Source organism: Emys orbicularis, chromosome 18 (assembly GCF_028017835.1).
Source record: "Emys orbicularis isolate rEmyOrb1 chromosome 18, rEmyOrb1.hap1, whole genome shotgun sequence".
In the NCBI taxonomy this organism is placed as follows: domain Eukaryota; kingdom Metazoa; phylum Chordata; order Testudines; family Emydidae; genus Emys; species Emys orbicularis.
In genome coordinates, this window is record NC_088700.1 from 21,086,127 (window position 1) to 21,200,929 (window position 114,803).

The window sequence follows — 114,803 nt, forward strand, 5'->3', positions numbered from 1 at the left end:
TCAACCTCTAATAAGTTCTCAGGTGGTATTTTTCTTACTTTGCCTATCTCTAAGTTTTGATTATTATCAATGGAAATATTTTTCATCCGTTTGAGTGTATGCGCAGAAATCAGTGTTTACTGATATCCATAAACATTAAATCTTTCCAAACCTATGTATAAGTACCTTAATGGGGGAGAAAAAAACAGGTACTGAAGTGCCCTTCAGCCTAGTGGAGAAGGCCCTACAAGAACCAGCGTCTGGAAGTTAAAACCAGACAAATTCAGCTTAGAAACAAGGCCCGCATTTGTAGCAGTGCGGGTAGCTGTAAGATGCGCTCCATGTACCCCAGGGGGTACTTGCTCTCTGCGAGGTCATCCAGCAGTCATTTGGTCACTAATGATCTCTTTCGGTGGGAGGAAGGAATCCTCCTCTGCAATGACGAGGCCGGTGTGATGGAGTCGCTGTGAAATAGCTCAATGCCAATCCATAACTCTAGGGCCTTGTATGGCTGCTTCCACCGGTACAGAGTGGTTGTAAAATCAGAGGGTGCTTTGCACCCGCGCTCGCTGGTGTAAGGGGCTGCATGCGGCAGAGCGGGATCAGGCCCCTTGTGTCTGTCACTGGCGGCTAAGCCTTCTTCTGGGGGTCTCTCTCTTTCAGAAGTCCCAGAGTGGGATGTGTCCTTCTGAAGATTACAGCACAAAGTTCAGGTGAGATCGTCCACCTGGGAATGAATAATCAGGGCTCGTTCCGGTGGGTCTGGAAACCCTTGTCTCACTCCAATCTCTTCCTTGCACAGAGAAGCTTTTGAGCACAGAGCAGCTGCCTTGACAGTCCATGACAGCAAAGCCACCCTGCAGCTGAAGGAAGGTACCTGGAGCTTGACTTTTGACCTATTCAAGCTACCCTGCTCTGAAGCTAGGAAACAGTTGCAGGCGCTGATGTTTGGCTTAGTGGGGTGTGTCAGCAGCCTGGAGAAACGTCTTGAAGGTACCGTGTGTGTGTGTGCCTGTTTTTTGGAATCTGGGAAGGGGGCCATTGATTTCAGCTGCCATTATCTTACTATCTGCTGTCCACCGCTTTAATTCAGGGCTGGGCACGGGCAGGTTCCTCATTATGGCCCTCGGGGTGTGTGGGAAGCTGGTGCTTGGAGGTGGCTGCACCATGGCCACCTATAATGGAGGAAAATGTTTTACCTGCACTTGGAAAACTAAGCTGCGACTGGGCCAGCCTGTGTGTGGACAGCACGCTGGGGTGCAGAGCCAGCCTCGGAGGCGGGCGGGGGGGAGGTGCTGGGGGTGCTGATGGGTTGTGCTGCCCTCCTCTGAGTCTGGGGTAACTTGCATCCCCCCTCACCTCTCCCACACACAGTCATGGAAGGGGCCCAGCCCTGAAGGCTGTGGCTCTGGTATGATGCAGAAGTTGGGAGTGTGAAGGGCTGGTGAGAAGTCATAGTTGGATTGGTTTATAGCTGGAGCCTGCCAGGACCTCAGTTGGCCACAGAAGAGTAAAGGCCTGTGGTTGTTTGCTGGCTGTTCGGGCAGGTGGATGCGAGGAGAGTGTAAATATAACAACCCAGCTGGAGATGACCGAGTGCAAACAGGGACTTTTTGGCACCGTGCCCTGGGAGTTTGATGGTGACCCATTGCGGGGTGCAGGGCAGGGTTATGGGGGAGGCACTAGGAAGAGAACGCAGCTCGGGGGTATTTTCAAGTCCAGCTGTGCAAGCATCACTCTAAGCCCACGTGCACTTCGCCCTTCTCCCATTTGCTCTGCACCTCCTCCCGGGTGGTGCTGACCACTGCACGCAGCAGCTGATCTGGGAGCATGGGGCCGTGTACGCTGCACCTGGGGCAAACCTTGACCAGATGTCATCTGTCTCCTTCTCCCAGCTGCAGAGGATGCTGCCGCTGCTTCATGCAGTCCAGAGAAGAACCTGCTACAGAGCCAAAGGCTGTTGATTCCAGGTAGGGATGGGATGGTTGTCAGGATTTTGCTGCCCTGCTTGCAATTTGCTCCACATAAAGTTTCTTGCTGTTGGATACATTCACTCTCCAGAACTCCCCGGTGCACCATGAATTCGACACCACCACTCCCCCTTAAATGCCCCCCGCCATGTTAATGCAACGTTGGGGTTCACCGATGGTCACTGAAAGCCAGGGAATCGAGACGTTCGCGTCCGACGGCAACAATAACTCAGCCGTGGGGCATGTGCTGTGTCTGAGATCCACCGCCAATACCGCACGCTGGCCAACATTGCTCTAATGCCCCTCCACCTGGATTCACGGTGGGAACGTTGCCAGGCACTGAAAGGACTCTGCTCTCTAGCCAGTGTCACTCCAGCAAAGCTCACTAGGAGCATGTCCCTCTCTAAACACCACCATAAACCTGGTGACAACCAGGAGTGCCTCTGCCGCTCAGCGGGGCAACCTGGCACACAGCAACAGCAGTGAGGATGGAATGGGGACCCTCTTGCCCAAAAGCACAGGTTCGGCGTGTCCCTGGTGGCTTGCCGGTAATGGCTTTATAGAGGCCACTGGCCACAGACAGACCCCGTGGTTCTCTGTGGCTCCCAGGCTGAGTAAATGCAGCCTAATGTCGCCACACGAGGTTTCACCCTGGCCTGGCCGCAGCAGCACTTTGACCAGCGGCTCTCATCCTTTCTGAGCAGACCTGAGTCCCAGGAAGAACAGGGGAGGCGGCTCAGCCGTGACAGCCAAGAAACGAGTCCCAGGAGAGTCTCTCATTAACCCAGGATTCAAAAGGTAATTCCCCCCAGGGTCTGCTCCTCTCCCAGCCTCTGAGCCCCAGCCCCGGGTCACTGCCTGCAGCCCAGTGACCTGCAATGGCCACTTGGAGCCAGCCTGGACAGACATGTGCTGGGCCATTGCCTGGTAGCCTTGACCAGGAGGGGTTTGTACGCTGGCTAGCAGCTACAGAGCTGCCAATATGGCCCTCTGAGTTTGCTTGTCCAAGTGCCGCAGCCAGCGACTCAACCCCTTTCTCTGTTCTCTTTAGTGTGGCCAGATGTCCGGTCAGATGTATTGACTGGACACCAAAAGGCTGGTTACCATGGACGGGAGGGGGAGGGACATCAACCTGCACCAGCTCCTGCTCAGCCATGGCCACCTCCTTCCTACCTGCCTCATGGGCAGGCAGACAGCAGGCTCCACATCCGGCTGCAGCTCCCATCCCGGCCCCAGAACAGAGGGAGCCCAGCTGGTGGAGGAGGAAGGTGGAGAAGATTGAGCTGGGGAGGAGGGGGAGAGTGAATGGGGGGGCAGGGCCTATGGGGAAGAGGCAGGGCAAGGAGTGGGGCCTCAGGGAAGAGACAGGATGAGGGGGAGGGTCTGGTTTTCAGAAATTAGAAAGTTGGCAACCCTAGTTCTCTTCCAGTAAGAAGGCACCGACCGGGGTGGATTTTGAAGACTCCTGACCCAGCCTGGACCCCTCTGATGTGCGTCCCCTTAATGAAGCTTTTTAATGAGTTGTTCAGACTAGTTTACCGCCTACCTATGAACGTGCAGCCTCCTGTCACACACCGTGTGTGAATGCTGAGAGCCTTGCCCGGCCCTGTGCCCAACCACATCGTGGGGAGTGGACGTGGCCAGGAACCCTCCACTACGACCACAAGCCATGCAGCCGGGGCGGGGAGCAGACCCTCCAACGGAGGCCATGGCCTGAGCTCTGGGCAGAGTCGATGCACACACCAGGGGGTCGAACCTGCGCTTCCCAGCTGCTCCCTTCAGTCCTCCGCTGCTGGCAGGCCGTCCCGTCGCTCCATGCAAGGGGCTTGTCATGAATTACTTTTTTAATGACTTTTCTACCAATGTTTTAACTCCACGCTGTGTATCTGTAACTTATTCTAAATAAACCCATGACTCCAGCCTGCTCGGATCGTCTCTCCTGCAAAGATCCCACTCCATGTGCAGGGGGCATTTGCTGCCCAGTGACGGGCTGGGCTGTAGGGAGGCGGATCGGAGTCTGAAGTCTCTGCAGGGCTGTTGTGGAGGCGGAGATGTATCTAGTGCCTTGCGGGCATCCCCTCTCCCTGTGGCTGAGTGGAGCTGGGGTGGGTGGGGATGAGAATCTGCCCTCGAGCCCTGCCCCATCTCTGTAGCAGGCTGCTCATTCATGACATCACCACCTCTTTGCTTTCCTATTTATTGATTTTAAATGCTCTGACATAACACAGGTTCCCCCATAGAATGGGGAGGGGACAGACTCATTCCCGGTTGAACTCCTTCTGGCTACTGGGCTGAGTAACGGTCAAAGGCGATCGCCTGCTGGGAGCCAGGAGTCACCAGCCCGTAGTCCTGCACTAGCAGCCCGGCCGAGCCATGCAGGGCTTCCCGGGCCCTGCGCTGATCTTCAAAGGCTGTGGTGAGGCCACACGGGCTCTCTGCAATGGCTGCACCAGCCCAGCCCCACGTCCCACACGATCGTCTCCTGGGGCAGGTGTCCGCTCCCAGGGCTGCTGTGCGTGCTCCGGCCTCCATCTCCCCTGGTGGCCTGGCCTGTCTCTAAGCGGGGCAGACCTGAGCCAGTGCTGGACACTAACTGCTCGTGCCGATAGGGCCCAGCCAGCAGCCCCCAGGGAGAGAGCATGGCTGAGCCCAGCAAGGGAGGGTCATGCAACTTTCTGGGCCCCCACTGCTCTTCTCTGCCCCTCACCTCTCCTGGGCTCATCTGCCCTGCCCGGCCCCCTCCACAGGCTGGGGCCAGCTGCCCTGCCCCCGGCTGAGCTCCGGGACAGCGGAAGGCTCCTTCCCAATGTACGCTGTCTGCCCCACTCCTGCTTTACAATTCCTGTCCTCCCCCGTCCCCCCTGGCCGGGCCGTGCTCTGGTATAGACAGGGCTGGCCCCTAGCTGTGCCAGGGCCCCCTGCTGGTACTCGGAGCCCCTCTGCCCTTACCCCATGCCAGGGGCAGAGCCCGAGGCTGCCCTCTCTGCAGCCGGTGGAGCAGGAGCTGAAAGGAGAGCGTTAGCTGGGTTGCCAGGAGAAGGCTCTGGCGGCAGGAGAGAGACGAGGGTCGCGTGGGGGCGGGGGGGGGGAGGAAGAGGTGCTGAATGAGCTCCCCCCAATAAGTACAGGAAGGGGATGGTGACTGGGTTTGAGGAGCCAGGAGGTCCCGTCCTGTCCTGTGTTCTGCTGCAGTGTCCTGACTGGCGAAGGGGACGCGGCTTCCTCTGCCCCCCAGGAGTCCAGGCTGGCCTAGCCCCGAAGCTGCTGCGCCCAGGGAGGCGAGAGGGGCAATGGCTCCAGTTCCCTCAACCCTTGTCTGATGTTCATGGGCAGAGAGATGAAGAAGGGCCGGGCAGGGCAGCCCCAGGCCCCTCTCCAGCACTGGCACCATGAGCAGTGGGCGCAGGGCAGCGCCAGGCTGAGCAGAGGCAGCATCGGGCTCTGCCTACTTGAGCGGCCTGACCACGGTGCGATAGGCCTGCACGATCTCCTCGCTGTTGGGGCAGCTGTATTTGAACTCCTTGGCCTCCCCGGCGCTGTCCAGGTAGCGCCAGACCCCGCGCAGCTCCTGGGGGATCCCCAGCTGCCGGTAGTGTTTGCACACGATCTGGGGACAGAGGTGGGGTGAATAGAGAGAGTGTCCCAATGGACGTATCCTCCTCCCGTCCCAGGCTGGCCCCACACCCCCTCACCTGCCCCCAAGGCCCTGCACCTCCCTCAGCTAACCTGCCCAGCTCTGGGTTGGCTCTGTGCCCCCGCTGGGCTAAAACAGCCTGCCTGCCCCTACAGCTATCCTGCCAGGCCCGGGACAGCCCCCACCCCCGTGCCCCATTGGATAACCCACCCTGCCTGCCCCCACAGCTAATCGGCCCAGCCCGGGACAGCCCCCACCCCCGTGCCCCATTGGATAATCCATCCTGCCTGCCCCCACAGCTAACCTGCCCAGCTCTGGGTTGGCTCTGTGCCCCCACTGGGCTAAAACAGCCTGCCTGCCCCCACAGCTAACCTGCCCAGCCCGGGACAGCCCCCACCCCCGTGCCCCATTGGCTAACCGATCCTGCCTGCCCCTACAGCTAACCGGCTCGGCCTGGGACAGCCCCCATCCCTGTGCCCCATTGGATAACCCACCCTGCCTGACCTCACAGCTAACCTGCCCGGCCCGGGACAACCCCCACCCCTGTGCCCCCTCAGCTAACCCACCCTGCCTGCCCCCACAGCTAACTGGCCTGGCCCAGGACAGTCCCCACCCCCGTGCCCCCTTCGATAACCCACCCTGCCTGCCCCCACGGCTAACCTGCCCAGCTCTGGGTTGGCTCTGTGCGCCCGCTGGGCTAACCCATCCTGCCTGCCCCTACAGCTAACCTGCCAGGCCCGGGACAGCCCCCACCCCCCGTGCCCCATTGGCTAACCCACCCTGCCTGCCCCCACAGCTAACGTGCCTGGCCTGGGACAGACCTCCTCGGCTAATCCACCCTGCCCCCCCAGCTAACCTGCCCAGCACCGGGCTGGCCCCATAGCTAACCCACCTTGCCCGCCCCCACAGCTAACCAGCTCAGCCCGGAACTACCCCTCACCCAACTCACCTGGCCCCAGGAAGCCCCCGTGGCCCCACAGCTAACCCACCTTCCCCATTGCAACTCCTCGCAGGCCTGAATAAAGCTGTGCCAGAGTCCAGCGCTGCCTGGCTCCTGGGGTCTGGTCTCGATCCGCTCCCATGTCAGAGAAACTCATTCGGGCAAGGTGGGGCCTGGTGCGCAGGGCAGGGGGCAGAATGGAGGGTGGTGGGCCGTCACAGATGGGGGGGCAGGGGAAGGGGATGTTCTAGATGGTAGGGGGAGGGGAAGAGTGGGCGAGGGGTAGGTAGGCAGTGACTGGGGAGGCCATAAAGGTGGAAGATGATGGGGGTGGGGGAGGGGCTGGTGGTAGGTGGGGGGGGGACATATGGGTGGGGGATGGTGGGGCTGTCAGTGGCTGGGAGGGGGCTGTATGGGTGGGGAATCATGGGGGGCTGTCAGTTGCTGGGTAAGGGTTGATGGGGGGCTGTCAGTGGCTGGGGGGGCATATGGGTGGGAGATGGTGGGGTGGCCGTATGGATTGGGGCTGGTCAGGGGGCTGGTGGTGGCTGTGGGGGTCCCACGTGGGTAGAGGGTGGAGCTGGGGGGTGCCATGTGGATTGGAGATGGTGGGGGGCTGGCGGTGGCTGTGGAGGTCCTACAGGGCTAGGGGGTGGTGGCTGGGGGTGCCATATGGATTGGGGATGGTGGCAGGAGGCTGGTGGTGGCTGTGGGGGTCCCACCCCCGGGGCACCCGTACTCACATGGACAATGTTCAGTTTGGGCAGCAGGCTGCAGTCGGCCAGGGTCAGCTGGTCGCCGTCCAGGAACCTCCTGTGGGAGATGGTGAGGCTGGGGTCCCGGACAAGCTCGTACTCCAGGGGGTTGCTCAGGTACCGGTCCAGCTTCAGGAGGGCCTTCAGCAGGTTCTTCTGTAGCACTGGGGGTGGAGGGCACAGCTGGCACCTGCCCGGGGAGGGGTGGGGGGAGCGTGGGGGTCCGCAAGTGACAAGGCACTGCTGGCACCCCTCCCCCCTGTGCAGAGAGGGGCCGGGGGGCTCTTGGGGCATTTGCACGCTGGGAGAGGTGGCATTTCCTGCGGGGTGGAGCCAGCCTGCCAGCTTCACTAGTCACCCCCAGAATGGGGGTGACCCCCCCCCCCCCCCACACACACACACCAGGGCAGTGAGGGCCCGGCTATCCCCACACCTGGGTTTCTATCAGGGACTGGGCAGAGCAGCAGATGGCTGCATGCACCAGGGCGTGAACCCCCTCCGGCCTCTTGGGGGAGCCCCTCCAGGGCAGACTCGACCCGTGTTGGTGGGGGAAGAGGGAGCCCCTCTGGAGCCAGCCCTTCACCCCCCCCCCCCCCAGTCCGTGCCATGACAAGGGCCAGCAGCAGAGGAGGGGCTGGACGGGAGAGCCAGGCTGTGGCCTCGCTCAGCTGCAAGGGGGTCGGGGAGGCTGCTGGGTGAATATGGCCCCTCGCCCTGTCCTGTCCCATGTGCTCACGGGATCCCACTGGGCAGGAACACAGCCAGGGGCGCAGCAGCCAGTACGTGCAGTGCCGTGGGGAACCACTGGGGGGGTCCGGGCTATGGTGGTGGCAGGGGTGTTACCCCCACGTGGCTGCATGTGGACACACACACACCCCGCCCGTCCCTTGGTGAGCCGACTCCCTCACCCTCGTCCTGGGCCGGCAGCGAGTTCTTGATGAACACAGAGAACTTGTGGAAGATGTCGTTCCCGGCCGTGCTCGACTCCTTGTACCGGGGAACCAGACTGGGGAAGCTGCAGGAGGCAAAGGGAGGGAGGGAGAGGGGGCTGGGGGCTCAGCCTGTGCCCCTCTGCCCTGGGCACCAGAGCTCACTGCGATGCCCTGAGAACCGTCCCTCCTCTCTGGCCTGCTCGGTCTCCTCTCTCGCCCCATTCCCCTCCCCCATCCATGGTTTCCCCTCATCCTCCCCCGCTGGTCCCACCTGTGCCCCCTTGACCCTCACACCCTGCCTGGCCCCGATTCCCCAGCCCACCTTGCCTCCCATCACTGCAGGGACTCCTCTCCCCTCTTCCCCCCCCCCTGGATTGATGCCCCGGCCTGGACTCCCCTGTGGGGCTGATCTCTTGCTGTGCCCACATGGGACGCCCAGCTCTCGGGGGAGGGGCTGACTCCACTCACTTTGGGGGGCCCAGGGTCTCCTCCAGGAACTCCTCGATCTTGTTGGTGTCGGTTTTGGAGTCCCCGTTATACAGCAGCACGGGCAGCTGGGCTCCTGGGGCAAAATCCTTCAGCACATCCAGGGCCCTGCAGAGGGAGGGCAGAGGCTCTCGGTCACCCCAGGGCATTGCCCGGGGACTTGCTGGGGCAGAGGGCAGCAGGTGCTGGTCACCCTCCTGCTGGGTGCAGACCAGCTGCTGCCGGCCCACCCGCCCGGCTGCAGAGAGCAGTGAAACAAAGGCTTCCGGCTGCCCCGATGCCGGCTATTGGCCAGCGCTGCCACACGGGAGACAGCCCCAGCTGCCTGTCCCGGCCTCCCAAGGGCTGAGCGCCCACGACTGCTACCCCCTGCTTAGTGCCGGCTCCAACCGGCCGAGTGCGCGGGGCTCTGCCGTGGGAAGCGGGTGCCCAGGAGCCCTGGCCATGGGAAGGGGCTGCCCTCAGGGCTCTGACAGACGGATGCTCCCCCCTTGGCACTGGCGGCAGGGTGGGGGATGCAGCATTGTCCCACCAGACAGCAGCCAGGGCCAGGTTCCCAGCCCTGCCCCCAGGCTTTCCAGACGTGCTCCGTGAGCGCGCTGGGGATGATTGCAGCAGGAGCCTCCAACCCTCCTGCCCACCCGCAGCTGCCCACGCCCCCTCGGCAATTCTTTATCAAGGGCTGGGTCAATGGGGGGCAGGGAGCTGGGCCGTCGGGGGTGAGGAAGGGGGAATTTGTGCTCTCCAGTCTCGTGATCTGTGTGGCGCCACCACCCTGATCCCGGGGCTGTTTGGCACAGTCAGGGAGCTGGCAGCCGCGGTGCTGGGTGTGAGTCAGCCAGGCAGATGCACTGCCAGAGGAAAGGGGGAGTTGGGGGACTGGCAGGGCGCTCAATGGTAAAACCATGCAGGTGGGTGGGGTAGCGCCCTGGGGCTGTGCTGACCATATTCTATGGTTCCCATTGCGTCCTCACCTCTTCATATCCACTGTGGTCAGAGTAAAGGGGATCCCCTTGAGCAGCAGAATCATGAAGAGGCGCTGGCAGAAGGGGCAGTGCCCGATGCTCTCCCCATCGTCGCTCGCCTGGGGAGACAAGAACGACGTTTAGTGAGCTGAAAACCAGGCAGCGCTGCCATTCCAGTGTCCCTGAACAGCAGCACCATTGCTCACCAGGAGGCGCCACGCTCATGCCGCAGGGCCGACCCCCATGGCTGGCTGGGGTCAGGAAGGATTTTCCCTGATGGTACAGTGCTGCACAAGTTGGATTTCATGTTGAGCCTCTCTGTGCCTTAGTTTCTCCCATCTGTATGTATAATGGGGGTTATGATTAGAGATGGGCCTGTGCCCCAAAAACCAGGCTGTCTGGATCTGGGATTTTTTCTTTGGCTCCATCTCTTTGTGACACTCCTTGATCCAGCTCCAGGGGGTGGGGCTGGGGGTTTGGGGAGAACCGAGATGTGCCTCAACCAGTCACAGCTTGTAAAGTGCTGGGGGATGTAAATTCCTCTGGAGTAGCCTTTGGCCGTTGGGCTGGTATCAGCCTCCCCATTACACAGATGGGGAAAATGAGTCACGATGCAGCAGTGACTCCCCCTAGAAGAGACAATGACTCAGCGACCAGTCCCATAACAGAACCCTCCAGGTATCCACCCCACCCTCCCCAAAGCAAAAATAGTTTACTACCAATTTTCATCCTTTTCCCAACACGTAGAAAATTCTCCTATTTCTAAAATAACCTCCCCATGCCCTGGAGGGAGGCGAGCTGGGCGTGGCTATGAAGAGTCCCTTCAGGTACTTTTAGACCCAACAGTTGGTTAAATTTGTGTATTAAAAATGGGATTTTACTATGAGCAGCCATGTCTTCACGGCCCATATCTTAAAATATCAATGATAAGGGGCAGTTTCTGGCACTGAACTGATCCTTTGCAGCTGAGGAGGCCAAATGCCACTGGGTCCGGTTCTCTGGCCTTGCACCCTGTGCTGCGTGGGGGAGTGTGAAACACTAGCGTATGACACAAGTGAGTACACGAGTGGCAGAGCCGGCATGCTCTCTATTAACGCAGGAGAGCCAGCAAGGCCACAGGCCGGCAGCAAGGGGGAAGGCTCCCAGCATTGGCTGAATGGAGGGAAATGGGAGACAGGAACAAACAACAGAAAGGCTTGAAAATACTTTTGGGCCCAGATCTTCGGCTGGTGTAACCTGGTGAGGCTGCAGGGAGCTGGTGTAAATCACCTTCGCGCCAATCTAGTCATTTACATCTGCCCATTTGCACCAGGGAAGGATCTGGCCCTTGATTCTTGAAGTCCGTTGTTCTAATGACGATCCCAAACCGCGAGCAACTTTCCACTCCGCTCGCTGGCAATGCGACTACAACCATCATGCCAAAGATCAAAATACTTCCCGACTTCCCCAACAGCCAGCACAGGCCCATTATCACCCACGGCGCATCGAAATCCCCGTGATTCTGTCTAAATGAATTCCACGGCAGAACCTCAGCAACCAAAGCCAGCTGGGACTATTATAGGGAAGCCATGCAAAAAGCAGCGATCCGAATCCCGGCAACACTGGAATGTTATCGCCGGTCTGTTGGCCTCCTTGCCATCACTGCCAAGAAGCGCATCCCCGGGGCCCAGAACCTGCTCTGGCAGAACAACCAGTCGGGCAGCCCACAGGTTGCGAAGGCCCTGCTAGAGTCTAGACTCAGCCAGACGCCAGCGGTGGATTGAGTGTGTTGAAGGTCTGGACTTCACACACTCCAATCGCTGTGCCTGGGCCCACTACGGCATCTCGGAGCCACTAATCCGATGGGATATTGGACCTTGGAAGTCTGGCCTGACTCCACAGTCTCCAAACCGGCAGAGAGGACAAAAGGACTGCTCGACAAAAACACCAAGGGAGAGATCCATCGTTAGCTACACCCAGCAATGACCTCAATCCCTCCACGAGACCCCCACTGCCAGCAGAACAGATGAAATAAAGGAGAGTTTAGCTGCAATCAAGCAAGAGAAGGAGGCCAGTGGAGATGGTATCCCACTCGAATTCCTTCATCAACTAGGCCCTAAGGTGTCAAGTATCAGAGGGGTAGCCGTGTTAGTCTGAATCTGTAAAAAGCAACAGAGGGTCCTGTGGCACCTTTAAGACTAACAGAAGTATTGGGAGCATAAGCTTTCGTGAGTAAGAACCTCACTTCTTGCATCTGAAGAAGTGAGGTTCTTACTCACGAAAGCTTATGCTCCCAATACTTCTGTTAGTCTTAAAGGTGCCACAGGACCCTCTGTTGCTCTTTAGGCCCTAAGGGACTCCATTGGCTGGCGAAATGACACCAAAACCGTGAAATCTGGATGCATCCCAAAAGCCTGGCGGGAGGTGATAGTAATGGCCATACTCAAGCCGGGCAAGCCAACCGACAACCCGGGAAGCTATAGGCCGATATCACTCCTGTGCATGACCTACAAACTCCTGGAACGTATCATCCTCCGGAGAATCAGTCCTCTCGTCGAGTTAGTGATCCCTGAAGAACAAGAGGGATTGTGGCCTAAACGCAGTTGCTGCGCCCAAGTTTTGGCCCTTGGAATGCACATCAAGGCCAAATTCCAGAAGAAAACCAAGACCAGTACAGCCTTTGTAGACCTGTCATTGTCCTACGACAGGGTCTGGATTAAAGGCCTGATGCTGAAGCTTGCAAGGGTCATCCCTTGTCTCAAAACACTGCCTGCTATGGACAATGCTGAGCAGTAGGCGGCTACATGGCTACTTGCTGCACAAAGGGAAAATTCAAAACTCTCCAGCGTGTGACTGTGGTCACCCAGAAGAGACCCTGGAACATATAACGACTCAGTGCCCGATTCACGCATATGAAGGAGGCATCAGGGTGATACACTCCGCTACTCCTGACACAATTATCTGGCTTAATCCTCTGCGTGTAAAACGCTTGTTGTTGCGCTCATCAGCCATAGGAAGAAGATGACCAGTGTATCGTTAATCCCTCAGGGGACAAGGGAGGCTTTGTTTAACCAACGCTATCCCTTTAGATTAGTGGGTGGGTTTTGTGCCCCTGACCTTGAGGGGCCAGTTGCACCAGCTGGAACTGGACTAGCATGGGCAGCAGCAAGGCTAATGCCCCTCCACACGGTCCCATGGCTCTCAGAAGGACAGACCACAGGCACGTGCTGCTTCTGGGGGCAACAAGGCTGCGTCTTGGCTGGTGAGGCAGAGAAAGGAAAACAAGGTACCGGGCTAAGCAAAGTGTGGTTGCCCCCAGTGACATAAAGGAAAGGCCTGAGCAATCCTGATGAATATCACTTCACAGCGCTCCGGGCTCCCCCCAGGGTCTTGGCACAGCTCCCCTTTTAGTGGGGCGGGCGGGACTCGATTTTTACCTGGTTTGTGGGCGTTGGTATGCAGCCTCCGATTTATAGCACTGAAACCATGCGTGGGGTGGGGCTGCCGGATTATTAACGATCTGGGCTAGACTTTGACCTCGTTACAGTAAATCTAGAGTAGTTCTTACAGACATTCTGAGAAGATGTTTTTCCGCTGGAAAATACCGATTTATTGCAAGCGAAACGTTTCGTGGCAACCGGCCCATTTCGAGGCAAGGTTTGTTTAGCAAGAAGATGTTTTTAAAAAGCCTTTTGCTCCTTTTTGGAATGGAACAGTTTGTATCATTTTCAGCGTTTCAGAAATGGCCATGCAAAGCCGCTTCAGAACAGAAACGCCAAGTCAAAATCGGAAGGAAAGGTTTTGATTTTAGCAAAATGAAACATTTCAATGGACCCCAGAATGAACATTGGGGGGGATTTCACGTCACAGCGAAATGTTCTGGCTTCGTTCCATTTCCGACGGGGATAAAAAAAAAGTCGAAATCCCAACTTGTCCTGTGAAATGACAAACCCCGTCCCCACGCAGCGCTGCTCGAATCTCCGTCGCCTTGTGCCGACATTTCCAGGGGTGCCTGGGGTGTGTGAAATGCTCCCGCTGTGGGTGTGTTATACTCCCCTGCGCTAGTGTAAGTGCTGACACGTGGGGAATGGGGCCCAGGGGACGTACCTCGGTGTGACAGATCTGAACCTGTCCCCTTGCCGTAAAGCACAAGGCCCCTCTCTCTGTATCAGACACCCAGACTCCTTGCCCTCTTCCATTGCCAGGGGCGGGCAGGGCACTGACGGTCACCAGAATGAAGGGCACAGCTGAGCTGTCTGCAGCTAAGGGGATTTCTTAGAAGGTGCTTCCCTCAACAAAGGGCTGAGCTGAGCCTTGCCCCAGTGGAATCCAGCCTTGTGTGTCTTGCTAAGGACACAAGAAAGAAAGACTGGTGGAATGTGGGTCTTTGCAGCCAAGGTCCCTGATTACGAGCCCCATCGTACACCCACCCCCATGGCCCTGCCTGCTCTCACTAGCCTGGCCCCTCCCGCCTCCCCTTCACAGGGCGTCTAGCCGGGCAGAAAGGACCGGGGCTTGGCTGAGGCCCAGCTCTGTGACACTGCGGCCCCCCGTCCCATGTCAGCCTTTCCTGCGAGCCCCCTTGTGACAGCTGCCCACATTTGCCCAGCCGGGGGCTGTCAGACTACGGGGCAAAGTCCTGCACTGTGTGAGGCCCAAGTGCTCACTTCACTCTGGGGCACCAATTGTGCCCAGGTGCCCTCCGCAGGCTGGGGCCCTGCACGGATCCTTCCCCACCTCTGTTCAATTCCCAGCGGTGGCGGTGCATAGACTTGAGCCAAAGGGGAATGAATCAGACCCTGGTTGAACTGGCTCCTCTCCCTGAGCTGCCCCTGAGCCTGCAGCCGCGCTCCCAGGAGACCTGCGGTGGCTCATGGAGCAGCTCTGCTTGAAGCTGCCGGCCCCACGACTCTGCGCAGTGCTGTTCCTTGGGGCAGCTTGGCCTTCCCGTGTCAGCCACTTACGGAAGCAGCAGCGAAAGCAGGCGGCCTGCCGCTCCCATGGCAGAGCAGGCGAGGTCTAGGGACTCGGAAGTCGGGCCCGTATTTCCCCAGAGCACTGCTAATAAGAGTCTAGCCTCTGCCAGCCTGGTCCCTCTCCTGGTCCCAGGGCCCGTGCTCTGGTGACCAAGGGCCTCGTGCTCTGTCCTTGCCTGGGGATGCAGGGCTGGTTCTGTGAGTGCGCGGGGCAGGATCTCGGGGAAAGGCACTGCAGTGACTTCCGCCTGCTCCCCACCACGAGTGGCTTGCAGAGTTGTGGGGGTTGAGCCCTTAACACCCCAGTCTGGTGCGCTGGAGCGTCCAATAATCCTGCTCTGGAGCAGGGACCCTGTGGATCCTCCCAGCCAGCAAGATAAGCCAGCTGCCATGGCCAGGAAGGGCCCCAGGCCGGCAGGTGCCTGCAGCCTCTGGCACGCAGGTTGATAATCCCCAAGGCGCAGGGAGTTTCATGACAAAGTTTATTCTAAGCGGACATGCCCGTCTCTCTAGTCACAGGGTGGATGCTGTGGGCTGGTTACATCTAGTCTGGTCCATCCAGTGTGTCGGACACTGGGCCTGTCATAACTATAAAGGGAAGGGTAACAGCCCTCCTGTGTACAATACTATAATCCCTCCTGGCCAGAGACACCAAAATCCTTTTACCTGTAAAGGGTTAAGAAGCTCAGGTAACCTGGCTGACACCTGACCCAAAGGACCAATAAGGGGACAAGATACTTTCAAATCTTGGGGGGGGGAAGGCTTTTGTTTGTGCTCTTTGTTTTGGGGGTTGTTCGCTCTTGGGACTAAGAGGGACCAGACATCAATCCATGCTCTCCAAATCTTTCTGAACAAGTCTCTCATATTTCAAACTTGTAAGTACAGCCAGGCAAGGCGTGTTAGTTTTATCATTGTTTTCTCAACTTGTAAATGTACCTTTTGCTAGAGTGTTTACCTCTGTTTGCTGTAACTTTGAACCTAAGGCTAGAGGGGGTTCCTCTGGGCTCTTTAAGTTTGATTACCCTGTAAAGTTATTTTCCATCCTGATTTTACAGAGATGATTTTTACCGTTCTTTCTTTAATTAAAAGCCTTCTTTGTAAGAACCTGATTGATTTTTCCTTGTTTTAAGATCCAAGGGGATTGGATCTGGACTCACCAGGAATGGGTGGGGGGAAAGTGAAGGGGGGAATGATTAATTCCTCCTTGTTTTAAGATCTAAGGGGTTTGGATCGGTGTTCACCAGGGAATTGGTGGAGGAGTCTCTCAAGGCTACCCAGGGAAGGGAGTTAGCACTTGGGAGTGGTGGCAGCAAAACCAGATCTAAGCTGGTAGTTAAGCTTAGAAGTTTTCATGCAGGTCCCCACATCTGTACCCTAAAGTTCAGAGTGGGGAAGGAACCCTGACAGGAAAGTGAAGGGGGGAATGATTAATTCCTCCTTGTTTTAAGATCTAAGGGGTTTGGATCGGTGTTCACCAGGGAATTGGTGGAGGAGTCTCTCAAGGCTACCCAGGGAAGGGAGTTAGCACTTGGGAGTGGTGGCAGCAAAACCAGATCTAAGCTGGTAGTTAAGCTTAGAAGTTTTCATGCAGGTCCCCACATCTGTACCCTAAAGTTCAGAGTGGGGAAGGAACCCTGACAGGGCCGTACAGTTACAGCCAAGTTAGCAGCAGTGAAATACAAGCTCCATCGCACAGAATACATGTTCTTACAGGCACAGCCTCTAGAGAGGGCAAAACTGAGTGGGTCTCTGAGTACAAAGGCTAGACACAGCTATGTGATCCAGTGGCTGTTAGAGTCAGTGGTTTCCACTGTTCAATGGGGTTTAACTCAGGCCCGTGATCTACTCGAGAACGTGTCAGCTCTTGAACTGAGGGTCATAGATTCCAAGGCCAGAAGGGATCATTGTGATGGTTTAATCTGACTTCCTGGGTGTGACACAGGCCAGAGACCTGCCCCAAAACAATCCCTGGAGCAGCTGGGTTAGAAAAACCCCAGGCTTGATTTGTAACTTGCCAGTGATGGAGAATCCACCAGGACTCGTGGGAAATTGTCCCAATGGTTAGTTACTCTCACTATTAACATTTGATGCCTTATTTCCAGTTAGGGTGACCAGATGTCCTGATTTTATAGGGACAGTCCCAATTTTGGGGTCTTTTTCTTATATAGGCTCCTATTACCCCCCACCCCGATTTTTCACACTTGCTGTCTGGCCATCCTATTTCCAGTCCAAATTTTGCTGGCTTCAACGTCCAGCCATTGGCTTGGGTTAGACCTTTCTCTGTTAGATTGAAAAGCTCAGTATTAAATATTTGTTCCCTACGTAGGTACTTATAGACTGTGATCAAGTCACCCCTTCACTTTGGTAAGCTAAATAGATTGAGCTCCTTCCATCTTTCACTATAAGGCAGGTTTTCTGATGCTTTAATTATTCTTGTGGCTCGTCTCTGACCCCTCTTCAATTCATCAAGATCCTTCTTGACTTGTGGACACCAGAACTGGACACGGGATTCCAGCGGTGGTCGCGCCAGTGCTGAACGGAGGTAAAATAACCTCTCTGCTCCTGCTCAAGATTCCCCTCTTTATGCATCTTTTTGAGAGACAAAACTGAGCGTAGCCAAAGGATTCCATACTATATTTCACGCGATGTTTGCACTTGCATGTGAGCCATGCTGCATGCACTGTATATTGCCGGGGAGTTATGGCCCGTCTGAGGCATTAATGCTGCACATTTCTGTAAGTGGAAAGTAGAAATATCTGAGCGAGCAAGGGCTTTTTGGAGTCGGCTGCTCCCCTAGCAGCGGGGCCTGTGTGAGGATAAAATGTAGAAATGAATGAATTCTGTACATTGATTTTATCCTTCTATAGTGACACCTCTCTCGCAAGTCTGCAAATCAAACAAAGATTTGTCTGGAGCGCATTAATACCTCAAGGCAAATCTGAAACCTAATTGCCATCCTAAGACTGGCACCTGGCCCAGCCTTCAGCTCCTACCAATCTAGGAGACGTCCAAGTGCAACCATCAGTCAAGAATGCCCAAATTAGAGAGATACATAATGGACATAAACACGTGCACATTCACGTCCTATCTCACCCGTCTAGAGCGCCTGCCATGGGAGGCTCTCAAAGTGGGGCTGGCCACAAATCACGTAATACGTTAAGGGGTGGGGGTGTTTGTTACAAAATGTTACCAGGAGTGGTGGGGCTTGAAAAATCACCAAAAAAAAGTTACCTAATTTATGGACAGCCCCTTACTAAATCAAACCTCATGACTGTCCTGTGGGAGGTAGGTGTTTATTACTAGCCCCTTTTTTATGGGTGGGGAAACTGAGGCACGCAGCTGATGTGACTTGCCCAAGATGACACAGCAATCAGCAGCAGAAACAGTAGACCCAGATCCTGACTCCCAGTCTTGTTTGAGGCTCACTGGATGATTCTACTGCCCCATCCAAACTATCCAATAACCAACCCCTCTCCATGGCAGTCCACACAGGCACACAGCAGTTCTTCACTCTCAAAGACACAACTAAGGCCAAATACACACGGATAGGGTGGTGCCCAAATTCCAGCAGAGCTAAGTGCAGTCTGCCAGCCACAAATCCCCGCTGCAGTTTCCATTGGGTACAGAATTCTTCTTCATGGCCTGCCCTAAACGGTGGCACAGCATTGCCACGAACTGTTCCACCCCAGAGGTGGCTGCATTTCAGTGCGTTGTAGGTGAGGGGATCCCAGGCTAGATGAAATCGGTGAAACACATCAGGAGCTCCTGGATGAAAGGCACTAGAGGACATCTGCTTGCTTGGGGGTTTGCCAGAGGTAGGGGGTTGGGCAGGGCGTGCTCTGCTCTGCTCTGTAACCGGTTGGGGATGTTGCGCTCATTATCTTGGCAGGGTGTCAGCCAGAAACCAGGGGTTTGTCTTTTGCTGCAGCTAGCTTGGCAGCAGGAAATCAGTAGGTTGCTTTGCTCATGCAAATGCCCCTGAGGCTTGGGCAGTGGTGCAGGGCGTTCTACCCCAGGCAGACCACAGCAATGAGCACACATTGACTGGTTAGGGCTGCAAGGCACCAGCGATCTGCTCCTCAGCCTTTTGTAGCCCCTTCCCATCAGCTGGCAGTAGGGCAGGGGCTGCAGGATTTCCAGGGTTTGCTAGAGACATGGGTGGGGACAGCGGGGGAGGGAAATAGGGGGTGGAGGTTCTTCAGGATCCCTGTTCCCATCCCCAGGGGTGCTGTGGCCACTCCAAGCACTAGCAGGACACGGGAGGGACGGCGCGTCAGCACCACAACCTGCTCAGTCCCCACCGCACTGTGTGGGCTGCCTGGCCCTGCTCCCACCCTGGCTGGCCCGGGAGCAGCACAGCCTGTGGTCTCAGCCCCCCTCTGCAGGCCTGGGTATAGGGATGGGCATATGTGCTCTCTTGGCATAGGGCTACTGGAATGAGGGTCTCCCAGGGCCAACAGCTCCTTGGCAGCAGCCATCGGGCATGGGCGGCCCCTCAGCGGGACTCTGTGGCTGGGGCAATGAGGTTGATCACGGGAACACCCACTGCCCACGCTGACTAGGGCCATCAACCTGACCCATGGGCAGCCAGCAACAGTTCCAGGGCAGGGAGCCCAGAGCCAGCCTTGGTCAGGGCTCTGTACAGCTCCCCCACTGCCGGGATTGGTGTCTGAACCAGCTCCAGCTCCTTCCCAGACTGGCGCCACATGGAGCCCTTCACTTACGGCCTTGTAGCCGGGGGGTACCAGGGGCTCTGCACTCTCCAGTCCCCACAGGGTCAGAGGGGAGCCGAGGCTGTGCCAGGAGCACGTGTGGGCACAAGCATCTCTGCACCCTGACCCATATGCCAGGCACGGGGCTGAAGGGCCTGGCACAGAAAAGCGCTCCCCATGGTGAAAGTGCCCCCCACGGGCCCACAGGAGGCTTCCGAGGAGCCCTGCTGAGCTGATACAGGAGCGCCTGGTCTCAGAGAGGTCAAGCAAGGGGAGCCCATGCCCTCTGTGTGCCATGGGGCAGGCCACCAAACCAGCTCTCTTGGCACCACCGGATAGAGGGGGCTTGGGGATGGTGCGGGGACTGGGGGGATGGCCAGGGGAGCCAGGAGTAACCAGGGGGTGCCAGGCTGGTATCCTGGGCCAGGAGCCTGTGGCTACAGCCTGGCTGTCTTGAGCCAAGGGGTGGATGAAGTCAGCTGGCTCAGGGCTGGGTGGGCTCACCCTCCAGGGGAAAGCTCAGCCCCCGTTCCCTCCTCCGCAAAGGAGGCTGTTTTGCTGACTCTGAGGAGCAGCCAGTGTCCCAGGGCCTGTGGGATCCATACAGGCACCAACAGGCCCTGGCAGCTGCTGTGAAAATGTAGCGCACGAGACAGGCAGCTGCGGTGATTAGATGCATTGGGGAGCGAGCACTGACTGGGCGGATGGAACCGCAGCTGTGCGGACACCCAGTGACGGCTGAGCTAGGCAGGGGGAGCAGAGCTTGGGAGGGGGGCAGCATGCGGGAAGGCGGGGGGCTGGGGGGAGAAGCAGAGCAGACGGGTTCTGTGCTCTGAGGCTGCACAGGAGGGACTAGCCGATGAGTTTGTCCGAGTGCGTCTCCCTTCCCACCCCCGGCCCCCTTCGCTCAATCGCACTTCTCCCTCCCCCATGCCAGACTTCTCCACAGCTTGGCCTGGTGCCCCTCCACACAGCCCTGCCCCACACCCCAGCCCCTGCTCCCCCAGACTCCCGCACGACCCGCCCCCAATTGAAATGATCCCCAGCAATGGCTGCAAGCTGAGTGTGCTACAGGGGCATGGTGGGGGGGCCATGCAGAGAATGGGGGAGCAATGGTACCGGACTGCTCATATCCACCCCCCCCCCCACTGCACTGGGGCATACGGCCAGCCACGATGCACCCCCCCCACCCCATCCCCACTGCACTGGGGCATACGGCCAGCCACGATGCACCCCCCCCCCCGCACTGGGGCATATGGCCAGCCACGATGCACCCCCCCCCACTGCACTGGGACATACGGCCAGCCATGATGCACCCCCCCACCCCCCACCCCCCATTGCTAGAGTTGGGCAAAATTTTTCAGTGAAAACTTTTTTTAAGCAACAAATGCAGATTTGGTGACACCAGAATATTTCATGTCAATTCCATTAAATTGTTTTGTTTAAAAAACCAAACAAACTCCAAACCCACAACCCCCCCAATATAAAAAAATGCAATTTTTTGATTCAAAATAACTTTTTGTTTTGAAATTTCCTGTAATTTTATTTTCAAAAAATTTAAAACCATTAAAATGCTCAAAATTGAAACCAACCATTTGGGTCTGACCGGAAACCACCTTTTTTTTTTTTTTTTTTTTTTGATTTGCCAAAACTTTACTTTTCATTTTAGCCCCAAGTGAACTTTTTCTTTACATTGCCAACTGCCCGGTGTGGATGCCACCCTGGCTCGGGACAGAGAGCTGGGAACCAGTTCAATAGTATCTCTGGGCCACTTTCAGAGTGGCTGTACGTGCCCAAGGCCCTGCGATTACAGCTCCATGTGACCAAGTCCCGTCTGAAAATATTCCCCAGAGTCTTTCCAGACAAGCTGCTCTCTGGCGCGCTGGCCAAGCCTGTGGCAGGCGTTGTGCCCTCTGGAAGGAGAAGGCCTATGCTATGGCAGAGAGCCCGAGGGGATTTTCATGCAGTTACAGCTGGATTCTGCTGCCAGCTTGCACCTTTCCCGCACTGGGTCTCAGCTCCAACATCATTCCCAGCCCCCTTCATTGCATGCCAGTGGGATGAATCAATAGTAACAAGTGACTCTCTCTAGGTCAGTGATGTGCACAAATCCAGCCAGCATTTACTACAGCATCCCCCTAGCCAGCCCCTGCTCCTAGTTCCAATGGGAGCCGGCAGCTGCACCCCTCACCTTGACGAAGAGCTGGAGTTTGGAGCTCTCGGCCATCCTTTGCCGGCTGCTCTGGACAGGCAGGAGTTGCTCTGAGTACACACGCTCAGGCAGGCCGTCTTTATACAGCTCCGTCATGCACTGCCTCGCCTTTTCCTGAGCTCCTCCAAGTGCATTCCTCTCTGGGGAGAGTGCAGCACCCTGGGCTGGGGGTTGTTTTCCTCCCAGTCTCCCAGAAACTAACCTGCCGCACCTGATAGTCACAGTAACTCCTCGCTTAAAGTTGTCGTTCTGTTCCTGAAAAATGCGACTTTAAGCAAAATGATGTTAAGTGAATCTAATTTACCCATAAGAATTAATGTGAATGGGGGGGTTAGGTTCCAGGGAAATTTTTTTTGCCAGACAAGACTATATTATCTCTCTCTATATATATATACACACACATATACACAGTATAAGTTTTAAATAAACAATTTAATACTGTACACAGAGATGATGAGTGTGAAGCTTGGTTGAGGTGGTGGAGTCAGAGGGTGGGATATTTCCCAGGGAATGCCTTACTGCTGAATGATGAACTAGCACTCGGCTGAGCCCTCAAGGGTTAACACGTTGTTGTTAATGTAGCCTCTCACTCTACAAGGCAGCACGAATGGAGGGAGGGGAGACAGCATGGCAGAGAGAGACAGAGACACACACAGTGTGTGAGAGAGAGACACGCATTGCCCCTTTAAGTATGCTGACCGCACTCTAAGTACATTGCCTTTTTAAGTAGATCAGCAAGTTGAGACAGCAGCTGCTACCAGCAAGCTCCCTCCGTCCTGAGCCCTGTCGTGTCCCCCCCGCTCTGTGGAGATGGCCCGATGGGGTAAGCGGGGGGGCAGGAGCAGGGGGGAGGGGGACACCCTGACATTAGCCCCCCCCTTCCCCCCCCTTGCACAGCAAGCAGGAGGCTCCGGGGAGCAGCTCCAAGGCAGAGGGCAGGAGTAGCACATGGCAATGGGGGGAGGGACAGCTCAACTGCCCAGCAATTGCTAGCCTGCTGGGCGGCTGCCGCACAGGGAACTTAGGGGAGTGGGGAGCTGATGGGGGCGCTGCCGGTCCACCCTGGTTCCAAGCCCCCACCAGCTAGCTGCAACGGGCTGCTCTTCCTGCAAGCAGTGGACAAAGCAGGCAGTTGCCAAACAACATTATAAGGAAGCATTGCACAACTTTAAACGAGCATGTTCCCTAATTGATCAGCAACAAAACAATGAAACAAGGTTAACCGGGACGACGTAAAGTGAGGAGTTACTGTATTTCCAGAGAGCTCAACGGAGAGAATTCCTGGGACCCTCTTCGGAGTGTCCGATGGCCACAAGGCAACACCATGCCCGCATCACGCAGCAGGCATCGGACAGCGCAGCTGCCCTATTCACTACCAACTTATGCAACCAACCGTGGGTCAGGTATTTCAGACGCTCCAACCCCGAGTGCTTTCCAGCCACCGAGGGGACACAATAGCTCCCGGGGAGGGGAACGAAGAGGCCTGGGCGTGGGAGAAGGGAACTGTTTGGACAGAGCCGAGTGTTCTAATCGCACGAGTCAGGCCCCCCGAAATCATGAGATTGGATTTAAAAAAATCACGAGATTTTAGAAAAGAATCGGCGCTGGGTGTGTTTGAGCTTCTCTCTGCAGCCACGAGGGCAAGAAACTGCCTTTCTTCGAGAACGGGCGTTGACATGTTCCCCTAATTTGTGATGTGTATTACTGCCCTGTGGACGGATCCTCACGGATCCCATGTCCCTCTATCAGAGAGACTGGGCAGAGGGGTGGGAGCCCCTGGGCGGAGGGAGCAGGGCGGGGTAGAGACAGGCCAGATCTGGGGGACTGGCTGCAGCAAGGCCCGGGGAGAAGCAACGGGGCCCTGTGGAGCTGACACGATGAGGCTGGGTGGTGGGTTAGCTGGAGGACGGTGGGGGCGGGCGATGTTGGGAGCTGAGCTGAGGGGCAGTGTCCTGCAGCAGCTGGAGTCAGGGGGAGCTGAGACTTGAGGGGGCCTGGCGCAGGGTAAGGGGAGGCTGATGGGGCTGAGGGTGGCATCATGAGCTCTTGGGTGCAGTGTCTGAGCCGGTTACAACAGCCGGGGGGGCTATGGCTGGGTTGGGGAGTACCAAAAATTCCCCCAGCCCTGGAGTAACTAACAGAGCACATTGGGCTTGCTCCTCTGGTCATGTGGCACTCAGGGCTGGCATAGCTCGGGGCTGTGGGTCGGGACTGAGGAGCATCAGCAGAGCGAGAAGGGAGCTCAGGGCTGGAAAAGCAGAGTTGGGATTGAGGGTCATCGGGAGAACAGGGTGGGATAGCAGAGGGTCAGGACTGAAGGTCATGGTCAGGGCAGGAGGGGAGCCCAGGCCTGGGAGAGAGGGGGCTGCAGGTCAAGGCTGGGGGAGGGGGGTGCTAGCAGGGGCCCCTCCCATTGCATGATTATCTTGTCAATCCTTTGGGACAGATAATTCAGGAATTCATCTATATGCATTTCCAACGTCAAAGCCCAATGGAACAGGGCTGTTGCGCAGTCTCGCCCTTTGCTACATGTTTCTGAGGTCCCAGCTATACACTTAGGGCCAGGTCCTTAGTTGGTGTACACCAGCCTAGTTGTGCAGCTCTCTGATTGACAGCAGTGCTCCCAGCCCCTTGTCCCGAGTGGCTCGTTACAGAAAGGTCTTGTGCAATCACTGCAACTCTGCCCTCTCTCTTCCCTCCATTGGGAAACACAACACACGTTTTATCACAATCGGCGTGCGACTTTTTGGTAATATTTGTATGATGCCTATGTGTGCCTCAGTTTCCCCTGTATGCTACATTGTTCCCCAGTGGGTGGACAAGGCCTGTTTGCTCTCGGGGCAGGCTGAGACACAGGTGTGAATGGCGCCCGGCTGTGTGAGCCGGGATGGGTCATTGAAAAGCCTGGCCGAGGTTGACCCTGACACGACATTGGAAAACCCAATCATCAGGACACTGCCCGCTAGCAAGCAAGGCCCCAGAAGGAGGCGGAGTTCCCCACCTCTGAGCAGGGAAGCTGAGCACAGTCCCCCAGCTCGAGAACCAAGGCCTGGGAGGTGTGAAGTGGGGATAAGAGCTGGAACTCAGACAGAGCTTGAACAGTGGGTTCGCTCCAGCCTGGCTGGGCTCTGGGCTCACCAGGATGGACGATGCTTTAACTTTACTCGCTCTATGCTCACCTGACGACTTCCTCTGCTGTGTTCCAGTTAACTAGACACCCGCCTGTTTTGACAACACTGTGTGGGTGTCCCTGCAAATGCCTGGGGAGGTGTGTTGATCTTGGCGGGCGTTCAAGGCTCTGCCCAGGGTCTGTCTCAGCTGGATTCACTGAACAGAGCTCCCGGGCTGCTGGAGCCCCAGAGGTTTGGTCTAAGGAGGGGGTGAGGCCACGTGGGCTATGCTGGAGGTCGAGTGAGATCCTGTGGGGGGGGGAGGGGGAGCTGGCGTGTTCCAAAGCTGGTGTGGGAGCACTGACCCTGTGGATCCGTGACGCCAGGGAGCACCCCCCAGGAAGGGGTGAAGAAGCTGGCCATGGCCTCGGGGTGCCCAGCCTGGGGCTCACTGAGAGATTGGGGCAGTTCTGCTGCACTGCCCTTCCAACCGCTGCTTTTCCTTGCGCCGGATTGTAACTCCCAGGGACCAATCGCACAGGGGACGTGCCTGGAGCTGCTTGCAGATTCTGGTGCCCCCCGGTGATTGAACAGGTGCTATGGAGAGTCTGCCTCAGTTTCCCCTTGCTCAGCCAATCACCATTTGGTCCCCGGTCTGCTGGTTCCTTGCTGTGATTCCAGCCAAGTTAACAGTCTCTCCCTTCTCAGGGCGGTGAAGAGTCTAGCAAGTCAGGAGGCCGGTAACCCTAGAGGAGGGCCAGCTGCCTCTTAGGATTCAGGCCCCTTTGCTCTCGGGGGTCGAACCACCCCTCTGTTGGGGCAGGGAGGGGAACCCAGGCCTGCCCACGCCTCTGGGCTCCAGGCCAGGGACTGCTGTGGGAAGCAGTTGGAACCAGCTCCTCCCAGTCCCTTACTGCTCCCCACCACGTCGCTCCTGTAGGCGCCTTCCCAGACACACTCCGTGACCCTCTTCTCCCAGAGCCCAGAAGTCTGAGCAGACTCCTGGTGCCAGGAAGGTGGGCAGCTGAGGGGGTTTTGGCCCCTGCACATCCTGGTTTGGTCAAAACAAATAGGGGGAGGGGCTGCTTACTGGGCTTTTCCACCCTAGCCAAACCCCCAACATGCAGGAAATCTCCCAAGGGATCCTGAGGATCCTGTAGGCTTCCAGCCCCGTGAGGTGCAGATAGCGTGCAGCGACATGGCTCCTTGCAGTCGGTTAGTGCCAGACTGGGCGTGGCCCCTGTAAACAAGGGAGACCAAGCTGGGACTCGACCTGGGTGGAATCGAGCTTTAACTCAAGAGAACATGCCGAGTTCGGCCACAGGCTCTGGGTTTGATGCAGGACTCACGGGATGGGATTCTGTGTTTTGTGTAATATGGGAGGTCAGACTAATCAGTGTTTCTCAACCTTTGTGATACCAGGGACTGGCTTGCTGCCTTCCTAAACTCTGTCAGGGAGATCTCCGGTCCATGGACTAGCGCCAGTCCTGGTCATTGAGAAACACTGGGCTAGCTGATCCCAAAGGCCTATGCCTCCTGGTTTGGGTGGAGAGTGATTCCATCAATCACGGCCCTGAGGACGATCTTGGAGGTTCATCCCCTTGAATTTTCACAGGTTCCGAAGCAGAGTCTAGATGGGATCAGATCTTCGCTGTCTGCGCCTCTTGCTTGCAGGATTGGGCCGAGCTGGTCACTGGCTCTGAGGCCAAGGAGGGTGTGGCACTCTGTACCTCCAAGCAGCACCCTGGAACCTCCATATTCCCCCCGTCATATAATTATGATATATTTCATACAAAGCATGTCATGTGAGATATCTTATGAAAGGTCATGATCTGCTGAAACCCATTTTTCTGACAAAATACATATATCATGAGTGTGGATCAAGTGATGAGATTTTGCTGTCTGGTTGTTACTGAAATATGCTGTAAGTTTGCTAGTGACATACAAAGGAGATGATCCCCGCCCAGGAGGGTGTTCAAGGACCATTAATCAGGGGAGGGGGAGTTGTAATCAAGGGATTTATAATTCAATGACAGTGGCACAAGACCACACGGGGGGGTGGGGGGATTGCTCAACCCTGCGACTCAGCAAAACCCACCAGGACGTGTCTAGGCTAGTATTTTCCAGGCACATGGACTGGGGGTGTGAAATAAGGGACAGTGGCACCATGCCTTTGCCTTGCTCCTCCCCCACCAGTACTGGAAGCAACAAGAATGCTGAGAAGACAAAGACTTCAACTGCAGAAACTGGTTCTGGCTTAAGGGAGAAGCCTGTGCATTAAGACCTCTAACCTCCATTGGAGTGAGAAAACCACTTGATCTAAATTCTGCCTAGTGTAAGATTTAGATTGTGTGTTTATCTTTTCTTTTCTTTGGTAACTTTCTCAGAACTTTTATGCCTACCACTTATAACCACTTACAATCGATCTTTCTGTAGTTAATAAATCCGTTTGATACTTTCCCTAAAACAGTGGGTTTTGCTTGAAATGCTTGGGATATCTCAGCTCAGTTTACAAAGGCTGATGCATGTCCTCTCCATGGGTCTGAATTTTCCATGCCTCTCTTGGGAAGCAACAGCAGCTAATGCATTAACACTCATCGCCACCTCCAGGTGATAGGGTAGCCCAGGATTTAGAGTGATCAACACCACAGCCTTGACAAGGGCCTGTTTCAGCTGGGACACTGCTTCCGTGTGTTGTTCAGTCCATTCCCACTGAACATCCCTCTTTAGCAGTTGGTACAAGGGACCTGCAATGGAAGCAAAATTAGGAATGAAATCCCTGTGGAACCCAGTTAAGCCCCAAAAGGATCTTAACGCTGTTAGATCCTCTGGTATCGGCAATTTTTGGACTGCCTCCACCTTTTGCTGTGAGGGAGTTCGACCCCATTTTGTCAGAGTAAGACCTAAGAAAGAGACGATGGTTTTCATTTGTCGCACCTTGGCAGGGTTGCACTTTAATCCCACTTCCTTAAGAATCATGTCAGGACTCGCTGCATTTGAGCATGGAACAATGCCGGGCTATTGTTATATCCTCGTGGTAATCGGGCCCAGGCATATTGGATCCCCAACAGCTAAATGCAAACTTGTATTGCGACTCCCGGGCCACTGGCAAAGTCCGAAAGCTGTTACTGATATCCAGCACAGAGAGCCACTTAGCCTCCGGCTCAAAGGACTTTATGAGGTCTGGCATCTTTGCCACAAGTAGGGATGACCTGATTTAACCGTCTGTAATCGGTGAGGTGCCGAGAACCATCTGGTTTCTTAACGGGCCAAATCGGGGAGTTGGCTGTAGAGGTGTATCTACGCAGGACTCCCTGTGCCAGCAACGACTCGATCGCCTTGGCTACGTAAGCTGTGGCCTGGTCTGGATAGGAATATTGTTTTGGGGCGGGCACGTCTCCCCCATCCACAACAATAGTGACTGCCATGCACCCGCAGTCATGTTTGTGTTTAGCAAAGGCATCAGCATGTTCGCAAAGTATGGCCTGTAACTCTGGATAGAGGGTGTGTTTGGCTATTAATGTGTCCAGGTGGTATTCATCTGGTTCTGGCTCCTCCGCTGGGGTGACCATACCACACTCCGGCATGACCACTAGCAGGCAACCCAACTCTTGTCCTGCAGTAAGACACAATGACCGATTAGCCAATTCAGTAACACATTCCTGCCTACCTAGGAAATCAGACCCCAACAGATTACCTTTTGGGTCTGACAATGTGAGCAACGCAAAGACATGGGTCGTGCGCAGGTGACCCGTTTGTACTTCGATAGGTTTAGATAGTGTCATAACTATAAAGGGAAGGGTAACAGCCCTCCTGTGTACAATACTATAATCCCTCCTGGCCAGAGACACCAAAATCCTTTCACCTGTAAAGGGTTAAGAAGCTCAAGTAACCTGGCTGACACCTGACCCAAAGGACCAATAAGGGGACAAGATACTTTCAAATCTTGGGGGGGGGAGGAAGGCTTTTGTTTGTGCTCTTTGTTTTGGGGGTTGTTCGCTCTTGGGACTAAGAGGCACCAGACATCAATCCAGGCTCTCCAAATCTTTCTGAACAAGTCTCTCATATTTCAAACTTGTAAGTACAGCCAGGCAAGGCGTGTTAGTTTTAGCTTTGTTTTCTCAACTTGTAAATGTACCTTTTGCTAGAGTGTTTGCTAGAGTGTTTGCTCTGTTTGCTGTAACTTTGAACCTAAGGCTAGAGGGGGTTCCTCTGGGCTCTTTAAGTTTGATTACCCTGTAAAGTTATTTTCCATCCTGATTTTACAGAGATGATTTTTACCTTTCTTTCTTTAATTAAAAGCCTTCTTTTTAAGAACCTGATTGTTTTTCCTTGTTCTAAGATCCAAGGGGATTGACCTGGACTCACCCGGAATTGGTGGGGGGGAAAGGGAAGGGGGGGAATAATTAATTCCTCCTTGTTTTAAGATCCAAGGGGATTGATCTGGACTCACCCGGAATTGGGGGGGGGGGGAAAGGGAAGGGGGGGGGGAAATAATTAATTCCTCCTTGTTTTAAGATCCAAGGGGATTGATCTGGACTCACCCGGAATTGGTGGGGGGGAAAGAGAAGGAGGGGGGGAATAATTAATTCCTCCTTGTTTTAATCTCCAAGGGGTTTTGGATTAGTGTTCACCAAGGAATTGGTGGAAGTCTCTCAAGGCTACCCAGGGAAGGGAGTTAGCACATTGGGAGTGGTGGCAGCAAAAGCAGATCTAAGCTGGTAGAGAAGCTTAGAGGTTTTCATGCAGGTCCCTACATCTGTACCCTAAAGTTCAGAGTGGGGAAGGAACCTTGACAGAGAGCATGGCCATAACTTGGTAGTTTACAAACATTGATAGCATCTTTGTTTTTCCAGATGCCAAAAGAGAGGATCTAGGATCCTTCACATGGATGATACTGATTGCTGCTCTGGTATCTACAGTTTTAGGTGGCAGCCCCCTACCACTATAGATACCGTGGGTCTTCCACGTGCGTCTCTTCCCAAAGGAGTTGTGATGCTCCCCGGGGCCGGCTGGCGTCATGCAGAGTAATCTATAGGATAGATAGGCGGGTAGCCTTCAGGCTCTTCCACCTCCAACTCCTCAGGAATAGCCGACCCTGCTTGAGAATAAGCCACCCAATTGGGAGGAGGGGTGGAGTCCACAGAGGCCACTGTTTGGTTTAAAGGATTTGGACGTTGATCTCCCAACACCAACTCGTTTAGGCGTGTCCGGAGTTCTCGGATATCCTGGCGTTGGGTCTTCAGGGTTTGCTGCACCGTCTTGAACATCGACACCAGGGAGAGGTCCTCCTCCTGATGAGGCGGTGGACGGTGGTGATCTAGAACCCTGAGGATGAAAAGAGTTCTGCGCAGCACCTGCAAGGAAAGGAACACAATCTCGAGGCCCAAATGCATACCCTTGTTGATTGTTCCGTGAATTGAAGTTATTGGCCCAGCGCTGAGATCGCGTGGACCTAGGATTAGTCTGGTTCTGCCCTTGAGATGTCCTGGTAGGACCCTCAATCCTCATTATGGGAGTAGCCTGTGGCTCTTGTAGGATTGCAACTGGGGCTCCACGCCGACCTGCTTTAGGGTTTCCCTGGGTAGGGCCTTGGCTAGAAGAGCCAGGGCCTCTTCCAGGGAGGTTCCATCATGGATATGTATGTTAACCCTTTCCTGTAGGTAAGGAAGAGAATTATTAACCAACAAGCTAACATACTGTGGTTCCTCTGTATCCTCTTTCATGTGACTGTGCCAGGCTGCACTTAACCGTAAATGAAATTGGTGGGGAGACTCATTTGGCTTTTGCTTCAAGTTAGACAGGATAGCCACTCCAGCTTGTCTAGGATGCTGATTACGGTCATGCACGGCCACTGTCTCTGAAAAAGACTTTTCACCCTTCCTATACTCCAGGGCCAAGGTGCTCCCTAAGGCTCAATTTACTGTAAGCTGTAAGATTTTAACACAATCATCACTTGGCAAACCAAATATTTGTGCTGTTTCCTGAACACGCTGTGCCTGTACTGCACCAGAAGAATCCTCCATCATTCCTACTTGTTTAGCTGCCAAATCCAGATTCTAAGATCTGTAACCACTGCTACGGGACAGTCAGGAGTTACTGGAGAGTTTGGGCGGCTCCCCCTGGAATCAGTATCAGTGTCTCCCCCCAAACCTGGGGGCCTTCTCCTACCCGAGTCAGTACTTCCTTCATCAGAACTATCAGATATTTCCCTTGAGTGGAACCTGGGAAATATCTAGTTAGTGTAGCGTTCTGGCTAACTCCTATGGTGGGTACTCTCATACCGTACTGACACTTCCACTGGCACACGTGGTGACATTAACACATACCACGGGGCTATTGGAGTCAGAGTTCCCAGGTATTCCAGGAACCTGGGCGGTGCTGGTGACTGGCCTGCTTGCCTTGACAAAGGACCACCCCCCTCAGGGAATCCTGAAAAGCCTCCTGAACTGGGTGGTGCCACCACATTAGGTGGGGGAATGACATCTTTAGGCTGCGCTCTCTCTCTCTCCTGAATCCTGGTGACGATTGTATCACACGCATTAGATACCTGAACCACTTCTGAGACAGCACGCTCCATTTCCCGGGCCATTTGAACCGCCAAAGGCGCTTCTCCTGCTCTGCTGAGAGCTGAGACAGGCTTTTCCTCGAATCTCCTTCTCTCTCTCCGTCTGCAACATCCTCTTGCTTTCTAGGATGACAGTGTCTGGTTCACTCCTCCTCTAGCAATGTGGCCGGAGGTCTTCCCTTTCCTGCTGGCACACTGGCTCCCGTTACTTCACTGTCAACTTCCTCTTCTAACTCACCAGGCTGTTCCTCTGCGTTAGCGGCTCCAGAAGCCATCTCCCGCTAGCTAGCTCTCTCGCTCTCCTTCTTGTCACGGGCCCCACGGGCCGATCGAGTTCTGTTGGTTCCACTAACCCGATAGGGATAAGAACCACGGCTGACTCATCTCCTGTCTTGCCTAGCTCCTTGGCCATAATCCATGGGGGCTCCTCCTTATCTACAATCTCTGTCTGGACCCAGGTGCTCCTGTGGTCTCTCCCATACAGCTCGACGCCATACACCTTACCTTGCCTTGTCCTTTCCGAGTGGATCACAACTGCCTTCTGACTTTCTGATCTGATCCAACAACCGACCACGGTCTAGTTTTTAACCTTCCAGCTGCTTGTTTCTGCCACCCATACACTTCCTCACGCACCTCATGGGCACGATGCTGACTTTGTTCTAACTTGCTTTCCAGCTCGTTTTCTTTACAGAAAAGAGAGACCCGCTCTTCAGAGGCAGTGCATAACTGCTCCTTTAACTCCTGATTTCCTTATCCTTCTTCTCTACAGCTTTCTGTGCCTTCCTGCGCAGCTCCACTCTTGCATTTAACTTCCGTCCTAGAAGACCACCCGCGGTCAAACACACACTCCATTGCAATCCCTTTCATTTCACTATCTTTTCTTTTCTTCTCGCAGTTTCAATTTCAAAGACCCGACTCACGAGACAGCACAGGTTCCTGTGCTCGGAGAGAACGTCCCTGTCTTTCAAGTGCTCCAATCTCCTCCATGTTCCCTAATGTATCTTGTAACCAAAATCTCTAAGGCTATATCGCAGGCAGCCTCTGCAGGTTCTGCTGCCTTTCTCTCACTCATTTCTGCTTTTTATACTGAATAGACGTACGTAACCTTTAAAATAACAAGGAGAAAAACTTAGCATTAACTCTAAATCTTAAATCTAAATTAAGAGATCTAAAGACGCCTTCCAAAACTAATAATAGTAATCATAAAAATATACCCCAGACTGGTCCAACAATAGAATATCAAGGTTGGAAGGGACCTCATGAGGTCATCTAGTCCATCCCCCTGCTCAAAGCACGATCAATCCCTGGAGAGATTTTTGCCCCAGATCCCTAAGTGGCCCCCTCAAGGATTGAACTCATGACCCTGGGTTTAGCAGGCCAATGTTCAAACCACTGAGCTAGCCCTTCTCCCCCCCATATGCTTCAAACAAGTCCCAAAAAGAAAGGATGGGGGCAGGATCCCTCTCTTCTCTCGATGGCCAACATATATTAGCAGATTGAGAGGTAAAACCCCTGGCGGGACCTACTGAACAGAGGGGCAAATACTGCTCAGAAACAGCTCAAGGGGGCAACCTAGGGGAGCTGAGGGGACTACAAAGGTGGTAACTGGAACAGTACAAGTTCTGAGCTACCACAGTCCTTAAAATATTAATCAACTCCACCGCCACGAGTGTGGGTCATTGGGCCCGATGCAATTGCCTAATCAGTACTCAACCCCACCCTTATCGCGCGTACAATACCATTACTCCCAATATTTGGGCATATAAAACAGACAAACAGGCATGAAACAGTTAAACCATTTGACCCACAAGCTGCAAGGGGGAAAAAAAGGAAGTATTATGAGTTCTCTGGGATCGGTGCCCAGAATTCGTCTGTTAAAAAGGAAATTGCTACCAGATTGTGCCCAGTGACTAGGTCACACAGAGGTTTGCTTTTTAACCCCTTAAATAAGTGTTTGCCACGAACACCTTGAAACTCCTGCTGGCTCGCCAACCTGTTGACCTGAATTTGATGGGTTAGTTGTTATGGCTCGCCACTGATTGTATCCAACCAGAAGATTTATAGATTCTTGTCCAATTCCGACTACAGGGTCCGAGAAGTCAGAGAGTTCTATGTCGGGAGAGGACTCTCAGGGTGCTTGGCAAAGACACTTACACTGAGGACAATACCAAATTGATAAAAACTTTATTGAGATTAACAAAAGAATAACAAATGCTATGAAACTTATAACTGCAAAACAGTAAAAAAATTCCCAAACTCCTGGTGTTATAAGTTATAATCTATACTATTATAAGTACCTAACCTAACATACTCACACCCTTCCTCGAGGACCCGGTAATAGGAGGTGAAGGACCAGCCTTACTCCTGGCATGCCCGATAACACGATGGTGCTGGCTTCCCCACTAGTTAGGAATGCTGAGTAGTTCTACTATACTACACAAGCTGAGCTGATAGTGTGATGGAAGATAGAATGACACATAGATAAAAAGATTGTTCTTCTATATTCTATAGACTAAGAAAAGAAAGAGCTAAAGACTTCCTATGATATCCTTACAAGGTATTTTATAGGATCCTGATGCTATACAATTCAGGCCCAATCTACTATACTCAAATCTTATTTCCGTACCCTAAGAAATTTATGGGGACCCTTATCCTATAGGTTAGTGGATTATGACACTTACTCTCTATATATTATCTCACTCCAAAAACTGCCAACGTAGGCTCTCTTGATGACTTCCAGGTGTGTGGTGTACCCTGCGGTTACCAAACGGTTGAGGACACCGGATAAACCCGTTCAGTGTTGTGTGTAGTTCCTCCCTTTGGTTCCCCAATGTTCAGGGACCATTGCTATCTGTGCCAAAGCTTGCCAGCTTTTATACTGATTTACTCTTAACTGATTATACTTTTAGCTATTTAGCAGATCTTACCGGATACAGGCCGGTCGGCTTCTTATATTTCAGCAAAACTTATTCTGTGTATAATTATTAGGAAACACATATCATATGCCTCAACACATCCTAAATTCATAGGAATTAATACTGATAAAATAGAAGAATAAAATGGATTGATTCAGAAAGAGAAACATACTAGTTGATACGGCTGGCTGGATTAGTAAAATATAATAGTTAGCAAAGTAATCCTATGGGCTACAACTGGGTAATAAACTTCTGACCAGGCTTCTGAACAGGGCAGGATGTACAGCTCCAGGGTGCAAGACTGGGGAGCAGGGGGGAATTGGCTGGTGCCTTTCTCTGTGTGATTTGTGAGTGGCTTTGGGAGCATTCCTGGAATCTAGCTGGGTGTGGGGCGTCACATGCTGTTGTGCTGAGTGATACCAGTGCCTGGAGGGGTTTGCTGCTTGTCATTACCAAACCATTGTGAGAGACAGCCCAGGCTGGAGAGTCAAAGGGGGCACAGCAGTCCCCCAGTCCCAGGTTGTACCCTGGGGAACCCATCACAGAGGGGTTCCCTCCGAGACAATTGTTTCATCATCCTCTAAAGCAGTGGGTGGGGATTGGTGCCCCTACCCCGTCACCAGCGCTCTGGGATTGCAGGGGACAAGGGCTGGGCAGGACCGAGGCCCTTTGCTCCTGCCTGTCTACATCCTGTGCTGCATTCCAGCCTGGGGAGGGAGGATAACAGGTGGCTACACACTCGTTCCCCAGCACCTCTCAGTCTGGCTGCTCTCTGGCTATGACCACGTACCCACAAACTGGCGCCTGAAAGCTCTGAGTTTCCTGCAACAGTTCAGGAGCCTGCCCCGTCCTCCCTGATTAGCGTTTGTGCCCCCTCAGCACAGAGGACAGTGTCCCTGCCCCACAGCTCACCCCGGCAGGTCCCTGGAATGAGAAAGCTCAGAGCCTTGGGGACGGATCCTGCTCCAGCCTCCTGCCAGGCACACACTGACACTGCTGGCCTGCGCCAGTGACACTGGAGTCCCTTCCCTGGTCACTGGGACTAAAAATCCCTGTGGAGTCATATCGGCATTGGGTGCGATGTCGGGGACAGGACAGGAGAGCTGAGGAAATGGCACCCTGAAAATTACACCATCCCAGCACTATTACCCACAATGCTCGGGGTCTCTGCCCAGCCCAGCGCTGTGACCCACAGTCCTCAGAGTCACTGCCGGCCAGCGCTATTACCCACAATGCTCAGGGTCTCTGCCCACCCCCAGCGCTATTACCCACAATGCTCAGGGTCTCTGCCCACCCCTCAGCGCTATTACCCACAATGCTCAGGGTCTCTGCCCACCCCCAGCGCTATTACCCACAGTCCTCGGGGTCTCTGCCCAGCTCCAGCGCTATTACCCACAGTCCTCAGGTCACTGCCCAGCTCCAGCGCTATTACCCACAGTCTTCGGGGTCTCTGCCCACCCCCTGCGCTATTACCCACAGTCCTCGGGTCACTGCCCAGCCCCAGCTTAATGTCCCACAATCCCTGGATTTAGGGTTGCCAACTTTCTAATTGCACAAAACCGAACATCTTTGCCCCGCCCCTGCCCCGCCCCTTCTCTTAGGCCCCACCCCCACTCACTCCAGCCCCCCTCCATCCTTTGCTCGCTCTCCCCCATCCTTACTCACTTTCACTGGGCTGGAGAAGGGAGTTGGAGTGCGGGAGGGGATGAGGGCTCCGGCTGGGGGTGCAAGCTTTAGTGTGGATCTGGGGATGAGGGGTTTGGGGTGTGGGAGGGGCTCAGGGCAGGGGGATCAGAGTGGGGGGGCGGGCTCTGGGAGGGAGCTTGGGTGCAGGAGGGGGTTCCGATCTGGGGCTGAGGGTTGGGGTGCAGGATGGGGTAAGGGCTCCGGCTGGGGGTGCAAGCTTTAGTGTGGATCTGGGGATGAGGGGTTTGGGGTGTGGGAGGGGCTCAGGGCAGGGGGATCAGAGTGGGGGTGGGGGGACGGGCTCTGGGAGGGAGCTTGGGTGCAGGAGGGGGTTCCGATCTGGGGCTGAGGGTTGGGGTGCAGGATGGGGTTCCGACCTGGGGCAGGGATTTCAGGGTGTGGGGGCAGGGTCTGGGAGGGAGTTAGGGTGTGGGAGGGGGTTCCGATCTGGGGCTGAGGGTTGGGGTGCAGGATGGGGTTCCGACCTGGGGCAGGGATTTCAGGGTGTGGGGGCAGGGTCTGGGAGGGGGTTCCGATCTGGGGCAGGTGGCTCGGGGTGGGGCTCCGGCCAGGCGGTGCTTACCTCAGGTGGCTCCCGGTCAGCGGTGCAGCGGGGCTAAGGCAGGCTCCCTGCCTGCCCTGACTCCGTGCTGCTCCCAGAAGTGGCCGGCATGTCCAGCCCCTAGGCGGAGGTGCAGCCAGGCGGCTTTGCACAGTGTGCACTGCCCATGCCCGCAGGCGCTGTCCCACAGCTCCCATTGGCCGTGGTTCCGGGCCAATGGAAGTTGCTAGGGTTGCCAACTTTCTAGTCGCACAAAACTGAACACCCTACCCCCCCGCTTCCCCGAGGCCCCGCCCTCATTCACTACATTCCCCCTCCCTCGGTGGCTTGCTCTCCCCCACCCTCACTCTCTTTACTGGGCTGGGGCGGGGGTTGGGGTGCGGGAGGGGGTGAGGGCTCTAACTGGGGGTGCAGACTCTGGGGCCAGAAATGAGGGGTTCAAGGTATGGGAGGGGACTCTGGCTGGGGGTGTGGGCTCTGGGGTGGGGCCGGGGATGAGGCGTTTGGAGTGCAGGAGGGGGCTCCAGGCTGGGGGGTGGGGCCGAGGGATTCGGAGTGCGGGAGGGAGCTGCGGGTTGAGGCAGGGGGTTGGGGTGCAGGAGGAGGTGAGGACTCTGAAGTGGGGCCAGGGATGAGGGGTTCAGGTCATGGGAAAGGGCTCTGGGCTGGGGTAGAGGGTTGGGGTGCAGGGGAGGTGTGGGCTCTGGGGTGGGGCCGGAGATGAGGGGTTTAGGGTGCAGGAGGGTTATCTGAGTTGGGGGGGGCTCAGGGCTGGGGCAGAGCGCTCGGGGTTGGGGCGTGGGCTTACCTTGGGTGGCTCCCAGTCGGCGGTGCAGCAGGGCTAAGGCAGGCGGCCTACCTGTCCTGGCTCCGCACTGCACGTGCCCCGGAAGTGCCAGCAGGTCCGGCTCCTAGGCGGGGGGGCCAAGAGGCTCTGCACACTGCTCTCATGCACAGGCACAGCCCCCGCAGAGCCTATTGGCCAGAACGGCCAATGGGAGCTGGAGGAGGCGGTGCCTGCACATGAGTGGCGCAGGGAACATCTTGCTCCCCCCTCCCCCTAGGAGATGGACCTGCTGGCCACTTCCGGGGCAAGCGCAGTGCAGAGCCAGGACAGGTAGGAACTAGCCTGCCTTAGCCCTGCTTTTAGTGGCCCGGTCAGCAGTGCTGACCGGAGCTCCAGGGTCCCTTTTCAACTGGGCGTCTGGTCGAAAACTGGACACCTGGCGACCTTACTCGGGGTCTCTGCTGGCCCCAGTGCTAATCCCCGCATCCCTGCCCAGCCCCAGGCTCTCTGGTACCCTGCCCAGCCCAGCGCTGGCTTCTCTGTAATCCTGAAGGACCCAGCCCTGGCTTCCCCCTTGGCAGGAAGGTGTGTCTGGGCCCAGCATGGGGGAGTCCCAGTGTAGGGTTGTGGCTGCCCTGAGTGAATGGGGCAGATGGGTGAGGCTGCGGCTCAGATCTTGCCCAGGCTGCGTGCGGTGGCACCAGGTGCCCAGCCGGGGCCAGGAGGAACAGAGCTGCTCACGCAGGGGCCAGCAATGTCCAGAACGGTGCAATCTGGAGCATTGAGATCGAATCCCAGCCCTGGGTTGGGATGAGTGGAGTACCGGCTGCTCCCTGCCCGAGGGTGTGGCCCGAGCTGGGCTGATCACACCCCTGGCACTAGGCTGTGAGAAATAGCCGCCTGGGGAGGTGGTTGGCCAATGAGCCCAGGCAGGAGGCAAATCAACCTGTCTGGGGCTATCAATGGGGGGGGGGGGGTGCTTTGTTATCATGATGCTGCCTGGAGCGGACGCCTGTGTGACTCCCGCATCTGGCTTGGAGATGCAGAGACCTGGGCCCAGCTGCACAAAATTCACAACAGCAGAGAGGGTGCTCAGGGCCTCCTGCTCCCAAAGCACTGGCCCAGCCATGGAAGCTAAAGGAGAATCTCCAGTAGCTGTATAGGGCCTATGCCACACCATCACGCATTTCAGTCTGCAGCCAGTAGGTGGCCATGGTACTCACTGGCCCGGGCATGGCAGCAGCATTCTCATTTTATGGCTGAGGCCCAGGGAGATGACGTCACTTGCCGTGTAAAGAGCCAATTTCAGAGCCAGTCCTAGCAATGGACGTGCCTTACCTGGAGTTCTTTGAGCGTCCTCTGCACATTCCCCCTCCTGGGGCACCGCGACCGGTGCAGCCTGAGCAGCAGCGCTCGAGCTAGCCGGGTTCGGTGGTGCGCTCGTGTGCCTTTCTCACCCCTCCCATCAGTTCACGTCGACCACTCCAGGGCGAGGCACCGCGCTCCAGCTGCCGCGGTTCCTCCCCACGACACCCCCAGGCCCGTTGGGCAATACGGCGCTAAGGCAGAGGGGAACGGTGGGCGGGGACTGGGAATACGCCGCCTGCATCACCAAGAACCCAGGTTTCAGAAAAGTCACCGTCATTTCTTCTTTGAGGGTCTGCTGCATATTCCCCCCTCCTGGGACACATTAACAAACAGTAACTGTGACCCGGGATGGGGAGAACATGGAGCCCGAATTAAGTAAGGACTGCAGAACTGCCCGAACAAATCTGATACTGATCTAGATTCTGAGTCTACTGAGTAAAGCCGAGTGAGGCTGGCACTGCATATTTCAGAGAAAGGACGACGGCGAGACAGGAGTGTGCCAGGGAAGTAGCATTGGATCTAGTGAAATGTACCTTCGTTCCTTCAGGCAGAGAGAGCCCCTTCAGTCTCTGTTTCTTTAATACATTGTCTAACCCAGCTTGAGAGAGCGAGTACGGTGACTGCTCGCCCTTGATTCCTCTTTTCATAAGAGAGAAACAAATTGGGAGCTAGAACTAAGCATTTTAGACGCTCTAAGAAAGTGCGACAATGAGCAGATGTAATCTGGCCTCCCCTTCCTGGGGCTGAGGTTTGGGGGAAAATACCAGTAATATTCTTGTGACGGTACGTCCCATAAGGTTTTATGGGAATATGACATAACTGGAATATGTTTTGCGCTGCCTATGCCATGTAACATATCTCTGTAAAGGTTATGGTCTACTATATCTATTCATCCTATTGGTACACATATATCATTTTGTACTTGAGGTTAAGAATATTGGCAGTATACTTGCTTGATTTCTAAGTAAGCTTTGTGAGGCATTTGGTCAGCTTCTTTAGGAAGGAATTCGCAAGGTTAAAGACCCGATCAGGAAGCACTTGGGGAACAATGCATCTTGGAATGCTCCAATCCACATAAGAAGTCTTCCTGGAGACATACAAGATACCATGTGGACAATGGCTTCTGCCTGTAAAGACTGTGAGTCATGCAGGGACATGTGACTTGCCCAGGTGACTCCAGAACTCCATCTTGGAGCTGGACTTTGCATAGGAGTGAGGAGGGGGGTCTCCACCCACAAGAGAAAGTCTATTTAAACCCATGGGAGACCCCTCCATTTTGTCTTCAGCTGGCTAAAAAGGGAGCCTCTCCACCCCCCAGGATACTTGGAAGAAACTGGAACAAAGGGGTGTGAGTGATTGCTGGACCCAGGCTAAAAGGAGATTAGTCTGTAAAAAGGAGCCATCATGAAGAATCCCCTAGCTACCACCTAAGCTGGAACAAGAGCTGTACCGGGGAAAGAATTGTGCCCAGGCCTGGAAGGTGTCCAGTCTGAGGAAAAAACTTACTGAAGCATCTCTGAGGGTGAGATTATCTGTATTCAGTTTGATTAGACATAGATTTGTGCATTTTATTTTATTTTGCTTGGTGACTTACTTTGTTCTGTCTGTTACTACTTGGAACCACTTAAAATCCTACTTTCTGTATTTAATAAAATCACTTTTTACTTATTAACTCAGAGTATGTGTTAATACCTGGGGGGGGGGGGGGAGAACAGCTGTGCATATCTCTCTATCAGTGTTATAGAGGGCGAACAATTGATGAGTTTGACCTGCATTAGCTTTATACAGGGTAAAACGGATTTATCTGGGTTTAGACCCCATTGGGAGTTGGGCATCTGAGTGCTAAAGACAAGCACACTCCTGTGAGCTGCTTTCAGGTAAAGCTGCAGCTTTGGGGCAAGTAATTCAGACCCTGGGTCTTTGTTGGAGCAGACGGGAGTGTCTGGCTCAGCAAGACAGGGTGCTGGAGTCCTGAGCTGGCAGGGAAAACAGGAGCAGAAGTAGTCTTGGCACATCAGTTGGCAGCTCCCAGGGGGGGTTCTGTGATCCAACCCGTCACAATTCTAGCTTGATTTATATGAAAACCCGACACTACCGTGGGTCTGTAGGGAGAATCACCTTATCTTTGTGAAAGACAGGAGATGATAGGGCTGCCATTAGCCCCTGCAATTCACTTGAGTGCCTTGCTCAAGCAGCAGCTATCAAGACGACTGTCTTGATGGATAAATACAACACCCTGCAGCGCCCTGTAGGTCACATTGTGGGGCTGGGCCAGGCGCCCTGCTCTGGGTGTCGCATCGCATAGCAATGCCACTCACTCGAATTGGGCCCGCCCCCACTCCGTCATACAGGCCCCCATGACTACCAGAGCTTGTCTTTTGGCTATTTCTGTTATTTGCTCTAGAAATGCCTCAGCCACCGCCTCTTCCTTATCTGGGGGGGCTGTACTAGGCCCCCAGCATGACATCACCCCTAGTTTCCCCCCCCAAAACTTTCAGCTGGTCTGCCACTCACCTCCCTCAGAACAAACATAGACCATCTGGGTGTACCATGCATCCCCTCCTCCCATTTGTTCCCCCGCCTCTCCTTCTGGAATGAGTTACGCTCCCCTATACCGATACTCCAGGCATGAGCTTTAGCCCACCAAGTCTTGGGGATGCCAGTTAAGTGATAACTTCGCTCATGTACTAAAATTCCCAGCTCTGCCTGTTTATTCCCCAGCCGCTTTGGATTTGTGATCCCCCGGGCTCAGGGCAGTCAGCCAGCGCTGGTGGAGCACCAAGTGCTCGCTTCCTTCTGCCCCTTCCCCAGGCCTGGGAGGGGTGAAGATCCTGCCCTTGCTGAAAGACGAGGGGAGGAGCCATGAAATGCTGGGGGCTCCCTGCCCCCTTTCCCCACCCACTCTCTGTGTAAACGCACATTGTTATGCAAATGTATGTAGAATGATTCAAATCCACAAACTTCTGCTTTTTCGCTGGTAGCCTACTGCATGGTGTCATTTAGGCCAAGGGCTTAAGCACATGCTAACATCACCCAGGTGCGTGTCCCCTTGACCTGAACGAGAGCATCTTGCATCTCTGGACAACGTAAATGAGTCTCTTACTGCACACACAAGACAGGTGCCATTTGTGATACCGGTGCCTACGCCCTGGGGCAAGGCACGGTGTGTGCAGCACCTAGCACAATGGGGCTGTGTGCATTGATCATAACCGGGCTTCTGGGCGCTACCGTAATACACCTGATACCATCCAGCGTTTGGTACAACGGTGCCCTGGGACATGACTGGGGGCTCCTAGGCACTACCGTAATACATATAATAGCCATTGCACCACAGTCCCCAGGGGGCCGGGAGGTGGCCAAGGCGATGCCATACGAAGAGCAACCCCGCTGGTTATTAACTCGAGGCCCAAGCTGGGATTGTTATATAGATAGTTTTTATTTAAAACAATCATTTTCACATCTTGTTGTTGGATTTTTTTGCTAGCAATATACAGGCTCTTCCAGGCCAGCCCCACTTGTCTGCGCCTTCCACGCCATCCATGCGGTACAATCAAACAGCACACCCCCGCCCCCCGGCATAACAGAGAAAGCCGGTGGCCGAGGCGAGAGGTGGGGGACCCGAACCAAACAAACAAATGGAGTTAAGGCAGCGCGCCAGACAGCGGGGCTCAAATAACCAAAGGGAGGTTACAGCTCAGAAAGCCCTGCATGGGCCAGGCCTCTGCGGGAGCAGCACCGCTGAGCCTCCGAGGGACCCATCCCCGTGGAAGCTTTAGGGCAGTGGTTCTCAAGCTTATTTCATTAGGCCCCCGTCTTTGTGTCTGTAGTCATTTAATCCCATCCCCCCAAGTACTTTTACCTCCACCCAGCTCTGAAGACGGAGCGGAGAGCAGCGGCTGCCGGCCCGGCGCCCAGCTCTGAAGACGGAGCGGAGAGCAGCAGCTGCCGGCCCGGCGCCCAGCTGTGAAGGCGGAGCAGAGAGCAGCGGCTGCTGGCCGGGCGCCCAGCTCTGAAGACGGAGCGGAGAGCAGCAGCTGCCGGCCCGGCGCCCAGCTCTGAAGACGGAGCAGAGAGTAGCGGCTGCTGGCCGGGCACCCAGCTCTGAAAGCGGAGCGGAGAGCAGCAGCTGCCGGCCCGGCGCCCAGCTCTGAAGACGGAGCGGAGAGCAGCAGCTGCCGGCCCGGCGCCCAGCTCTGAAGACGGAGCAGAGAGCGGCGGCTGCTGGCCGGGCGACCAGCTCTGAAAGCGGAGTGGAGAGCAGCGGCGGCTGCCGGGCGCCCAGCTTTGAAGGCGGAGCGGAGAGCGGCGGCTGCCGGCCCAGCACCCAACTCTGAAGACAGAGCGGAGAGCAGCAGCTGCCGGCCCGGCGCCCAGCTCCGAAGGCAGAGTGGAGAGCGGTGGCTGCCGGCCCCACACCCAGCTCTCAAGGCAGCGCCAGGCCAGCAGCAGCACCGAAGGCAGGAAGGGCGGCAATGTGACAAGTGATATTCGTCAATATCACTTTTCACATCAGGCAGTGCCCCATTGCCACCCTTACTCCTGCGCCACTGCTGCCACCCCAGGGCTGACAGCTGGAGCTCTGCTGCCCCCAAGTAAGGGATGGGGGTGGCCGGGGGAAGGAGAGCCCAAGCGGCAGGGCTCCGTCTGTCAGCCCCAGGGTGGTGGGGTTCTGACTGTCCCCTTTATCCTCGCCTCCCAGGTGTGCACGGCCCTTCTGCACGAGCCCCAGCCACCCGGGGCTGACAGCTCTCGCCTCCCTGGACACATGCTCATGCCTCCTGTGGGAGGCCTGCCCCCCAGTTTGAGAACTGTTACAAGGGACAGCAATGGCTATGCACTGTCCCTTGGAACCGTGCTTGGGGCCAACAGAACCCAAGACCTCCGGAGCTAAAAAACAGAGGCCTCTTCTGCTTGAGCTAAGGGGCCAGCCCTCGTAGGTCACAGGCAGCAACCGCAATACATGACCTAGCTCCGAGAGGGGGACAAAGAGCCAGATTGGGTTAGCAGGGCTTAAAATGGATTCCCACCTCGCCTTCCGTGTCTCCAGTGCCACCACTGGCGGGTGTGGTATCTACGCCAGCCCTGCCCGGATTGCTGCCCTTTGAGATGAACCCCTGGCTGAGGGAAGGGGCCATGTGAGCTGCTCCGCGTCACCGACAGCTCTGCCTCTATCGCTCACCCCCCCTTGGGATCAGTGAGGCTCAGCACCAGGTGCTTTGTTCCTCCAGAAGCGCACAGCCTCTGGCTGCTGTGGGAATGCCAGAAGAGGAGCTCGGGTCAGAAGATGGCAGCAGGAGGGAGGTGCACTCAGCAAAAGGTGTCGGCATGAAGCCCAGGTGTAACGCCAACAGACCCCGGTTGTTGGCGGGCGGGATCGAACCTGAGGCCTCTGGAGCTTATTGCGTGAGCTAAAAGCCAACTGGCTCTTAGCTAAGGCTGTAGAGCAGACTCATGAATCGCTCTCTCTCTCTCTAAGTGGTCTCGGTGCCCTAGATGGGACCGAACACCACACCCAGGAGGTGTGTGGGTCCCACAGGCACTGATAAAGCCCTGGCCTGAAGGGTTACGCAGCACCCGGCCTTGCACAGCCACTGCACGGGGTGCTCCACCCAGTCCAACTGGGCAGCTGGGGGGACACTGGTTGCCAGGCTGAGCCCAATAAGAAATTGGGTGCAATTAACTGGGCCTCAGCCTGGTGAGGGAGCCCCGGTGGCTCTGAGGCCTGAACTCCCTGGCTGAGGCCCAGGTAATTGCACCTGTCTAACCCAAGCAGTTTCTAAATTGGCACAACCTCCTTGTGTGAACACTTACCACAGTGACAGACCGGGAGCTGCCACCCCCACACCCATTCGAGAGGGTCCGCACAGGGAGTCTGCTCTGGTCGCTTTAGGTCAGTGGGTGTTACTTCTATCTGGACCAGCCCAAAGCTTCTGTGCCCGTCCCTTCGCCCTGAAATGAGCATGTGACTCATCTGCCTTGGGCTCTCACAGCAGATTATTAAAAGAAGGAAAGAAATCTAGAGTCTCTGGGACAGAAGCAGACTCCCTGCCGCGTAGCCTGGATTTAGTCTCAATTTCCATGTTCCTTTTTAACACAGCAGAAATTCCAATTAAACCAAGTGCTAACGAGCAAGCTGAAAAATGGACTATCCTCAGGGCTGGTGCACTGCCTACAGGTGGCATTTGGTATTACAATGATTTAAAAAGCACCCCCAAGGAAGAGTTATGGGCCTGCTCCCACTGGTGTAAATGTCACTGGAGTGAGAGCAGGATCAGGTCTGGAGCCGGAGAAAGCAAAGACAAGATGGTGGCTGAGAGAGGGAGCAGGGAATTGGGAATGACGAGGGATTTCCCGCAGTGGCTTTTAAGGAGGTAGCTGAAGGAGGCCGGGCAGGGAGTGCTGCTGGTTGCAGGCATGAAGGCATGAAGCGGAGAAGGGGGCCTGGAAGTGAAGGGAGCGGTGAGAAGAGTGGAGGGGGAGGAGGTGTCTATGGTGTGAGCCGTCACACAGCCCGAAGTGTCCAGCCCTGCAAGACGCACAGGCAGAATTCTGGTCTTTGCTGCACTGGGGCGAAGCTGGAGGTACAGCAGTCACCAGTGGGGTGGTTCTAGTTATACGGGCGTCTGGTGGGAATCTCTGGTTTCATCCCCATGGGGGAAGGCCCTGCCTCAGGAGGCAGGATGCGGGGGAATGACATCATGGCTTTGATGAGTGGCTAATGTTGTGATGTCATTTCTGGAGGCGGGGCTTTGGGAATGACATCACTCATCCTCTCCTGAGGCCTGTCTGTCTTTTGGATGGGGCTGGAGCCAAGCAGGGTTTTGCTGGGGGTAGCCCCACAGACAGAGGCGAAGCCTGCGGGCTGCCCCATCAAACACATCGCCCCCGACTTTAACAGTGACACAAACGGACCAATTTTCAAAATGCTTTAAAAATACATGGTCTGAAAATGGTACTTTCAATAGGGGAAAAATACACATCTATCGTATCACAATCTAGAGCCTGCACGGCTGAAGCCTGGCCAACTTGGTGCTACCACAGATGCAGGCACGTCCGCTTCAGGGCACACGGCAAGCCCCTGCCTTGGAGAGTGAGCTCTGCTGCCTGTCCCCCCACCAACCCCCAATGCTGCTCTCCCCACTCAGCCCCTGAATGGCTTGGGAGAGGCCGCTCCCCATCTCCAACTCAACAGCAGGGCTCCTTCCCCCACCCCCACGGGATCGCTGAGACCCCTGGGTAGCAGACGGCTGGTGGGGAGGTGGCAGGGCTACAGCAAGTGGGGCAGGGCGGGGCGGGGGGCAGTACCTACAGCCCTTACAGCTCAGAGTTGTGCGGGTGGACACTGAAAGCAAAGCACAGGGGAGTCTCGCTTAGGCACAACAGCTTGGCCTTGTGGCTTCCCAGCGGGGAATGTGCAGCCGGGTCCCTGCGTGAGGCCACGAGGCAGCATTCCCAAAGCCCAGGGAGAAGTAGGCCAAGACCATGAATAAATCCCAGGGCCATTTGCTAAATGCGCTTCCAGGCCTGGCTCTAACACCGCTGCAGTGCCATCGTTCTGGTTCCGGCCCAGCCCTGAAGGAGAGAGGTAGTGCCCAGGCTGAACAGTAGGACAGGGGGCAGACCCTTTCCCAAGGGAGATGGCAGGGTAGGACTGACTTGGGATACTGGACTGGGCAGGAGTGCCAGGAGCAGAACGCTGCTGCAGGCCCTGCCCTGAGCCACTAGCTCATAGGCCAGAAGAGGGTGGGCATATACCTGTGCATTCATACGGGGCTTTAACCCAGCGGTGCCACCAGCTGCCTGGGGAGCTCCTACTGGCACTCTCTCTCTCTCTTTTTTACACACACACACACACACACACACACACACTCTCTCTCTCTCTCTCGGCTGACAAATGGCTACCTCCCCTGTTCAGTGAGGCCAGAGCCCCTGAATACAAATGAGTCTTTGGTGCTGGGGACAGAAGTGGGACGCTGAGCCCAAGGCCGACCCTCGCCGCTGGGTTCCCTCTTGACTTTGCAGACAGCCCTGGTGGGACCCACACGCTGAGACGATGTCACCGCGCTGAAGGGGCTTCGCAAACAGCAGCCACCCTCCATGGAAAAAACAAACCATTACAATGACGGGGCGACGCTGCGTCTCATCCGAGAAGCAACGCGCCACCCTGGGCGAAAGCACCCCTGACAGAGCCTCTGCCCTCCTGGAGCACTGTCCTCCCAGAGGCCCTGGGAGAACAGAGCCCACGGGTGCCAGCAAACAGCTGCCAAGACACAAAGCATCTACAAGATGAGCAAAGGCGATGAAGTGGGCAGACACGCCCCATAGGTCCCCTTGGCGATGGGCACTCAGTGGCTGGTGGAGATTGGTGGCTCCGGAATAGCCAAGTGGTCCATACAGTACCAGCTGCTGCATATCCTGTCCTCCACAGGCCAGGCAGGGCGTAGTGCATTGGCACAAACTGGCTGAGCACTAGAGTTTGGAGAGGAGCAAAGGAAATCCCCGGACGGTGATGCCAGGGCTGAGCCATGCTGAGATCAGCCCTGGCTCGGGGGACTCAGTTCAAGGCAAACCAGTCCGCGGGCTCCTCCGCAGAAAGGAGGGACATCGGCTGCGTCTGTTACAAGGTGCTGGGCGGCGCTGGCACTCCTGCCACGTCACGCAAGCCCTCTGCCCGACGCTGAAGGGGAGAAGCCAGTGTCAAAGGGAGCAGACCGGCCCAAGGATGTGCGCAGCATGGAGACCTCGGCTTCCTTCCTGGAAGGTATCCGCAAGGGGCTGGGAAAACAGGCGTGACGTCCCTTCTCCCAGCCCATGCCCTCCCCTCAACTCCCCCCGCCCCCTCCATGTTACATACATTGCTCCCCCTGCCTGCCCAGTCACAGGCTCCCAGCCCAAGTGAGCAACCCCGGATTTTATTGCAGATTTTAAAGTTAAATTAACGGTCCATTGCCCGCAGGCAGGGGCCTTGGCTGTCTCACACCCACAACCTTCCTGATGCCCCACCACTAAAGGAAAACCAATATGATTCACAGCTTCAAACCCAAAAACCTGGGTGCAGCCCTTCTGAGCAACCCTCCAATAACACACCGGTGCGTCTGCTGTGGTGGCTCGGGACGTGGGTATTATAAATTATTATAAACAACACCAAGTCAGGAAATACGAGAAAAGGTGCATCCTGACGGCAGCCCTGTTAATGCAATGCCAGGATGCCACCCAGCCTGTGCCCAGTGACCCCGTTCGGCACGAGACGTCTCTGACACCTGACAGCTCTTCACGCAGGAATCAGCGGCTGTGTGGGCTCCCAGGGTGAGGCCAGCTGGCCACGGCAGCTCAAGCAAGGAAAAACCGCAGGCAGGCCCAGCAGGGTGTGACAGGGTTAATGGCGGCAGAGTGAGGGTTGCTGGGATCTAGAGCCCAGATGGGGCAGGGGCCACGCCATGGCCAGGAAACCAAGCAGCAGGTACCTGGCCTCAAACAGAATCACTCCAGGCTGGATGGCGGGGATGGCCGCTGAGGGAAAAGGTGTGGGCAGGCTTTGCTTGCGCTCCAATGCTCGAGGGGGTCCTCCACAGCCCTTGGCCCGCCTGGCATCCCTCGGGGGCCATCTCCCCTTGGCGAGATCACCTCCAGTCTCCCTTCAGCCTCAGCTCCCTTCTATGCGCCAGGTGGGGCCACAGCTCTGTGGAGGATGGACCTTCGGCCCAGGGATTCAGGAGGCCTCCAGCCACTCCAAGCCCAGCTACACCTCCGGGCCCGACCATGCTGCCCTGGTGCCTCTCATGGCAAGACGCCCTGGGGGGCTGAACAGTCTCCTGGCCCAGGCTCCCCTCCACCCCCCTGTGTGGCTGGGGCAGCCGAGTGTCCTGGCTGAGAACGCAAGGCCGCCTCAGGCTGGCCCGGGGATGCCCCAGTTGATGAGGAAGGCAGGTCAGCCACCTGCATGCGCTCCACTGGACCCCGTGCATGGGAGGGCGGGCTGCTCCAGCGGGCGGGGGGCGCTGGACAATATCTCCCCCCCAGTGGCCATACCCCACTGGAATAGAAACCCTAACACTGCCACATGAACGTGTTTCCAGGGTTACCCCTGCAACCTCAACTGGCTCCCTAGAGGGGACAGGCCCCCTCCTGCTCCAGCAGCCCCCAGCCTCCATCTCCTCAACCACAAATTATTCCAGGATTTTTTTCTCCCTAGTTTAAAATAAGGGGGGAGGGAGGAGAGAGAATCAGGCCAGAGTATGCAATGCCCTGTGAGTCTACTCTGCCCTGGCCGCCCCCCCAGGGGCTCTCTGTGGGGCTGGGTTAGCCTGGGGGGAGCTGGCCATCTGAGAGGCTGGCATGGTGGTTGCCTTCTGTAGCAAAGGGGGGGCTGGAGAAAAACTCAAGCTGGCCTTGTTGCAGAATGGCTCCCCGCTGATGCAGAAAGCAGGTCTGGGGTCCTGCCGCCCCCTGGGTAGGGGTAGCAGATTTACAGGGTAGGTTGTGGGGGGCCAATGAAAGGGGCGCTGCTGTCTCTGTACGGTTTGCTGTAGAGACGGGCCTGAACCTCCAAGCCTGGATCTCCCCAGCGGGACTCTCCCGCAGGCCGGAGCTCCTGAGGACGGGCTGGTGGTGAAAGCAGCTTGATGCGTGGCTCCTGCCTGCCCCTGCAGCCCCGGCCCTGCCGCTGGAACGCAGCCTCACCCTCAGGCAGCCAGGGCCTAGGAGCCGAGTGCGGGCTCGGGAGGAGCCGTACACAGACGCATTGCCAAGTGTGAGCAGCCTTCAAAGCACTAGGATGGCTCGGCTGTGGCTGGGAGTCGCTTGCGGCATCCCTCGGCATCCAGGCAGCCCGGCGGGAGACAGCCCGTCTCTGACAGCGCTGCTTTGGGCAGCAAGGAAAGCCCTCCCCCTCGGCCCTTCTCCAAGCCCGCATTTCACGGCAGCTGGCCCATGTTTAAAAAACCCACACAAGCCAGACACCTGAGGGAAGCAAAGCCCAGCTCCCCCCTCCCACCCCCGGCAGGCCGGCGTTGCTGCACCGAGCCATCTGTCACATCATTAAAAAAATAAATCTTCCCGCTCTGAGGCTGCGCCACCCACTCCTGCCTCTGGGGGCAGCGCTAGGTAACCATGTGGAATCCGCCCCGAAGCGCAGCCTTTGCGGGGCAGGGGAAGCAAACCGCCAGCCCCGACCGCAGGGTGCGGCTCCTCTCGCGTCCCTCCGGAAAGGATCAAAGGAAGCGGTGGCCGCACACAGTCTGCTCTGTACATTTACTCCTTCCTTCTTCGCCACCTTCCTGCAACCCCCAGGCAACCAGCCCTTCTCCCCTCTGCCACTGCAAGCAGCCCCCCAGCTGCCGCAGGGAAAGCAGCTGCTGCAGGCCAGGGCGAGGGTCGCTGAGCGGTGGGCCCGGCCGGTGGGGAGAAGCCTCCAGTGTCCATCCAGGCCAGTGCTCTGCCCTCAGGTCTCTGGGCCTTGCTGTGGCAGCTCCATGGCAGCTTCTGGTTGGGGCTGGAGGATCCAGGCGGCTAACAGCCTTGCCGACAGCTAACGCTGGATGACTGCCACTCAATGGAGGGCGGGGAGGGGCGGGGGCTCTGGGGCAAGGGGGAGTCAGCGGCTCCTAGGCTGGGGAGTTCGCTCCCCCCGGCTCCTCAGCAGAGAGTGTCCGTGTTGAAGGAGAGCTGAGCCTGCAGAGAGAAGAGCGGCAGGGGGGGTCACATGACAGCAGGGGGTCTCAGTGGTTCTGATCCGTGCAGGGTCTGCAACCCCCTCAAGCCCTGCTGGTGAAAGCAAGATGCCCCCACCCACCCAGCAGGGAATGGAGCTCTGGGAGTATTGCTCTGGTTCCTCTGAGCCCAGCATCCCTATCTGAGGCCAGCCCTGGGCACTGAGACCCAGCTGGCCTCCTGGAGAGCTTCTGAGACCTTCCCCCCTTGGCCCAATGGGCTGCGCAGGCCCAGAGGAGAAGCCAGACAGGAGAGCTCAGGGGCTGGGGAATGGGCATGTTAGGCCCAAGAAAATGGAGGATAGAACAGGTTGTTTGGCCAGCTTAGCCAAAGTTAGGCTAACAGTAGTTGCTGGGCCATTCCTGTCTCTCTGTAAAACCTGAGGACATGCTTGCTTGAGCTGCAGAGAACGAGATAAGGGGGGGGGGCGCATTCTTGTACCAGATGTGCTAGGAACAGTTTGTTTGGACATATGGAGACTTGCAGTCTCCACTCCCTGTTTCTGTTCTTCATCTGTTCTTAACTCCCTCCTTTCTCCTACTTTCTGGTGCATGACAACGAAGCTGATAAGAAGTTGCTGAGGCATCACGAATTGTTTGTAGTGCCAAAGAAGATAGATATGCATGAATATTAGAAGCTTTCTAACTCATAAAGGGGGGTTGGGTTGTTTGAACTATGACGCGACAGAACTGTCTATATAACCTCACTAGTTATTGTAATCGTGGCTGGTTCTCTCTGGAGACGGGCTGCTCTCTATTGTTGTGTGCACTCCTCAATAAAGAGCTTGCCACTGGACCTTGCTGGTGTTGCCTGTCTCTCTCTGCGGTCAGACAACGAACCTTGCCGTCTGGGTTCTGAGTCTCCGACAGGCATCTCCCTGAGAGCTCCAGGCAGGGACTTAGACAGCAGAGACTGCCTGAGCAGAATCCAGCACCCCGAGGGCTGGGTTCGGACCCTAATACCGCCGGGGCAGCCCCTCGGCTGCAGAGGAGTCTCGGCAGGTTCTGTCTGGTGCAACGGGCAGCAGAGTCTGGCCCAAACTTTGTTCTGGGATTGGCCGGCAAAATCCACTTTGGGGTCTTTGCTTCTTCCCTATTCCCCAGAGGAGGGCGATGCCCAGGGACTCCCCGTCATGCCCGAGAGCTCAGCGTTCGCCCTGCCCTGCGCAGGCACATGTAGGAGAGGGCGTGCTCTGCCCTGGGAAAGCTCTGCTGGATGTCTGGGGACAGGGCCCCCCTCACCCTCTCCTCCTCGAAGCTGATCAAGCCCTCGTCATCTGTCTCCAGGTCCTCGGGCTCCTCCACCACCAGGGCCCGCAGCTCGGTAGGGGCGGCGCGGGGCCGCAGCAGGCTCAGGATGTGCTCCAGCGGGGACTGGATCGAGCAGTTGGGGCTGGTCTCCTGCTGCTCCAGGTTGTCGCTTTGCTTCTTGGCAAAATTCACAAACACCTGGAAGAGCGAAGGTGAAAGCGCCGTTCTCCAGACAGGGCTCAGGAGATCCCACGCCCCACCCAGCAAAGGGGGGTGGTTTTCCGTCCCACCCTCCAACCTGTCTGCACATCCTGTGGGGCTGGAGTCAATCACCTCGGGGCTCTGCACTTTGACCCCCAGCTCCAGAGGAGATCAGCCCCACCACTGGGACTAGCTAAGGCCTGCCACATGCACCTGACATGCTCACAGACCGCAGCGCAGCCGGGGCCCGGGGCCACGGAAGGGCCCACCAGGGTGAAATGCCCAATGGAGGCCGGTGCTGGACAATAAACAGGCACGGCTCTGACCCCCACTAAATCCGGCTGTATCTAGTGCGTTCCTGCACTTACAATGGGTGGCCCCAGAGCAGGCCCTTTCCTAGAACCCCCGCCCAGACGGGGCATGTGCCCGGCCCCGCCCGGGTTGCCCCTTGCCCCCGGGACTCACGTTATCCAGCGTGGTCTGGCTGACGGAGTAATCCTCGATGCCCAGCACGTCCACCACCTGCTCCATCTTGCTGAAGACCTGGGCCAGCGAGATCTGCTCAGACTTGAGCTGGTACTGCACCTTGGTGTGGTGTCGCTCCTGTGGGAGTGGGACAGGTGTCAGGCTCGCCCCCGAGGCACTGGCCAGCTTCCCCGCCTGCCCCCGGACCCTGACCCCCTCCAGTCCCTCTGTGAAGCGAGAGCAGGGGTCCCCCATGTGAGGCCCAGCACTGCCCCACGGCTCCTGCCAGTGGCAAGAGACACTGCCAGTGTTCAGAGGGGGAAACCTACACAAATGCTTGGAAGCCCCTGATGTCCCCCACTCCTGCTGTATTTACCCCAGGGCTTGGCAGGCACCAAGGGGCAGCTCCTGGCCCTCCCTGGCCAGTCCATCTCTGTTCCTCTTGGACTCGGCCCCGCGTTTTGTGGTGACCCACTGGCCGTGGGTCGATCGCTGGGCAGGAGTCCGTGGGGAGGATAAAGGTGCGACTGCTTGCTCACTGGGGGAGCAGCTGGGGATGTGGTGGAAAGGGGTAATCACCCTGCCCCCCTTTGAGCTGGGACAGTTTGAGCTCAGGGACAGTGGGGGTGGGGGGCGGTGTGCTGCGTCCCATCTCTGACCCTGGCTGATACCAGACCCCTTTGTAAAGCACCAGATGGTGCAACGCTTGTGTCTTGTGGTGAAAGCACAAGACCCTGGCTAGTCCTGTCTGCCACCAGGCATAATGTGCGACCCCTTCTGCCGTGCCAGGCCTCAGCTTTCCACCCGGGCAATGAGGATAATGCCGCCAGGCGACCTCCCGGGGGCTGAATTCATTGAAGTGCTGTGGGATCCAGCCATGGATGCGGGAAGGACGAGGAAGGGTCATTATGGTGACACCCTGGCCCCGCTGCTGCCCCTACTGCTGAGCACTGAGGTTCCCGGCTGGCCTCATTGCACACACTGCGAGTCCAGAGACGTGGTGTCAGCCAAGGGCCAGGCCCCGGGAGCCCAGGTAACACTCAGCCCTGCCCTTCACGCCTGCAAAGGGAGGGAGAGGGGAAGCCGCACAGGAAGCCAGGGGCCTGCTGGGGCTCCAGCCAGGCCATCTCCTGGACCCTGATCCGGGGAGGGAGCGCTGCGGGGGGGGGGGGGGTCACCTTGAGGATGGCCTCGGGGAAGTTCCTGTTGAAGAACCGCACCACCTCCTTGACGCTGAGGCTGGACTTGGTCCGCACCGTGATCATGTAGCCATCTCCAAACCTGGGCAGGGCCGAAGACGCCACGTGAATCCACATCCCCCGAGAGGCCCAGCTGCAGCCCAAGCCCCCGCCCCGCCCAGCAGGGCACAAATCGGTGCCAGGGAGGAGCGTTTGCCCCAAGGAAGTTGTCCCTGCAACTCCTTGACTGGCAAGCTCTAGCTAGGGTGTCAACCAGCCTGGCCTTCCTCCCTGGGAGCCAACCATGCTGACCCTGCATCGACACTGGCTCGGGAGCAAGAACCAGGGCGCTGGGCGTGGCAGCAAGTTGGCAGATTATCACCCCTGGCCCGCGTGGGACCAGGGAAGCAGAATTCCAGCCTCTGGCTGCGCTGCTCAGCCCACTCCTGCCAGCCCACATCCCCACAACTTTGCCCACCCAGCTGCACTCACGTGCCTGACACCCATAAGGAGAGGGGGAGCCTTCCTCACGCCAGGGACTGGCACAGAGCATGCCAGCCGGGGAGCTGCTGGTACAGACGAGGCCAGAAATCCCGAGGCTACAGAAACATTATTCTCCTTAACCTCTGAGGCGAGGCCAAGAAGCAATGGGCTTAAATTGCAGCAAGGGCAGTTTAGGTTGGACATTAGGAAAAACGTCCTGTCAGGGTGGTTAAGCACTGGAATAAATGGCCAAGGGAGATTGTAAAATCTCTGTCATGGGAGGTGTTTAAGAGCAGGTTGGATAAATACCTGTCAGGGATGGTCTGGTTATTACATAGTCCTGCCAGGAGTGCAGGGGAGTGGACTAGACGACCTCTCGAGGTCCCTTCCAGCCCTACCATTCTAGGATTTATAAATTTACAGTGACACCAGCGATGGACGCTGCGCCATGACTCCCCCACCCTGATACCGCGGCAGCACTTCCCAGCCTCCTCCCTGGGGGGAAGAGGCTCTGCCCCAGGGCATGGGGGCCAGGCAGGTACTCTCCCCGCAGGCCTCTCTGCAGATGGATGGGGCTGTCCCCAGGGGCATGGGTGCCGGTCGGGTGCTCTCCCCGCAGGCCCCTCCCTCACCGGGGCAGGAATCTCTTACCTGTTTTTCAGGTGCTGGATGCTGCCGAGACACTTGAGCCGCCCGTTCACCATGATGGCCAGCCTGGTGCAGAGCGCCTCGCACTCCTCCATGCTGCGGGAGAGGAGGCAGAGATGAGCAGGGGCGGCCCGGCCTGGTTGTGCTGGGCGCAGGTCCCTGCTCTTTGGGTTCACGCGTCCCAGGGGCCAAGCCACTTGTACGGCCTGCACACGAGTCAGGGGGTGCCGCGTGGCAGGGCCCTGGGGTGCTATCGGTCCAGAAGGGGACACCTCAGATGTGAATGGGACCTGGGCTCTTTTGGGGCCCTGATGGCTTCCCTGCCATGGTGGCTGTGCTGCAGGGATGTGGGGTAGGGAACTGTGTCTTCTCACTGGGCACTGGTGCCCCTTCGCTTCCCCCACTGCATGCATCCAGCTAGGCTGGGCTGCTCTGCTCCATGGAGAGCTCTCCCGTGCTGGGTCCCACGTGGTGGGGTGGGGTGGACAGGAGGGGGCTGTCCCATCTCAGGCCGGTGGCCTGAGGCCTCACTAACCTGTGGGACGTCAGCACCACAGAGCGGCCCGTTTTGATGATGTCCAGGATGAGGTTCCACAGGAAGCGCCGGGCCTTGGGGTCCATGCCTGTCGTCGGCTCGTCCTTCCAGAAGGGAGAGAGGCTGAGGTCACCCACCCTGGCCTCCTGCACTGGGCCCAGTCTTTCCCCCTCCCTCCCCCCTCGCACTGGCACCTTCCCTCGCCCTTTATTCATTAGGATGATGTAATCACAGGGGCTCTCAACCTGTCTCTTTCTGAGCCCCCTCCCCACATGCTATAAAAATTCTATGGTCCCCCTGTGCCACCATAACTGGTTCTCTGCATATGAAAGCCAGGGCCAGTGTTAGGGGGTAGCAAGCAGGGCAATTGCCTGGGGCCTCAGGGCTCCCCACCAAGCTACATTGCTCAGGCTTTGGCTTCAGCCCACGGTGGCGGGGCTCAGGCCTGGGCTTCAACCCCATGTGGCAGGGTTTCAGCTTTCTCCCTGGGCCCCAGCTGGCCCTGCTCGGTGACCTCCCCCCCGAAACCTGGTGGAGAACCACTGAAGTATCAGGTGTATTACGGTAGCACCCAGGAGCCCCAGTCATGGAGCAGGATCACACTGTCCTAGCCACTGTCTCCCCCTCCTGCTCCCATCTCGATGGCTGCCCCTCAGCCCTGCTGCACACGGCTCCTGTCTGCTCCCCATTCCAGCCTCATGCCGGGATTGGGGTGTGTGGTGTAGACCCACCTCGCAGTCAGGGCACCCCCATCCCAGCTCACACCCCAGCACTGGCCTAGAGCCAGCGGCAGCAGGGCTGCAAGGGGAGCAAAGGCGCAGGAGAGCCCCTCTCTCAGCCAGGGGGTTGGCAGGGATGGCTGGATCCCATGGCTGGGTCTGTTTTACCAAAGGCAGCTAGCTGCCCTCCAACATTAGCTCAGCCCCAGGCACCTCCCATCCCAATGGCACGTCTGCCCCTTGAGCAGGAGCGAGGCGGACACGAATGGGAGAGCAGAGCCCGCTCCTCGGCTCACCCAGACGCCCCGGGCACAGAGCTGAGCCGCGTCCCTTCCCCCGGCCCGGGCCTGGCGCCACACTGCTCACCAGGAAGATGAAGGCAGGGAAGCCAATCAGGGCGATGGCCGTGGACAGCTTCCTCTTGTTGCCCCCGCTGTAGGTGCTGGCCGGCTTGTCGGCGTATTTGGTGAGCTCCAGCTTCTTCATCGCCCACTTCACCACCTGGAGGGGGGCACAGCGTGAGGGGGCTGTGGTTACCGGGCCCTGCTGGCGACAGCCTGCCTCCTGCGAGGGCCTAGCTACCATGGTAACGGGCCCTGGCCACAGTGCAAACAGGGACCAAGGTGTTCCTGGCTACAGGGCGAGGGGACGCGCGGGCACCGAGCTCCCTGCCTCGTGCAGTCCAGGCCTATTGTGGGCCCCAAATCTCAACACTATTAGAATCAGCTGATGTGGACCATCCTCCGTATTCCCACTGGCCCCTCCTTCCTAGCCCAAAAGCCACCCCGCAGAGAAAGTCAGAGCCATCGCTCCAGGGAGTCCCCAACCCCTCGAGGGGTACAAAGCGCAGGTGCTGGCACTCCCCGGGCTGGCCGAGTGGGCATGGCCCAGGCTGGGCTCCCATAGAACCACACATCTGGGGTGTGCATGTGTGTTCGTGCGCGTCTGCCCGGGGGGTGGGCGTGTTGCCAGGTAGGTTGTAAGGAGCCGTGCTGCTCACTCTGGAGAGGTTTTTATCCCAGGGCGGTGGGCAGGAGCTGATGGAGGCTTTGGTCTCCTCATAGTAGCTCAATGGCAAGAGGGGGATAAATTGGCCTCTGGCCTGTCAACCACCTGTTGACTTAAGCCCTGGTACTTGGTAGCCATGCCCCATGCCACTGGCAGACAGCCGGCACTGGCATTGAGAGCCCTTAGGAAGTACCAGCGGTGCAGTGCCAGGGGCTGTGGCTCCCCCAGTGTGACATGAAATGGCATTTCCAGAGCCAGTGGCACCAGAACCCCCAGCAACATCAAGACAGAGCCTCTCAGACCTGTGTCTAGGGGCTGTCGCAGCTGGGCCCCCTGTACCCAGCCCAGCATTGCCCTTCTCAGGCTGGGAGCAGGGGGCAACAGGACCTGGCCCGTGGCAGGGAGAGATCCTGCTGGTCGAGCAGCAGCCCTGGCTATGCATGGGGGGGCGGGGGTCACTGCAGCCCAGGGCATGATCACAGACCAAAGGGAGGAGGAAAGCTCTGACCTGCTAGTGCCCAGGATTTCCTGCTCTGGGAGGACTGGGAAGTTGGCCCTGTGTAATGACCTCTGACTCCCCCGCCTGAGGGCAGAAGCCCAGCCCAAATGGTTCCATTCTGCAAAGCCCCAGGGCTCCCCAAGGCCTTACCCTCTCCTCGTCCTTCCAGGGGATGCCACGCAGCCGGGTGTAGAGCTCCAGGTGCTCCTGCGCCGTGAGCTCGTCGAACAGCGCGTCAAACTGCGGGCAGTAGCCCAGGCTCTGCTGCACCTGGAGGAGCTCCTTCAGGATGCTACGGGGAGAGGAAGGATGGTGCAGTGGTGAGGGCACTAGCTCAGCACTTGGGAGATCTGGGTTCAAGTCCCTGCTCCACCACAGGCTTCCTGTGTGACTTTGGGCAAGTGCCTTCCCTGCTCCGTGCCTCAGTTTCCACATCAGTAAAAGGCAGCTGGTTGGGGTGGTTGACACGTGAGCAAAGCAGGCTACGTCTGTGATCGTTTTCTAGAGCTTTGCTACTGGACTGCCTCCTACTTTGGAAAACCCACATCCAGGGGCAGCCTGCGTTCCCCCACAGCAACACCACGGGCCAAGGTCACTGAAAGTTCCCGGGGGGATGGATTTGCTGCAGTGCGACTGGCTCCAAGGGCCCCTCCCAGGGCTGGCTGGACACTCCCCCGTAAGGCCCACCCACAGGCCGAGCTCCAGTCCCTTCCACCGCCCATCACACAGCGTAAGCCTCACCCGACCACGCCCCGTCTGCGGGTACCTGTGCCCGTTGATGAAGGCCTCCCCTCCGGTGGTGCTCTCGTCCCCAGTCAGCATCTTGAAGGTGGTGGTCTTCCCCGCCCCATTGACGCCCAGCAGCCCAAAGCACTCCCCGGGCCGCACGCCCACGCACAGACGGTCCACGGCCAGGATGCGCCCGATCTTGCGGGATTTGTACACCTGACCCGACAGGAACAAAGGGGCAGTTCACTGCCATGCCTGCGGCAGGCTAGGATCCCTGGCCGCGGAGGGCTCTGAACCCTGCAAGGCAAGGCGCTGGGCTCGCAACACACCGGCGCTGCCCATGCCAAAGGCGGGCAGAGGGCAAACGCGCCGGTCCCCCCAGCCAACAGCTGCACTCTGGAGGAGCTGGAGACCTGCCCCAGGCTCCAAACCCGACCCCCACAATGGTCACATGCATGTGGGTGCCATTCTCCTCTGGTCCTGGGGCATAGCGCCCCTCTCCCACCTGTGCCGGCTGGGGGATCTCCCGCCTGCCTGCCCCACGCTCACAGGGTAGGGTCACACACAGAGGTTGATGTCTCTGAGCTAACACAGCCAAACCTCTTAGCTGAAGCGGCACAGGCTCCTGGCTTCAGCTCCAGAGGGCCTGGGCTCAGTGACCCACAAAGGGGCATGGTACCAGGTCTACATCCCAGCGAGAGGCCCTGTCCTGTCCCAGGCCGAAGGGGGCCATTGGCAAGGACGGAGCTGCCCCTACCTTGGTGAGATTCTCAATCTTGAGCATGTCGTTGTCGGCATCGCCGCGCAGGACCCGGTGCCGTTCGTTGGCCACGTCGACGTCGTCCTCGATGGGCTTGTTGGAGACGGGCAGCCGCCTGCGGGAGTGGGAGATGGTGTGGGATGGGTCAGGGGAGCTGCGCTGTGTAGCCAGATAGACCACAAGGTCTGTGCTCCCTTCCTCCTCCCAGCAGAGGGGACTTGGGACCTCCACAAGGCAGCGTGGTCCAGTGAATGGAGCACAAGGCCAGGGCCCAGGAACCCCTGATTTCTAACCTTGCCTCTGTTCCAGCTTGCTAGATAACTGTATCCAGTCACCACCCACCACTGTGCCTCGGTTTCCCCACTGTAAAATGGAGCTGGTACCCCCCACCTCACAATGGCCCCTCTGGCAGTTTGATCTGCAGAGGAGTGACCCAGTTTGGAACAAATCTGTCCCTCTGGACCCAGGCTGAGCCATAAACTGCTCCTAGCCTCTGCCTGGCTGGGCAGGGGGTTACTAAGCAATGGTGGGATACGTGCCTCCCATCTGTCCTCTCTAGGGGCAGAGAGGCCATGACAGACTCCTCTCAGCCCTGCTTTGCAGACCCAGCAACTGGGATCATATGTTCTGCTTTTGAAGTGTGTGTGTGTGTGTCTGTCTGATCTGAACCCCAGGCAGGCCCCAGAACCTGTCCCTTGCCACCGACTGGGATGAATTCATAGCCCCTGGCTCTCCAGGGGGCGCCATCTTGTTCTGTGACCATGTCCCCGATCCAGCCTAGAGTCATGTCCGACACTCAGGGAGAACATGAAGGACACGGTGCGCAGAGCCTCCCATTGCCCCCCTGACCCTACCACTCACTGTGGTTTCCGGAGGAAGTTATATTGGCACATGATGGTGATGAAGAAACCTACGAAGCCTTCAATCGTCATGGCGACCAGGCCCCGGGTCACAATGTCCCACTCAAAGGGTGATTTCATTTTATCAAACTGCCCTGGGGGGAGCAAACGAAGAATTAACAAGGGATAAGATCAGATCAAGATAAGAGCATAGGACTTACCGCACTACGCCTGGGCCAAGCACCTATCTAGTATGGCATCCTGTCCCTGACAGTGACCAGTACTAGTGCTTCAGAGGAAGGCACAAACCCCCAGCAAATGCACTGTACTGGAGGGATGGGGGATTCCTTCCTGATCAACTTGTGCCCTGAAGCATGAGGATTGAGAGCACCAGTATTTTTTTTCCAAGATACCAATACAAGAGATTAACAAAGAGACAAGTCGTCTTAAACAAAGTAATCCTGGCAAACAGAGGAGCCCTCCTAATAATGCACGAGGAAGGAAATATTCACAGACAAAATCACCAGTGACTATACTGCTGAAATTTCCCTGTAGAAGGCCATTACAAATGCCTGTAATGATCTCAAACAACACCTAGCTTGTCGGCGCTGAGGCCCCGATCCTGCCAAGACATATACACATGCTTACCTGTGCACACCGAGTGGCTCCAGTGACATTAATGGACCAACGCGCAGGGAGTAAAGTTACGCATATGGGTAAATGCTTGTAGGGGCGGGGCTTTAGATCTTAAGCTCTTGGTCTGTGTATGGAGGATGCTGAGCAAAACGGGCCTCTGAGACATTATAATTAAATGCTACAGCGAGAAGCCCACCTCTTAGTACACTGTCCAGAACTAAGTTCAAAGAAAACCAAGGCGCAAGGAAAGCCAACGTTTCCAAACTGCTGCCTGATAGAAATACAGGGCTGCAGACTCTGTTAGGAACAGACATTTGTCCACTAGGTGGAAGATAACCAAAGGGAGAAGGAGGGTTTAACTAGGGTTACCATTCATCCGGATTCCCCCGGACATGTCCGGCTTTTAGAGTTAAAAATAGCGTCCGGGGGGAATTTGTAAATGTCCGGACTCCCCCCGCCCCGCCCCTGCAGAGCACGCGCTGCTGACAGGGCAGCCGGACGGATGGTGCCACTTACATGGGGCTCCGACAGCCAGAGAGAGCCCCTCCTCCACTTCCCCCTCCTCTCCCCTGCAGCTGAGAGCACTCCCTCCCTCCCTGCATTCGCAGATCACCAGCCGGCAGTCTGGAGCTCCTCCCCCTGCTCCTCCTCCCCGGCACGCTGGTCTGAGCGGCAGAGTAAGGGGGCCAGGGGGTCGGAGAAGGGGCAGGGAGGTTCTGGAGGGGGCAGTCAAGAGACGGGGGGGGGGGTCGGGCGTTGGGGAGGGGCTTTCTGGGGGTGGGGGTGTGGATAAGGTTTTGGGCAGTCAGGGTACAGGTAGGGGGTAGGATCCTGGGGGGGGCAGTTAGGGTGGGGGGGTCTCAGGAGGGGGCAGTTAGGGGACAAGGAACAGGGAGGCTTAGGTAGGGGGTGGGGTTCTGGAGGGCAGTTAGGAGCAGGGGTCCCAGGAGGGGTAGTCAGGGGACAAGGAGCGGGGGGGCTGTCAGGGGGCAGGGGTGGGGAGAGGGATCGGAGCAGTCAGGGGACAGGGAGCAGAGGGGTTTAGATGGGTCGGGAGTTCTGGGGGGGGGGCTGTCAGGGGGTGGGGAGTGGTTGGATGGGGCGTGGGAGTCCCGGGGGTCTGTCTGGGGGTGGGGGTGTGGATAAGGGTTGGGGCAGTCAGGGGGCAGGTAGGGGGTAGGGTCCTAGGGGGCCAGTTAGGATGGGGGGAGGGTCTCAGGAGGGGGCAGTCAGGGAACAAGGAGCAGGGAGGCTTCGGTAGGGGGTGGAGTCCTGGGGGGCAGTTGGGGCAGGGGTCCCAGGAGGGGGCAGTCAGGGGACAAGGAGCAGGGGGAGGGTTGGGGGTCCTGAGGGGGGCGGGAAGTGGGAGGGAGTGGAAGGGGCAGGGGCGGGGCTAGGGCAGGACTGGGGCGGGGCTCCTCCCGTCCTCTTTTTTGCTTGCTGAAATTTGGTAACCCTAGTTTAACTAACCACATTACATTACTGGAGTGGGACTGTGAAATGGAAAGATGTGGTTTCGCTATCAATTTTGCTTCACTTCTGGGATCGAGGCCACACAGCATTCTGGGTGATTTGTTGTCACCAGCGCTAGATCTAGACAGAACAATGCCTTTCCATCCGGACATCCTTCGCCAGTAAAGTCATCTTGCAACTTTACAATATCAACTACGTGGAAAATGCAAATTGTAAGTCCTTGGTTTTTTAAAGGATTTCTCAGCACCTTCTGGAGCAGACTCTAAGATGCCAGCAGCTCTGGAAGTAAATATGAAAGCGGTTTGGAAAGAGGTTTCCAGGGCCAAGTTCAAGAGACCCCAGTCAGACTGTGAGCTCCTTGGGACAGGGACTGTTTTCTGTTCTATGGCTGTACAGCGCCTAGCACAATGAGGTCCTGGACCTTGCACATGGTGCCTAGGTACCACGATAATACAAATAATAAATGACAGGAGGAAAAAAGTCTGTACGAATGGGTAGCGCTTCCCCAAAGTGACTTGCAGAAAGTCCAGTGATCACTAATAATAGAAACCGCCTCTCTGACACACTCAGTGGAACCCGGACAAAGCTTAAGTTGGGAAATTTAGGCTAGTTTCCTCTGGGCTACGCGATGCTAACAGTGAGCGAGACGGTCTGTACGGATACAGCCCTTGTGATTACACTGGGGTAGTGGCCAGGAGCCCTGGCCATGCCCCAGGGATTGTGCTAGGCGCTGCAGAAACACGGAACAATAAGATGTGTGGCAAGGCACCTGTCATAACTATAAAAGGAAGGGTAACAGCTCTCTGTGTACAGTACTAAAATCCCTCCTGGTCAGAGACTCTAAAATCCTTTTACCTGTAAAGGGTTAAGAAGCTCGGGTAACCTGGCTGACACCTGACCCAGAGGACCAATAAGGGGACAAGATACTTTCAAATCTTGGGGGGGGAAAGGCTTTTGTGTGTGTCCTTTGTTTGAGGGGTTGTTCGCTCTTGGGACTGAGAGGGACCAGACATCAATCCAGGTTCTCCCCATCTTTCTAAACAAGTCTCTCTTATTTCAAAATTGTAAGTAAAAGCCAGGCAAGGCGTCTTAGATTTACTTTGTTTTCTCAACTTGTAAATGTACCTTTTACTAAAGTGCTTATCTTGTTTGCTATACTTTGAACCTAAGACAGAGGGGATTCCTCTGAGCTCTTTAAGTTTGATTACCCTGTAAAGTTATTTTCCATACTGATTTTGCAGAGATGATTTTTACCTTTTGCTTTAATTAAAAGCCTTCTTTTTTAAAACCTGATTGATTTCTCCTTGTTTTAAGATCCAAAGGGGGTTTGGATCTGTATTCACCAGGAGTTGGTGAAAGGAAGGAGGGGGGAAGAGTCAATTTCTCCTTGTTTTAAGATCCAAAGGGGGTTTGGATCTGTATTCACCAGGAGTTGGTGAAAGGAAGGAGGGGGGAAGGGTCAATTTCTCCTTGTTTAAAATCCAAGGAGTTTGGATCTGTATTCACCAGGGAATTGGTGAAAGGTTTCTCAAGGCTTCCCAGGGAGGGAATCCATCGAGAATGGTGGCAGCGGGACCAGAGCTAAGCTGGTAGATAAGCTTAGCAGTTTTCATGCAGGCCCCTACATTTGTACCCTAAAGTTCAAAGTAGGGATACAGCCTTGACATGGTGGCACAGCGGTGGGATCGTTTTAAACCCAAAAGCCAGTAAGAGATTTTTTTTTCCTTCTAGCTGCTTGGAAAGCAGAGCTGAAGGTAGATGCATATCTTATCTCTCCTTGCCTGAAGGCAGAGGTGTTAAGTTTTTTTAACAAGGTCCTTTGTTAAGAGAACGGTTCAATAAGTGAGCAAACTTTGATCTAGTAAAGGTAATTTACAAGGTGAATTGTTTTTTTTTTTCTTTTTACATCCTCGGGAGTAGCTTGTTAGAAAGTCTCTGTTAACTCAGCAGCACTCAGCAGGAGCCTGAGCTAAGTACATCCCAGTTTCAGTCAACTGCAGAGGGGTGTGACCCAGCACAAGAAAACCAGGAAAATGACTACCAAAGAAGAAAAAGCTAAAGAGGAGGCCCACAAGAGAGCTATGGAGCTGAAAGAAAAAGAAATAGAGCTGAGAGACAGAGAAGAGAAAGCCAAAGAGGGGGCCCACAAGAGAGAGATGGAGCTGAGAGACAGAGAAGAGAAAGCCAAAGAGGAGGCCCACAAGAGAGAAATGGAGCTGGAAAAAGCCAAGCAGGAGGCCCATAAAAGAGAGATGGAGCTGAGAGAAAGAGAAGAAAAAGCCAAACAGGAGGCCCATAAAAGAGAGATGGAGCTGAAAGAAAAAGAGATGGAACTGGAAGCAGCAAGAACTAGGCAGGGTGCATCAGACCATCCTAACAACTCCTCTCCAGGTACCACTTCCCATCCCAGGAAATTCCCCACCTACAAGGCAGGCGATGATACTGAGGCCTTCTTAGAAAATTTTGAAAGGGCCTGCCTTGGATACGACATCCCTCCAACCCAGTACATGGTAGAGCTGAGGCCGCAGCTCAGTGGACCCTTAGCAGAGGTGGCGGCTGAAATGCCTAAGGAACACATGAACAGTTATGAACTTTTTAAAAACAAGGCCAGAATCAGAATGGGGCTAACACCTGAGCATGCCCGTTGGCGGTTCAGAGCCCTAAGGTGGAAACCTGATGTGTCATTTACCCGACATGCCTACCACATTGGGAAAAATTGGGATGCCTGGATATCAGGAGCAAATGTTAAATCTACGGAAGAGTTGCCCTTCCTATTGCAAATGGAGCAGTTTTTAGAGGGTGTTCCTGAGGAAATAGAAAGGTACATCCTAGATGGGAAGCCCAAAACTGTAACCGAGGCGGGGGAGATTGGAGCCAAATGGGTGGAGGTGACAGAAAAGAAAAAAGCTAGTAGCAGTTGGAGCGAATATCAGAAGGGGCAAACCGAAACAAAACCTTATCACCGGGGACAACCCAAGGCCCCACCCACATCCCAAGGGAAACCCCAGACGCCTTCTCACCCCACCACACCAGTCTCCATCAACCAACATCGCCCCGGTGATACCTTAGCAGGGCGATGTTTTAAATGTAATGAACTGGGGCACATAAAGGCTCACTGCCCCAAGAACCCCAACCGATTACAGTTCATTACACCCCAATCACACCAAAGAACCCCAGACCCAGATGCCTCTCTCATACCCTCGGAGCGAAGGGAAACCTTGAGAGTGGGCGGAAAGAAGGTTATCGCTTGGAGGGACACTGGGGCACAAGTGTCAACTATTCACCAATCCCTAGTGGACCCCAAACTCATCAACCCGGAGGCTACAGTGACAATTCAACCCTTCGTGTCACAGTCTGTAACCTTGCCTACAGCCCAGTTGCATGTCCAGTACAAGGGCTGGTCAGGAATGTGGACTTTTGCAGTCTATGACAATTATCCCATTCCCATGCTGCTGGGGGAAGACTTGGCCAACCATGTGAAGCTAGCCAAGAGGGTGGGAATAGTCACCCGCAGCCAGGCTAAGCAAGCTTTCACCCCCATCCCTGTTCCTGAGCCGTCCACCAGGACCCCGTCTGTGTTACCAGAGACCCAAACAAAGGTGGTGGAACCGGATCCCCTGCCAACGACTGCAACAGCCGTAGTGGATCCAATCCCAGAGACCCAGCCAAAGCCAGTCCCAAAACCGGAACTGGCAACGCAACCAGCACCAGAACCATTGTCAGCACTGAGTCCAGCGCTTGCAAGCCCGTCTACAACTCCAATGCCAGAGGACACCAGCGAGCCTGAACTGGCGGAAGCAGCAGATAACCTTACCCAAGAGGCTCAGCCAGAGCCTGAGATACCACATAGTGCACCAGCGAACAGCGGTTCACAGTCAATGGAAACAGCCCCAGCACCTGCATCGCTTCCAGAGGGACCAAGCCCCAGTCCACAGTCCAAGGAGGAACTGATGTCTCCAGCATCAAGGGAACAGTTCCAGGCCGAGCAGGAAGCAGATGACAGCCTTCAAAAAGCTTGGGAGGCGGCGCGGAGCACCCCACCGCCTCTCAGCTCTTCTAACCGATCCCGGTTTGTTGTAGAAAAAGGACTTTTATACAAGGAGACTCTTTCTGGTGGGCACCAGGAAGACTGGCATCCTCAAAGACAGCTGGTAGTTCCCACTAAGTATCGGGTAAAACTCTTGAGCTTAGCCCATGATCATCCCAGTGGCCATTCTGGGGTGAACAGAACCAAAGACCGGTTGGGGAAGTCCTTCCACTGGGAGGGAATGGGCAAGGACGTTGCTAATTATGTCCGGTCTTGTGAGGTGTGCCAACGAGTGGGAAAGCCCCAAGACCAGGTTAAAGCCCCTCTCCAGCCACTACCCATAATTGAGGTCCCATTTCAGCGAGTAGCTGTGGATATTCTGGGTCCTTTCCCAAAGAAGACACCCAGAGGAAAGCAGTACGTACTGACTTTCATGGATTTTGCTACCCGATGGCCGGAAGCTGTACCCTTAAGCAACACCAAGACTAAAAGTGTGTGCCAGGCATTAGCAGACATTTTTGCCAGGGTAGGGTGGCCCTCCGACATACTTACAGATTCGGGAACTAATTTCCTGGCAGGGAACATGAAAAACCTGTGGAAAGCTCATGGGGTGAATCACTTGGTTGCCACCCCTCATCACCATCAAACCAATGGTCTGGTGGAGAGGTTTAATGGAACTTTGGGGGCCATGATACGTAAATTCGTAAATGAACACTCCAATGATTGGGACCTAGTGTTGCAGCAGTTGCTTTTTGCCTACAGGGCTGTACCACATCCCAGTTTAGGGTTTTCACCATTTGAACTTGTGTATGGCCGCGAGGTTAAGGGGCCATTACAGTTGGTGAAGCAGCAATGGGAGGGGTTTACGCCTTCTCCAGGAACTAACATTCTAGACTTTGTAAGCAACCTACAAAACACCCTCCGACACTCTTTAGCCCTTGCTAAAGAAAACCTAAAGGATGCTCAGGAAGAGCAAAAGGCCTGGTATGATAAACATTCCAGAGAACGGTCCTTCAAAGTAGGAGACCAAGTCATGGTCTTAAAGGCGCTCCAGGCCCATAAAATGGAAGCGTCGTGGGAAGGACCATTCACGGTCCAGGAGCGCCTAGGAGCTGTTAACTATCTCATAGCCTCCCCCACCTCCAACATAAAGCCTAAGGTATACCATGTTAATTCTCTTAAGCCCTTTTATTCTAGAGAATTAAACGTTTGCCAGTTTACAGCCCAGGAAACTGATGACGCGGAGTGGCCTGCAGGTGTCTACTATGAAGGAAAAAGGAATGGTGGCGTGGAAGAGGTGAACCTCTCCACGACCCTGGGACGTCTGCAGCGACAGCAGATAAAGGAGCTGTGCACAAGCTTTGCACCGATTTTCTCAGCCACTCCAGGGCGGACCGAACGGGCATACCACTCCATTGACACAGGTAATGCTCACCCAATTAGAACCCCACCCTACCGGGAGTCACCTCATGCCCAAGCGGCTATACAAAGGGAGATCCAGGACATGCTACAGATGGGTATAATCCGCCCCTCTACCAGTGCATGGGCATCTCCAGTGGTTCTAGTTCCCAAACCAGATGGGGAAATACGCTTTTGCGTGGACTACCGTAAGCTAAATGCTGTAACTCGTCCTGACAACTATCCAATGCCACGCACAGATGAGCTATTGGAAAAATTGGGACATGCCCAATTCATCTCTACTTTAGACTTAACCAAAGGGTACTGGCAAGTACCACTAGATGAACCCGCTAAGGAAAGGTCAGCCTTCGTCACCCAGGCAGGGGTGTATGAATTCAATGTACTCCCTTTCGGGTTGCGAAATGCACCCGCCACCTTCCAAAGACTTGTAGATGGTCTCCTAGCAGGATTGGGAGAATCTGCAGTTGCCTACCTCGATGATGTGGCCATTTTTTCTGATTCATGGACAGAACACCTGGAGCACCTGAAAAAAGTCTTCGAGCGCATCCGGCAGGCAGGACTAACTGTTAAGGCTAAAAAGTGTCAAATAGGCCAAAACAGAGTGACGTACCTGGGGCACCAGGTGGGTCAAGGAACTATAAATCCCCTACAGGCCAAAGTGGATGCTATCCAAAAGTGGCCGGTTCCAAAGTCAAAGAAACAGGTCCAATCCTTCTTAGGCATGGCCGGATATTATAGGCGATTTGTACCACACTACAGCCAAATCGCCGCCCCGCTGACAGACCTAACCAGAAAGAAACAGCCAAATGCAGTTCAGTGGACTGATAAGTGTCAAAAGGCCTTTAACCAGCTTAAGGCAACACTCATGTCTGACCCTGTGCTAAGGGCCCCAGACTTTGACAAACCGTTCCTAGTAACCACAGATGCTTCCGAGCGAGGCGTGGGAGCAGTTTTAATGCAGGAAGGACCAGATCAAGAATTCCATCCTGTCGTGTTTCTCAGCAAGAAACTGTCTGAGAGGGAAAGCCACTGGTCAATCAGCGAAAAGGAATGCTACGCCATTGTGTACGCGCTGGAAAAGCTACGCCCATATGTTTGGGGACGGCGCTTCCAACTACAAACAGACCATGCTGCGCTACAGTGGCTTCATACCGCCAAGGGAAATAACAAAAAACTTCTTCGGTGGAGTTTAGCTCTCCAAGATTTTGATTTTGAAATACAACACATTTCGGGAGCTTCTAACAAAGTGGCTGATGCACTCTCCCGGGAAAGTTTCCCAGAGTTAACTGGTTAACAATTGTTTTTGGAATGAAACATATTGTTAGTTTTTATATAATCAGTAGTATGTCTAAAGGTACGTGTGTCTTATTAACTCTGTTTTCTCCTAGAGCTCCAGGAAAGAAATCACAGCCAGTGTGGAACCAAACGTCCAACACTATCTGTGATTTGGGGGGCGTGTCATAACTATAAAAGGAAGGGTAACAGCTCTCTGTGTACAGTACTAAAATCCCTCCTGGTCAGAGACTCTAAAATCCTTTTACCTGTAAAGGGTTAAGAAGCTCGGGTAACCTGGCTGACACCTGACCCAGAGGACCAATAAGGGGACAAGATACTTTCAAATCTTGGGGGGGGAAAGGCTTTTGTGTGTGTCCTTTGTTTGAGGGGTTGTTCGCTCTTGGGACTGAGAGGGACCAGACATCAATCCAGGTTCTCCCCATCTTTCTAAACAAGTCTCTCTTATTTCAAAATTGTAAGTAAAAGCCAGGCAAGGCGTCTTAGATTTACTTTGTTTTCTCAACTTGTAAATGTACCTTTTACTAAAGTGCTTATCTTGTTTGCTATACTTTGAACCTAAGACAGAGGGGATTCCTCTGAGCTCTTTAAGTTTGATTACCCTGTAAAGTTATTTTCCATACTGATTTTGCAGAGATGATTTTTACCTTTTGCTTTAATTAAAAGCCTTCTTTTTTAAAACCTGATTGATTTCTCCTTGTTTTAAGATCCAAAGGGGGTTTGGATCTGTATTCACCAGGAGTTGGTGAAAGGAAGGAGGGGGGAAGAGTCAATTTCTCCTTGTTTTAAGATCCAAAGGGGGTTTGGATCTGTATTCACCAGGAGTTGGTGAAAGGAAGGAGGGGGGAAGGGTCAATTTCTCCTTGTTTAAAATCCAAGGAGTTTGGATCTGTATTCACCAGGGAATTGGTGAAAGGTTTCTCAAGGCTTCCCAGGGAGGGAATCCATCGAGAATGGTGGCAGCGGGACCAGAGCTAAGCTGGTAGATAAGCTTAGCAGTTTTCATGCAGGCCCCTACATTTGTACCCTAAAGTTCAAAGTAGGGATACAGCCTTGACAGCACCTCTTTTCTCTGGGGATGGTGGCCTGAGGTAATCAGTCCCACTCAGGCAGGGTTTGCTTCCCCCCTTGGTTGCTCCCTTGGTTGAGTCTCCACGATAAGCCTGAGGGTAAGCCTAAGGGGTGCTCCTTCCCCACTCAAAAAGGGAAATAGTCCCACAGACCCTGCCCACACCTTTCCCTGCCTCCTCGTGGGGACAGGGTGTCTGTCCTGGGGTGTCAGCCCTTCTCCTAGCCGGCACTCGGGCTTGTCTGCTTCCCCGGTGGGAAGGAACACAGCCTCTCCTCCTGGAGAAGCTACTTCCCGGCTGCTACTGGCCTGGTAACAGCTGGTGTCTCCCTCTCTCCTCCCTTTCTCTCACTGGAGAAGGAGGTTTTAAAAGGTCTCAGGCAGCTCTTAATTGGATTCAGGTGTGTCTAATTAACCTGAGGTGACCCCTTCTCAGTTTGTAAGAAAAAGGGCCTTTAACAGTCTAGGGCTAACATATCTGCCTTCCATTGCTCTCTTGCAGCCGTCTGGCCTGACTTTAGCACAGATGGTACCTGCCCCGTTTACCCTCCATAGACTGCATCAGCTCTCACTTCCTCTCTCTACCACGCAAACCTGCCCGGCAGCCACGCTGGGTCCCAAGGACAGCCAGTGGGTAAGGTCAGTGACCTGCTGCCCCTTGCCGTGCCGTGCCGGAGCGAGGGCCTTACCGATCTTGGCGTAGTATTCGTTGATGTACTCGTTGTAGGCCATTTCCATCAGCCCGTGGCCCAGGTTGTAGTTGGGGAAGATGAGGAAGCAGCTCTTCAGGTAGCTGTTAACGACCTTCAGGTCCTGCCGAGGTGGGAGGAGGAGGCGATGACACACACCCCCAGACTGCCTTGTGCCCACCCCCGTAGAAGTGCCCCAGAGACCAAAGGCTTCAGCATGCAGAGCGAGGATCTCCTGCATGGCCTCTCTGACTCGGAGTCACACCGCTGGCACGCAGTCTGCACTACGGCCCACGCAGTGCGCGTGGCAGCATGCTCCTTCCCTCCCCCACCTGTCACAGGCTCCCTGCTATCCTGGCCGTTGGTTTGGTGGCCATGCTGACCGGGAAGATCACAGGGCTGGCCCACAGCAGTTCTAGCAGGGCTGAGGATGGCTGGGCTAGGCAGGACAGGGAAGGCTGGCCCTGCCCCTTTTTGGGGGCCCACAGGAGCACGTACCTTGTCGTGCTCGAAGAGCTGCAGCAGGAAGGTGGCGACAGTGGCCGTGATGCCAATGAAGAGGTTGATAACGATCAGGAAGACGTATGCTGAGCTGGGCACCTCGAACCAGAAGGAGGCTGGGTACATGATGGGGGTGATGGACCAGCTGGTGTAAACAGAACACCAAGGTGAGTGCATCATACACAGGCCCGAGCCCTGGCCCTGCCCACCCCATTCATACTAGGCCTAGTGAGTGACAGCCCCAAACTCTGGGTTCCTTGGCTCATTGGCTAGAAACACAGAGGAGCTTTAGCCAATCCTCAGCCAGCTCCTACCAGAGCAAATCAGAGCCAGTGACGGCTGCCCCAAGACTGTCTCCAAATAAAACACATAAGCAACCTCTCCGCCTTGCTTGAAGCACTTCCCAGACACCGATGGAACCTGCCTTGCACGACGGGTCGCAGACGGGACACCCTTACCCAGATCATGGCCCAACTTCCATTTGTGGGCTTCCAGCTCGAGGGGTTTGGGCTGGTGCTGAGCACCCAGAACTCAGAGCTGCAGGTGCTCACGTCTGGAGGCCTGGTCTGCGCTGGGATCCTTGCCACTGAGGCAGATGGATACTGGGGTGACCTGCACCAGGGCAAGCCCCAGTCTACACCAGTGCAGCATGTCTACACCTTGCACCAGTGGCTGAAACTCCAGCGTACACAAGGCCTCAGCGTCTCTGGCTGGGCACCCTGAACAAGAGGCCACTGGGAACATTTTGGCCCAAGCAATTCGCTCAGGATCCCACACAAAGTTCTTGGCACAGCCAGATCTCCTGACAACCAGCCCCATGCTCTAACCACACGACCATCCTTCATCCCTTCAAGGAACCAGGGGGTTCTCCAGTTTGAGTTGATGGGGAACAGGAGAAAGTCCAGTCTGTGGTAGGATGGGTCAGGGACTGGCCTCATGGGGTAGCAGCCCAGAGGCTGACAGATGAGTCGGGCTTCAGGATTTATAATTCTACAGCGACTAAAACATCTGTCGGAACAGAAGCCCAGAGGGCAGGACCACACAGCTTCTGCATCATTCGGCATTGTGCTAGAAGACTGCCGCTGACACAGTGCTCCCCGCTCCTTTGCTGGCTGTTAGAAACTCCCCATCTAGCCGTGTGTGTGACGCTAGTGCTGGGCTGGCAGCCCCTGAGCCACAGGCTGGCCATTTATCCACAGCACGGGGACAGCATGGGCAGCAGCAGTCCAACCTTCCCCCGTCGGGCCCTGCTGACGCCCCTCATCACTGCTCTCCTTTCATTCCCCTCCCAGAGCACGCGTGTGCCCCGAGCGATGGCCAGCCAGGTGGACGTACCCATAGAGCAGGAAGAGCGAGAGGACGGCTGGGAAGTTGGTGGGGGACGTATACGCCGGGAGGTCGAACACGAAGAGGATGATGATGCAGCATGTGGCCGGCACCAGGTAATTCAGCTGGAAAACAAATGCACCAAAGACGAGAGTGAACCCGCTGGGGTGGAGCTAAGAGGAGATCCCCATCCTCCATTCAGGAGGTAGTGAATTCAGAGCCCAGGGAAGCAGGACCAGTGTGGGAGACCCAGGCCAGGTCTACACTACAAAGTTTTGATGGCATAGCTATTTTGGTCAGGGGGTAAAAAACCACAGCCCCCCAAGCCGAGATAGCGACGCCGGCTAAACCCCCAGTGTGCATGCGGCGATGCTGATAGACAGGGCTTCTGGCTGCTTAGCGCTGGGGGAGGTGGTGTTACTATGATGATAAAAACATCTTCTCTCAGCATACCCTGCGTCCACACTAGGGGGCTCCACTGGTGCAGCCATATTGGCAAAGCATCTGTAGTGCAGACAAAGCCCCAGCTTATGGGCTTTGCTCCCAAACTGGTCTCACCCTGCTCAGAGCCAAATACAAAACCAACCTCTCTGGCTCTTGGTAAGTCACCCCTCCCACCCCCACCCCAATAACCTACCCGCCAAGGAAGCTATTTCTCCTACAGGCTGGGCAGGCTGAAAGAGAGCGATGAAGAGATTGTTACGGTGACTTCTTTCCCAAAGACCTGGAGGCGCTAGACACTGCAGAACCGGGGCCAGACCAGCTCGCACAGAGATCACGCGGAGACTGCCCCGCCCCACCCTCAGGGCACAGCGTGAAACAGCTGCAGGGGAACTGGTCCCAAAGCACATTTAATTGCAGTCACCCAGTGGTCCTGTTCTTCTGAAGGGGCCAAAATGGGCCTATTTCTGGGCGCGTTTCACAGCTCGTTCCAGCCGATCTCCACTTCCATCGCACGTCTCAAAACTCCCCTTCAGAGACGTGAAAATGGGCCCAAGGAAGCGCCGAGCACACCCTGAGCGCCCCCGCACAGCTCGTCTGAGCTGCCCCCACCCCTCACTCCAGGCCTGGGTGGAAAGGCCGAAGGAGGAACTCGCTGTGTTAAAGGACATGGTTCAGAACGGATCTTCCTGCCCACAGGATGTGAGAGGACATGAGTGCCTCACGCAGGGCGCCCATTGCCCCAGTGCGCCCCATAGCCGAACCCCTTCCCCACCCCCAGCCACCTCACTTCCGCCTGGCTGTGCACTCCCCAGGGCCGATGCCCTAGATGGAGCAAGGGGCAGGATGCAGACGAACCGTCAGCGAGGAGACCACAGCAGAGGCGAGGGAAGCAAGATGCCACATGACAAGCGATCCCCATGGATAGGACAAGGTCCTGGCTGGGCATAAATGAGGCAGCTGATGGGTGGGAAATGCTCTGTAGACCCTTCTCCCAGGGCTGTCTGCTAACTGGGGGAAGGAAGGAGACGCTCCTGCACTGGGAGAGCCTGCGTGAAAGGGACCTTCCTGTGGATGGATCACTCTCCAGGGACCATGCACGCAGGGCTGGACAGAAACCTCCCTTGCGGACATCCTGTGTAATCAGCCCCTGCTCAGACAGCCCCTGGGCAGTCGCCTTGCCCCCAGGCTCCTTCGCCATCCCGGTCTGGGTGAGGAGGCCCAACCGCCCTTCTCGGCTCTTACCATGTCCCAGACGTAGTTGGCCAGCCAGTAGATCACCGGGTCGCAGCCGCTCACGAACTGCAGGTGCTTGGCTTTGGTGGCCTTCTCAGCCACCAGGAACACCACGAAGCTGGCCGGCACGAAGGACATGGCCACAATGATGAAGATGGCGATGACCACATCCGTGCCTTGCAGGCTGCGGCAGAAGAAGAGCGGCAGAAATGGCAGCGAGAAGGAGGGAAGCAGAGGGGGACGGGGGTTAGCCCAGGTGGGAGAACTGTGCCCCAAGTTACTCCACATACCACAAGCCACTGCTCACTTCACAGCTGGGTATCCCTGCAAGGAAACCAGCCCAAAGGCCTCTCCGTGTGTGCACGTGCAGGGGGGTGGGGGTTTGTGGGGCACGAATAAGGCTAGTTGTTAGTCATGGAAACAGAGACTTTGGCCCAGATCCTCAGAAGTATTTAGACTCCAAATTTCCATGGATTTCATTGGGGATTAGGAGCCTGCATCCCTTCGTGGAGTGGGGGCCTGTGTGACTTAATTTTTCAGGCTGGCCAGGATCTCTCTCCTTTCCGCCTCTCGCAGGGGGTGGCAATGGGCTGGCACAGCTCCTCCCCTCCTGGGCCGGCAACCTTTGCCATAGAAAACCTAGTGGGGGCCTCCCTCCATTTTCATCCATCACAAACACCGCCCCCACTCCCCAGCCAGGCATGTGCACACCACCCGCGAGCCCATTGGTACACACAGGTAATCCAGGGAGAGGCTGGCGCTCGTCTTGTTCATCGGATGGTTGGTCACTGTGATGCCTGCAGCAAAACGTGACAGGAAACATAGTGAGAGCCGGTGTGTAAGAACAGCCCCTTGCACCCCCACCCCCGTGGATCAGCCCTGGAACAACCCCTCGCTATCTCAGCCCCCAGCCCCTCGGCTCAGCTCTGCCATAGGCCGGGCTCTACAACAGCTCCCTGCTGGGGGACTGAAGGGAATTCCCTTCCCCGCTGCAGAGCTCACGGAGTAGCGTTATCCAAGGAGCTCAGAGCACTTTGCAAACGTTAACTGACAGGACCCATGTCAGCCTGGCAAAGCCAGCACCATCCACGTGTCACAGGTGCACACTCTGCAGCACGGAAAGCTTAAGGGACGTGCCCAAGGACATTTAGGGTCTAATCCTGCCCCCGCCACCGAGAGACCTGACTCCAATCCCCTGCTCTAACCACTAGACCACAAAGCCTCTCAAGACAGACATGGGTTTTCAAACCCAACTCCCAGTGTGGCAAGAGCAGCCAGACCAGAGTCTGTCTAGTCACTAGCCTGCCCTCCTCCCCCTCTGTTAGCCCGTGGTTGGATTCTACACCAGAGCCGGAGGGGTCTGTCTCAGGGGGCTTTTCAGCTCATCGATTCTCGTTATTGCTCATCAGGTCCAAGTCCCCAGCCTGGCTTGGCCAGCTCACCGTAGGCGGCGGGGTTCCCTCTGCTCTTGGGCAGGTTGGCCCGCAGGATGGCGTTGTTCAGCACGTTCAGGTAGGTGGGCATACTGTGGTAGCCCTTGTTGTTGTAGAAGACCTGGAAGGGCAGAGCCGAGACGCACACTCAGCTCTGGGAGCTCCAGCAGGGTGCCCTGCTCAAGGAGGGGCTGAGGGAGGCCGGGGGAAGCGGAGGGGCTTGGGCGGTTGGCAGAGCATGAGAGCTGGCACCAGATCCATCCTGCAACGCCTGGCACAGGGACACGGAGTCCCTATGTGGGGCCCGCTGGGGTCAGCCCCTTCCTCCCAAAAGCCGCTCTCTCTAGTCCATGGCCCACGGGGCTGGCATTGGAGTCCATCTCTAAATAACAGCAAGCTACCGAGTGCTGCTGAGGGGCACTGGAGACACCTCTGGCCTCTGCTCACCCCACAGCAGGGGCTGCAGCATGGCAAGCTTCCGTGGGGTGATCGCTGGGGGGCACACCTGTCCTCCAGCAAACAAGCTCACTTGAGAGGGGCCCTGGAACAAGATCTGACCTTTTTCCCCTTCCCAAGAGCATGCTGGGAAGCCTGTACATCCCTCTTGCTCTGGGACCCCTTCGGCGGGACTCTGGAAGGAGGGCAGGTCTTTGCGGGGGACTAAGCAGGATGGGGCTGACACAGGGACAGAACCTTTCCCCGCTCTCAGAGCATCCCCTACCTGGGCTGTTCTCCTGACCGCGATCTTCCGCACCATGGGAGGGGCCTGGGCGCCAAAGGACGCTGGGATGGATTTCTGGACGTTGCCAACGGTGATCGCTCCATACCTAGGGCAGAAGGGGAAGCAAACGAAAGGCTGGGGCCACCTTCTTTCAGCCCAGGCGACACAGAGGAAAGACGAGCAGCTGGAAGAATGGGACCTGACCCACCCCTGAAATGTTGGGCTCCACGGGAGGAACCTGAGCGAGGGCAGGACAACGAACCCCGGCCGGAACCCCCAGCCACCACTTCCAACCTGTGAGCTGCTCCCAGCCACCCGTTACAACCCAATCCCTGAGAGCCCGCTGCTTCACCCACAAGGCCTGGTGTCACAGCCGATGCGCCCCTGCTCCCTTCAGAGCCAGGCCACGCTGCTCCCTGCTTGGCCAGAGGTCGCCACTGAGCACCCAGGGGCCCTTCTCTGTCCTCCATTCCAGGGGCGAGCTGAGAGCACCACGCAGCCTAGGCAGGGGGGCTAGAAACCGAGACCTGGTGGTGTCAGCGGCAGGGCATTGGGACTAGCGTTACCAAGTGGGTCTGCCCAGGCTTTGGAGTAGGAGCCAACTCCACCCAAGAGTCTGAGGGCCAACAGCTTCCCCATAGTAGGTCCCTGCCCAGCACAGCTGTGGCCACTGCAGGGCTCCTCCTTTCCATAGCCCCCCCCCCGAGGGAAATCTCAGAGGACTCGGACAGCCCTGAGGGAAGGGGGAGGATGGTCACATCCTACTGCCCTGCCCCCCTGAGGGCCAGCGCTTTCCCAGCCGTGGGCTCTCTCTGTGCCCCTAGTTAGCCAGCCAGCCAGGCTCAGTGAGTGGCTGCTGCAGCACATCCCAGGGACAACCCTACCAAACAGAAAAGGCAGAGCCTCTGGAGATGGACTTTCAGAGAGTGCTGCCCCCCCCCCCCCGAAGATCAGGCCCCCACCACATGTCCCAAGCTGGGCCCCACAAAGAGGAGCGCCCAGAGTCACCGGCCAGCTTTGAAATTCCTGGCTGTGATGCAGAATTAAAAAAAAATAATCAACCAGTGATTGTCTGATTGGACCCCAATGGGGTCAGCTCAGCCCCTGACCCGCCCCCCTCTCCGCCGTGTATGTAGGTTTGCCAGTTTTGGTTGGAATATCCTGGAGGTTTCATCACATGACATAAACTTTAATTAAAGATTCATCTTTAATTCCTGGAGACTCCAGGACAATCCTGGAGGATTGGCAACCCTACGTGTACAGTTTAGCTCTTCCCCCAGTCCCTCCCTTCACCGCCCCAGGACCCGAGCTGACTAGATTACAGCTAGCTCAGGTATGGCTACTGGAGCGGTGATCACAGCTTCCCCTCCGGCCTGCTGCTGGCAACCTGCCTCGCCTTGGTGCCCCCGGTCCTGTTCCAGCCCCCTCGGACCCGGCGGGACACGCCCCCCTCACCTGTGCAGCCGGAAGCGGTCCGACGTGTACAGCATGTACTCCGAGACGTTGCGCCCGGTGATGTCCGCCAGGATGTCCCCGGTCACCACCTTCATCTGGGGCGGGTGGCCTCCCACGCCGCTGGGACAGGAGAAGCCCGTCCCCTGCATGGAGCAGGTGCATCTGATGGGCTCGTGGATGACGCTGGGCAGGGACGGGGCCAAAGTGACGGTCTCTGAGGAGACGAGAGGAGAAAGGCGACCCTCAGGAGCGCTCGTTCTGCAGAGCGCCCACTCTGGGCATCCGGGTGAGGGGCAGGGCACCCTGCAGCACTGTCCTGCTCTGAAAGCCGTGGGGAGAGGGGAAAGCACCTGGGGCAGGAGGAGGGGAAGGAGCGAATGAGGGTTTTAGCTGTGTGGCAATCACAGAATGCGACTACAGCTCAAGTAGACACACCGGAGTTTGCTTTAGTCTGGCTAGGTCAGGCAGCAGAGCAGCGGAGCCGGGGCAGCACAGGCCTCAGCAGAGGCCAGAGGCCGGAGGAATCAGCCAGGGATCCGGGCGGGCTTGACCGGTTTCACTGCTCCAGGACCGAGCTGGCCAGATTAAAGCTAGCTCAGGTATGGCTACGGGAGCGGCGATCCGTACCCTGACTCATAGGGGGAAAGCAAGCGTTTTCCTGCCACCCCCCAGCGTTGGAATTCAGACAGAGATGAGCTCCCAAGTGCTCACTGGGGCTGAATCGCTGTCCTTTAAGGTGCCCCCATCGTTCAGCCTCTTCAAATGACTTCCAGTTGCAAATGAACCACAGGGGTGTTCAGGGCGGGTGAGGAGAATGAATAGGAGCATATGAGAGATTGAAACAACAGGGACGGTTACCTTAGAAAGGAGATGAAGAAGAGGAGACATGATACCAGCAGATCAAACAATGAATGGTCTAGAGCAGTGGCTTTCAAACTGCGGGTCGCGACCCAGTACTAAGCCACGGAACGTAAGGTACTGGGTCGCGGCGGCTCTGGTCAGCACCACCAACCGGGCCATTACAAGTCCCGTCGGTGGTGCTGCCCGGCTAAGGCAGGCTAGTCCCTACCTATTCAGCAGCAGGTCCGGCTCCTAGGTGGGGGGAGGGCATGGGGCTCCGCACACTGCCCCCGCCCCGAGCACCGGCTCCGCACTTGCATTGGCTGGTTCCCGGCCAATGGGAAATGGCGGGTGGACACAGTGCCTGCAGGCGAGAGCCGCGTGGAGCCACTTGCTTGCCTCCGCCTAAGTGCCGGACCTGCTGCTGGCGGCTTCCAGGGCGCAGTGCAGTCTGCAGTGCCAGGACAGGCAGGAAGCCTGCCTTAGCACCCCCAATGCCCTGCCCCAGCCCTGAGCCCCCCCAAACCCGGGGCTCCTTCCTGCACCCCAAACCCCTCATCCCCAGCGCCTGCACCCCCAGCCCAGAGCTCTGACCCCCACCCACACCCCAAACCCCTCATCCCCAGCTCCACTGGGTCACGGGCATCAACAATTTCCTTCAACTGGGTCACCAGAAAAAAAAAAAGTTTGAAAACACTGGTCTAGAAAAGGGAGATCCAGAGCTCCTGTTATCTCTGCCTCACAGTGTAAGGACAAGGGGTCGTTCAATAGAATTGGAAGGTCGCAAATTCAAAATCAATACAAGGAAAGACTTTTTCACACAACACACATGTAGCCTGTGGAACTCACTGCCACAGGAAGTCGCCAAGGCCAAGAACGTAACAAGATTCAAAAAGGAATCAGGTGCTTATACAGACAGCAAGAACATCCAGAGTTCTGAGTTACACTAACAAATACTTTGGAGGGGGTATTGAACTTCATGCTTCAGGGTTTGAGCGGATCTCTATTAGAGATGAGGATATCTACGTGGGGCACAGACTATCCCACATCTGCTACGGTGGGGTTCTTTCACTCTGAACAGCTGGTTCCGGCCACCGTCAGAGCCAGGATTCTGGACTAGACAGACCTCGGGTCTCACCCAGTCTGGCAATTCCCATGTTCCTAAACCCTGTGCGCCCAGTAAAGCTCTGCCCTTCCCTGAAAGGCATTATGGGAAAGTCCCAGACAAGCCTGCACTAGCTGGAGCAAAATGTGCTGCTCTGTGGGTCCCACGGCAACGCCAGAGACCCGGGTTCTAATTCCCCCACCGCTGCCTTGGCTGGGTAGGGAATGTGTTGCTTGGCTGGAGGTCCCTATTCTCCCTGATTCCTGCCAGGCCAGACGTTACCTTTGACAGTGGAGGGATACGTGGTGGAGTTCCAGGCATGCACCATGTCGTCATCCAGGGAGACGGGGTAGTCGGAGGGGGCCGGGGAGGGGGGCGGTGGCACGAAGTTGGAGAGTGGCAGGCCCTGGGTGAAGGAATTGACGCACATAGCGTCGAAGTACTTGGCCGCCAGCATCTTGGACTCGTTGCTGTTGAGGTTCAGGGTCTGCACCAGCTGGTCCAGGGTGCTATTGAAGGCCGTCTTCAGCACACAGGTGGCCCCCACCCCAGAGGGCAAGTGGAAGGTATTGACGAGCTGCTGGGGGCTGGCGTCGGGTGACAGCTTTATGCTGTGGAGAGGGACCGCGGGTGAGAAGGGCTCAGCGAGCAGGGGACGCTCCCGTGGCTCCTCTGGGTCAGTCATGCTCCCTAGGACGGACCTGAGAAACCCTCTTGCTTGCAGGCCAGCCTCCTAACGTGATATTCCAGGAGTGGCCAGGCCCCCACGGGCTTCAGGGGCTCTGCTCCTCACAGGGCTTGGCCAGTGCCGAGTCCTACCACTGCAGTGTCTGCTGAGCTGGGGCGTGGAGCCTGCACTCTGGCTTGGGGGCTGAAGGGGACTGGACGGCACAGGGGAGGGACTAGAGGGCCTTTCACTGGCAGGTCACTGACTCAAATCCAGCCCAGGCTGGTAGCCACGGACAGGCCTCAACGGCCAACAGCTGGGCACACCATAGAAGTGCTCTCTGTAGGTGCCACACAGCCGGCAGCCTGTGCGAGGGCCCTGCGGAGGGCTGTACCCCTCACTGCTAGCAGGGCAGTGCCAGATTCAGGGGGGGATCAGTGCCAGATTCAGAGCAATGATCCTGCACTGCAAGAAGCGCCCGGCCTCCCCCGCCAAGCACAGTCACTGCGGGGCACCCTGCGGCAGCGTGGTTGAACCCCCCCCCCCCTTCCTGCGGGCGTGGGGAACAGGACGGGGGCCTGGGACGCTGCTCCCCAGGCAGCGCCAGGCCTCTCACCGGTATTCGCGCCGCTCCTCATTGGCATAGGGGATGAAGTTGCCCTTGGGCTGGGTGTAGTTGTGATACTGGGACGGCGAGAGGATCAGAGGAGGCAGGTCACCTGGGGAGAAAAGGGGCATGTTGAGCAACCTCCCTGGGGGTGGTGGGTCCCATCCCCTCCATACTCTGGGCTGGAAGGCCAGCCCCGGACCCCAGTGGCAGGCCCAGGGCAGGCCCAGCGGCACTCCCCCACATTCCAGATTCACCGGGTGACTTCTAGCTAGTCAGTCCCTCATCCCACTCCCCACCCACACCCAGGTAGCTGTCAGGCAGCCTGGAGCCAGAGATGTGGGCACACATGCAGTGCACGTGCCGCTCTGCCAGGAGGCAGGCAGGGAGGCCGGTGTCCCAAGGGGAGCAAGAGGCGACACTGGGTATGGGGGGGAAAGGAGCTATCACCCCTCCCCCAGTCGGGGCCAGCGCCCGCACGCACCTATTTCGGGCACAGAGAGCGCCACCGTCATGGCCACGCAGACGAAGAAGGCGGGCAGCAGGATCTGCGAGAAGAGGGCCTTGGTGTTGCGCTTGGCACAGTGGAAGCGTTTGACGATCAGCCCATGGAACTGGCGCAGCTTGAGCCAGGAGCCCTCCAGCTTAAAGCTCCCCTGTCCCCCCAGGGGCTGGTCCACGGCCTCGGCGTCAGCCTCTTGGTCTGGAGCAAGGGAGAGCGATGGGGAGTGGGAAGAGACACACGGAGCGGGTCAGGCTCTCTCAGAGGCCGTCAAACTCCTCCCCCAGCCCCCACCTCCTCCTCCTCAGGACTCAGCCAGGAATCAGCTCATGCAGCCAGTCACGCAGGACATGGTCCTCCGCACGACCCCGTCAAGCAGCATGGGGCTCCCCCGGGGGGCTGTGCCCGGGGAGAGGAGGCGGGACGCCAGCCCCAGGACCTGCCAGACTCCCCTCCCCAGGGCCGGGCTGATGTCTGAAGAGCTGCAGCTACAGAGTTAAGTCGGGAAATGCAGAACGCTCGATGCAGGTCTCGGCAGGCCAGCGATGGGGAGTTGGTGCCGGACACTGTTTTCTAAACTCACGTAACCCTTACGCTGGCTGCCGCCCTGGCAGTTTTCGTGGGTTAATACAACTGACACTTGTACGTACCTGACAGTATCCCCCAACCCAACAGGGACACGCAGGGTAGGGGGGAAAGCAGCACCCCCGTGAACAGAGAGGAGCCCGGGCAGGCGCGTTATTTCTTATACGCGCAAGAGACAGGAGAGGGTATTTCACAACCCCGCGGACACTGCAAGTGACCTTCCTGTGCAGCAACCCAACCAACATAGCGCCAGCCCATTTACGGGGCTTGCCCCGGGTCACGCAGGCCGGCAGTGAGGGAGCCAGGGACAGAGCTCAGGGCCACAACCCCCAGGTCACCTGCTCAAACCATTAAACAACCGCCTCTCACTAGGTCCCCCATAACAAAGCCGTAGAGCAGGGGGAGGTGGCACCTTTGTACCAGCACTGCAGCCCTGGGGACGTCAGCTCAGAGACCCCTCACAAGCTCACCTCCGAGTCCAGAGGTAGGAGGGCTCAGGCCAGGGGAAGGGAGCTTTGGTTTTAAGCCATGTTGGCTGCTCTATTTTTGTTAGGGGGCGAAGGGGTAACACAACGGAGATTCTTTTCTCTTGGTTCCATCGCGTTGTTTTTGTAACCAAGGAAGGTTCATTTTGCCAGCTATACAGAGATCAAGCAACCTGAGACAGATCCTTTGAAGGGAGTCCTGACCCATCAGGGTCAAAATCCTGCTAACACCATGTCACAGCTCCCGTGGCACACGTCTGTGCCCACCTGCCTCAGTGCTTCCCCCAGCAGGCCATGGGAGCCCCCAGTCTCCTGCTCCATCTGGGAGGTGAGGAGAAGTCAGGCTCCTCCCATGAAGGCCTCCCTCAGGGAGAGACGCTGGACAGAAGCCAGCAGGGGAAGCAAGAGGGACTGGGAAAGATGTAGGGCCACAACTGTTTTTTGATGGAAAATTGGGTTTTTGATAGAACAATTTTTGGGGGTGAAAAGTGCCGCTTTCCACCCGAAAACTGAAATGTGTCGATTGTGAAATGCCTGATGGGTAGTTCAGGTGCCACAACACAAAAATTGGAGGTCACCAGATGAAATTAACAGGCAGCAGGTTTAATACAAACAAGAGGAAGGACTTTATCACACAATGCACAATTAACCTGTGGAACTCATTGGCATGGGATATTGTGAAGCCCAAAAATATAAGTGGTTCACAAAAGAACTGGGTAAATTCCCGGAGGATAGGTCCATCAATGGCTATTAGCCAAGATGATTCGGGATGCACCCTCATGCTCAGGGCGACCCTGAACCTCTGATTGCCAGAAGCCAGGAAGGGAAGACAAGTGGATTCCTCCAAAATTGCCATGTTCTCTACCCTCCCCCTGAAGCTTTGGTATGTTGGAGACAGGATACTGGGCAAGATGGCACATGGTCTGACCCAGTGCGGCAGCTCTTATTTTCTTACGCCTCATACTCCAGTTTTTTTCTACAGACCAGGCTCCTCAGCCAGACCTCATCTCCCATGATGCACTGCCTTTCAGGGAGACCATGGTGCATCATGGGAGATATAGTCCAGACAGGGAGTCTGGCTTATGGGACCATGAGGAACCTGAACTACAACTTCCAGGAGGCACCGCAGCACCATTCTAGAATCAAAATATTTTGGTTCTCGATCTGTTGCTGAAAATTCAAAATTTTTATGTGAAAGTTTTTGACAAGAGCAATTTCCCCTTCACTTTTATTGAAATTTGCATAACCCCCCTCCCCCCTTCCCAATCAGCTCTTGTCAGGAGTTTGACTGTTGGGATAGCGACCAAAGTGGGGAATTGGCTGCGTCTGTGATTTTGAATGGGGTTTGTGATCCTGTTGGGGTCTTGGTGTTGGGAATCTGGGATATCAGAGGAGATTCTGTACTACGCTCCCTGCTCGGGCTTCATACTTGACCCACATGCCAATGCTCCCCAGGGCATTATGAGCCCTGGCGTTTAATAACGGGATCCCTGATGTATCTGGAGAGGAGAGAAAAACCACCATGTCCCCAAATGCTCCATGATAAGAGCAGTGGAATAACCCCAAAAAGGGACTGCGAATAAAAAGGTGGCCACTGGATCGCTATTGTTTGTGGATTGTACGTTTTATTATTCAAATACTGTGGGAGGACTCCCGGGGGTTCCTGGGAACGTGTCACTCATTTTAACACAAACCTTTGTGCTGGGAAGTGCATCGCTTGCTATTTCAGATTCGCCATTCTCTTAGTTAAAGTCTCAGTCCTCCAGTCAGGGAGCAGAACAAACAAGCCTGAGATTCAGGTGACCAACCCCATGCCACCAATAGCCAACAGGAAGGAGAGAGACTCAAAGCATTTGCACGGGGTATTTGGCGGCTGGTCTCGAAAAGCGAATGCATTTGGAGGGCTCGGTCGCTTTGTGAATGAAAAGGGGCCGAGTTTGCAGTGAAGAATTTGGCCAGCGCTACCCACTGACCCAAAGGCGCTTAGTCAAAGGGATGCATCCACGTGCAGCAAAGGACACTGCTAGATTCTAGAGCTGTCGTCTATGTACGCAATCAAACAGACCTCTTCGCAGTACCCACTCCCCACCCGAAAGAACCCCAGGAGCTCTCAGCCGAAACCCTGCCAGAACTCCCTGAACTCATGGCTTCCCCACCCAGGGGCTCCCAACCAAGTTTCAGGGCGGTGCCCTCGCCCCCTCCCTTTCTTTAGGCCTATTTTTCCATTGTAACAGGGGGTCCCAGGGTGAACAGGCTCGAGGCAGGACCCCGCAGTGCATGGGGCGAGAGCGTTCAAACAGGTCCCTGCCAGCCACCCCTCTTGGGGGAGGAGAAAGGCACTCAGCCCAGCCCCGGCAGGATGGAAAGGTCTGGTCAGAGCCGGTGCCAGGCCCCACACATCCCCCACCCCCGGGATTGCTGAGAGCGGAACCGGGACACAGCGGCCCCCCACCCCCGCTACCAAATTCAAGGCCTGCCGTGCGGCACGTTACAAACCTTGCAGACTGACGTTATCGGGGTCCTGCAGATTATCAAACAACGGAGAATAATCCCCATAGAACTCCGAATAAGCCCCACCTTCATCGCCCCGCACGGAGCCCACAGAGGACGCCGAGCGCAGGGACGCCTGCGACTGGGCCAGGTTGGAGCAGGCCACCAGGTTGCTGAGCTCCACCTCCGGCTTCTCGGGTGCCTCCGCGTCAGGAAGGGGCTCCCCGTTGGCCTCGGGCTTCAGGCCCATCTGGGGAGCCGGTGGCTGCAGGGTGTCTTTCTTGGACTCCTTCATGTCTGGAAGGAGAAGGGAGCCGGTGGGGTTTGTGCAGCACAGGTACAAGGGGAACGTTTCCGGGGAGCAGCCCTCCTAGGCATTCCACTCACTCTCCAGCAAAAACCCACCAGCTGGGACTGGCTGGAACGCTTTAGCTAGCCACCCAGATACCAAGGGCCTGGGCGTGCCGGGGGGGAACGGGGCACTTCCTTAATACCCTGCAACCCCAGCATAGCAGGATCCACCTTAGCACGTCAGGGAGTGCCCTGGTACAGTGAGTACCCCAGCTCCCCTCTCAGTGCTGGCCAGGGCAGGCTCTGGCCCTGTCTAATAGGAATACACCCCCATGATATTTCACACTGACATCGGGCCTTTCATACCCCAGGATCCCAAAGTGCTTTACAAACCTCAGGCTGAAACTACAAACCACAGGACAAAATGCGGCCACTGCTGGGGTGGAGCGTGGCAAGCAATCAGGATGTATCATTCCATGCTACTTTTGGGGACGGTGCCCCTGCCTTCAGGCCAAGGGCACTCCCCTGCTCTCAGGCCCATGCGGAGCAGACAGGAGCAAGGGTTGCAGCCAAGATACAGGTATTAAAAAGCAACAGTCAAACTGCCTGTCACAGCTGCATTAACATGACGCTGGGGTCTTTGCTGCGGCTGGCTTGGTGCTAGCAGTGTAACAAATGCACCTCCTCTACCCCACCCTCACCCCCCAGCTCTGCCATCGCACCTCTGTTCTGCCCTAAAACATCCACTCCTTAGTCCAGCCCTGCCCTGCCCGGCTCTATGCATTCACCTCTGTGGGCTTCCCCTGAGCAGAGACTGCCAGCAATGGATCAATGCTCAACGGGGCGAGGTCGCGAACTCGGTTTGTTAATGTAAGGCCGCTGAGCCAGGGCACCCCCGACTCTCCACGAGCCAGCATACCGAGGCACTGACACGCACACCCCTTACCGACATCGCTGTTCTCCAGCGACAGGTCCTCCTCCGACACCTTGAGGAAGACCTCCTCCAGGGTAGTGTCCATCAGCCCGAAGCTGGTCAGCTCCAGCTCCCCCAGGCTCTGCTCCAGGTGCTGTGAACAAGGAACAAGGGTGAGGAGCGGCGGGAGACCACAGCGAAGAGCCATCCCAGAAGCTCCCGGCTAAGCGGTAATCAGCTCGCCCAGCACCCCCTGCAGCACGGGGACCTTCGGAACTCCCCCATCCCCTGACGGCCAGGCCGGGCGAAGGACAAAAGGCAGGAGGCCTGATGGCTGCCTGTGTGACACATGAACCAGGGACCTCCAGAGCAAAAACCAGGAGCTGCTACAGCTTGAGCCTCGGCTGGCCCAGATCCTGGCCTCTGTGGATCGGGCACAGAGAGGCACTGGTAACACATTCCGCCCGAGCTCACGCCTGCCGGAAACCAGGCTCCGGGGGTGATCTGAGAACCCATCCCGAGCATTCCCCGCGTCCTCCCTCTCATCACCCACCTCCGCCGGAACGCAGCGCTGGAGCCAACGCAGTGCCCACGGGGTGGCTAGCGCTGCGAAAGCGGAGAGCCCAGAACCCTATCCTGAGCAGAGCAGCACTCCCTGCTGGTGGGAAAAGGAGAGGGGCTTGTCCCAGCGACCCAGGCCCCTCTGTGCTGGGGGACACCTGGGGCAGCAGTGCAGGCTCAGGGCAAGCTAGGGAGCCCCGCAGTAAGCAAGGGCACCGGGGAGAATTACAGCATGCGGGACAGACTATCCCAAGAGACGACGACGCTGGGCAGGGCGACAGCACACACAGGGCGATGCCCCTGTGCAAGGGCAAGGGACACGCTCTGGGCTGGATCTGCAAATGAGCCTAAGGGAATGAGACACCCAAATCCCTTGGACTCCTTGGTAAATCCCAGCATAACAAATAATTCAGTGCTACCCCCACGGGTGCCCCCCCCGCCCACCAACCCGTGAGCGCCCAGCCCAGCTCCCGCACCCCCTCGCCGACCAGCCAGCGAGCGCCCAGGGCCTGTGACCCGCCCCACCCCACCCACCAACCCGCGAACGCCCAGCCCAGCTCCTCCGCCCCCCCACCAACCAGCAAGCACCCAGCTCCTGTGCCCCACCCCACCCACCAACCCGCAAATGCCCAGCCCAGCTCCCGCGCCCCCTCGCCGACCAACCAGACAGCGCCCAGCGCCTGTGCTCTGCCCTACCCCCCCCACCAACCAGCGAGCGCCCAGCTCAGCTCCCGGGGGGCCCCCCCACCCACCAACCCATGAGCATCCAGCCCAGCTCCCGCGCCCCCCCCCACCAACCAGCAAGCACCCAGCCCAGCTCCCGCGCCCCCCCCCACCAACCCATGAGCACCCAGCCCAGCTCCCGCGCCCCCTCGCCGACCAACCAGACAGCGCCCAGCGCCTGTGCTCTGCCCTACCCCACCCACCAACCAGCGAGCGCCCAGCCCAGCTCCCGCGCCCCCCCCACCAACCAGCAAGCGCCCAGCCCAGCTCCCGCGCCCCCCCCACCAACCCGCGAGTGCCCAGCCCAGCTCCCGCGCCCCCTCACCAACCAGCAAGCGCCCAGCCCAGCTCCTGCACCCCCTCGCCGACCAACCAGCGAGCGCTCAGCGGTCCCCCGTCTCTGCTCCTGCGGCGCTCCCCTGCTCTGTGTCAGCACCCACTGAGCAGCTTCCCCTCCCCACTCGGGAGCTGGCGTCTCGATGGGCCGGTACCTGGAAGAGCCTCTCGAAGCAACCCTTCTTGACGGCCTCGCTGGGCAGGATGTAGGAGAGCTCCGTGTTGGTGTTGGAGATCAGCAGGCAGGAGGCCACGTACTTCTTGATGAACTGGGTGACGCGGGGCTCGGAGCAGGGGCTGGCGGAGGAGTGGGAGGGAGGGCTGTGCGTCTGCCCCGAGTCTAGAGCGGAGAAGGACGGGTCACTTCACACACCCAGCTCTGCCTGGGCCCGGAGTCCTTGGATTTTCCTTTCCAGGACCCAAAAGCTGCTGCTGCTTTTTGGTTTTATTTTAAACTCTGCTTTTTTCAGTGACTCTCCCGCTGGCTTCACAGCTGGGAGCCCAGCCCTGCATGCGCTGAGCAAACTGCCCAGTCCTGGAGGAACTGCCCCGGCCTGAGAAGGGAATTTAGCCTCCACAGCCCATTGGCCTCTCTGCCGACACTCCCAGCAATGGGGCCAGTTCCTACGGGTGCAATTGTACCCAGACCCCCATCCACCGGGGAGAAGTGAGATCCCAGAACGTATTTCTCACAGGATACCCAACAGTAACAACCTTCCATTGCTAACAGCCTGGGCTGGATTGAAACCACCCCCTGGAGGTGAAGGGCTCCATGCAGCACGTTACCCTGAGCCCGAGCAGTGCCCAGGGAGCGGGTGCGGACTGTGTTGAACAAGAGCACAGGGGTCTACGGGCCTGAAGAGAGGGGAATCAGCCCCAAGTCGCACTGGCTTTCGTGGGAGCTACAACTGCCACTTTCCTTCAGGTGCCTGAGTTTGGCAGCGTTTGACCTTCCTCTCTGGGCTGGTTGGTCATTTCATGGGCTTTTTGTTTTGGGCAGGGCTGGGGGGAAATTCGCCACGGAAACTTTTCTCTCCTCCCGCATGGAATATTAGGTTTGCAGCTCAAAATCGAAGCCACCCAGGAGAAGCAGCCCCCTCCATCATCACAGGAAAACGGAAAGCCCAAGACGCTGACAGGCAGGAAGAACCAGGGCCTTCCTCCTCCTGACTGCAAAGCAAAGACAGGCCAGGTCGGGAGGCATTCTGGGGGCAGAGAAAGCGGGAGCACCCCACTGATCTCAACGCACCATGCACACATTAAATTGCTTTGCTCGGTAGTTGTCAGTTTCTCCTGCCCTAAGATGGAAACCCTGGCTGCTTCGAGAAATGGCCTAGGACCATCAATCAGTGTCACCGTAGCATCTCTAAGCACCTCGCAATCTCCCACTCCAATGGGATTGTAATAGCATCAGAAAAGCAATAGCCCTCGGAGATTCGCCTCGCAGAGCCCCATGCTTTCTGTGCATGGGGATGAGGGGGACTACTTTTCCTTTCCCCAGCGGTGGAAGCAGAAGATCATGGGACGCTGGAGGTAAGAGCCCTCTGCTTACACAAGCACCTGGCATTGGGCACTGTTGGAAGACAGGCACCTGGGGTAGATGGACCTTTGGTCTGACCCAATATGGCCGTGCTTATGTTCTGAGCACTCCCACGGGACATGGGAGCCCCAGGTCCCAGCGCTTGCTCTGAATCAGGCACATCCCAGGCGAGTGTCCTAGGCACATCCCAGGCGAGTGTCCTAGGCACATCCCAGGCGAGTGTCCTAGGCACATCCCAGGCGAGTGTCCTAGGCACAGGGCTATTGGCTGTACTGGGGTATCTCACTCTTGGGTGTTTTCAAAAAGAAGTTGAAAGTTCTTGATATCATCCCAAACCGGAGCAAACACAAACTGCAAAGCCCGGCCATTTTTCACGAAATGGGAATGTGGTTTTCCAGCCAGCCCTCCTGAGAGCAACTAGCGCAGCCGGGACAAAAACAGCTCAAGCCCGCTTGCTGTAACGGGGCTGATCCTGTCTACATTAGCAGCGAAGCTGTTTCCCAATGTGGACTGGGGGGGGGGGGAGGGGGGCAGACTCCCTAGCGCAGGTGCAGCGTGCCCGGTGACTGACCTGTGCCGTTCCTGGAGTCTGACTGCTTCTTCACCACCGTCAGCTTGTAGCCATCCCCGTAGGTGCTCTTGAGGAAGAGTGGGGAGCCGCAGCACTTGAGCTTGCCATGGGAGATGATGGCGATGCGGTCCCCGAGCAGGTCGGCCTCGTCCATGTGATGTGTGGAGAGCAGGATGGTCCTTCCTGCCAGGTCAGGGACAAGCGCAGGGGAAGAGCATCAGGGAGGGGTGAGTGGGGAACGCGCTGCGGGTCAGCCCCCAGGGACACCCAAGCAGCACTCGCAGCACCTGCTGTCAGGAGACAACGTCTACCAAGCAGTCGGGGCATCAGAGAACCTGCCACATAGACCATAGCGTACCTGCCTCACAGAGCCATTGCATCCACGGGACTCAGAGTGCTTTGCCAAGGGGGGTGGGGAAGTCTTACTATCCCTGTGGTACAGCTGGGGAAACTGAGGCACAGAGCGAGAAGGGAGGGATTTGCCTCAGGTCACCCAGTGAGAGCATGCAGAGGCAGGAATAGAACCCAGGAGTCCTGACTCCGAGTCCTGAGCTACGACCACTCATTGCTAGGCCTATCTCAGCTGGTACAAACAAGGATTTTTATTTGGCGGTCAGTCATAGCCAGAGTCCATTCCCTAAAATCCAGCCCTGGCTTTCCTTCTCCCTCCAGGCACATGGTCAGGTTGGGGCAATGCTCCTGTTACTCACTAGAGTTACTCCTGGGGGAATTCTGCACTACAGTGTGCACGCATAATTAATGAGCCCCAGATATTTTTAATTTTTGGCGCAGAAAAAAAGCTTCTGCCAAAATGTTGTTGCAGTTCTGCCTTTTGCCCACCAGAGAGCGCTGCAGTGGTAGAACAAAGCAGCAGCTCCCTGCCAGCGAGGGAAGAGAAAGAGCCTGCCTTCTTCGCAGCGGGCCAGGTCAGGAGAGAGGGGCTATGGGGAGACAGACACCATGGGGTGCTGGGAGGGTCAGACAGGGGCTCATAAGGGCTAGTGGGTGAGGACAGACTGGGGCAGGGGCTGAATGGGAGTTGAGGCACAGGGCCACGGGGGGAGGGAGGTGCAGGGCCACATGGTGATGGGGGCGGGGATGCAAGGCTACATAGGGACAGAGGAATGGCTGGGTGGGGGCACAGAGACACATGGGGCAGGGGGAGGGGGTGCAGGGCCACATGGGGATTGGGGGAGGGGGTGTCTGAGTGGGGATGGAGGGACACATGCACAGGGGGTGCAAGAACACATAGGGATGGGGCAGATGTGCCTGACTGAATGGGAAAGGCTAGGGGTCAGCCAGGGTCTGCATGGGGGAAGCTCCCTAACAATCCCTCCTCGCCTGCCCCTCCCGCAAAACTTTTCCATACTTTTCTCCACCCACACCCAACAACCCTCCAAGTTCACACCCAGGCTCCTTCCCAGCAATTTACTTCCCTCTCCCTCAGCTCCTCCGTTACCCCTGACTCCCCACAGCCTTTGCACTGCTTCTGAGGGGTGCAGGAAATACAGTCCTGTATGGTAGTTTAAATGAATTATTACTCAAGAGTTCTGTATAAATTTGCCTAGTAAGGAATCTATTTGTCAAAAAACATTTCTTGAATCTTTTTTGTTGTCTGTGTTGTTACAGACATGCTTGCTGACAGGTATTTTGAAATAAATGACCAAAAATAATTGACACTGGTGTAATTATATTGTGTTATTTTGACAAATAAAATATGCAGAATTTTAAAATATTGTGCGAAGAACTTTTAATTTTTTGTTGCAGAATTTTTTATTTTGGGGCACAGAATTCCCCCAGGAGTAACTCTTAGAGTGCAGCCTTGTTAACCAAGATTCATCCCCCAGGGCAGTGGCAGGGGAATCCTGGTGTGGAGTCTCTGACAGGGATCAGAGCCCCTGCCATGCTTTGGGTTGCTCACCAGGTTTGTATTTGAGGATCAGATCCCAAATGGCCCTACGTGCGTACGGGTCAACACCAGCAGTGGGCTCATCCAAGATAACAGCCCGCGATCCACCCACAAAGGCGATGGCCACCGACAGCTTCCTCTTCATCCCTCCTGACAGAGTCTGCACCAGGGAGTGCCGCTTGTTGGACAGCTCCAGATCTTCGATCATCCTGGGGACAGATCCGACATAGATGTTACAGCCCAGTCACACGCAGGCTGCGTGAGCAAGGCTGGGCAGATGCATGCACACTGCTGAAGGAGCAGATCTCGGAGTTAACAGCCCACTGTAGCAGGGTGATCACCTGCTCCTGCCCGGGAGGGGTTAAAAGTAGCCCTGGGGAGGGCTGTGGCTGGAGAAAGCAGCTACTAGGCTGATTGGGGAAGCAGCCGCAGCTGGGCCACACCCAATCAAGCCACAGCTGGCCCTATAAAAGGCCAGTGAGCCAGGAGCTGGCAGAGTCTCCCGCTAGCTGAGGAGGGAGATGGGCCTAGCTGCCTGAGTGCTAAAGGGTACTGGAGTGAAGCAGGGCTGGGGAAGGCCAGAGGAGCTGGGGAGCTCGAGGCTGGCAACTCCCCAGGCTGCAGGGCCTAGTCCAAGGCCCCTGGAGGTACTGGGTTGCAGGGAAAGGCAGCAGGTCAAACCCTCCCTTGCCTATGATGACTGGCTTATACAGACTGCAGTTGGCCCCAGTGAAAGGGGGCTAGATGGTGACTGGCAGTAGCCCATAGTCCGAGGCAAGGTGGGGATAGAGGGTTGGGGGTTCCCCTGGGTGGGGAGACCCTGAGACTGCGGGGTTATTGCCAGATGGGCAGCACCCCAGAGACAAGGGAGGGACACGGGGACCAGCGGCAGCGGGATACCGGCCTGCAGAGGGCGCTCCGGAGGCTGGAAAAGAGCTAATTCCCAACGACCAGCAGGAGGTGCCGCAGCAGTGAGTCACGCACCGTCTACACCCATTAAGATGAATGGGGCAGTTCACACCTCCCCAAGCTACTGTTTCAGGCTCTTTGCTGACTCAGATACACTGGGTACACTCAGCTGGAAGGTTTTCGCTGCAACCACAAGGGTTAAAAACTACAGTCTTTTCAAACGAAAGCTTAGCTTCCGTCGCCCACGGCCAAGAGTTTCAATAGTGGCTGGGGATTTTGGGTGCCCAAGCTGAGACTCCTTAAAGGGGCCTGGCTTTCCGAAAGTGCTAAGCACCCACCATCTGAAAAATCAAGCCCTTTAAGGCATCTCAAGTGGGGCCCCCACAATCACTAGCTACTTCTGAAAATCTCTGCCCAATTCTGCACTAAAGGATGGACTCTGGGGCCAGTGCCACAGAGCACTGGGGCTCTGGTCAAAGTCCAGTCGACCAGCTCGCGCAAAATGGTTCATGCCAAGACAGTGATGGCTGTTCATCGCCTCGGGAGCAGTCATTGGCCGGGGCTGGTCCCTACTTGTCCATCTCCTTGCGGATCTCCTCCTCCGCCATGCTCTTAAGCTGCGAGTAGAACCAGAGGTGCTCCTCCACTGTCAGTTTATCGAAGAGCACGTTGTGTTGGGGACACATGCCCAGGTTCTTCCGGATCTCGTCCATCTCCGTCCGGATGTCGTGGCCATAGATGGTAGCAGAGCCCGAGGTTGGGGGGAAGAGGCCAGTCAGGATGGACCTGGGAAAGAAACAGGGCAGCATCAGCTCTTCCCCCTGCCTGGAAATGCGGTGATTGCCTAGCGCAGCTTCACGGAGTGCCGCTCTGGGAAGGGCCCTTGGGCACCTCTGCCCTGCAGAACAGCACTGCCCATGCTGCCCGAGGCCAACAGATGCCAGAGGAGGGCCCAGCCCATCCAGGGCCAGCCAATGTGTGCACCTTGCAGGGCCTTCACAACCCCATCCCCTCCCCGCCCCCCAGACTGGCGCCTCCCCCCACACTCCCTTCCACCCCGCACTAAGCCCATGCCCTCCTCCTTCAAACCCGCCCTGGTAAGGCCTCAGCACCTCCTCCCACCCGGGTCAGGCCACGGACCCTGGGCACTGCCTGCTGAACGAACCCCAGTACCGCCGAGAGCTGGCAGCATTGCAGAGCTGGGGGGCAGCGGGTGGCACAAAGATACTGGTGAGGACAGAGCCTGGGAGCCCAGGCTAACCCCGCGGTGACAGCCATCGTGCAGCCCTGTCAGCGTCAGAGGTGGTGACGAGCTGCCCGGGCGTGGGAGACCCGCCCACCCTCATCCCATGGCTGCTCCTGCCCCGATTTCTCCACGTCACTGCCCGTGGCAGGGCTCCCCAGTCCATGGCTCACATGGTGGTGGTCTTGCCCGCCCCGTTGTGCCCCAGGAAGGACACCACTTGGTTCTCGTAGAGGTTCAGGCTCAGCTTGTTCAGCGCCAGCTTCTTGTCCGTCTTGTAGACCTTGGTGAGCTTGTCCACGCACACGACGAGCGGCAGGTGGTTCGGCTCCTCCTCTATGCCACGCGTCTCTTCTGCAATGAGAGCAGGGAGGTGGTGGGCAGGGCTCTGGGGTGTCTCTGTCAGCGTGTGCGGGGAGCCAGGGGACGGGACGCCACCCAGCACTGACCCGGGGCGTGCACCCTGGGGAGACGGGCAGCGGGGCCACGCGGGATATGCCGTGATGGTTTAATTACATGGGACGGCGTTGATAACGCCAAGCCATACACCAGGGCCCATGCTGCCCCACCCGGCCTCCAGCCACGTCAGCTCAGGGACAAAGGGGCTGGAGGCTCAGCTGGACCGAGCAGCCACAGCAGGGACCCGCAGGCTCCAGCCAGAACCCCTGCCACAGCGTCCGACAGCGCTCTACACCCCTTCCCTGGTGCTGACTGGCTGTGGGCTCCAACCTCCTCCTCCCTCTTGTCCTTCATCCCACTCCCTCCCTCCCCCGCTCGCGAATCCCCTCCCAAAACGATAAACAAATGGACAAAGAGCCCTGGGGGCAGGGTCCTGCCGTGGGCCAGCCTGCCCCGCCCCTTGCCTAGCTAGCCCTGCCCTCCCCCACCCCTTGCCCAGCTAGCCCTGCCCTGCCCCAGCGCTTGCCCAGCTAGCCCTGCCCTGCCCCGCCCTTGCCTAGCTAGCCCTGCCCTCCCCCACCCCTTGCCCAGCTAGCCCTGCCCTCCCCCACCCCTTGCCCAGCTAGCCCTGCCCTGCCCCGCCCTTGCCTAGCTAGCCTGGGAGCAATTTGGGGCAGGGGCTGCCCCCGTTCCGGGTTCGTGCAGTGCCCAGCATGATGGGGCCCCGTAGGCCCTGCCCTAACAGAATAAGCCCCAGCTGGCACACATCAGCATGGCTCGGGTGAACCCACTGCACCATGCTGATTGCCACCAGCGGAGGATCTGGCCCTCGCTTTGTGTCTTGCCGAGAAGCTGCCCCTCCTCCTCTCTCCCCCTTCCACGCCCGCTCTGCCGTAATTTCACTTTCTCCTCTGGCACCTTCTACCAGAGGCTCTCAAGGAGCTGGGAGACAGGGATGAATTTGGCCCCATACCACCTCCGCGAGGCCGGCCCGTATTATGGCCCTCGCTTCAGGGAAATGGCAGCACAGGGTCCATCTCTGCTGCGAATCGAGGGGCGTTTCTAAGCGGGTTAGCAGCGTGCGCTCAGCACCAGGCTGTAACTCACTGCTGAGCCGAGCGGAAGCGGGGGCTGGGAAGTCACTGCTGGGCTAACCCGAGTTCAGAACACACCGGTTTTGGCAGGCCTGACCCCCACCAACGCCCAAGAGAGGTGGGACTGAGCCAGGAACAGAAGCCAGGTCCCCTGGATCCCAGCCCTTTCCCCGTCTCTGCACTGCCCAGCCTGCGGGCGCTCGTACCCAGCCGCCTGTTCTCCATGGCGCAGGCCTGATCCTCCTCCATGATGCTGAGGCGGGTGGTTCTAGACCAGGGCCAGCTCCACTCCCAGGTTTCGACCCGCCCATTCCCGAGCCAGTAGGATTTCTGGAAGGGGAAGTACCAGGGCCGGGGGAGCCCGTACATGCCTGCAAAGGAAAGGAGATCAGCGGCAGTTCTGGGGTTCGTGCAGGAGGCCCACAGCGTGCACTGGTGTGGCCAAAAGGTGTGGGCCTCCCCCCAGGAAGTGGGGGCCAGCAGGGGTGGTACGTGCAGTCCCCTGGAAGGGACGACACACAGAGCCCCAGGGCAGATCACTGGGTGGCTGGTTACACCCCCCTCCCGGTTCATGAACATGGCCAGATGCTGACCTGCCCTCACCCCCTGCATTCACAGCCATGCATGGGGAGGCTGTTGACAGGCCCTCCTTCCATCCCAGTCAGGTCGGTGCCACCCTGCACCTGCCCCCCTTGGGCTGCAGGAGGCGGCCCCGGCCCGTACCTGGGTGCACGGCCTCGATGTACCACGTCAGCACACCATAGACCACGGCATCCACGATCAGCATCATCATGGAGAGCAGCAGGTTGAAGTCGTCGCCTTCCACGGGCGACTGGCTGAAGGTGTGCCACTGGATGCCCACGCCGGCCACCTCGTACAGCGCAAAGTACTTGGAGCCCAGCCCGAAGGCCGTGGTCGACATGAGAGACTGAGCGGGGGAGAGGGAGGTTAGGCCGAGAGCTGCTCCCCTAAAGCCCTGGGCAGCAATCCCCTAGCCAGGTGCTCGGGGGGAGGCCATCAGGGGTATGGACGGGCAGAGGGGGACGAAAGCCATCGGAGGTGAGGGTGGGAATCCACGGAGGGTCTGGATGCAGCAAAGGGAGAAAGGCCATTGGGGGTGTGGCTGGAAGGGGGCACCGCTGCCTCCTGCAGGCGCCCTGGTGCAGTGGCTCTAAGATCAGGATTCACACTGGGTCATGAGCTTGTCACAAGGGGCCAGCTCAGTGGCGGGGAGCAGACACGCAGCCCAGCTCCATCACAGGGTGCAGCTGGGCAGTGCCACGCTCCCCACACCCTGCACGGCTCTGGAGAGGATGCAGTGTGCAGCCCATGTTAGTTGGCACACTCCTCTGCAGGGATCCCACCCTCCTGGAAGGGGAAAGGCTCCTTATGCCCACCCCCCAGGGCAGCGGAGCCCTCAGCCCAAGCTTTGGGAGTCCTCAAGACCCCTCCCCCTTCGAGCCCCTGGCCCAGCCGGGCTCTGGCTAAGCAGAGGGATGTTAGGTTGGAAACATTGGTTTCTCCAGCTCTGTCCTGCTGAAGGCCACTTGGTCCCTGGGGCTGCAGCAGGCAGTTCTCTGGCCAGAGGTGGCCTGACTCCTCCAGGGACTGGGGCTGGAGGCATGGCCCGGGTGGGGGGGCGGGGGTCTCCCTCCTGTCTGCGTGCTGGGCAAGGAGCAGGGAGCATGCCCCCCCATCCTGGCAGCGGGGAGGGCGATGGGACGTGGGGAGCAGGCCGGTGATGGAGGGAGCAGAGCTGGGGAGCCCCGTTCCCGGCCGTGCCCAGGGAGGCCAGGCTCAGGGCCTGCAGGGAGCTGCACCGGGCCGCGCCCCAGTACTCACGGCGATGCACTTCTCGAAGGCCGTGATCTTATCGTGGGCCACTTCTTCCCGGATGGCGACGTACATGTAGGGGACGTAGCTCAGGAAGTAGATGATGCCTCCGCAGGCTGAGGCCAGCTTGGCCTTGGAATAGAGCACGGACACCAGGAAACTGTGGGGCAGACAGTGTGACATCCTCCGCCGCAGAGGGAAAGGGGGCCATGCCCCCCCAGTCCCTGCCCCGGGGGGGGCATGCCCCCGAGCCCCAGAGAAAGAGGGTGTTAGCCCCCCCCCCCCCCCCCAGCCCCACCTCTCCCCCCAGAGAAAAAGGCTTACACAGTCCCCCCACTTCATCACCTACCTTGGAGAAAAAAAGGCATGACCACCTCCCACACCCCATCAAACCCCATCAGAGGGACTGGGCCGGACAGCGGGACTGGGCCGTTGGCTCGGTGCTGAGAACTCAGTACCGACCCTGCTTCCTCGGGCCCCATTGCCGGCTCCCCTTCCAGGAGGCAAACACCCCCCAGAACAGAGTAGAGGGAGTGTGGCAGGACCAGCTCTGACCGGACCAAGCACCCCCCCCCGGCAAGGATGGCCAGGGCAGGGGTGTGTTGCTGTGATCACCACACGGGTGCATAGATTCCCCACTGCCCTTTACAGCCACGGCGGCTGCACCACGACGACTTTGTGGTTCCTCCCAACTGAACGTTGATGGGAGAACCTGCTTCCCTGCGAGCCTCACCACCGTAAATAACTCCCACCCGCCCATGAGCCAGCCAATCCCTGCAGACACCCGCGTCCCGCGACAGCGCAGGCTCCTCACCACCAGTCAGCCTGCCTCCCCCTTGACCCCAAGCACTCGGCAATGCTCGAATCAGCCGGCGACTCAGAGGTTTGAGCTTGTGGCATTGGCCACAAGCTGGATTCTCCTCTGATTATGCCGGTGTAAATCAGGAGGAGCTCCATGGAAGCCCAGGGAATTACACCAGCATCAGGGGACTATCTGGCCTTTAGCTGTGAGACGATCCCAGCCCATACCGGGGTGGGTGGGGAAAGCATCTGCTACCCGTTGCTCGTAACCACCTTTAATCCTGCTGCTGGTGGCACAGAAACAGGCAGTGCCCAGGCCTCAGGCTGGGGTTGTAGCTCAATGACCCACTGTGGCCTTCCCGGACCGAGGGGCCCAGTGCGAGCAGCACTGGGGTGACCCTGGGTACATCCATGGCTCCCCTTCTCTGGGAGTTCATGGTCCCTCGCTAGTGGCCTCAGCATTGTGGCTTTGCTATAAACTGTGAAATCACACATTGGACCAAAATGGAATCCAGACCCCAGAGTAACAAATTAACCACGCTACCCCAGCCCCCCCGGAGCCCTCCCAAGCTCAGAGACAGCGGCCATGCCCCAGGTAGTGCATGTCTAGAGGCCTCGTTGCTCTGGTCCCTTGCCCCTCTGGCTGCTTGACTCGTCCCTAGCTTCTGGGCCCCCTGCCATCACTGCTGTGTTACACCCCCCTGCCCCGCCCCAGCGCTCACCAGAACATGATGGTGGCCACGGCGTAGATGGCGAGGAAGAGCCAGATGATGAAGACATCGCTGTGCATCAGGACCTTGCCGTATTTCAGGATGGCGGTGAGCGCGGTGACGGAGATGGAGAGCTGGACAAAACCGGTGATGAACCAGGCCACCCAGTGGACTGCGTTGTTCAGGCCCATCATCTTCATCACCTGCAAGAGACGGTGCCACGCACCATCAGAGCACATGGCCCCACTGGGGCTGGTTCCATGGATAGTCCCCGTCCCACCAGCAGGGCGTCCTCATGGGACACAGCGGAGCAAGGACAAGGCATCACAACACAGGCCGGGTTCAAAGGGAGCAGCTCTGCAACCTGGTGGGTGTGTGGGCAAGGGGAACCTGTGGGAAGGCGGGAGCTGGGGGATCATTCCTTCATTTCCCTGTTTGTTACTTGCCTCATAGTAATCGGAGGCCGGGATTGTGCTGCTAAGGTGTCTCTTACAGGCGTTGCATCTACCCAACAAGCAAATTCCCTCAGGCCGAGCTTTCCACCAGTGGCCAGTGACACCCGGGTTGCAACTGGAGGCCCCTGAAAGGGGCCTGGTTCCCAGAGTTCGCGGCACTCTGGAAACAAGGGCTCCAGAAACACGAGTCCCTTTTGATTAACTGCCACTAAACACAGCAAGTAAAGAAGGCAGGAGACAGCCAGGCCAGATGTGCAGAGCTTGGATAACCCAGGCTCTCTCTGTGATCACCGGATGCGGGGTCGGGAAGTTCTCCCCCAAGTCAGAGTGGCTGGACAGTGGCCTTGAGATGGGGGTGCAGCGTGGGGGGCAGTTTGCTGGCTAGGAGCATCTGGGTATTTCTCACTTAGTCAGTTCTCTGTCACTGCAGGGACCTCAGGCATTAGTGCACCTGGGTCCCTCTGATTCTCTGCCTGGAGTTGGCACACAACAGCTTAGCCCACCCGGGGTCTCATTCCACGGTTGGGTTTGATGTGCGGAGGGTGGGTGGGGTCGGTGGGCCGTGTTACACAGGAGGTCAGACTAGACCATCTGGTGGTTCCTTCTGGCCTTAAACTCTGATTCACAAGCATCTTATTCCTTCCTCTCCCTATGCACCCGGGAATCCTTAAAGGGAAAGAGCCTAGCTCAAGAGTACGTCCCGCGGCCCTGGCTGGTCTGTGCAGCTGGTCGCTCTCAGCTTCCAGCATTAGAGTCTGATCCCACTTCTTAAAACACAGGCAGGCAGAAGGGGAGAGAAGCAGTGCGGGAGAGGGGAACACGCAGCTCCCGTCTGTGACCCCCAAAGCTCAGAGGCTGGCAGGCCCCGGGCACAGCAAGGGGCCCAGTGGGCCATTCTGGGACTGTGGCACTAGAGGTTTGGCTGGGGTGGCTCTTATTTTCCACTGGCCGGTCTCTGGAGGTCAGAGGGTTTGCTGGTTTATTACTGTGGTTGGACTTTTAGCTGTCAAAGTATTCCAGGTTGGATCTGGCCTGGCTGGCTAAGCCGGATTCCTCTGAGCGAGGGAAGGCAAATGGAGCAATAGGGAAGCAGGAGAAGAAACAGGAAACCGAGGAACTGCCAGGGTGGTTCAGACCTGGGGTCCACTAGCCCAGGGTCCCGTCTCCAACTGTGGCCATCTGCTTCAGAGGGAGGCGCAAGAGACCCTGCAGGGGGCAGCGAAGAGCTCCACTGCTCCGCAGCCCCACTGTTTGCGGCTGGAGTCTCTCCAGCTCCATACAAAGGTCCAGACCTTTTCTAGCTCTTGGCCCCACGACAAGGTGGGTGGGGGAGGAACTGATCCACGGTGGGGGCTGGGAGGCAGCGGGACTCTTCAGTCCCCATCACTGGGGCTGCTCAGCACTCGGCCGCAGCAGGGCCTCCCGAAGTGCAGCTGGGAGGTCCCAAGGGAGCAGGAGCGGCAGTAAAGGTTCCCTGGTGTCTCCTGCCGGAGAGAGGCAGAGCAAAGGGCCCAGGGAGGCAGACAGAGCCACCTAATGCTTGTTTGGTGACCTGAACTCAAACCGAGCTCCCCTGGGGAGGGGAAAGCTGGGGTGAGCGAAGTGCCCCGAGCCCCCCCGGGGAGGGGAAAGCTGGGGTGAGCGAAGTGCCCCGAGCCCCCCCGGGGAGGGGAAAGCTGGGGTGAGCTAAGTGCCCCGAGCCCCCCCGGGGAGGGGAAAGCTGGGGTGAGCTAAGTGCCCCGAGCCCCCCCGGGGAGGGGAAAGCTGGGGTGAGCTAACTGCCCCGAGCCCCCCCGGGGAGGGGAAAGCTGGGGTGAGCGAAGTGCCCCGAGCCCCCCCGGGGAGGGGAAAGCTGGGGTGAGCTAACTGCCCCGAGCCCCCCCGGGGAGGGGAAAGCTGGGGTGAGCTAAGTGCCCCGAGCCCCCCGGGGAACACGAGTGTGGGGCAGAGGGGGTGAACGCAACAGCATGCAGGGAGAGGGGAGGCGGTCGTTATGGAGCCCATGAGGTGATTGAAAAGTGGATTCTCCAGGGTAGGCAGCAGCCCTTCAGGAACTGCAATCCAGGCATCAGTTTCTGCCGGGGAGGGAGCAGGATCCGTAGGGCTCACGCTTTGCCGGCTTGTTGGTTTCTCTGGCAGAGGTTCCCTCTGATCCCACCCTCCAGCTCTCGGCAACCTGCCGGTCACAACACTGCTTCTCGTGAAATTGAGGTGCGGCACGGCTGTGCAAGACAAGGTCTAGACATTGTGTGGGGGAAGCCCAACGTTTCTACCCAGGCCCTCCTGGCTAGCGGGACGTGAGACACAGCTCATGGGAAAACCCTGGAGGAACAAAGCAGGCCCCTCAGACAGAGGGCGCAGCTGGAGCACTCTCCAGTTCGGTTTGTTCTCGCTGTCCAAAACATGCATAGGAAAGATGGAAAGTCTGGCAAGAGACAGCCCTGGCTTAACCAGGAGCTCTTCAATGATCTGAAACTCAAAAAAAGAGTCCTACAAAAAGCAGAAAGTAGGTCAAATTACAAAGGATGACTATAAACAAATAACATAAGTATGTAGGGACAAAATTAGAAAGGCCAAGGCACAAAGAGAGATTACCCTTTATGTCTCTAGCTAGTTTAACAAGAAAACATTCTACAAGAACATTAGAAACAAGAGGAAGACCAAGGACGGGGTAGGCCTGCTACTCAACAAGGGAGGAAAAAACAATAACAGAAGCGTTAAATGACTTTTTTGTTTCAGTTTTCATCAAAAAGGTTAATAGCAATTGGACGTCTAACATACTGAATGCCAGTGGAAATGAGGTAGGATCAGAGGCTAAAATAGGGAAAGAACACGTTAAATATTACTAGGACAAGTTAAAAGCAACAGAGGGTCCTGTCAGGACCCTCTGTTGCTTTTTACAGATTCAGACTAACACGGCTACCCCTCTGATACTAGGACAAGTTAGATGTCTTCAAGTCACCAGGGCCTGATGAAATACATCCTAGATTAGAATACTCAAGGAGCTGACTGAGGAGATATCTGAGCCATTAGTGATTATCTTCAAAAAGTCATGGAAGATGGGAGAGATTCCAGAGGACTGGGAAAGGGCAAATCTAGTGCCCATCTATAAAAAGGGAAATAAGGACAACCCAAGGAATTACAGACCAGTCAGCTTAACTTCAGTACCCGGAAAGATAATGGAGCAAATAATTAAGCAATCAATTTGCAAACACCTAGAAGATAATAATTTTGATAAGTAACAGTCAGCATGGATTTGTCAAGAACAAATCATGTGAAACCAACCTGATAGCTTTCAGGGTAACAAGCCTTGTGGATATGGGGGAAGTGGTAGATATGGTATATCTTGACTTTAGCTTTTGACACTGTCTTGTGGATATGGGGGAAGTGGTAGATATCTTGACTTTAGCTTTTTGATACCTTCTCATAAACAAACTAGGGAAACAGCCTAGATGGAGCTACTATAAGGTGGGTGCATAACTGGTTGGAAAATTGTTCTCAGAGAGTAGTTATCAGTGGTTCACAGTCAAGCTGGAAGAGTATATCGAGTGGGGTCCCGCAGGGATCAGCTCTGGGTCCGGTTCTGTTCAATGTCTTCATCAATGATTTAGATAATGGCATAGAGAGTACATTTAAAAAGTCTGTGGACGATACCAAGCTGGGAGGGGTTGCGAGTGCTTTGGAGGATAGGATTAAAATTCAAAATGATCTGGACAAACTGGAGAAATGGTCTGAAGTCAATAGGATGAAATTTCATAAGAACAAGTGCAAAGTACTTTACTTAGGACGGAACAATCAGTTGCACATGTACAAAGTGGGAAATGACTGCCTAGGAAGGAGTACTGCGGAAAGGGATCTGGGGGTCATAGTGACCACAAGCTAATTATGAGTCAACAATGTAACGCTGTTGCAAAAAAGCGAACATCATTCTGGGATGTATTAGCAGGAGTGTTGTAAGCGAAACACGAGAAGTAATTCTTCCGCTCTGCTCTGATTAGGCCTCAACTGGAGTATTGTGTCCAGTTCCAGGCGCCGCATTTCAGAAAAGATGTGAACAAATTGGAAAAAGTCCAGGGAAGGGCAACAAAAACGATTAAAGGTCTAGAAAACATGACCTATGAGGGAAGATTGAAAAAATTGGGTTTGTTTAGTCTGGAAAAGAGAAGACCGAGAGGGGACATGATAACAGTTTTCAAGTACATAAAAGGATGTTACAAGGAGGAGGGAGAAAAATTGTTCTCCTTAACCTGTGAGGATAGGCCAAGAAGCAATGGGCTTAAATTGCAGCAAGGGCAGTTTAGATTGGACATTAGGAAAAACTTCCTAACTGTCAGGGTGGTTAAGCACTGGAATAAATTGCCTAGGGAGGTTGTGGAATCTCCATCATTGAAGATTTTTAAGAGCAGGTTAGACAAACACCTGTCAGGGACGGTCTAGATAATACTTCGTCCTGCCTTGAGTGCAGGGGACTGGACTAAATGACCTCTCAAGGTCCCTTACAGTCCTACGATTCTATGATGCTATGGCCCCTGTGATGAAGTGGGAATTGTTGGTAGTACTTTTATGAAGCGTGTGTGTGCCTCAGTTTCCCCATGTGCTGCATTGTTACCTAGGGGGTGGGAAAGGGCTGTTTGCTCTCATAGCGGGCAAAGAGACATAGATATGGGTGTCACCTGGCTGTCTGGATCTGGGTTCCCTTATCAATGGAGCCTCTGAAAAGACAACAGCAAATCTAATTGCCTGGACATTGATACCTAGCAACCAAGGCCTCAGAGAGATATAGGCTTCCCCGCCTCTCCGCAGGGGCTGAGCAGCATCTCCCCAGCTCGGGAACAAGGGACTGGGTAGGTGGGAGGGGTTAAGTGTTGGCTGCTGGAGGCAGTCGGGGCTCTCACCTGGAGTTTGACAAAGGAAATCAGATGGAGAGACAGAGCTTGAGCAATGGAGCTCACTACAGCTTGGCTGGGCTCTGAACTAACCAGAATGGACTATTCTTAACCTTCATCTCTGTGCTACCCTCAGGACTTCCCACGCTGCGTTCCAGTTAAGGAATAAACCCGGCTGTTCTGACAATGCTGGGTGAGGTGCATCAATCCCCAGGGTGCACCAGCCTCCTTCGGGGCCTGTCTCAGTTGGACTCGCTGAACGGGGCTCACGGTGGGAAGTGGGGGTGCTGCAGGCCCAGAGGTTCAGTCTAAGGAGGCGGTGAAGCAGCGCGGCTCACCCTGGAGGAAGAGCGAGACCCCTAGGGGGACTGGCACACTGAGGGGGTTCCTCCTAGAGACCCTTCCAAAGCTGGGGCCATCGCACTGATCCTGTGGATCTGACACCCCCCAAAGGGGATAGAGGATGACGCCACAAGCAAGGGAAACACTGATGGCTCAGAGAATGCGCAGAGCTCTCTGCTCCTTCAGCAGCCAAGGTTGGGTCCTGTCCCATGTTAACTCAGCCCCTGGAGGAGGGCAGAGAAGGCCACAGCTGCTGTGGGAGAGAAAAGCCACCCGCTCTCCTTGCTCAGCCTGCCTAAGCCCAGCTGCCCCTTGGGGCCCAGACAAGACAGGGCTTGTGGGTAATGGCTCGAAAGGGCTGGGGTTGCAGGACACTGACAGACCCTGTGGTTCTCTCTGGCTCCCAAACTACACAGCCTGTGCTGCCTCTGTGCAGGGTCTCAGGGAAGGACAATGCACAGTCCCGGCAGAGCCCTGTGGGATGCCAACATCTCAATGCCAGGGAAGCAGTGTGTCTGGCCAGCAAGGGCACCGCTGATTTCCTTGTGGGAATCCCAATCAGGAGACCTTGGGAACATGCACAAGCAGATCAGTGAGCAGGGCTGCAGGAGACTCGGGCTGGGAGCCTTCATGGTCCGTTCTGCTGCGTCTGCGTTGCTCAGTAGAGCATCCAACAGGGCCGGGAAAAGCCCCCTAGAGAAGCCTGCCATGCCTGAACTTGGCAAAGGCAGGCTGGTCTCACACTGCCCAGGATTGATAGCCATCTGTGCCTGGCACTGCGCCCCAGTGCCTTCAGCATGCTCTCGTTAGCCGCCGGACCCTCCCTGCTCCTGCAGCCAAGCTCTGGGTGGGAAGCCAGTGCCGGCCAAGAACAAAGTGCTGCTGTTTGCCAGGAGCAGTAACCAGGTGATGGGGAGAACTGGGAGGGGGCATGGAAAGGGGCTCCTCGGTGTCCGAGGTAGAAGAGACCCCGCCGGCTCCTCTGTCCCCGTCACCAAGCAGGGATGTTCCCCACGGAACAGAGCCAGCGGTGCGATCCCACTGCTCCGAGAGCCAGGCTGGATCGTTGCTGCCTTAGGCTGTGTTTGCGCAGGCACCTACAGGTGGAAATATCCCTGTGGCACCATCCAGCCCTGGACAACCAGAGAGCGACACCTTGGTCCTAGGGCCCGTGCTGTGTTACGGCTGCAGAGGGCCCTCGGCAGCTAATGACACGGGCCTGCAGCGAGCCAGGGAATTACAGAGCACGCCTTGGCCTCAGAGCGATTAGTAGGGGACAAACCCACCCCCGGGAGTCTCACCAACTCCAGTGGGGTTAAGCTGGGGGTGAACTTGGAGCCGTATCTCCTGTGCTCTGGTTTGGAGAACGGAAGCAACCATGGGTCTGTCTCTCCTCTCGCTTGCTCTCATTTTACACCAATTTCAATGGAGTTACCCCAATTTACACAGGGGAGAGAATCAGGCCCCGGGGCTTTCCCTGTAACGTTTCACTCAGGGGTCCACAAACATCCCCATGGGTGGAAAATGTCCTACCAGGCACCTACCCCATGCTCGCAATGGCACAGACATCACGCGATCAGGGTCCCATAACATCTCTGGGCCAGGCCAGCACTTGCTGACATGGGAAAGAAGGTTACACCACAAAGGCACTTCCTGGTCCCTTAGCTTCTTGCATTGCAATTGCAACACAGCGGCTGGAAGCAAAGATGTGGACCAGCATCACCCCTCCACAGAGCCCAGCTAGACAACCAGGGCCCAGCGGGTGGCCCCACCTATGCCAGGACAGGCATGGGCAGTGCTACTCTCCCCCTTTCCTCCACGCAACTGGATTGTGCTGTCAACCATCTCCCTTCCTACCCCCGCTCCCTGCCGCCCCAGCAGGCCCCAAGAGGGACGCGAAATCCCAGCGCCCCATGGCTCTGCCTGCAGGTGCTTGGGGGTCCCCACCTCTTTCAGCCGATGCTCCTTCTCCGCCACAATGTGCTGGATCATCATCGCCACCGAATAGACCCAGGAGATCACCATGCACAAGGGCATCATGTGCTCGATGACGAACAGGAAACTGGGGAAGAGAGCAGCAAAGCACCATGAGAGCGCCCTGCTGGCCAGGCTCCCCTGGTGGGGCTGGGGCAACGGGGAGCCCTGCGCCATCCCTCGCTGGTGGGAATGGAAGGAAGTGGAAGAGGGGCCCATCAATTCTGCTCCAGCCTCCCTCAGCCCTAAGCACCATGCCCAGTTCTCGCCTCACTGTCTGCGCTGGGGCCTTGTCTCCATTTCGGTTCGGCCGCTTGGGCCTAGCAAGGTATTTGCCCAGGGGAGAGGCAGGGGCTGGGATTGGCCTGTCAGGTCCCTGCAGCCCGTGACATGACATGAGACTCCTGCTGCCGTTCTCCCCCGTCACCCACCCCCGGCGTTACTCACTCGTCCCTGGTGTAACACGGGTACGGGAACATCTGCACGTAGTTGCCAGGCTCCACCACGTCATGGCCCACGAAGGTGTTGATTATGGCTCGCTCCATCATGTCTGAGGGGAGACAGAAGAGCCCAGCTCAGCGAGGGGCAGGGACGGTGCCACTCGTCCAGAGGGTGCTGCGGGCGTTGCCGTGAGGCTGCTGGCAGGAAGCCCCCAGGCCACTCACCCTGGATCCACACGAAACCGTAGAGGAAGTAGAAGCGCCCGCCCGTGTTGGGGCCCGGCCGCCAGTACGCCCGCCGGATCTCGTTGGTCTTCTCGGTGAAACTGGAGTTCTGCCGGATCTTGTACATCACATGGGGGGGCAGGGAGCCATCCTTGTTGGTCTGGAAGATCACACCTGGGGAGAGCATGCTCAGAGCGCTGAAGATGGGGCGGCCTTCCTCTCCCTGCCAGCTCTGGGGCCAGCGTACGCTGGGGCAGGGAGGGTACTCTCACGCCACATGCCCAGGGCCTTACCCAAAGAGATCAATGGGGTCCTATTGACCTCAGTGAGCTTCAGATCAGACCCCACACGAGGGGGCAGCGAGAATCCAGAACAGGAGAGGAGGGAACCAACAATGGTCGCCTTCCACTGGAGCATCTCACAGGGCTTTGAATTAAGACCTGCAGCCGCCTTAAGAGAACTCCCTCATGTTATAGTTGGGGAAACTGAGGCATAGAGCATTCAGTGACTTGCCCAAAGTCACCCAGCAAATCAGTGGCAGAGCCAAGACCAGCCTCCTGCTCTCTCCCATACCAGCGACTTCCTGCCTTCTGCTCCTGCTACGGATGATACACATGGGGATTATTGGAGGGGATCCTTGTATCTGAAATGAGTGACCTGCCCAACGCGCAGCCCGCCGGCTAGCATTTGTACAGGCCACCTGCCAGTGCGCGCTCCCTGCTCACGGCACAAGCGTGATCCCCCTAGGTTGCACACCTCCTGCACATGCTGCGAGCACTAACAGAACAGGGACCAGCGGACAGACCGTGCCAGCCTCCCCAGGGACTGCTAACTTCCCGTAATTACTGCCTGGGCTCCATGGGGGATGGGCGCTCCCAGCAGTGCTGGATCTGGCTGAGACACTGAGCAACATACGCGCCAAACCGCACTCCCATGAGGAGCTCTAACGAAAGGGGGAGCTGCAGTGAAGCAGGTTCCCAGACGCCAGGGCCTAGTATTAGCCGAGGCCATGGGGTGGCTGAGCGAATGGGCCTCTCTGAACTCAGGCACCCTGGTAACCCCCCAAATCCAAACCCACGTATCCGGAAGTGCTGGGCTCAAACCCCAGGGCAGCCGGCTGGGCTCAGGGCAGACAGACAAAGCCGGGGGCTGGTTTCCAAGCTGGCGAGTTAGCAAGGTGGCGAATGGACAAGGGAGAGGAACCAAGTGTGGCCCAGTGACTGGAGAGAGGAGAGGGAAGGCAAGCGCGAGGCTGGGGCTGGGACGTACTGGCAAACACCGTGACGTTGTCCTGGTAGGCCTGGTTCAGCGTGTAGTTCACAATGCTCTCCTCGTCGGGGAAGCCCTTGAAGATGTCCACGCTGACCTGGCAGGAGGGAAAGGCCCCGTGAGACCCCGCGGCCCAGGAACAGCTCCCCGCGCTCCTGGGCACACTCCTGTGGCCGCTCTGCCCAACTCCCTCACAGTCAGCTGCATCCAAACACTGCCCCGGGACGGGGGTGTAAACAGGGAGCCCGAGCAGAGTGCATTGCCAGTGCCCAGCCGGAGCCACCTCTCTGCACACCCAGGGGCTACTCCATCAGGACAGGGCTCCCCGTGGCTGTGGCTGGCCACCAAGCGGAGTCCGGCGAGCAGCCCTGCCAAAGGCGCTTGGATCTACCCCGCCTTCACCCCCATTTCCAGCTACGCCCCACTCTTCAGCAGAGTGCTCTGGGAGGCCCACGCACTGCGGCCTGAGGTGAAAGATCCTGGCACAGCAAACTAGAGCGAGGAAGGGCCGACTCAGACCTGCTGGGATTTGAACCTGTGGTTCCAGGGGATCCTAGAGGGTACAGACCACCCAGCTACTACAAGGCCCCCTAGAAGAGCCCTGGGACAGAGGCAGCAGGGCCTCCCAGCATTCCCGGGCAGCCTGGCAGGACCCAGGCTCGGCTCCATGAGGCTGCGTCGCCCGCACCTTGGACATGAACTGGATCCAGCCGCAGGCGGCGTTGTCGATGGTGTCCAGCTGCTGCAGCAGGGCGCTGGCGTTGGGCAGCGAGAAGTTGCCGTTGATGAAGCTACGGAGGAGGTTGTTGTCCGAAGCGTTCAGGATCTCGGGGTGTTTGTGGAGGTCGGTGGTGAACTGGGGAGAAAGACAGGCCCGGGGAGAGAGACAGACCGAGGGAAGAAAGGATGAAATGGTGCAGAGGAACTGAGGGGCTTCCATACCTCACCCCATCTCCTCTTGGTGCTACTTGTGCAACACACGTGGATGGCTCCACTCCCCCTGCCTTGCACCATCATTTGCAGCCGTGCAAACGCCCCCCTATCCGCCCCCCTTGCTCTCACCAGCAGGGGCGCTTTACGCCGCCCTGCGCGGCCATCAGGAACGAAGCAGGGCTGGGGGGAATCTGGCCCTGAATTGCTGGGCTGATGCACTACACAGAGAGAGGGCCCAGCAAAGGGCATGTGCCATGGCGTCTGGTGCACCGGTCACGGGGCAGCTGGAGGCAGCCAGCAGCCTCAGCAAAGCCAGGAGCAGGGAAGGGGCCCAGAAGACGTCTCTCCCCTTCCCTGGCCTGTCATGTTAATATAACTAGGCACCTGAGTGGTCAAACTGTGCGTCACTCAGCAGTGATGTCCCGGTCTGAGAATGTTGGCTCCCACCCCCCAGACTGGACACAAAGTCCGGGAGCTGACAGGCTGAGGGGGCGACAGCTCCCCCCTCCCCCAATAACAGCCCCACACCCGGATTCCTGCAGCACAGCTGGTAATGCCAGTGACCCGCCTGGGAAGCTAGAGGACATGGGCCCAGGGCTGTGCACCCTGAAGTAACGCCCTGCAACGGGATGGGGATCCCGCAGGACCTGCTGCCATAATACCAGGAGCAGGTCAAATGTACTTTGCTGTGGTGATGAGATCCGTCTCTTGGCTTCGCTCCAAACCCATTCCTCCCCTTCCCCCGCCCGCAAGCACCTCCTGAAGCCAGCGGATCCGCCGCTGCAGTTTGCCCTCCTCCAGGAAGCCCCGGATCTCAGAGGAGACATTCAGCCAGACCTGGGCGTAGCGAGTCACGTTCCCGACGAAGGCAAAGGTCTCATTGGCCTGTGGGGAGAGAGGGGAGCGGAGATGGCAGGGGACGTGGAGGCAATGGGAGAGCATTGGCCCCACTGCATGCCTGGGACTGGGACCACTATGCTGCCCCGGTCATTACGGCTCCCACAAGAGCAGGGTTAAGGACCCCTACACAGCAGGGAGAGCTGGGCCTTGTGTAGGCTAGACAAGCCAAACCAGTGCAGACACACACGGCATTACTCCCGAGTAGCTACTGCACTTGAAATCCACCCCCTCTTAACCCAAATTCCCTTTGAGTGGAGACACGCCTTTAAAGTGGCCTGTCCCTCAGCCAGATCAGTTTAGCTTCAGTCAGTCGTTTGTGGACAATGGGAGGCAGCCAGTTGGCTGTGCGCCCGGCTTGTCCCGCTGGGCAGCATCTCCCCATTCCCTTGTACTCCCCCGCTTCGCCGTCGAGTCTGTTCTTACGCTGCCAGCTCCTGGGGGCAGGGACTGGCTTGTTCTGGGTTTGTACAATGCGGCCCTGGCCTGTAGGCTTTGTCAGAATACAGACAACACTAAGCCAATCTAAGCAAGGGTTAAACCCACTTCAGTGCATCTATGGTAGGGGCCCTCACCAGTTTAACTAGGTCACTTTAAAACCAATGTAATTAAATCAGTGCAACTCTTGTAACCCAGACACGGCCTTGGTCCTGCCCGGTCGCCGCTAGGGAATGGCACTGATGCAGCTGGCCTCCAGATGGGACCCCGGGACCTAATTCCTCTCTGCCTGGGCATTTACCTGTATGCAAAGCAGGTACGCAATGCTACTAAACCAGCATCCTTCTCGCTGGCCTCTGCCATTCACTGCCTGGGTGTAACGAGCCTCACGCAGCGCTAGGCCTCAGGGAACTGACCCTGGGCTGGCATCATGCACCTTCCTGTCACGTGCCCGGCACTGGGACCGGCGATGTCAGGGGAAACCACAAAGGAAACGAACACCCGGCTTCCGACGTGTAACAAACAGGCCAAACTGGGCCAGCAGCCTGCGGTGCTGGGCTGGAAACCACCCTGGCTGGCTGCCACGCAGCCCGGACCCGCTGCAGATGTTACACTGAGCCCACAGCCATGCTGCGCTCGGCCTCCAGCAGCAACTCAGCTGGAGGAAGGGAAAATACCTTCCCTCTCCCCTTCCGCATGCTGCCTTCAGTCACTGAGCTTTAATTACCGATTCCAAGGCAGAGCTCAATGGGCCCCCAGGGCTCCCTGGCACAGCTCAAGGGCTGGAGCGATCCATTAAACCCGGCTCCTTAAGCGCTGCTGCCTGCCACAAGCTGCTCTCCAGAGAGCTGCTCGGCACCACCCTGGCTAGCCATGGACTTTGAGACCTTAGGGGCTTCCAGGGGGCCCCTCAATAGAAGCAGGCTTAGAGTCTGATGGCCAGCAGGCCAGGCCGCCCTGTGCAGGCCCATCTGGGCCGGCCAGCGCCCTCACCTTCAGGATGACCTTGTCCACCTCCGTCCCGACAGGAGAGTAAAGGATCTTGGGATTGCTGGTCATGAGGTGCACCAGCAGTCCCAGGTTACGCTGCTCCTTGCTGGTAAAGCCCAAGGAGCTCATGTTGCCCTGCTTCAGGGCCTCGGGCTCGATGGTGCTGGAAAGGGAACCACACAGGGTCAGTCCTGGGGCCCAATGGGGGAGCCGCGCAAGGCGCTGCCAATGCACCGTGGGCACCAGAACTTCAACCCCACAGCAAAGGGTAACGTGCCAGCAGCAGGGTCATGGCAGGGAGCCTGCACCCTCAGCGAATACCTGGCACGAGGTGCCTTCCTCCGCCCTCAGTGACATGGAGGGCTCTGATAGCCACCCAGGCTGCAGAAGGACGAGGAGTTTCAGTCACCCCAGCATCCCCACCCGCCAAGGCAGGGCCCCTCCCCTCTGTGTGGCAACTGGACCTGCAGCTCGAGGTCCCTCTGGAGAGTAGGTGCCAGTGCTGTACAGGGCGCTCACTAAACCCACTGCCTCATGTGTACATCGGAGGAGGGTGGGGTGGGGGCGGCAAGGACCCTGCCGAGCATTCCAGTCCTGGCACATGCCCGGGGGTCCCACAGTAGCACTAAGGCAAGGCCTGGTACCGAGCCAGCTGCTCTGCACGGAGCCCTGTCTGGAGTGCTCCCCTCCCGCCAGTGATACTCCACGGTCCTCTCCTGCTCCCTTCAGGGCAGCGGCACGAACCTGCTCCGCCCCTGGGCAAACTGGTCCCGCCCCTCCCCGCCAGGCTCTCGGGGGCACTCCCTTTGCTGACACCTTGCACGTCTCGTGCTGTGCAGGGGACAGTGCACGAGAGGCCCGAGCACGGTTTCACACTGACTCACACGCTGGTGAGTCAGCGAGACGCCGTGGGGTTGGTGCAGCGAGAGCTGTGCCGTGGCGGCGTGGAAACCCGCCCACAGCCAAGGACACGTGGGCAGGATGTGCAGACCCACGCGGGCAGCAGCCAGCCTGGCTTTCCCCACATGGCCTTGCTCACGGACTACGCTCCGGGGTGGGAGGGCGCACTGCCAGAGAGAGGGGGTGCAAGCTCCGAGGCACGGGCTGACCTGGCCTCTCCGGCTGGCCAGCTCCCAAAGCAGCCCTGCTACCAAGGCCTAGGCACGGGGGGTGAAAATGGACCATCTGGGCCTGGTGCACTGATCCCTGCTCCCTCTTCCCAAAGGAGGAGCTGCCCACCCCTCCCCGCCCTGCTAATGGAGCTTGGTCTTAACCTGCAGCTTCCCCATGACCCCCCTCATGCCACCCCCAACCCTGGGCTGGCTCTGCCAAGGGACCTCGCTCCTACCCTGTGCCCTCAGTTACTGCAGCCCCGGACTCCCTTCATCCCCTCATCCCAGGGACAGGGGCACCCGCCTGGCAGCTCCTACCGGTTGTTCCCGCAGAGGATGGGCTGCAGTCCTGCCCAGAGCTGCACGAAGGCCGAGCGCTGGCCCTGGGGGTTCTCTCCCACGGGCTCCCTGTCGCCCTCCTCCGTGGTGGAGTTGGTGCCGGCGGTGAAGTTGCCACCCCAGCTGGTGCTGTTGGTGGCGGGCGGGGGTGCTTTGCTGGCACAGGCGCCCTGGGGCAGCAGCTTGGCCAGAGCCGAGAGGATGTCCACGTCCTTCAGAACCTTCTCCATCTCCACGAGGTCCTCCAGGAGGGCGTGGAGCCGGTGCTGGGCCGCCGTGCTGTTCACCTCGTCCAGCTTGAGCTGCAAAGCCAAGGGTGGGAGAGGTTCAGCAGCAGCACAGGGTGCCCACGGGTCCCGCTCTCCCAGCAGTTACCAGGGCCAAGAAGTCCAGCCAGGAGAGCGCCAAGGAAATACCCCCTGGCGTGAAATACACGGGGTCCACCATAGGTACAGGCTGTGCTGCCCAGGGCCCGGGCTGCTGCCCTCACAGCCCTGGACCCCCACCCGTCCAGCCTCCCAACATTCAACTCCATCAGCACTCGGCCTGGCCTTGCACCTCCTCCTCCCACAGCCTCCACCTGCTGCCCCTCGCCCGCTCCCTCCAGCGCCCCCAGAGTGGGCTACTTGTCACACGGAGGGGTCCCGTTTATCTGCACCTGTCTGCAAGCCAGTCACCCATTCCCTGTGCCTTGAGACGCCCCGTCCCCCTTGCGCTGTGCGTCAGGGCGCTCTATGGAAACACACCACAGCAGCCTTGTGCATTCGCAACGGGCGTAAGCAGCTGCAGGAAAATACCGGGAGGCCTCAAGCTCGTGACCGACACCTGCTAAGCCTCCAGGGCCCGACTTCACCTGGCAAGGTGCCAGTGGCAGGCTCACATGTACGGGCCAGGTCATTTGCTGCGTCCCTAAAGCTGGCGGGGGCGCGCTGCTGACAGGCAGAGACAGCAGCCAGTGTAATGAACACAGCAGGCACTGTGCAATGAACCTGCTCAGCGAGAGGATGTGGGTCCGTGGAGCTGCCGGGCTCCCTGCACCCAGGCACCCTGCGTAGGGCTCTGCCGTTCGGTAAGCACCCGGTGGGATTCTGTTGGCCTCTCTGGCACATTCACCGTGCCCAGGCCCTGCTGCAAGGGCACGTCAACACCGACCGGTTCCCTTGCTCCAGCAGTTCTCCCAAGGGAGCCGGAATTGGAAGAAGCCACATAACAGAGGTGACTAAACTGAATAATGTTAAGTGCCCCAGGCATCCCCTCCCTAGGGACCCCATGGTACCTGGGAGTGGAGACCCCTGGGTGCGATTCCTGCCCTCGCTGATGCCAGAGAGCAAGACAGCACTGGGCACTCCACATGGAGAGAGCTGCACTGATGCCCAGGGCCTGGGACAGCTCATGGAGCGCACGCGCACAAGTGGGGCTGTTCCCAGGGATATTGCGTGATGGTGCTTGTGGGACGGAGCTCTGCAAAGCCCAAGGGTGGAAGTGACAATGCTCTCCAGTCACTATCTCCTCCCAGGACCCTGCAGCCCCAGGGAGCGAGGAATTGGCTTGGAGAGATAGACCGGGGCCCTGGGACAGCTGAAAGAGAAGGAGAGTGGATTCCCTTGCAAATAAAGGGGGCTGGTCTATGGGACAGGGACAACAGCCCCTAGGCCTGGCCCCATTCCCTGAACTGGCTGAGACCCAGTGGCCAGGAGGGCAGTGGCTACACTGCGTTCAGGAGAGATCTCAGAGACACCCCAGCAAACCAACCCCGAGCAACAGAACAGCTCTGCGGCTGCACATGGTGAGCACGGGGGCAGGCAGAGGCCACGCACCTGGGGCAAAGGATGAATGGGCCCTTTGCAAACTCCGCCCTAGAGGCGGGGCTTTCTGAAATGACCAATCAGCTGAGGAAGCCAGGTGGTGCAAGTGAAGCGGGTTTGAAATATCAGACTAGGGAGGGCAATGCCAGGCAGGAGGGAGGTGGGCCAGGAAGAGCTACCTTGGCTTGCGGGGGCAGAGGAGGGGAGCTGGGAAGGGACAGGGAGGGCTGGGGTGGAGAGCACAGGGCCCCTAAGCCTCTGACCTTCCAGTAGGAGTCTCAGCAGTGTTTGCTGACGGTTCAATGA

The 114,803-nt window shown here is 57.1% G+C and overlaps 3 protein-coding genes across 5 annotated transcripts in view; 1 reads left to right on the forward strand and 2 right to left on the reverse strand.

Moving 5' to 3' along the window:
- Positions 1–3,868, forward strand: part of PAXX (PAXX non-homologous end joining factor) — a 5,929-nt gene extending 2,061 nt beyond the window's left edge. For 2 of the 3 annotated variants that reach the window (XM_065418831.1, XM_065418833.1), the window contains exons 3-7: positions 643–692; positions 782–972; positions 1,875–1,949; positions 2,654–2,747; positions 3,368–3,868. In XM_065418831.1, the coding sequence (XP_065274903.1) occupies positions 643–692; positions 782–972; positions 1,875–1,949; positions 2,654–2,747; positions 3,368–3,533 (576 nt within the window). In that variant the 3' untranslated portion in view covers positions 3,534–3,868. The remainder of the gene's footprint in view (positions 1–642; positions 693–781; positions 973–1,874; positions 1,950–2,653; positions 2,748–3,367) is intronic. The other variant, XM_065418832.1, reaches the window with a different exon arrangement.
- A 1,526-nt stretch (positions 3,869–5,394) lies between these two features.
- On the reverse strand, positions 5,395–15,528 carry CLIC3 (chloride intracellular channel 3). The gene is made up of 6 exons (XM_065418803.1): positions 15,490–15,528; positions 9,671–9,780; positions 8,679–8,804; positions 8,187–8,293; positions 7,267–7,442; positions 5,395–5,556 (listed from the first exon to the last, which is right to left on the reverse strand). Exons 1-6 carry the CDS (start codon positions 15,526–15,528, stop codon positions 5,395–5,397), a joined length of 720 nt encoding a protein of 239 aa, XP_065274875.1.
- Positions 15,529–50,170: 34,642 nt separating this feature from the next.
- Positions 50,171–112,949, reverse strand: ABCA2 (ATP binding cassette subfamily A member 2). The gene is made up of 41 exons (XM_065418938.1): positions 112,672–112,949; positions 111,245–111,404; positions 109,673–109,801; positions 108,672–108,839; positions 107,984–108,080; positions 106,715–106,888; positions 106,497–106,599; positions 106,023–106,137; positions 98,405–98,595; positions 96,891–97,041; positions 95,772–95,976; positions 95,255–95,419; positions 93,729–93,909; positions 92,886–93,098; positions 91,416–91,612; positions 89,495–89,677; positions 87,539–87,723; positions 85,797–85,917; positions 84,566–84,856; positions 80,982–81,194; positions 80,507–80,609; positions 79,506–79,834; positions 77,279–77,492; positions 75,824–75,929; positions 75,112–75,223; positions 74,406–74,466; positions 73,679–73,853; positions 72,002–72,117; positions 70,664–70,811; positions 70,166–70,289; positions 59,582–59,714; positions 58,718–58,835; positions 57,998–58,176; positions 57,382–57,523; positions 56,091–56,225; positions 55,006–55,109; positions 54,474–54,566; positions 53,340–53,442; positions 52,162–52,299; positions 51,487–51,693; positions 50,171–50,206 (listed from the first exon to the last, which is right to left on the reverse strand). The coding sequence occupies exons 1-41, from the start codon at positions 112,920–112,922 to the stop codon at positions 50,171–50,173; spliced, it is 6,369 nt and encodes a 2,122-aa protein (XP_065275010.1). The 5' UTR covers positions 112,923–112,949.
- Positions 112,950–114,803: the final 1,854 nt, after the last annotated feature.

Coding starts and splice junctions, on each gene's coding strand:
- CLIC3 (XM_065418803.1), bottom strand. CDS start 15,528: ATGATAAAACTAACACGCCTTGCCTGGCTGTACTTACAA. Junction 8,294..8,678: donor GAGACCCTGGGCCCCCCAAA/GTGAGTGGAGTC, acceptor TGCCTCCTGCAG/CTTCCCCAGTCTGGTTCCCC. Junction 5,557..7,266: donor CCAAACTGAACATTGTCCAT/GTGAGTACGGGT, acceptor CTCTGTCCCCAG/ATCGTGTGCAAACACTACCG.
- ABCA2 (XM_065418938.1), bottom strand. CDS start 112,922: ATGGAGAAGGTTCTGAAGGACGTGGACATCCTCTCGGCTCTGGCCAAG. Junction 95,420..95,771: donor CATCGAGGCCGTGCACCCAG/GTACGGGCCGGG, acceptor TTTCCTTTGCAG/GCATGTACGGGCTCCCCCGG. Junction 53,443..54,473: donor ATCCAGCACCTGAAAAACAG/GTAAGAGATTCC, acceptor GGCCCTGCCCAG/GTTTGGAGATGGCTACATGA.